The sequence below is a fragment of the Pollicipes pollicipes genome, unplaced genomic scaffold, assembly GCF_011947565.3.
Source record: "Pollicipes pollicipes isolate AB1234 unplaced genomic scaffold, Ppol_2.1 Scaffold_6686;HRSCAF=7923_pilon_pilon_pilon, whole genome shotgun sequence".
NCBI lineage: Eukaryota > Metazoa > Arthropoda > Thecostraca > Pollicipedomorpha > Pollicipedidae > Pollicipes > Pollicipes pollicipes.
The window spans coordinates 43,312,665-43,454,999 of NW_023596921.1; the positions used below are offsets into that span (position 1 = coordinate 43,312,665).

General features: G+C 56.8%; 4 protein-coding genes and 2 long non-coding RNA genes across 7 annotated transcripts; 2 read left to right on the forward strand and 4 right to left on the reverse strand.

Moving 5' to 3' along the window:
• Positions 1 to 11,587: 11,587 nt before the first annotated feature.
• Positions 11,588 to 19,822, forward strand: LOC119108702 (uncharacterized). Its single transcript, XM_037232329.1, has 6 exons — positions 11,588 to 11,753; positions 13,795 to 14,037; positions 14,372 to 14,501; positions 15,735 to 15,829; positions 16,396 to 16,632; positions 19,287 to 19,822. The coding sequence occupies exons 2-6, from the start codon at positions 13,795 to 13,797 to the stop codon at positions 19,398 to 19,400; spliced, it is 819 nt and encodes a 272-aa protein (XP_037088224.1). The 5' UTR covers positions 11,588 to 11,753; the 3' UTR covers positions 19,401 to 19,822.
• Positions 19,823 to 22,730: 2,908 nt separating this feature from the next.
• Positions 22,731 to 48,331, reverse strand: LOC119108385 (chorion peroxidase). The gene is made up of 5 exons (XM_037231961.1): positions 48,029 to 48,331; positions 46,492 to 46,670; positions 27,711 to 27,869; positions 25,105 to 26,976; positions 22,731 to 23,987 (listed from the first exon to the last, which is right to left on the reverse strand). Exons 1-5 carry the CDS (start codon positions 48,038 to 48,040, stop codon positions 23,774 to 23,776), a joined length of 2,436 nt encoding a protein of 811 aa, XP_037087856.1. The 5' UTR covers positions 48,041 to 48,331; the 3' UTR covers positions 22,731 to 23,773.
• An 11,839-nt stretch (positions 48,332 to 60,170) lies between these two features.
• Positions 60,171 to 69,201, forward strand: LOC119108574 (LYR motif-containing protein 5A). Of its 2 annotated transcripts, XM_037232165.1 has the most exons (3): positions 60,171 to 60,296; positions 60,911 to 60,967; positions 68,162 to 69,201. In XM_037232165.1, exons 2-3 carry the CDS (start codon positions 60,923 to 60,925, stop codon positions 68,390 to 68,392), a joined length of 276 nt encoding a protein of 91 aa, XP_037088060.1. In that variant the 5' UTR covers positions 60,171 to 60,296; positions 60,911 to 60,922; the 3' UTR covers positions 68,393 to 69,201. The 2 variants fall into 2 exon arrangements, with proteins under 2 accessions (XP_037088060.1, XP_037088059.1); XM_037232164.1 differs by lacking the exons at positions 60,171 to 60,296; positions 60,911 to 60,967 and adding an exon at positions 66,860 to 67,062.
• Positions 69,202 to 80,099: 10,898 nt separating this feature from the next.
• Positions 80,100 to 85,950, reverse strand: LOC119108577 (uncharacterized). The gene is made up of 3 exons (XR_005095311.1): positions 85,729 to 85,950; positions 80,461 to 80,541; positions 80,100 to 80,186 (listed from the first exon to the last, which is right to left on the reverse strand). It is a non-coding gene; the product is annotated as an uncharacterized LOC119108577 (long non-coding RNA).
• Positions 85,951 to 91,395: 5,445 nt separating this feature from the next.
• On the reverse strand, positions 91,396 to 93,901 carry LOC119107708 (uncharacterized). Its single transcript, XR_005095260.1, has 4 exons — positions 93,867 to 93,901; positions 93,291 to 93,428; positions 92,787 to 92,838; positions 91,396 to 91,476 (listed from the first exon to the last, which is right to left on the reverse strand). It is a non-coding gene; the product is annotated as an uncharacterized LOC119107708 (long non-coding RNA).
• A 93-nt stretch (positions 93,902 to 93,994) lies between these two features.
• LOC119108386 (rho GTPase-activating protein 26) lies at positions 93,995 to 133,072 on the reverse strand (the record flags this gene model as incomplete). The annotated part of the gene is made up of 17 exons (XM_037231962.1): positions 132,470 to 133,072; positions 128,396 to 128,553; positions 120,585 to 120,656; positions 117,814 to 117,918; positions 102,632 to 102,742; positions 102,401 to 102,426; positions 100,944 to 101,049; positions 100,420 to 100,470; positions 99,731 to 99,782; positions 99,250 to 99,347; positions 97,388 to 97,564; positions 96,899 to 97,048; positions 96,330 to 96,504; positions 95,774 to 95,879; positions 95,092 to 95,251; positions 94,492 to 94,614; positions 93,995 to 94,111 (listed from the first exon to the last, which is right to left on the reverse strand). Coding segments are annotated over exons 1-17 (1,950 nt in total), but the record flags the coding sequence as incomplete, so codon positions are not given.
• Positions 133,073 to 142,335: the final 9,263 nt, after the last annotated feature.

Here is a 142,335-nt window from a genome sequence, read left to right on the forward strand (position 1 = left end):
AACACCGTGATCATAATTACGGCACAAGTTCATACACACAGCACGCCAACGAATGTTTGCTCTATAACGTCTTTTAATCAGTATCCTAGTATGGAGTAGCTCGATAACTCAGCATCAGAGCCGTGAACACATATGTTTTTTTTAGGGATCGAATGTGTAAACAATTCCACTAACGAAACGAAAACACGAACCTCAAAGGTCTGCAGTAAGAGCTTGATTCTATAGCGTGCTTTCCCTCGAATTTTCGGGCAGGGCGTTGAGAGTTATAATGCTGAATGCAGACCATGGGTTGCGTGCACGCTACTGCAAAGCTGGCACGCAACAGTCTGTGCTTACGTAAATCAGGTTAGCCTCTTTTTCATTATTTTTTCTCTAGAAATGCAATGGGATGTGGTGTGCCCCGATGCATGTCGAAACGCTGAATCAGAATATGATCCTCAAAGCTCAATATTCCATTAAAAAAATCCTACGCTGCCGCCCCCTCCCCAATTTTTTGACGGCATACCAAGTGCACGTGTTTCGGACATGGTATTGTATGGTATCTCGGTATTTGTGAGGAGTATACATGGCCTTGAAGATGACAAAGCAGCTCGTTGCTTTCTTCTCCGCATGAACCGCATTGGTCATTATTCTTAGAAGCCCTGCACTATTGCTCACTAGTTGGTACGCACGGCATGGTCACAGAATAGATGTCGCTAGCGTCGCGCACGCAGCTGACCACGCGTCCAAAATACGTGAATTTTGTTAACGCCGAAACATGAATAACAAGGCGTAGGTCTAGCTCAGGTGGTGTTCACCAAGACTAAAACTAAACGATGACTGGCAGCAATAACTGAAGAATGTCTCAGAGCGTGGGGTTGCTAGATGCAATTCTCGCGGTCGACCCCATCCATGCGTCGCCATAGAGTTAATGCTCAGCATTCTCGGAACGTTTTTCCTCACCAGTTTGGAAAGTCCATGGGAGCCATGGCCCCCACGCACTTTCTGTTCCTCGCCAAGCAAGCACAATATAGTGGCATGCGAAGTTGACAGTGCGGTTACAAAGCGGTTACAAGCTTAGAGTCGTCCGCTCTCCTACCCCGGCCCGATCCCAGAGTTGACGCGTTGGCTCACCATGTGGCTTATGTACATGTGCCCATGGTGATCTTGACCAAACGAGGTTGGAAGGTGCCGCAAGCTCAACGCCGTGCAGCGGGGAAGTTACGACAGCAGCTCAGGGATCCGAGAGATCCGCGAGCGGCGCTCAGGAGGCCCATCCAGAGAACATTGCGATGTGGATGCTGGGTGACACGACGGCCAGCAGGTTACGGCCGAGGTCATCGACCTGATAAGGTCAACAAGATAAGGCACAGCCGGCAGTCAAGTCCGATGCGTCAGGTTCCCTGAAGTTATCCGTGGCGCTTATAGCTACCAGGATCTGGTGCGCGTGCTACGTGCCGCCCAGGCGAGCGAGGCGGAGCTGCTCCGCTGAAATCAGCAGGCCAGCGATCAGCTGGAGCAGCTGGTGCACAAACCCCTAAGAACTGAACTGGCGTGTTGTGCCACACCCAGTCCACTGGGCGGCCAATCAAGCTGACCACTGAGGTGGTCATACTGGTGGCCGGTGCTGCCCGCAAGGATGGCGCGGCTCTGAATGAGAAGGCGTTTCGTGAACGCCATAAGTGCAGATATCAGCGACTTGTATGACGTGGCGAAAACGGCACGCTGGTTACTGCACGTTTCACTGTGGGTACCTCGATATCGTGTTTACTTGGCGTATACTCCTTAAAATGAGCTTTCTTAATTTTTGGTTTGGTTTGGATGAGAGCCTTTACGCCAACAATGATCATTTGAGACGCATGAAATAAAGAATGCAGGGCAAACAACAATAGTAAATATAAAATGCTGGTCAGCACTGAACCCGCCTGAGCGTTCCCCTCCCATGACTGAGCTCGCGCAGGGTGCCCAATACGGGTATGTGCTCGGCGCTCGGACGGCGCCCCACCAGGGGGCGCTCAGGCCCGCTCGTGGCTGGTGCATGTGTCGTGCCCCAGACAAACGGGGCGTTACAAGGATGCAGGATAAAGTGAAAATGAGAAGAAGGGTGGATGTGCTTTTAATAGGTGAATAGCAGTCATAGCTGCCATATGAGTCAGCAATTGTCGTTTAGTTGTCTTGCTGGCCAATGCAGCTTTGGCAAGACTCGTGTTTTGTGATTTGAACTTGAGGCGTAATCTAGATTTAACTATCCCTCCATCTGCCAACATGTGAAGTACGAAATAACCAGACACTGGTGTGGCATCGGTTATGGCCACAGGTTCGGCGGTTCGCGGCGTGCGTAGCGCCAGCGCCATCTAGTCTGTGGAAATGAAACTTGTACAATGTGCACCAAAACTTGTATGCGATATGAAATGCTAATAAATGTAATAGCACGCTGCGGTTTACACTGAGAGAAAGACGGGGAGGCCTGTCATCTTTAAAATTTGACACATGACGTTCATGATCTGGCATGCGTGACTTTCGCGTTGTGTCGAAAACTTATTGAGGTGGCGGCGGGCAATTTTGGTCAGAAATCGAACTTGGCAGTGGGTCGAAATGCGTCAGTCTTTGCGATGCAACCTTGCATTTTCGGAAAAGTTGAACACCAGAGACCAAATTTGAGACAGCTGTCGCACCTTTACGCACTATCAGTACTCATGGTCGCATGAAGGATGACAATGAATAAAGAAGTGGGAGGCACGGTAGGGCCCAGCAGTATTCAGGGTACCTGACAAGAAAACAAACTGAAGTAGATTGCAACTGTTAAATGCATTAGCAGTAAAGCAACTACATTGCTTGCGTTTGCGGGCACTGTGCGTAAAGCTACAGACAGGACCAAAAGCTAGACGAAAGCACCAATACGGAAAAAGGTGAAGTTTAGGGACTTTTCATTAAAAAAACAACAAGCATGCTTACACTCAAATATATATGCACAGGTGTTAAGTCATGAAAAAGATCTATTAACATTGTCACCACCACACACAACCCAAGGGTTATATCGACATCGGCGCCAGCGACCGATCAATGGGCGGCTGCATGCCACGCACCCGTCGTTTACAGCCTGCTCTTGGTATGAGCGCACGCATGGAATGCTCGCCTTCAAACGACAAACCACTGGGTGACGTTCGGACAGCGTTCCCCCGCGTGCATGTGGGGTCTCGCGGCAGTGTGCAGTCTCCAGCAAAGGCTTCGCTCGGCGGGTGGCTCTGATCTGCACCTCTGTCTGTCGGTGACCGGAGTTGGCTGCTGACCTCGGCGGCAGACGAGGGCGGCACCCCACAGTGGAATACTATAACTGTTTCAGAGGTCAACTTTTATGGACCGCGAAGACAATGTCATGCAATCACCGACCACGGGTATCATATCTGAAGCTGTTGAAAAGTGTGACAGAGTAAAGTGAATCGTTAACAAGCATACAAAGAGTGGCATTCCGTCAAACATACCAATGTGTCAGCGTTTCAGTTCACCTAACGCAAAATGCGGCGGGCCGCACTGGCGCTCCCTACGTTTTGATCAATAAGTGTTCAGTAATTGACGGTCTCTGTCTGCTGGCATCACTTACTGTTCGTTGGCCCTGGAACTAGTCTTCAGATGACGCCGATACACGGCGAACACCCTTGCTCGAGCTCAGCCTCACTTCGGCGGGTTTGCGGTAGCTATCCGGCCCGCGGGGTCCGAGACGTTGGATACCGTCTCAAGCTGTGCACGCGACACGCTGAAGTCAGTTGCCACATGGTTAGAGAGGTGCACGTTGCGCAACAAGCTGGCAGGGCTGGATGGTGTATATCTACGGATGCTTTGGCAGTTAGTCTTCAGTGAGCAGGGGAAATCATGACAGCGTCAACCAGCAGACCAGGTGACAGGAAAGTCCAAGTTCCATGTTTAGCATGGTAATCCATCCCGCTCCTTTCGCCCCTTCCAACAGCATATGTCAGGAAAGAACCCGAAGAGAACGGCGCTATAAATCAATTGGGTTTTCACTAGACCACAGGCGTACTTGGCCACGTGCTTGTGGTCATGCAAGACACGAGTGAAGTTTCGATACCATCACAGATAGCGTCGTACCAATGCATTCCAGCCGCCCGTAAGTGGATATGCAACATAAAGCTCGCGAAGAATAACCCACAACAATACTAAATAGCCACCTACTCCTCAACGTTTGCATGCAAAATTATGGCGCCGTCTGTTCTGACTAACAAGTATGCGGCGAGACGGAGCAGGCCGAGCCAGAGGATGAGCTATTTGTCGGACGATTGGCGCTCTCCGGAGGGCATTTCTGCATTGTTCCGCCGGCTTGCATGCGAATCTATGCGTTGAGATCATATCGACGCTTAATTAGCGGCACCAGTCAGCTGGCCCGATAGTGCCAGGCGCCACAGTCGGGTCGCAGCCTTGAAGTGCCGCCTGCCAGTCGACCGATGCGGAAACTCTGCAGGAACGGCAAGCGCGCGTGGTTCCACGTTCATGGAAAGGTAAGGCCGCCATCAGAAGCCTGGCCGGCGGATGATGTGAATGACATTAGCGGGATTGGCCGCATGTCAAAGTGCAGAGAGCCATGCAGCGAGGGTTTGGAGAAGGAGACACACATACCACCAGCAGACGACTTGAGTGGGCGCATAAGAAGGCTTTCTCTGTTTTTGTTAAGTTGCCCATGCAACTGACAAATTGTAATCGGAGCTATCGCAGAGACTAGGGCGGCTACGAGCTAAAAGCGAAGATACCCTGTAATCTCAAAACTCAGTGAACTAGCGAAAATGCCGTCTGTTCAAGAAGCCCGCGATCCTGCACGTTTACGGACGTCTTGGATCTCATACCACATATTTAGAACGGTCTCGTTGCACCTTGGGTCGAGGTGAAGGTCACAGTAGGTCATCACATGTTACTGACATAGTTTTGATGTAGCTTACCGACAGACCATGATCTCAATGATGAGCTTTGCAAATCTGCAAACAACCCAGGCGCTCCCAACCGGGGGAAACTCTCTCCAGGAGGAAATGCGAGGGTCTGGGAAGAATAGTGATGCAGCCAAATCATGACGGAGTGAGAGACGATCGTACAGCCATCGCTAACTGGTAGGCGCTGTTTGGAAGGTGGTGCTGTCACATGCACTGCCGTGCAAAGCATGCACGTAGCCCATCCTATTCACTTTAGTAGAGGGAGTACTTTGCTTAACATAGAGAGTTCGTGACTGTAGTTACAAGGAGACTCCAATTTTTATCCGAATGCAAGTATTTATTGTTTATTTATTTGTGGTAACTGAATCAAATGCACTGCTTATAGCATTAATCTGGAATGAGATCGAGATCTGACATCAGCCTGACATCATTACGCCCGGAAAACGGGCGTAATGATTGTGCACGATTGCATGTGACTGTCCGCACACATCAACCAACAACCTTGTCAATATTATTGTTCGTTTTCCTCTCCTCAGGCATTTGTAAACAAGCCTGATGTCGCTGCAACGTCTGGCCGCTGATGATGGAACCTGTTATCGATATTCGTTCCGTAGGCTTCTTTCACAATTCTAGAATGTAACATTTTCTATCTTAACGAAGTTGGGGTTGAAAATAGTGGTAACATCGCAACGTTTCCGAAACATGTTGCCTGCCAAGCGTCCTGTATGAAGCTGACGCGTAAATCTTACAGCACAACTTTTAAAGAATGGCGCCACTAGCAGGAAATCTTCTCAAGGCTTTCCACGGCATTACGTCGAGATGAGTCCCATACAGGAAGTGCTCTAGGTTTGTACCAGGTTTTGAACTGGCATAGTCAATTTGAAGACCATGCAGTGCAATTCGCACCCCCGTCCTTAAAACCAAAAACCTTGCAATTTCTGGGTTACTCGATCGCGAAGACGTGCAGACTATTTCGTGCAGGCTATCTCAAGGTAAGCTAGGCATCCAAGACGCTATAAAAACGTCACTCAAATCCTGTCATTCAATTGGCCATGCGGCGCTCAAGGTCAGAAAAAACAACTGTCGAGTCGTTCATAGCTGGCGTTCGTGAGCACAACGTCCAGATATAACGGCCGCTAATTGGCTCCCAACCGATATTGCGCAAGCTTTGTAACACTCTTACACGCTTTGGTTATTAGATAGTTATATCGAAACCCTTTCTACCAATTATGATCATTTCAGAGCTATGGGATAAACGAGACTGGATAACGGTGGGGCAGGCCTACATGCACCTGGAGAGGCAGCCGCCAAGCTTTAGACCGCATAGGGTCCCCTCTGCCAGGCATACGCTGGCGCCCGGTTGGGGTACAGCTGACAGGTCCCCTGGTCAGCCCACTCGTGGCAGGCGCATGCAATATGCCCCAGACAAGTGGGTGTGGCGAAAGTGCAGGATCAAGTGGGAGAAAGGATGAGAGGTTTGTATGTCGGAAACGAAGCGCGTTTTAAGCTATGTAACACAAAGAGTTGTGCATTTTTCTAATTATTTCGGAAAAAGACTTGCAATCGAAGAACTTAAGAATAGCGTATAAGTGAATATGTGGGCACAAGTAGACATCTTAAACTCAAGGATAAATATGCAAGAACACCAAGAGAGCGGGCCAAACGCGAGCACGTAGCCGTATTTGGCTCAGCGTTCACTTCGAGCCAGTGCTGCCATATCTCGGGAGATTGAAGAGCTACAAGTGGGTGTTGTCATACAAACGTTCCATGACTTGATCAAGTAAAGTCGCATTGTTTAGAGAAGCATTTGCCACTTACAAAGAATTGCAATAGTACAATAGTATAGCTTACCAATATACAACTAGTTGTAAGTGAGCTTATCATATATGCTGCCTGCTTAAATATATTCAAACGTGGAGCATTTCCTTAAGCCCGGTGGAGGCCCCTACAAAAGACTGTCTGTCCGCCCACACGAAAGTTCGTGACACCCAGTAGCAGAGGGGGCACAGGGTAATCCTCCCTCCCTCCCCCCCCCCCCCCCCCCCCCCCCCCCACTGGGCCCCAAAGGAGTCACATAGGATCCGAAGGCGCCCATAGCCGTCCGAACAGGCGCAGTTTTAAAACACAAGACGCACCAAAATTGGGTGTCTTTGGACTTTCAGGATCAACACCAACATCAAGAACGGTCGCAAGCGAAACTGAAGGGCTCACGAGCAGATAACAAATATTTGCTCACTGATTGAGAGGGTAGTGGTTGGGAGATTTTAAGGCTCAGTGCGCTGTCAAGACGCCGTGGGCTATTTTTGGGCGTCGGCCCTATATGCCAATTGCAGGGTCAATTCGATCGTTAAGGAACCTTCCACGTTGGTCTGGGTTAACACGCGCTCGGGTGGGGATCAAATTGACCCTCCCAAATGTTTTTTTTCCAGAATAGTTCCCGAACGGCGCGGCAAAGCCACATCAAATTTTGCGTAGTTGTAGACAGCTGAATAGCAGACCGTCTGAGATCAAAAATGTATATGTACCTGGCAAGGTTGCTGACCTATGGCAGGTTCAAGTCAGGCCATGGTCTAACCGAAATAAATTTCTAGGAAATAGTTCAATATGATCCAGCAACGGAGTGTTGGACGAAACCATACACGTCTGAGACGCTTTCTTAGGCAACGCAACAGCTGAATGAACAAATTGCACTGACCTAAGGTCAGATATGAAGGTCAGACCAAGGTAAAAACCAACGTGTCTTATGACTCTAGAGTACTGTGTGGGGTAGTTTCTGGTGCACATTTCGAATTTATTGATAACAGGAACCGCATTATACACCTTCCATAAACTTCTTAAAGGTCTGAATAGGTCACTGGCCTAGTATGACCCAGATCAACATTTTGCTTTTAGGAACATGCTGCGTAGCGTAATCCATGCCACTTATCCGAATGCAAAACTCAAAGCGGTCTTGCATGATTTTGGTCACCATGACCTTCGAAAGGTCAAACAGGGTCGCTGACCTTATATGAGCATGTTACCTTTTGCTTGGAACAGTTTTCTAGGTTCCATGGGCCCTTTGAAGACCGACCTGGAATTTGACCTTGTTTGACCTTATTGGACCCAAAGGTCATGATCTAGGAACTTCAAACCTTAGGCTAAGTAAATTCACGTGCATATCAACACACCCTGTGCATTTTTTGTTGCTGGCTCTCTTTGTTCCTGAGATCTCAGGGAGGTCAAATTGACCCCCCCCCCACCCCCACCCAGGCGAAGCGTATCCAACCAGCCACCTCGGCGCGTGCTAGCCTACCGGCACACTCGCGATATGCTCATGGGCCCTCTATATTGGTCCAGGGCCCTTCCATTTTCCTATCGCTTGCTTGCAGCCACGCACGTCTTGTCACCCGTCCCCCCCCCCCCCCCCCATTTGTTAACCTGCTTGGGCAGACTCAATCGTTCATGGGCCCTCCACATGAGGACTTGTGCACTTTTTAATGGATTTTATCATTGCTGCTTAGGTCGGAGCCCATTTATTAACTTGGTCGGGCATACTCGATCGTTCGGGGCCTCCACATTGGGTACTTTCGATCTCCTCAAAGGGCCTTGCGTTCTTGTCGGGGCCCCATCTGTTAACATGGTTGGGCATGCGTGGTCGTTTGGGGATCCACCACATTGGGTCTTGGGCACTTTTTATTTGAATGGAAGGCCTATGCTCTTGTCGGGGTCCTGTCTGTTAACCTGCTCGTGCACACTGGATTTTTGGGTTGCCCTACACATGGTGTCTTGGTATTTTAATGTAGTGCCCTACGCTCCTGTCGGGCTATTTAATAACCGGATCGTGCACACTCGATCTTTCGGTGTACCTCCACACTGGTTGTTGGATACTTGTTTATGAATGGAGACCCTATGCTGTTGTCGGGGCCCATCTGTTAAGCTATCCGGGCCGGTGGTGGATCGAGGGGTACCGGGCCACGAGGTTTGAGGCTCTTACACTGCCTAGAGGCCTTACGCTGTTGGCGGTGCCATATGTATCCAATTTTCGGGCGAATCTCATCGCTAAGGAGCCTTCCACGCTGTCTTTGACCTTCTTGCATTTTCTCCAAGAGCCTTGCGCTGCTGCTTGCTTGGCCACTATCAGCCAATATGCTGGGCACTCTTGATAGATCAGGGGCCCTCCACGGATTCTTCCCATTCGGCCGAAAGGCTCTATATGCTTTTTCCGGGGCCCCATATGTCGGGGTACACTCGGCTCCTAAGGGGCCCCTCATGCTGGTCTCAGGTTCCTCCGCTCGTTGGAGGGCCTTGCGCTGTTGCTGCGGCCCATATAAGGTGACACACCAAGGCACTTGATGCTCACGGGCCCTCTGCGTTGATCCAGCCTCTGCTCCTTTGATATTAATTGCGTAGGACCCTCTGCTTCTGTCGTAGCCCTTTCCGCTAACCTCCCCGGGCACTTTCGACCTCACAGGGGCATTAATTCACGTACTCTGGTCCTGGGGAATTCCCCTTTGCTTAGAGCACCATGCGCTCTGGTCGGGGTCCTATATGTTATCCTGCCGGGGCACTCCCGAGCGTTCAGGGGCTCACCACGTTGGTCTTAGGTTCTTCTCTCTCGCTCTGAGGACCCTTTGCTTGTCGACGGCAACCAATTTGTTGTTCTGCCGCGGCACCTCCGACCGCTCAGGTTTTGTTTCTATCTTTAACACGCACTAGGGTGGGGGTCAAATTAACCCCCTCGAAGGTTTTTCCGGAATGGTTTCTGAACGTCGGGGCATAGCCGCGCCAAGTGTTGAATAGCTATAGACAATTAAATAGTAAATTGTTTGGTATCAAAAATTTTAATGTACCTTGTAAGGTCGCTGACTTACGGCAGGTCAAAGTCAGACCATGGATTCAGCAGTCAATTTACAAGGAATCGTTCATTCTGATTCAACAACGGCGTGTTGGACGGAGACATACATCCCTGGAAATCCTTACAAGGAAATACAGCAATTGAATGAGCAACTCCGTTGACCTAGGGCCAGGTATGAAGGTCAGAGCAAGATCAAAACTGACCTGTTTTATTACTCTAGGGCTTGCTGTATGGGGTAGTTCCTACGGTTTATTTCGTTTTGATTGATAACAAGAACCGCATAATACATCTCCCATGCACCTCTAAAACGTCAGAATAGGTCACTGACCTAAAATGACCCAGGTCGACATTTTGGTTCTAGGAACACACGTCCTAGCGTAATATTTGCCTTATTCAAAGGCAAAGCTCCGAATAGTCTTGTATGAGTTGGTCACCATCACCTCCAAAAGGTCAAAAAAGGTCACTGATCTTCAATGTTCACGTTAACCTTCATTTAGAACAGATATCTAGGTTCGCGGGGCACGCTGGAGACCAATCTAGAATTTAATCTTATTTGACCTTATTTGACACGAAGGTCATGACTTAGGAATCTCAAACTTAGGCCTAAGTAAGTTCACTTACGGACCAACACACGCCGTGAATTTGGTGTATCTAGCTCTCTTAGTTTCTAAGATCCCAGGGGAGTCAAATTGACCCCCACCGGAGCAAAAGGTATTCAACCGGCCACCCAGGCGCGTCAAAAAGTTATTCCGAACTGTTTGCATGCGTGGTTTTGGACGGTGTAAGATTTGGACGGTTGGACGGTTGGACAGCTTTGTGTTTCAAATGTTATCGAAGGGCCCGCACCATTGACGGGGATCTAAATATAAATTGGTCGAGGGGCTTTTGACCGCTTTGGGCCCTGCACATTGGCCGTGAGCTCTTCCGATGGTGCTTGAAGGGTCCTACTCTGTTGGCGTTAACTAACTTGTGTTTGCGAGCGCCAGAGCGTTTCGCCTTTTCGGGCGCGAGGGCCTGGCTAAATAACTTCGCGTTCACAAGTTCGAGATCACACGATGACAGTTTTACTTCGCGCCTTAGCAAGAGGGCAGCGGTCGGCTATGCGCCGATTTTTTTTAACATGCTTGTGTGCGCTAGCAACGTCTTGTATGTCATTACCTTTGGATATTAAGTTTGTAACACTTACTGCACTTGTGCATCACGATCTAAATACATGCCTAAAGGGACAGCGATTCACCATGACCTGGAGAAAATGACAAGCTTGATATAAGTGTACGTGCAGCACGCCGAGTTTTCTGGGCAGCTCGAAGTAAGATGGGTTCCCGCATACAAAAAAGAAACATTAGAATGCTGAGTTATTTGGGGGTAAATTCGAAGAAAAACTGTTTGACAAGTCTGAAGTGGAAGGCCCTGGGGTGTAACTTTAAGTCGACTCAGAACATGCTCCTACCCATTTCGAATTTCAAACCGCCTTTCATTTTACCGGCCCGCGACGGAGACGGACCGACACGCAACCCCGGTAACTCTGGCGCGACATATCGCGGAAAAGGCAGGTTGCATAAAGAAGATCAAAATCCGTGGAAAAGCCATCCAATATAAAATAAAGCCGAATGTTAAAGATTCTATCTTTTCAGTTTATCTCGAATGAGTAAACAATAATTGAATCAATTATTTCATATAATTACTGCAGTGTCCTGAAAACTTCTGTTAAATGCAAATAAAATAAAAATAATATTAGACAACCATTTTATCCGCCAGGGTCTCTTTGATAGCTCTTGAGGGTGTAAACTGAATCCAATGAGTAACAGAAACCGCGGCACAAATTGCGCTGTATTGATGGGTGGTGCCCGTTTGTTATTCTCCGACGAAGTGGACGCCCGTTGGGCGGCCAGCGTGACAATTTGGCGTTGATATCAGGCATATTCTTCGGTTAGTCTTGGATTAGTGTACTGCACAATTTCATTAAGTTGAATCGTGATTCATCGTAGCTTACGGTTGACCGGAAGGTAAGGCATGTGGTGCCTGCGCGGGGAAAACTGGACGTTAGGGAAATATAACGTCTTGTAGACCTGGTCAGCGTTGTTCCTTGAAATTAGTTTTTCGCCAGGATAGTAACAGGACGGTAAGTGTCTAGGTGTGTGGTGGGTGTTAATTTGCAGAAGTGATACTTAAAATTCACTCAGCAATGGGTGCATCCTATCAAAATTAGCATCACACATTCCATGTGACCTATTTTGTGCTGCTCCTGTATAAATTCAGAAAGCATTCTGTGGGACCAATTCTGTGCTGATCTCAGTTTGGATGAGCATGTCTTTGCACACACATGATTTGTGGATTCAGTAGGTTATGTAAATGAGAATGGCCATCTACCTAGAAGTCATAGCTTATAAAACAATAAATCAAATACAACTTTATTGATGAAAAGATAAAGTACTTTGTCTTGAAATATTGCAACACTGAAAACATTATGTAACTTAAATGAATGTTCCCAATCATCATCATCGTCATCATAAATGAATGTTCTGCCTAGGTCGTGTTGCTCACTTTATACCCATTCCCCGTGCAGTAGACGTGCAGCTGTTTAATTGACAAGGGTTTGCCAGGAAATATGATGCTGGAGCTATCTGTTATTACTTTTTCGTAGGTCTCCACCTCTGCACATCATACGTCACTCTTGGCACCCATTATAGATGCATACAATATTCCAAAGTGCATCCTGTAAGGTGTATGGGATGTAAGTAGGGATTCATGTTATCAGAATCCTGGCTCTCTGTCAGCCTCCCCACACTATTTTTTGGTGCTAATCTGTTGTCTTTTGGCCCTGAACCCAGACATCTGACCTGCCTTGCCTATTTGTCAAGCCTGAGGTGCTTAGATGCCAGGTTGATTGCCACCTTGTTTGATGCTAATGGCTGATTTTGAGCAAAGGAAGGACAACTGGCAGTGAACCCCAAACCAGGGTATAAAAACATGCAAAATGTTGACATCACTGGCACCCAAGTGGCGATATTGAAATACCCTGCATATCATGTGTACACCTTGTGTGCAGTCTATGGATGCAAACCAAGCCATGCAACTAACCATACAGACCATCATGGCTATCTTCATACAAGCATCATGAGGCTATAGCCTGCTACCTGATTGTGTTTTGACTTTTTATGTATGTACTTGCATTAAAATGAGTCAACACAAAGGATGTGTTTAAGTGTTATCCAGGATTTGAAATATTATGAGAGAAGTATTACATCAATATTCAGCAATTGGTTTGCCTCCATACACCATGCATATCAGCCTTGGCAGCAGCACTGTCAGCACTGTGAATAGGAGCAAATGCTGTAATTGTTAAAAATAACTGTCCTTTCATATTCACATGCATTCTTTTCCAACCATTTTCATCAGTCCTTAAACATGATGATGTACATGTTAGACATATATATGCATATATGTATATATATATATATATATATATATATATATATATATATATATATATATATATATATATATATATATAATACCAGATCAGTATGCATTTTAGCCTTACTTGGTGGCATAGGAATGGGAGGTTTAGCTATGGCTTCTCACTTTTTGATAATTTTAACTTATCCCTGATAGCAAGGGATGGAAAGACTTCAAAATTTGCACTTCTTGCTCATCCCTCCACCCCCACCCCCACCCCCTCAAATACACTCACTTCAAATTGTTGGTATGGCTGTCATGCAACATGGATAATCAGGCTAAGTTTTTGGAAGTAATAACTTTGGAGCTGGGTAGCATAACACCTTTTTATTCTGTGAGTTTTTAGTAAAGATTTTGCTGTGTATGGTGCTTGCTAGATACTAGCTTATAGGGCCTGTTACTGGAACAAGGAAGATATGGAATGGACCAAAAAAACACATACTCATTTGGTATCATAGCTTGATGCAGTTTGTATGTGTATCATGGCCTGATGCCAAATCTATGCCACATTTGACCCCCTCCACTGGCCGCCCACCTGCTTGCCCAGTGGCGCTGCAGCTCATCACGAGTGACGAACGTCGCCGACAGATGGCCTCCCATTCGGCCCAGCGTCCGCCGTCGCGCGCCTCGCACGCGTCGCGCGTGTCGGAGGTGTCGCGCGGCGCCGCGTCGCTGTACTCGGTGGGCTCTGTGCACTCGGTGCGGTCATCGGCCGCTCGCTCCACCGTGCCACTGACCGGAGAGATCGAGCCTTGGAAGCCGCCCGTGCTCAAGAAGGCGCTCTTCATGTCCATACCCAAGGCGTCCAACATCACCGCCATCTATTCCATCGTAAGGCCTCTGCATGACGCGTGACTTTGGCTTCCGTCACCCGTGCGTTGCAGCAATTGGGACGTAATTCTGACAGTGTTTGGTACCTGAACCCGTAGTACGTGTAGCTTTTGACGACCATTTCCAGCCGTACTTCACTCATCCATTGAAGCTTTACTGGACAGCCTTTAAAACATCCCTGTTTTCAAAGATATGCGCTGGGTAAGCGCTACAGCTAAACATAAGAGCTTTAATCGCGCCCACGGCTATCGCGGGCGAAGGCGCGCCAGCGAACACGCCCGCCGCCGACCACGCCTGACCCGAGGCTGACCGGCGACCGCGCGTGTGCCCCCAGCTGCAGGCGCTGTTCACCATGATGACGGCCGTGTTTGACGTGTATGTGCTGGTGGAGGCAGAGCCCGGCAAGGAGCACTTCGGCTACTACGTCATTTCTTTCGAGTTCGTGTACGCCGGCAATCCGCACGGTGAGTGGTGACTGAGCAGTGACGTCGTCGTCCGTGTGTGACGTCATCTGGCTGGAAGCCCCGGCGATGGTTGGTCATCGTGCTCGGGAAGTGTTGTGCTCGTGGGGTTGGGTTTAGATATGCATTTCTGTGCCGTGTGCGCCGAATAGATACCACGGAACTGAACTCCTCGACGAAATGTTTTGTTCTGATCAGTCATTGTTCTGGATGTATTTTGATTTAGTGGAAACGGTGGTTATTATGTGTTCCCTCTGAGGTCATTATTAAGCTGCCGGACCGTGCAGTAGTGTCTGGATCATGCCGCCTTTCCGGGTGCGACACCTCGTTTGATACCTTGCCTTGCCCCGCTCGCGGCCCCCTTCTCCGTCTATGCCGTAACCTCTCGCGGCCCCCGTCTCCGTCTGTGCCGTGACCTCCTCGCGGCCCCCGTCTCCGTCTGTGCCGTGACCCTCTCACAGCCCCCGTCTCTGTCTGTGCCGTGACCCTCTCACGGCCCCCGTCTCCGTCTGTGTTGTGACCCTCTCACGGCCCCCGTCTCCGTCTGTGCCGTGACCTCCTCGCGGCCCCCGTCTCCGTCTGTGTCGTGACCCTCTCACGGCCCCCGTCTCCGTCTGTGTCGTGACCTCTCGCGGCCCCCGTCCCCGTCTGTGCCGTGACTTCTCGCGTCCCTCGTCTCCGTCTGTGCCGTGACCTCCTCGCGGCTCCCGTCTCCGTTTGTGCCGTAACCCCTCGCGGCCTCCGTCTCCGTTTGCACCGTGACCTCCTCGCGGCCCCCTGTCTCCGTCTTTGCTATGACTCCCTCGCGGCCCCCGTCTCTGTCTGTGCCGTAACCCCCTCGCGGCTCCCGTCTCCGTCTGTGCCGTAACCCCTCGTGGCCCCCGTCTCCATCTGTGCCGTGACCCCCTCGCGGCCTCCGTCTCCGTCTTTGCTATGACCCCCTCGCGGCCCCCGTGTACGTCTGTGCCGTAACCCCCTGGCGCCCCCCCCCCCCCCCGTCTCCGTTTCTGCCGTGACCCCCTCGCGGCCCTCCGTCTTCGTCTGTGCCGTGACTCCCTCGCGGCCCCCCGTCTCCGTCTGTGCCGTAACCCCTCGTGGCCCCCGTCTCCGTCTTTGCCGTGACCCCTCGCGACCCCCGTCTCCGTCTTTGCCGTGACCACTCGCGGCCCTCCGTCTTCGTCTGTGCCGCCCCGGGCCGCCAGCCCGCCAGCCGCTAACGAGCCGCTCCTCCCGCAGTGCGAAACTGCCTGATGGCCTTTGCCATCTTCAGCCTGCTGTTTGCACTCGCCCTGTTGATCATCAGCATCGTGTTGCTGCAGGCGCTCAGGAAGGTACGTCACGTGCCAACGGCGTGGCCCGGGCTCGACATCCGGGCTCGTTTTGCTGGTAGGGTGCCGATCGTGCGTGGACAGATCCGCAATTAGACAGTTATTGCTATTTCTAGGTTCATTTGGGAGGGCATTGATATTAGGGCAGTGTCATTGCTCTTTGTGAGGATCTGCTGTTCTTTGTGTCCGCGGAAGTTTTTTATTGTTATGCGTCTCACCTTATTTTTGGGTGTTGGAATTGGGCTAGTAACTGAAAAATTTATAATCAAATCACTGTATTTAACAATAAGTGGAGAAAAATGCAGGCAATGTCAGATGAGACATGCATTGGTTTTACTGGTTGAATGTGGTATTATATGTTTCGTGAGTGTCGACTTTCAGGATTCATTTGTGAGTCATCACTGACTTGTTTAGTGCACTCTGTACCAAAAAAATATTTTTGAACATCTAGTAAAGGTGACATTGCCCCTCCCCCCCCCCCCCCCTTAATGATCGTTGCGCTGACTACTGAAGATTGCCAGCCACGCACACGGCCTGTGCTCACGAGCTCGGCCCGTGCCACTCGCCAGGAGAATGAGAAGCAGATCCGGCCGTGGCTGCTCATCATGTTCTTCCACACGTGCTGGCGCGCCTTCGCCATCGTGTTCGCCTCGCTCGTCAACGACATGTACTTCGTCTACCACGGCCTCATGTGCTTCATCTGGTCGTCCATGATCCTGCTGAACGTCTACGGCTGGCTGGTGGTCTGGTCCTTCTTCAACGAGCTGACCGAGGTCTCGAAGCTGGAGGACATCGCCCATCTGAAGGTGGGTGAGATTGCTGGGTGAATTCCACAGCTCTAGTCAAGCTGTTACACTTACACCAAGTACCCCCACACCGTCGGTTTTCAGACCTGGTAGCACTGAGGGCTCCCCGTCCTCAGCCGTGGATCGGGACCTGGTTTGCCTGCAGGTCTTTGTTTTGCGCCGTCGTGTTCAATCGCTCACCCGCCATGCATCGGTGTGTGGGTCTCCTTTGTGAGCACAGGCTCTCGCAGCCTGATGCAATGGATTCATGTTGGTGAGCTTGGTCTCTTGCAGCCAGAAACCAGCAAACTGGTTGCCGCATTTTCGTTTCTAAACGTGTGGCGGCGGTGTCCGTCCATGTGGTGACTGGACGTTGATTGAGCGACGTTCGCCGACCGCGGTACCTGTAGTGATAGCCAACAGGCTGTGGCGGCTTGCGGTCGATGCCTATCGCTCGCCTAGATCATTAAATCGGCCTGGGTGTCGCATAAGGCAGGAATACGACTCGTTTTCATTGTCAGTTATATATTTGCCGAAGAATTCGCGTCTTACGTGTTCGTGGTAGTGCACTTCCTATGCATGCATTGTAACAAGGATACGTATTGCACGGGTTTTATAGAAATACGGAATAGCTACGGAAGTTTGCTTAATGTCCTTCATGCATATTCTTGGTGCGCCGCGGTCATAGTTAATGCACCGCTCGCTTTGGAACATACCAGATTTAACGAAGTGGCTTCAGACCACGACCTGGAGTGGGCGGGCTTCTATGTTAGGCTGGCGGGCGTGAGCGTTGTGCTGTGGCTGACGGCCGTGTGTCTGCCCTCTATCCTGTCCCGCTGCTGACGGCCGTGTGTCTACCCTCTCTCCCGGGCCGTGGCCGACGGCCGTGTGTCTACCCTCTCTCCCGTGCCGCTGCTGATGGCCGTCTGTCTGCCCTATCCCCCGTGCCGTGGCTGGCGGCCGTGTGTCTGCCCTCTCTCCTGTCCCGCTGCTGACCGCCGTGTGTCTACCCTCTCCCGTGCCGTGGCTGATGGCCGTGTGTCTGCCCTCTCTCCCGTGCCGTGGCTGATGGCCGTGTGTCTGCCCTCTCTCCCGTGCCGTGGCTGATGGCCGTGCGTCTGCCCTCCCTCTCGGCTGACGGTCGTGTGTCTGCCCTCTCTCCCGTGCTGCAGCTGGCCAGCCGGGCCGCCTCTCTGGCTGCGCCGCGCCCCGTAAGTCTGCCGATGGCACCGCGTAGGCGAGCGCCGACGGCAGCTGCTGTTGGGGTGGTGATCTGGGCGTGCCGGGAGTGGTCGGCATTCGCAGGGGGTGGCGATGCTCTGGTCTGTTGACGCGTGCCCGTTCGCCGGACTTTTTGGCGCTCTAAGTGCCGCCGTCTTCAGCCATCTGTTGTGCCTCGTCGAGAGTCTGCTTCTGCGCCGCTTGTTCGTACGCCCGAGCCGTCAGTCGCTCCGGCTCTGCTCGCGCCCGATCCCAGCTGGCTCCCCAGCGTGACCCCGCGCGAGGCGCCGGCCGTGTGCCCGCCCCGCTCCCCCGCCGTGGTGACAGCGCGCGCTCCGATGCCGCGCCGCGTGACCCGACCTGACCTGACCTGACCTGAGCCGCCCGGCGCCAGCCGCCGGCCGCCACCGTCTCCTCAGCCAGCCTGGCCAGCATACCGGAGCTGGACGCCTCACTCTGAGCCGGCGCCCGGCACCCGGGGGTCGGTCGGTGACCGGGCGGCGGGGCCGCTGCCCGCCTCGCACGGCCCGTTCTCTCGATGTGCCCGCGCTGTAGCTTCGCATGCTGTGTGCGAGCTGCCGTGTTGTGGCGTCTGCTGTGCGCTCGTCGTAGTGTCGGGAAGCAGCGACGATCGGCGCCGAAGCCCCGGGCTTCTGCTTGGACGGCGGCCGTGATCACCGGCTCACTGCCCAGCCAGTTGGCTGGGCTGATCTTGACATTTGAAGTAATGACGCACTCCGGGGTTCTGGGTCCGAGTTTAAGGTTCTTGGTACGGACTCACCATTCCCCCTGTGGCTTGAGTTTTGTGAAGTCGCTTGTCTGAGCACCGTTCTCCACTCCCTTGCGGAACGATGTGCACTGGCCTCCGCATCGTCCTTGCACTGGTAAAATGCAGGATATGTTTTACATATATTTACACGATGCCTGAACATTTTGAATGGCACGACCATATCATTGTTCTCATTGCTATTAGCATAAGTCAAGTCCAATCTAATCTCAAGGTGGGATTTTTACCGCTCGTTTGTGGAACTCCGAGGCCGTCTTTTCGTCTGTCGGTGTTCGTAAGCGTTCGCACCACCTTTTGACCAGCTATGTGCACGCCGCCTGTTTCCACCAAAAACACGTTCGCTGTACAGCTGTTAAGTCCGCCCCGTTTTGTGATGCGTGCGTGTTTCGCTTCATCACGGATGTCTTGTTTCAAGCCTCATTTGTATCCCGCTCAATCGATTAAGCTGCCTGGTTTGATGGGACCTTAGCCGTTGTATTCGGTACTACCCGAGTAGGCTGCGTGCATTTGCGTGCATTGTATGTGTGTTTGTGTGTGTGTGTGTGTGTGTGTGCGCGCGTGAGCGTGCTTGCACCACCACCTCCCACGTTTTGTGCAGCTGCTGACACTGTCCCCGTCCGCTGTCGTCGCCGGCGCCGTCTGACGTTCTCGCGCGCCGCGTTCCCAGATGGGCACGATGACGTCACTGAACGCCACGCAGTACTCGCACACGCCGTCGGTGAGCATCCAGCCGGGGTCGCGACCCATCACGCCGCACAGCTACAACGGCCAGTCCATCTGAGCGGGGGCGGCGCCGCGACCGCACGGGCCTCCTCGGGCCGGCGAGCGCATCGCGCCGTGTGCAGCGACAGCCAATCACGCCGCGCGGTCGTCCGGTCGGCGCGCTGCCGACCAATCGCTGCGTCCGGCCCAACCTGTCGACCGTTCAGACAACGGACGGCGAGAAAGCACAGCGGAATCGGCACCGTCCGACGCATCGAGTCGGCGTGCGCCAGTGACGTCATTTGACGGCTGTGACGTTGCGCCCGCTGTTGCCGTCACAGGGTGCCTCGGCGCCCTGTGAGCGGATGACCAGAGGCTGGGCGCCGGCGTGGCGGCAGGGCTGCGGTGTCCGGCGGGGCGGCGGTCGCGTGACGTCACTGGCGACGTCACCGGTGACGTGTCGACGGTCAGAAGGCCGGAGCGGAGCGGTCGCCACCGCTCCCCGGCCCCCTTATCCGTCCTTGTGGAGCTGTGTATGTAGCCGACCCAGCGGCTGCCTGCGGCTGGTGGCGATGTCAGTCCTTTTCACATGTTGCGGCTTCAGTTAAGCGGCCGTGCGGAGGCAGCTGGGAACCAAACTGGAATTAGTTGTCGGCAGCACGTGATCGACCTATCCAATCGGGCCAATGACGCCAGTCTTTTGCCGTGTAGTTGAAGTGCTGCCAAGACAGTGCTCGGCGCTCGGCACAGAACATAACCGGTGTTTTCGAATTTTATACATGTTTTGTATCGGTACGTGATAAGATGGGCCGCAGCTGTTGTGTATGCATTCTTGAGAATTCATTCTGCGGGATCTCAAGTGCGCGCACGGTTAGTCAGTGGGTTCACTGAATGATCCTAAATTTGGCACCGCTTTTCATGTGTCCGATGACCTGGCCGCGTCATTTTTTGTGCCTACGTGACCCGTGGCCGTGCTGTTCGACCAAGTGTTCTTCATACAAGTGTTTTCATTTATATCTGGTGTAGCGTGGATTTGACTAGCTGCTAGTTTAGTGAACGGTATTCCATTTTTACACATTGCATTTATCATTCTTTTATGGAGATGTCTAAAGCCCGACTCGTGCGTTACGCCACCTGCGGTGAAAGCTAACCGCGTGGGTGTGTGACGCCTGCGTTTGGAAGCGCGCGGGGAGACTACGCTCCCCTGCGTTTGTCTCTGACGCAGGCGTGGGTGGGGATATCCGCCGTTTCGTGTGGCCTTTCAAGACACTCCGGCTGTGGGGGTACCCTGGCGCAAAGCAGCCATTGACCTGCTGACTTGCGGAGGGGCGACGAATCTCGTCCGGAAAGCTCCGTCCATTGTCCGTTATCTCCGTCCATTATCTGCGGCGCCTTGTAACCTGTGCGAAGGAGCCAAGAATCTGACCTGAACTGTCCGTGCGTCGCTCGCATGGGGCGCTCCTGCAGCGTCGTGCCTCGGCGCAGTCGTGCACCGCGAGCAGCGCCGCCGCCCTAATACATTCGTGTGTCTTGTTATCGGACGTCTGAGGGTCGCGGAGACGGGACGGAAGACGGGAGTTCGGGTACGCTCCGTCAGCAGCAGTTTGTTGGAACCGGACACGCAGACCGGCGCGGCCCCAGCTCCCCACGCCTGCCAGCCCGGCCGGGTCGGTGCGCGTGTCACGGCCCGTCCCGCGTGTGTCACGCGACCGTCGCCGACTCCGCGCGACTCGACGCTAGAGCGGCTGTTCTCGGACGTGTGGCTAAGCCCTTCCCCGGCGGTGTCCTCGGCCCTCCACGCCGGCCGGTAAGCCGCCCGTCTCGCGCGGGGCGCCGGGTGCGGCTCCCCGGCTCCGGTGCAGGCGGTCGGAGCTAACGGAATCCGGCTGGGATCCGGCCTCCCGGACGCCCTCGCTTCTTGAGCGCTTTTGGCTCACGGCCAGCTCTCCTCTTGACTGTCGATGCGTTCGTGACCTCGTGCCCGTGTCCGTCGTGCCGTCGTGCTGTCTCCGGCGTCCCCTAGCGTGGGGTCCTCCGCCACGGTGTCGGCACCGTGACCAGCCAGCGCTGCGGGACGTCTGGCCCCGCCGCCGTGTGAGGGCGGCGGCGGCCTCTGGCGGCGGACTAGCCGGCGGGGAATGCTGTGCTGCCGGGTCATGGCCGGACCATCCCGCACGCGGCGCGTCTCGCCATCCGGCCCCGTATGCCCCGGCCGTAGACGGACGTTTGAAGGGGTCGTCACGCTGAACTTTTGGTTGGCTTGTTCACGCGCAGTATTTGTGTGTGGGTTACCGCATTCCAATCCATTCGGGGGGCTTAGGACTCGATTCCGGTGGCGAATTTTGAGGTCTGAATGGATCAAAGTTTCACGGGACGAAGTGACTGACGGCTTGTGGGAAGGCGGTGGTGTTTGTGCAGTTGGGCTAGTAAAACCAGCTGCTTATCCCCGGCAAGCGCCGTCGCGTTTCCTTGGCCGCTTTCCTCCCCCTGTCGCTCGGAGCTTTCAGATCGTAGTCACGAAGTTGCTTGCTCTTTTGTCTCCGGCGGTTGGCGGATGATAACCGTGTGAGGTCGCCGTTAATTTCCCATGCTGCCTGATATGGACGTGTAAATGGTCGCTTTGCAATTTCTCGTCACTTGACTGTGATCCACGGATTCGATGGATAGCAATGGAGCTGGGCGGGAACCAGCCAGGTCGAAGCCGGGAACGTTTGAAATGTGCGCGACCGCAAACAACTAATTAGTCGTTGCGTGCGTCATAATGGCAGTCATGCGTCCACAGTACACCTATAGCATCATGTTCTCAAGCATGTGCAGACGGTTCAAATGCAACATCGGTTGGACTGCAGGACTCGAAATGACGAGTGGTCCCGGTCGGCGTGCGACCGTCGCTTCCGGCCGCGTGGCCGCGCCATCAAAGGGTCAGACACTGGTCCGCTTTAGTCCAGTGTTCCGGCGTCGCTTAAACCGCTAGCGCGCTGTCGTACAGCTTACTGCTCATGGTCGGGCGCTCCGGGCTGACCAATCAGCTTTGACAGAAGGTACTCACCAAACCAATTATGCTAGCCTGATGCGGTGGGAAATGGTCGATGAATTAATAGACCTAGGTTATGAATCTGGATAGGGGTTCACTATCAGCGAGCTTCAGTAGCCTCGCTTCTCAAAGCGTGGGTACAGCCGCCTCGGCTACACTGTGACAGTAACAATCAGCAATGGACCAGTATACGGCGCCCGCCTGCATGTACGTCAGCGGGCAGCGCAACGGTGTGTTGTGGAAATGGGAATGATATTCGTCTAATGGTCAAAACCTTCAACGTTTGCTTGGTGGAGGTAATGACAAAGCCTCATGCCGCAAAAAGTTCTTATTTGTAATCCTATCTTCTAGGATAGGCTCGATAACTGCAGCAGAGGTGCTTTATTTCTGACATACCTAACAACCAGTCCTTTCTATTGCATGCGATGTACACGGAAAATCTAATCAAACCCGATGTCTTTTTATGGGCGGCTGACTTCGACTTAAGGATAACTGGCTGGGAGATTGACAGCTGCATTGTATCGAGCAGGCCACAGCTGGGATCAAGACAGCAGTATTTAACGACCGTTAATTGTCTTCCTAGTGAACGGTTAATGCTCCAGTTAGCGCAGCCGAAAGTTAGAGACATTCGTTTATCAGTGCCGGAAGCGCATTGGTTTCCATGATACACAGTTGGTAACATTTCACGGTGAATAGTCACTTCCAGCGCCGGGATTTGACGACCTCGCTCACGTCACGAGTCACGTGACGCGTCTGTCCGCCTGTGATTGGCGCTGACCTGTCCGCACACCGCCCCCTGGCCGGGAGCGCCGCTCCTCAGTTCATCGCCTGGTCCAGGGTGGTCGATCTAACCGGGCGTGTCGAGTGGAACCTCGCACGCTAAGGTGCATGGCACAGTACACCGACTGCACCGGTCACCGCCAGTGCCATAGTTGGGACATATCCGCGTCACTTGCGTCACCGGTCCGGCCCTGTTCCGGGCAGAGACGCGACAGCGGGGCGCTCTCTCACAGATGTTCATAAGGCAGCCTCAGGACCACAGAGCGCCCGTGCCAGAGGTTCGGACCGGCGCAGTGCTACCACTGAAACAGTTCGGGGATGTAGTGCGGTGCTCGTCGCTGATGTTCACCCTGCTGCTGTCGCTTCGACGCAACCAGCACCTCCGGACTCCCGGACGATCAGCGCTGCCATGCGGGAAGACCAGATAATCCATGACGGTCAACTGAATAGTCTCCTCGTGAAGACAGCTGGTGATCAGAAGGTCCGTCGCTGACCTTCGGACACCTCTTCAGTGCCGTCACGCCACCATGTCAGGGAGTGTATTGCAGATCTAACTGCTCGTTCGAGAACATCCCCAGATTTACAGACGGTCTCCGGCCTGTGCGGCCGCTCGAACACCGCCGCAGGATGGGACGTCACTAGAACGGCTTGAGGTCGATGGTGGGGATGGCAAGATCGCTGCAGTTCTGCTTCTTGTTCAGGAAGAAGTCCGGCTGAAAGAAGGCCAGCTGCTGCATCTCGTTCAGGCCGTCCACGTTGTCGCACAGGATCCGGGCGAACGAGGCACGCTGCAGTTGCTCCAGCTGTCGCACAGTGAAGCTGTTCGGCTGGTCCCGGATGTCGTAGAAGAATCTGCAGCAGAAGAGAGCGGCCGTTACGCGATGCTCCTCCGGTTGGCTGGCGAGCCCGCTAAACAAATACCAACAATCAGCGATGAAACCAAACCAAAGCTGCCCTAATCAGGCGGATACCGCCTGAAAAACGCGCACCGCGGCGGATCAGTGCGGGGTGGCATCAGACGATTGTATCTCTCTCGTGACGATGCTGCGGTGCGGTCTCACGCCGCCGGAGCCACCCGGCGCCGCACCGCAGCTGTCCTTCTGTCGCCGAGGCGGCGACGCGGTGACGTCCGCGCTCCGCGCCGCGTCCAGGAGACGTGTGGGAGTGAAAGCCGGCCTTGGAATGCACCGGCCGGTGTTTGCTTCATCCCAGACTAATGCGCTTTACACCGCGGCCCTGCCTGACCGCACAGGGCAGTGAGGTCCAATATACAGGGGGACGTGCGGCAAAACTAGAGGCTGGGAGGTCAGTGTGATAGGAAAGGTGACAGGAGCTGGAATGACGGCTAAGTAAGACAGCGCGTCACGGATTCACGGATTAGAGCTCAGAGCATCATGGATGCTCTTTGTATATGTTATCGACCACTTAGCACCACACCTGGCATGGGGCTTTTCGCAACAGCGCAGACAGTCAGCCGGTTCATCCCATTGCCTCGTGTCAGTACGTCCGTACCAGGAGGACACATCCTGACTCGTAAATCGCCGGAGCTCGGTGTGGCCTGACGCCTCCGGTCGGCGTGTACCGGCGGTAGTCGGCGGATGGTCATAAATGTGGTAATCCGACGGCGGTGTACGCCTGGCTCGGCTCGCCTTGATGGAGTCTGAGCGCGCGCTGTTGCCGACTGGCTGCTGAACATAGTACACTCCGATCGAAGGCAGTTTGCACGATGTTTGCACTGTGTTCAGGGGCAAGGCAAAAATTAGCCCAGGACCTGGATTAGGATTCTGAGTAAAGCCGCGAGCCACCCCGGCGGGAAACGGGCGGACTCCGCATTAGCCGGCGAAGGAGACCGGTCGGTCAGATCTGTACCATCCGCGGCTAAGCACTGCCACCTATCTGACTCACACCCGCCCGTCAAGGTCTCCCGGACGCCGAAAACTAACGGCGCGCCGGCGCCCTGCACACCCACCTGTCGCTGTAGCGCAGGTCGAAGAACTGCTCGCCGATGATGCACTGGAAGGTGGTGCCGACGGCGGAGCCGCTCAACCTCCGCTCGCTCACGCCGCCCACGAAGAGGTCCACGTCGCGGAAGTCGTCGTACACGGCCTGCAGCTGCTCCACGGCCTCTGCCGTCATGTACGGCTGGAAGTCGTCCCAGCCGGCCACGTCGTGCTCCACGCAGTTCTCCAGCGCCGTGACGTAGCTGGCCAGGCCGTGCTCGCGGCCGCGCTGGATGTTGAGCGCGATGAGGTCGAGCCCGGGCTTGCCGGTCGGCGCGAACAGGTGCTGTGTCAGAGCCGGACTGAAGGTCGTGTCCACGCGGCCCGGCAGCTGCGAGGTCAGGCTGCGCGCCAGGTCGCCCACGATCCCGCGCAGCTGCAGGTGCGTGCTGTTGAAGAAGGTTTCCTCGAGGGGGAGGCGCCACATGCGGCCCGACCTGCTCTGCAGGCGAAACACGTCGTGCACCATCGAGTGGCCGAAGCGGAAGGCGGCTGAGGAGAACTCGGTCGTGATGGTGGGCATGGTGTCGGCCGAGTAGGCGGCCACACGCGCCCGGTCGCCCGCCTTCAGGCCGCGGTCGCGCACGTACCCGTACCCGAGGATCGCTGGCAGGAACTCGTTGTACACCACGTGCTGGTACTCGCCGACCACGATGCGGCGCGCCTCTTGGTACAGCCGTTCGTCGTCCCAGTCCGGGTGGCGCGCAGCCAGGAACGTCGCCACGCGGTTATGCTCGCGCGTCCACACCAGGTGGACGAACGCGAGCCCGACGTTCTCGCCGGCGCGGTGGTCGCCGGAGACGAAGCAGTCGGCGGCGCGCCTCGCGCAGCGCTTCTCGTCTCGTGGCAGCAGGCGGCCCGGGTTGGTGGTGCTGATGAGGCCGCCGGTGCCGGCGCGCAGCTTGGTCGACTCGGCTTCCGAGCTGCCGTAGATGTTGCTGCCGTCGAGGTAGTGCGTGATCTGGTTCTGCTGGTTGAGCGGTCTCGCCAGACAGTCCTCGGACGGCGCGGGCAGCGAGCGCACCTGGCTGATACAGTTCACGCCGTGCAGCGAGAAGTACGGGTCGTCTTCGGGCACGCGGATCGGGTTGCACGCCATTGGATGCAGCGACTTGGACGGGAATGAGCCGTTGCGGTGGCAGCAGTTGAAGCCGATGCCTGGGACCGCCGACTCGTCCGTCTCGTCTTCCTCGCCCTCCAGCGCGAACTCGGGCGTCGACGTCACGTCATGGTCGACGAACTGGCCGAAGAGCGTGAGAGCGATGGTGCGGAAGCCGTCCTCGCCGTCGGCCGTGTTGCTGTTGCCGATCGCGGCGCTGACGAAGCGCGCCGATGGCAGCGGTCGGCCGGCGGCGCCGGCGGCGCGCGGCTCGCTCACGCCGTCCGCGTACTCGGACGGGAAGTAGCGCGAGTACTGCGAGTTAGCGGAGCCGGCGCGCGGCCGCAGCAGGTTGTTGCACGAGCCGTCGTGCGTGCGGTAGCGGAGTGTGGCGTCTCCGCACTCCGGCACCGGCAGCGGCGTGCAGTTGGGCAGCAGCAGCGAGCCGAACTCCAGCACCTCGTCGCTCGGCGGCGGCAGCGAGAATGCCGCGTTGGATTCCACCGGGTCGACGGGCGGCACCTTGAAGAGCGCCCCCAACTTCTGCAGGCCGGCCAGCATGATGGCAGACAGCTGCGCCACGAGGCCGAGCGCCCGCGCCACGCGCCCCTGCGGCTCGGCGAACAGCAGCTGCAGCTCCTCGGGCGAGTTGGGCAGTGCCAGGTTCGCGTCTTTCAGCGCCAGCTTCAGCACCACCGACTCCACGCGCAGCGCCTGCTTCTCCGCCTCACACACCAGGTCGCTTACCTGCAGTAACGGAGACAGTGTGCTGTGAGAATTGGGTGACTGTGCGATGCTCGGGTTTTGTTTTCCTCTTGGGCCCTTGCATACCTTGCGATTTCAGAAGGAGTTTCAAATGAGGTTGCTAAAACCCATTTGTCTGGTCAGCCCAAAGAATGACAGATGCCTTTTATATTAAAAGTGTGCCCTTATGAGAGCAATGATGACGTTGCTTGCTGAGATAGACTTTGTGCAGCATGACCCAGCGCGCCTTTAAAACGAGACAAACTGATAATCTCGGGCTGTGCCCTTTCGCAGCTCTCAAGTCACCCTGCTCTCTTTAAACCAGCCATGCATGTTCCCGTGCTCAGAGGTTAACTCGCACGGAATTTAGGAAAAACAAATAAATCGCTGATGATCCTGAACCTGGAAGCAGCACGTGATGGGATCAGCCATCAGTGACCTGCACACTGTCTGGGTCATCGTCCGGTTCAGAGGCTCCGCACGCACCAGCTGGCCGCGACAGGCACGACGGATAAGTTATCGCCCTGCTTAGGAGACATGCATCAACTTGGGTTTCCCAGCCTGTTCGTCCGGATTTTACAGAAGCCCTTCCAAACCCAGAGCCTTGTCTCCCCTCCCACCCGGTGCTACCTCTCAGCCAGTCGGGGCGTGGCGCCGGCGTTCCCTCGCCATCCCCACTTCCTCAATGCCTGCGATCCCGCCCCACCGCGACGCCACCCTGTCCCCGCTCGCCTCACCTCATCCGGCGGCAGTTTCTGGTCGATGATGAGCTGCTCGTACCGCCTGAGGCGCTTCCGGAGCGGCTCGTCCTCGCGGCGCACGCGGGCCGCGTCGGCCGGGTCCACGGTCGGCTTGGCCGGCGGCAGGTAGTCCAGCGAGAGGATGCCGGCGCTGGAACAGCCCGGCGAGGTCAGCGAGCTGGCACGCCGGTGGCCGGCGCCCGCCTCCGTCCAGCTCGAAAGTCTGGACTTGAAAAGCGGTTGGGGTGGGTGTTGCGGATGTGGTGTGCGGTGTTAAGCTATTGTGCTGCCCGGTTGTGTGATGCATGCGATGCCGGCGATGCCGTGTCCCTGTGTGAAAGCGTCATGGAGTCAGGCTCGGGTATGACGTGGCATCGCGTGAGGAGGTTAGACATGACGTGTAATTCCGGTTATTGTCCTTTATTGTGTAGGGTTTGCATGTATTTCAATCGGATTGTTGGCACAAGACACCATTGTAGGCTCAGCACGAGTGCTTTACGTGCCACACGTACTTTCCTGCAACCAGCAGTTTCAACCGTATTGTGCTCAACAGCCTAACCAAGCCTGGATGCTTTCTCAGCATTTCTCGCGTACATTCTTGAGCGCCGAGCCGTAATTTGATCTTACAGCAGGTGTACATAGTACGCAGCGCGCAGCTGTCGTCGCACGTAGTCCGCAGCAAGCGCTTCGTTCAAAGGGCTTGTAGACCTGTGAAGCCCTCGTTTCTCAGGGGCGTTTGCGTGGTAAGGAGCGGGCGAGCTCTGCGGTCTGCGTGCTGCTTAGAATACATGTTTTTAGTAGCACTCATGTGAACTGCCTACAATTCTTCAGGGCAACATGGTCGTTTCTTTGAACGGATGAATGAGACACGTAGGGAGAACCGTCTGACGCATAAATAATTTTGTCCATTCCCACCTTGCGGCTCGCGTTGCTCACGGTGGGGAAAAGCAACCAAGATTCTATCCCACCTACTGGCGCGGTCCAGGTACCTATCCGTAACCCACTCAGCTATTAAACGTAAAGGACCGCAATAAATCGCTGATGATGCCATCTCGGAACATTTAACGACTGGCCGTGATCGCTCGCCTCGCCAAAAGGATGATGCTCGTCTGGAAATAGCCAGCTGGGGAGTACGAAACTGCACCGACTCGTCTATAAATGCCCCAGCCATCCGATGTGACGTAAATCCCCATTAAGAATACATTTCCTACATCTCTGAGCATTATCTGGGAATTGAACATCCCTACGAGCCAGATGTTAACAGGACACCTCACCGTATCAGCCGGCGATTGCCGCAGTTGGCATAACCGTGACGTGACGTCGTCGTTATTGGATGACATCCCCTCCCCTGAAGAAATTATCTGTAAAAAATCACTTTTTAAACCGGTCGCACATGGATTGATGAATTTTGAAATGATTCATAAAATATTTAGGGAAATAAGGTCCAAATCCCAGAGCCCAATGGCCTTAATCTTTACGCGTTTAAGTCTCCGCGAGGTGGTTGTTAGAAATAACATATTACCACACACCACACAGCTTTCGCTCTGCTGCGCATAAATTCAGGATTCAATGTGCACTGCGAGCTGTCATCAGTGCAATTTGTAAACAAGTCTCTAGAACATGTGGCGACCCTGGTTCTAACGTCGGCCAGCCCCACATCTTGCTTCCACGTCTGTGGCTTGTGAAGCATAAATGTTTTCAGGTAAGCGATGCTAAAAGGTGCGTGCATTCGTTGTTTTGTGCTAGGCGCTGGATGGTACATTTGCATTTTTTGTTCCCGCTCTTTGCATTTGACATAATTTACATTCCAAAGCGTTGTGCAAGCGTATCAATTGCCGGGATGTCAACATCTTTAGGGTGCTAACGTGTCTATCGCCGGGATGTCAACATTCCGAAGATTTGGTCGTGTGGTTCGACCGTCTGCAAGATAGCCCACAGCTGGCCTCCACAAGTTCGGTGCGTGGAGTTTGGCTAATTCCGACTCATATTTGTCCCGGTCTTTGTCCTTGTCAGGTATGGCCTGCGGCTGGTGGCAGCGGTCGCGCTGAAGGTCAGGTGACGTCAGCTAAATTGACGTGGGCGAGAAAGTATACCGACTCACAGGCAAGCCGGTACATCCGAATCATAGACGGCGCACATTTATGCACCGCCTAGATCTCTATTTTCGGATTATCCGCTTGGTTTCGACTTCAAACAACTCCACCCGCAGACTTACTCATTCAAACAACGCATACAGATAAGCCGACGGGCTGTTCTGGTGGGCGTGCAGCCGGGAAGCTGGTGTCTGGGGTATGATCCGCCTCGGTCCGAGACACTGCTGGATACCTGTCTGGGGTATGGTCTGCCACGGCCCGGACGAGGCTGGCGACCTGTCGGATGTCTGTCTGGGGCATGATCCGCCTCGGTCCGAGACACTGCTGGAGACCAGCTGTTGCGTTCCTGCTGCGAGAGCTGCCTATCAGAAGAAATAAAGACGGTACACCTGGCGAGGAGCTCTCAGACCGGCGTGGACATGTGCCACCGAACTTGGTCAAGAGTCCCGGGAGATGTGGCAGTGGCCATGGAGCAGCGGACGGCGGACGGTGGGTGGCGAGCTCGGCGGACGGAGACAGTCTGGCCGTTGGTGACTGCAAGAAGCAGCTGCAGTTGCCGAGTGCAGCCTTCTTGCAGTGTGGTGACGTGGAGTCGTCGGCGCGAGGTCTGGAGATCCGACAAGGCCCGCGGAATCAGTCGTCTGCCGGCGTGCCGGTGGAGCCGGTGGAGCCGGTGGTGTCTGCCGGCGTGCCGGTGGAGCCGGTGGAGCCGGTGGTGGCCTCTGTCGGGATTCAACCCGTCAGGAGCAACTTTTTCGGTCGGCGGCCAGCTGTTCTGTTCGGCGGGGTATCCGCCTGGGAGCAGCAGCTGACCCGTCCCGCCCGAGACCGGCCGGCCGGGGTGCAGGTGAACTGGGCGTCCGGGGCGCGAGTGAAGAGTGGAACGGCGCCGGTGAGCTGCCCCTGAGGCGTCGGTGGATGTCGGCTCGAGGTCAAGGTGACCCGGCCCACCGGTGAGCAGATTCGGGAGACCACTTTTGTGGAGGCTCACGGCTCGTTTGATGGCGTGAACAGGGGTGTGATGTGGCGTGACAGTTGCCTGCCGTGGACCCACATCGGACTGGTGAGGACTCAAAGCCGTGGTCTAAAGGAGTTGAGCAATATGTGATCGCATCCTCGTCGCCAGGTGTTCAGTCTTCTCTTCTTCTGATGGGCAGTTCTCGAAACAGGAACTCAACGGCTCGCACGGAGCGTTATATCGGTGCCCACTCGCAGCGAGGCCTGACCAACGACTCCCCACTAGCCCGCGGGTCACGGCCCGGGTCAACTAGCACAGAGAGCAGCAAAGCTGTCGCGTCCGGACGAGATGCGTTGGTGTGACGCTTTGGGATGATGTCTTTGTTACAAGGTGCGGAAGTGGCACGTGCAGGGCCGCCATTGTGATGCATAGCATCGGTCACGACACAACAGGTTATGATGTTCCACCACTGCGTACTGAAAACGGGAAAAATTTTATACACCACGAACCAAAGGAAATATTTCGTGCCTGCCGGAATTCTGGTCTGACCTTCTGTTTATTCCAGACATTTTTACCAAGCTGCCTGTTGATGATAATCAATGACGTATTTTGAAATGGTAGATCTGTTTGCAAAAGACTGACGTAAATGATGGCATAAGTCTGCTGCTTCTAATCGAAGCCTAGCCGACTCTTTAAGGTAAAAATGGCGAAAACGTGCCAATATCACCTGTATTGCGCCTGCCACTTTGCCTTTTCCGATAAAATGGTAGTGGAATGATGGTAGTGGAAGTTTATGGCTTACGTCTTGCCTTTCGATCCATGGATGTCTCGCGTGTCTCAATGTCCTACGATCTACACATCTCGATGATAACCCTCTGAACCAACAAAGGCCTTCTTGCAAACTGAAGGATGGCCGTTTTCAACATAACCAACTCATGACTGCAAACAGGAGGGTTGAAGACTTTTCCTGACCATCTGTAGGTCTTGTAGTGCTCGTCTCTAGATTTGCCAAAGCAGGAGAACTCAGTTTTGCCGTGACTTCTGGCCCGTGAGGGAAAGTTCTCATGCGATGCCATGTCGAGAGCTGCAGTCCGGCGGCACGTGCGATGACTGTAAATGTGCATACAATGAGAGAGGCATCCCACCTGACCCTCATAATGTCCGATCGTCGTGAATGGGGGATACTCTGTTAGATAAGGGGTGCAGGAACGTGCCGCAGAGCTGTGATGGCGTTTTAATTACATGTGGTTGCAGTGAATGTTGCCCACGATGATGTTGGGATCAGAACCCTCGCCAAGCATGAAAATGAACGGTGTCCCCGTCACTTAACTGATCCGCGCTATGGATGTATTCGCCCTAGCTTGTTGGTCCAACGGACCTGAGAGGTCCTTACTCTCCCATCTAGCTGACCCGGCGCGGGCGCAGTGATATTGCCAACCTTGACCTTAAAGAATCCGTCAAAAAAACATTGTGAGCACAGGTCCTCGGACATTGCACTTGGGCTGTTCTTGCAACTGGCGCCTGGGCGGCCTGCCACTGTATCTGGTGCCTTGTCATCTGGTGCGCGGGCCGCCTGCCACTGTGTCTGGTGCCTTGCCATCTGGTGCGCGGGCCGCCAGCTATTGTATCTGGTGCCCTGTCGTTTGGTACTCAGGATGCCTGCCACTGCAACTGGTGCCTTGTCATCTGGTGCGCGGGCGGCCTGCCACTGTATCTGGTGCCTTGTCATTTGGTACTCGGGATGCCTGCCACTGCATCTGGTGCCTCATCTGGTGCGCGTGCGGCCTGCCGCTGCATCTGGTGCCCTGTCATGTGGTGCGCGGGCGGCCTGCCACTGCATCTTGTGCCTCGTCGTCTCATTCCTTGGAAGTGATTGCATTCCGATACCCACGGTGCTGATAATCAGTCCTCGCATAATTCATGCGTACATTGATACGTATGGCCAACTACGAGACACAACCCAGATAGCATAAATTGCGAATACTAATAGATAAGACATTACACCAACACTACCCACCACGCTCTTCCAGCTTCTTCATGTCAGGATGTGGGGCGTGCAACACGCGAAGTGGATAGCCTGTGAGGATTCCGCGCTGTGGAAGGGGACCTCACCCCAATTCCTCTCCGGGACAATCCCGAGAACTGTGGAAGGAAGAGCCCGCAGCCGAGCCCGCCTCGCTGGAGGACCAACCGAGCCCGCCCCCTGCAGCCGAGCCCGCCTCGCCGGAAAACCAGCCGAGCCCGCCCCCCCCCCCCCTCGCAGCAGAGCTCGTACCGCTAGAAAACCAGCCGAGCCCGCCCCCTGCAGCCGAGCCCGCATCGCTGGAGGACCAGCCGAGCCAGCCCCCTGCAGCCGAGCCCGCCTCGCCGGAAAACCAGCCGGGCCCGCCCCCCCCCCCCTCGCAGCAGAGCTCGTACCGCTGGAAAACCAGCCGAGCCCGCCCCCTGCAGCCGAGCCCGCATCGCTGGAGGACCAGCCGAGCCCGCCCCCTGCAGCCGAGCCTGCCTCGCTGGAAAACCAGCCGAGCCGGCCCCCCGCAACAGAGCCCGTATAGCTGGAGGGCCACTCTGCCTACTCCGGTAAGTACTCGGTCAGGAAACTGCTCCCGCCAGCCGCTGCAGACTTTGGCTCGGCCACGGCTGAGATGTGAAAAGACTGACATGAGGTTTTTAAACACGCTCTTTTGCGCGCATTGCCACAGGCGTGGCGCTCGGACCACAGATCACTTTGCAGTGGCCGGCGGACGCATCCCACCATGTTCCCCTCGTGCGAAGGTCATTGCTGCAGGCCGTGTACGGTACATCGGTCCCCACACGGGGTGGTGAAAAGAACGGTGACATGCCATCAGTGTGTCAACCATTTCGCGCTATTGCTTGCTCTCGGTCCCGACGGTGTAAATCATTCAGTAGCCACTTTACTCAGTTTAAACAACAAGAATTAGCCAGCAACTGTTACCCTTTGATAACTGCAAGGGTATGCCGGTGCCACAGAAAACACCAAACGTCTTTGCGTGCTCTGAATTTTAACAGCATCAATGCATCAGTAAGCAGTGATGCTCGCGCCCTGTCATGTACTTTCCGGGAACAGCACGCCTGCCAGTTTGCAGCTGGCAGGTGTGTTGTTTGTGCATGTAATCAAGGGGCGGGACTGAGGGGCAGTATCCGAGCAAAATCTCGGCGAAAATGTGGGGTACGGTATGAATGTGAAGCGCGTTTTAGCCTTCGCCTCCTTTTGTTTCCTGTTTCTCCGTTTTTAAAGCAGCTATTAAGTCCTGTCTGCTATTCCAACAGATCACGAGCAGAGCAGGGGTCTGTAACCGGGCGATGAATGCCGACGATATTCCTTGTGCGGGTTTTCTCGTTTCTATGGGCAAGGCGTTGGCCTTTGGTCGTCAGTCACAACCATCGCACTTTTGAGAGGACGCTCGTAAATGATGTTATGCTGTTTTGTCATTTACAACTGTGTTCGCTTAGTTAGGCACTGATTACGCTGGCCAGAAGAACTCTTCCGCTGTCGACGCTCTCTTAAGCATAGCGTCTAATAAGGTAACGCTCATTTGCTGGTAGATGAGCTAGACGTCCGGAACGAAAGCAGCCAACATAACCAGCAACGCGCTCGTAATGCGAGGAGCACAGTGGTATCCGCCTTTAAGGTTTTGTACTATTTGTTTCAGATTTGAGCATGATTCGTAACATGCATGGGCGTTATGCTACGTTGCCCTTTCCCTCTTCCTACGCATCAGTTATGCTTGCAAAAAAAACTTCCACACGTGACGTAGTTTATGGACTGACGTTAACCGGCATTGTTACCTTGCCAGACCACGTCCATGACTCTGCATCTGTCACCGTCACGATCGCAGAGCACAATTACCGTGGGCTCACACGCGTCTTGTTCTTCAGTTCTTCGGCAGCCAGCGACGCCCACACCAGGGCGACGCCTGCACTGGAGAACGCCAACGAGAGAACGCCAACTGGCCAGCCGACGACGAGCACTAACCAGGGTCAAGCACTCATCAGGGCCAGCAGACGCCTTCACCCTATGACGTAGATTACACACCAAGAGCTAAAGCGGACGGTGAGCAAAATCATCCTCAACCCCAGAGGCCGAAATTGCTCCTGCTCTGCCAACCTTTGCTATGTGAGACGTAAATGGAGGCCGAGAAACTGAAGGTAGGTGATGTACGTCCGCGGGGATATTGCTCCAAGCTTTTTTCGGGCTAACCGTAAGATATTGGTCGTGAAGTCAGATTAGCTAAATGGCAGTGGAGCGTACCCCGCTTACGCGCATAAATATAATACATACCTCGCCGTGTGTAAGGAGGCCTCGTTGGCTCGCTCATGTTAAATTCAGTGCACATCAAACTGGGATGCATTCGACTAGTCATCTGCCGTCGTTTATAACTTCTCACACTATTGTTTTGCTTCGATGGCCCCTGAAAGTGTTGTTTTCGTCCGTTCACCTTCCTTCCAATCTGTTTGTCACGTCATTTGTGGAAAAAGAAACTTGTTTCCGGCGTTCGTTTTGTTCAAAGGATCTCTATCATTGGCTGACATAGAATGTCTTCTGCTTCAGACGCAGATGGAGTAGGAGAAGATCAGATAGTGCGCCTACCTCTGATCATGTACTGGGAAGCTCCTGGCTCTTTGACTGATTGCAGATTTGATTGATTTGATCGGTTTGTAGATTCATGTATGTCCCGTTGTAAATAAATACATGTTTCCCATCGAGTGCCTGTGGTCAGGCCACAGGCGGCGGGTGAATAGGGCGGATGTGGTGGCATGTCGTAATTACGAGCGAAAAGCAATGGAGCGGTCGCGGAATTTCATTAGCCAGGCATTTAAGCGGCACGTTGTCAGTCCGACACTGGGCGATATTTGTACATATTCCATTACTTGTAAAGGTCTGGATCTCCGACATGGACTCGGACAAGCATTCGGAACTAAAGACTTACAAAACAGCGAGGAAAGCCAGCCAGCCAAACATGTTCTAAAGGCATGATTGCATGGCAAAGCCCTCACTTATGTCACATTGTTTTGGACGGAGATAGAGTGGTTGTAAGAGTTAGAACACGAATATCAGAGCCAAAAATATCCAAAAGAAGATACGCCCACGAACAACACTGTGCAGTGAGACTCAGGGATGTAGAGGGGAAACAGTGAAGGTGTCTCTCTTCCGATTATTGTGAGGTCTTATCTTAGATGGGAAATAAACTCCACGGTAATTTACTTCCCTCTGACTACGCCTACCACTCGTTTAAACAAAGCCTGTATGTTGGCCTTTGTACCGACCGGGAGCTGCCAGCATGTTTTTCGGATCAAATGAACGTCCTCTGTTCATCTTACGCTCGCCGCACATCTTCACAGCAAAGCTGTAAAATTAGCGCCTCGCTGAAATACATCCCGTCACACACACACCGCAAAGAGCGTATTTACGGTTGTTACACGATGTGTAACCTTGTGAGTTGTGTCTACGGATTTGTGCAGCATAGTGCAAGACGAAAAGTCAGCCAAGACTTATTCACGGTAATTTAAACAATGGAAGCATTTTTATTTGTTGGAGCACATCGAGAATGCACACGTGGTGGAGCACGAGAGACGTGCTGCAAAGGGGTCCGACACACATGACCACAAGGCTCTGCAGCAAACATGTCCGCTCGCAAGATTGAGGGCAGGCACGTAAAAACGTCGCCTGCTATGCGATTTGAAGCTCGCGGTGGAACATCCGATCGCCTTCGGAGTCCGTGCGAAGGCCGCAGCAGCACGCAGCGCCCACCCAGCCCCACAGCAGGCGGACCGAGCAGCCGGGGTCGCAGCCGAGCAAGGGCCGCAGCAGCACGCAGCGCCCACCCAGCCCCGCAGCAGGCGGACCGAGCCCGCAGCAGCACGCAGCGCTCACCCAGCCCCGCAGCAGGCGGACCGAGCCCGCAGCAGCACGCAGCGCTCACTCAGCCCCTGCAGCAGGCGGACCGAGCCCGCAGCAGCACGCAACGCTCACCCAGCCCCTGCGGCAGGCGGACCGAACCAGAAGCAGCACGCAGCGCTCACCCAGCCCCTGCAGCAGGCGGACCGAGCAGCCGGGGTCGCAGCCGAGCAAGGGCCGCAGCACAATGCCGGCATCCTGGCGGCCGCGGGCTGGACCAGCTGGCGTACCTACCAGCTGGGCATGTGAGGTCGGAGCTCCCATGCCCCAGTGATTCTGCCTGTGCAGCGCTGGTAGCGCGGCCTGACTTTGTGCCTCTGAACCAGCTCTGGGGGCCGCTAGACCGACTCTGTACCGACAGAATCACTGGGTACTGGGTCTGCCCACTTCTGGATAACTGCACTGCCCACCGCTGGAACACCAGACCTCCCCACCGCTGGACCTCATCACTGCTGGACCACTGGGTCTCGTCACTACAGGACCGCTGGACTACTGAACCTTCTTATCAACCGACCACAGGGCATCAGCACTGCTGGATCACTGCACCTCACCAATACCGGAGCAATGGAACTCCCAGCACTGGACAAATGGAACTGCCCAGCACTGGGCCCACGGACCAGCTGACCACTGGATCACTGGATTCCCCATACGAGATTACTGGGCCCCAACCAAGAGCATTGGGCCCTATCACTACAACGACGCGCCTACCTACCACATACCACCAGACCCAAGGTCCCACGGTCCCACTGGACCGTGGGACCGCTGCACCATTGGACCGTGGGACCTCTACACCACTGGACCGCAGTTCGACAGGTAGGACGGCGGCGGTGGCAGCAAACGCTGCGCATCTGCACGGGCAACTGCACAATACTAGGATTAAGTCAGCACAATGAAGCCAGAATGTATGAGGCTAGTCTCGTGGCGTTCAGTGTGTCGGACAGCCTGCGTTTCTCGACCGAGCCGGCTTTTTCTGTACCCATACAATGCGACTGCAGAACGTAGAGCCACACTAAATCACATTTTCCAAGTACGCCGTAAAAACATCTTGACAGTTCTAGAGTATGCGCGGATTTGGGTCTATGGATTATTGCAACAAAATCGAAACACAAAGGTGTGTTTTTAGGAATATTTTGACGCATCAGCGACTGCGACAAAACGTGTTGATGCAAGGGCATAGTACAGATTGTGAAAGGGCTTTTTTCCGCTCGTTTTTGTGTATAATTGCATTCACCCATTCTGGTTATGGACTCGATAAATGCTATGCACCCTAGATGTATTTGCAGTGATGCATGCGCAATATGTAGTTTTTAGTCGAAATAAGTCATGTGTTGACAGCGTCTTTGGAGTGTCTTTAATGAAGCATACAAACTTGAAAATTAGCAACACAACAAATACCGGTATCGGATGAAGGACACGAACAGAGATATTAGTATGTATACTGTTGAGGGTCCCCCGCTCCTGCCCCACCTTGACAACTTCGGAAGCCAGCAATGCCTTTTGAAAGTGTTGTCTTTGGTCATGGACAACCGGGGCAAATACTGGTGTGACTACTTTGCTTTCCATTCCGCTCGGATCTGTGCTCTTATGAAGGACGTAAGAAGCATTGCGTTAACGGATTTACCCGTTATCTGGGAATCATTTAAAGCTTAAATCCGACGGGTAATCTAGCAGTCATGAAGCTGTCTTGATGAATATGTACCCCGACCAAAGCATGAATAATGTGCTTGGATGACGGTCTTATAAGAAGTGCCGAAATTGGCGCCCGACGTCTAACTCCGCGTATTGATTGCTCAGATGCGTGGCCCCTAAAATGCTAAAAGGACTTCAGCGCTGTTCTTTCATCCATGTGATAAACGTGATGACCCTGGGATGTCATTGCTTGGAAAAGCGAAGTCGCGACACACGAGCGAAAACCGACCAAACTAAAGAGCATCGAAGTCACCGGCCTGAGGCCTTTGTTGACTTCTCCGAGCGTCACGTAAAGTCACTACCGGTTACGTCACGATTTTTTTCTCGATTGAGTCCCTGCCTTTGTCTTGATTAAGCCCTGCTAAAAATGTAGTTAAAAAAATTCGCCTATATCCACGCCACTTACTCACCAAAAATACAAAATATCAGCTCAGAGCTTTCATGTGGAGCTATCAACCTTCAATATGCCACGAGTTACGCGACGTTATGGTGTAAACATTGGTTATATTGAAAGTGCTTCACGTTTCCAGCCGGGTATATGCTCACGACATACTAATAAGCCCTCTTTTGACAGCGCACTCATGAGCACATGTCCAGATGGAAATGACAAGCGCTGTCAACATAACCAAGGTTCGCACTGTAACGTCATTGAACCAGTGCGACTTGGCATATCGAAGGTCGATAAGTGAGCATGCAAAAGCATACAAAACAACACTGAGCTCATGAAAAGAACAAGGAGCTGCAGGTTTTTTCCTACATAAAAGCACGCGTTACTTTAAAGTTGTGCGTCTACATCGAAAAATGTACAGCAACGATACACTGTTTGGACGTTTTTTCCTGAATGCATATCTAAATGCATTTGTTTTTGAATGGACGTCTTTTATCTTGTTCGCTTGTGCTGTTTGTAGTGGTTTTTCAGACTCTCTATATGTAGTTCATGTATATATATATATATATATATATATATATTGGCATTGCCAGAGACCAGGGGATATTCAGCTTAAATGAGCTTTTTCTGGACATGCTAGATAAACCTTATATTGTGTTTAACTTCATCCCGCAGGTTAAAGATCGAGGTACCAAAGTTGGTGGTGACAGATTATGTCTTAACGTTTCGAAAATATATATTAACATCCGTGGAAAAAGTAAAAAACGACTGTTAGCACCTCGCGCAGAGATACGATGACAAGCTTTTTAAAAACAAATGTATCACACTCAAACACGTGATGCATTTTCATTTGCTCTGACGATTTGAAATGATAATTCATGAAATCGCACAAGAAGTGGGACTGATCAGTACAGAGCAAGCAATGCTCGCTTCTTAAATTGTTCTTTAATGATCCTGGTTTTTGCTCTGATGCTGTTAGTCTATGATTCAATTGTGTTTTATTCAATCAATGCTCTTTTCGTCATTTCACAAGTTATCGTCCCGAATCACCAGAGCGAATGAAAAGGCTTCACGTGATCGAGTGTGATAGACTTGTCTTAAAAACCTTGCATCATACTTTTGTGCAATGTGCTGATAGTCGTTTTTATGCTTCCCTCGAAGATGATAACGCCATTCAAATCCTGCTAATTCATAAGCCACGCGGCTGTCAAGGCCGATAAAGCTGTAACGGTCGAGTCGTTCATATCTAGCGTTCGTGAGCGCGATTTCCAGATAGAACGGCCGTCGATTGACTCTCAATCAATTGTGTACAAGGTACCATAACGTAATCGGACAATACGTATCGGAGAGCATACCTACTTCACGGAGAAATTGTGGTGTCTAGAGCAGTCTCTTTATTCTAAGAGTAAGCCAAACGTTATAAGGGAGCATACTTTGTCACATCTGATGTTTGCTTTAATATCTTCAGATGTGAAACATTCCATTTATTATATAACATATGACAAAATAGCAGTAGTAGTCTTATTCCTCGGAGAAAAACCAGAAGAATGGAGATAAAGATGCCAGTTATATCATCACCATCACTTACGTTATCATCGTTATCATCAGTTACACGTGCAACTGATGTCTGACGCGTAATGCGCGATGCCAGTTTAATTGAAATCGCTTGCATGTAAAACTGATACGTGATGTGCGATGTATGTTTACTTTAACTTGTTTGCCTGTTTAAATGAAGTGTGTTGTGTGACGCCTGTTTATTTGGATTCTTTTGCATCTACACGCGTTTTCGCGCATTCCAATTGTTGGTTAGATTGACACTGCATCAAAGTAATGGCTGGCAGCTGCTCTTTGTTTAATCCCCCGCATGCTGGTGTTTTGTAAAAACTATGGCTGCCTGTTAAAGAACCTGAAAGACGGAGTAAGATCATCGGCAGGCAATTTTTGATTCACTTCTGCTATTCGTTGCAATAAAGGCATGTTGTCGAAATATCAACGCACCTATATCTATATTTTCCTGGTTTTTCTCCGTGGAATAAGGCTATTGTATTGCCTTATCTATGTGAATGATGTCCCTTGCAAATGCACTTAACGACTCAGGTAAAATATATGGCAAGCAGTTCCGATACCTTGATCATCATGATTGCCTAATAAAGTTCAATGAAACATATGGTCGATTGAGCATACTCAGAAAATGTTCGATAAGGGAAATAAGCCCTGGTCTTTAACGATATATGTATATATATATATATATATATATATATATATATATATATATATATGTATATATATATATATATAGGTATTTGTATCAAAACAGAATACGAATTTATTGTTAGATAACCGGAATTGTGGATATGATAACAGTATAATATGATAATAGTGTGTATAAGTAGGAACACAATTTATGACATGCACTTCTGTTTTCAATTTGCAATCTTTAAAGTTGCATTCAGTGCCTTCCAAACAGCACAAAGATGCTTCTTACGGAGGAGATCGCCACGCTACGAATGCCTGCTTAGAGCATGTGGGCTGGACCGGAGTTTGTCTCGCGCCCGAGTTGCCAAAATTTAAATGAACAAAGTAGTCCACCGGCCAGATTGTCCTGAAACTGAGGAGACTGGTACTGTGCCCCAGAAGGTCAGGGGGTGGACGCCCCAGGGCAGCACTGTCGCCAGACCAGATGCGAAAGTGGAGGAGCAGGCCCGCTCTCCAGAAGACGACTTTGGAATCCAGCTGTGTCAGTGCAAGATAGCCAAGTCACTGGTAGTCTCCAGAACGAGTGCTTAGTGGCGCGTCAAGTCTAAGAAGATGAAAGTATTTCAAACTCTCATGATGCCGTCTGGTGCCGTTCGTCAGAAACGGACGTCCAAGGCCATGGTCTTGTGCATACCAGAAAATTGACAGCGGAAATGTCAGGAGTTTAAATTTCAACGATGGAAAGGATTTCACGCTTCAGGAGCTGCTGAACGGAACGCTCAGAGCAATCCACAACGAGAACGGCAAGATAGAACAATGAGCGGTCACATGAGCGATGGTCCGGCAAAACGGTTAAACTGCGAAAAAATTGCAAAGAAGCTCTTGGCCAGCACAAGCGCTTCCTGTAATTGACAATATAAAATATTTCTTTGTACTTTGAAAACGCGATAGGCGATTATGCTGCGTGCACGCGCCTCCTGAAAGAGAAGCCGCCGCCGGCCTGTGATGAGTTCCTTTCAGCCAGCCTCATTTTTCAGCAGGGCGGCTCCTCTCTGAACCCTGCCACCTCATCAGAGCAGGATGAGTGGCCGCCAAATTCCGCTGACCTGATTCCTCTGCACTTTTGCGTCTGGAATGCGCGGTTGAGGGAGCGTACCGGCCTCGTCAGCAGAAGCTTCTTAGTCTGAAAAAGCTGAAGGGCCTCCCGGCTGCAGGGAGGATGGTGTCACAGAACACTATAAGGAGGAGCACCCGTCAGTAGACGCAGAGGCTGCCTCCTATGGTTTCAGCTGATGGTGGTTTCACAGCTCGTGTCTTACAATAAAAGACTGCCAATGCGCAGGAAACGCAAAGAAAAGTTGACTACGCTGAACTTTGGCGCGCACGGTCTACATGGCTTCGTCATTCGACACTCAAAACATCACGCAGATGCATACTGACTCCATCTAGACAGTGTGTACGCAGCTTCCAGCTCGCCGACGAGCTGACTTTAGCACCGATACTGCATTCTCCTCGGCCGCCCTAATGCGGCGCATTCGCCCACGAGCTTGATTGCAGGTCAGTTGCAATCTGAAGTTATTATTGCGATTTAACCGCAATCGGCCCCTGCAGCGGAATTCGCGTTCTAATTGAGCCGTCGCCACCGACCAGTGGCGGATCCAGGAATTTCGTCAGGGGGGGGGGGGGCACGCAGCATGGTACACCTCTCCTGGAGTTCAAATCCTCGTATCTCGGCTGTTAAAGCTTGAGCTTCTGGTGTATGCTACTTGTCATGCGCAGCCTATATACGCATGCACATACATGGAGCGCACTCATTTTCTCCAGATCGTGGTGGATCCTGTCATTTTTGGGCCAAGTATGTCGAGGAATACATGACAAAATGAGTTAAAGCTGGCTGCTAAATATCATCAAAATTTAGCGTGACGCTTGATTCAGAGGTTATTTACCGCCAGCCGGCTAGTCGTTGTGATCAGCTCACGGTTAGTGACTAATACAGACTTTGTATTTTGACTGTATTGAAAAAGTACAAAATACCCTAGCATCCAACATGTGTTTAGAACACAATGCACAATGATGCATCTGAATAACCAGTGAATTGACACATACCCATCGCTGAACGAGGAAGGGCCCCGGCTGGTGAACATTTTGGGCCACGCCCAGAGCTCAGGGCCCTTCTGGCAAACGAAAATAACCCAATATCAATGGACATAAATTGATATGATTGAGCAATCGTGAGCGTTTTGGCGCATGCACGCATAGGGCCCGCGACCACAGCGTGGGGTCCTCCACAAACATCTGTAGTGCCCAAGGTCATTGTGGCGGGCCCCTGTGCAATCAAGAGTGCCTGGGCAGGTTAATAGAAAGGGCCGCAGTAGGAGCATGGGTCCCCGCAAATGAGATCCGAGGGAAAGAGTTCTGGACCAGTGTTGACGATCCCTGAGCATTGAGTGTCTCAGGTACGTTAACTCGTATGGATCCAGCAACAACGCAGGGCCCTCCGAGGAAGTGGAAAGACATCGAGACCAATGTGAAGGGCCCCTGAGCAACCGAGGGTACCCCGGCAGGTTAACACTCGGCAACAGCACACAGAGCCTTTTAGGCGAATGGGAGGAATCCGTGGGATCTTGATCGATCAAGAGCACTCCGGCAGGTTAGCATATAGGCCCCGGCAACAGCGCATGATCCTCCGAGCAAATGCAAAGAAATCAAGGACGACGTGAAAGCCTCCTTTTTTGTTGGCGTCCAATTTTGTTGCGTTTTGTGCAACAACAAAAAAAGCTGCGTCTGTTCGATCTGTTGCGGGGCCTTCGGAGCGTATAAGCCGTTCGGTACCAAGGGGAGGGGGCACAGCCCAGTACCCCCCTCTGGATCCGCCACTGCCGATCACAGCGGCTGTCCAGCGAGTGCGGGGCGGTGCGCTGGCGCCAGAGCGGCTGAACTCTCGCGCACCGCCGCACCCGTACCCGGTCCAGTGGCGGCCCAGAGCTGTACCCGGATACGGTGCCAGCTGGGGATCGGACCAGGCACGCCGACCGGAATTGGCGCCGCGGAACACCGCCCGGCACTCCCCAGGCGGGCTGGTAAGGGCTTGCACTGGCAGGTGGTGGAATGGTGCAGAGACGTTCGCGGAAAATTTCGATTGAGCGTTCCTTGGAGTGCTCCAGTGACGTCATCCACGTACGAGCATGCGGCACGACGTTGGCGGATAAAGCAGCTTATCTCCAATTTTTAGGCTGATATCAGCATCGATTGCGTAACAGACGATCCACTGTCAGCCGTCGTGCCGCGCCGAAGGGATGGCTTAACTTCACGTGTAATCCGAGTAGAGGAACCGGTGCCTAGGTCATCACCACGATCGGCCCGATGTAATGGAGTCGTCCGAGAAAGGTCAGTCAGCGTTAGCATCGCCAGGTTCATGCATTAAAGGCTTAACTACCTGAGAGTGGCGCCGCTGCAAGTGCAAATGTTTTAAAACATATGATGTACGATGTAATGCAGCCATCGTTTCGTTATGGCATGCAGCAGTCGGGAGATGCGCCAGCCTGGGTTCCAATCAGCGACCGCAGATTAATTCTTTTGGCCCACACCGACAGCTACACCTCACGATTCCCCACCCACCGGGCTAAGACGTGCTGAAATTGGCTCGTGGGTCGTGCCGGGCGCCTATGGCTGCCTCCAAGGTGAGCGAGAGGGGGGAGGGGGTCATCGCGGCCTTCCAGCGTCCGCCGTGCGGACGGTCACGGTGCCGGCGGCTCGGTGGGCAGGCGTGGGTGGTGGGATCGGCCCAGCGCCGGCCCGCGGTGTTGCGGTGTATGCTCTGCGCCTGGCGGACGGTGGCGATGTCCCGCAGTGAGTCCATTTAATTGGAGAATACCTGAATCACCTGCCGACGGTATCTGCCATCTGCCGGATGAGCTTCAGCACGCACACGCACATTGCACCAAGGCGGCTACACGCGTCATTTTTATCGGCGGCGTGAGAATGCCAACTTTTCAACTCTTGCTGCCTTTTTGGGTGCACTCGCAGCATTCAGGAGCCGAACTGACATTTAGCGCGAAGGCTTGGTGCACATTACCCGCGAGGTGTTTGGAATATTTTGCATTGCGTGGAAAATCGCATCGGCCGCCGGCAAACCCCGGGAAAAGCGAATTTCGGACTCCACGCAGTGATCTCTGTCATGTTGGGTCACGTAAGGGCAGACCCAATGCCAGACCTATAACCCGATGTCTGTCATGCGCGTGTGCCGTAACTCACGTCAAGACTACATGAGAGCCCATGGAAGATAAAGTAAGGGGACATAAACCAACATCAAGTTACATGCATTGCATGCGTAGGTGTCGCTGGGCAGAGCTCTGAAAGGTCGTGCCGACGCTAACCCTGCGGTTCAGGAGGTGGTCGACGCTGACCCTGCGTCCCCGGAGGTGGCCGACGCTGACCCTGTGCCCCCGGAGGTGGCCGACGCTGACCCTGCGCCCCCGGAGGTGGCCGACGCTGACCCTGCGCCCCCGGAGGTGGCTGACGCTGGCCTGTTTTCACGTGGCTCCGTGATAGAACCACTGTTGGCCGGGCTCAGCCGCTCGTGCTGGTATGTCAATTCATGGACATGCAGCAGCCACACGCTGCAGTGACAAATGCGAACAGACTACTTCTGGGCATGTTAACTGTAAATGGTAATATAAAATACATCGCCTGTCGCTCAAAATGCTTCGCTGTCCAACTAGCGGTAACGATGCTGCCACATACTAATAACGTTAGAAAAATGTGTTGGTGTGTTTGCTGAATGGTGTGGACAAGTCCAATATATGAAATAGTGCGCTGATAGTAGCTAAACAAAAACTGTAGGTGCAGGTGGTAAGTGGAGCATTTATATCTTTAAGGAAGTTTTGTATCTTGGGAGTGGGCAAAGTCATCTCCCGTTGGTGGGCATCGCCTCTCCAGTGCCGCTTTTAAGTATGTCCTGGGCATGAGTAACCTGTGGGGATCCGTCGGCCACCGCTGATTCGACGGCGCGTGGCTATGTAATGACCGGTGTTAAGCTGTAGTGGAGGCCAGTGCCGACGCTGCACCCACCAAGGACCCCGTAACCATCTACTGACCCGAAGCCCCGGAGGCCGTGACCCTTACCGGTCCAGGAGACCTCCCACGCTGCCCTGTGACCATCTACTGACCCGACGCCCCGGAGGTTGTGACCCTTACCGGTCCAGGAGACCTCCCACGCTGCCCCGTGACCATCTACTGACCCGAAGCCCCGGAGGCCGTGACCCTTACCGGTCCAGGAGACCTCCCACGCTGCCCTGTGACCATCTACTGACTCGACGCCCCGGAGGTTGTGACCCTTACCGGTCCAGGAGATCTCCCACGCTGCCCTGTGACCATCTACTGACTCGACGCCCCGGAAGCCGTGATCCTTACCAGTCCGGGTGACCTGCCACGCGGCCGCTTGGCAGACTGTTGGCTGGATACATCGGAGGTCATGACCCTTTCCAGTCCAGGTAACCCGTGACAGTGTTCCCGTCACCAATCACTGACCTGGTGTCGCCGACACATAGACCTCCATCGGAGCGGTCTCGCAGGAAGCAGGCGTTGTCGCGGCCCAGCAGGTTGGTATTGGGGTCCTCCATCAGCTCGGGACACAAGACGAGCGGCACGCAGATCAGCTGGGCCGCCGCCGAGGTCACCCCCAGCAGCAGCGCCGCCAGCCGCCAGAGCTGCGGCAAGGGGGGGGGGAGCTTGGCCTTGGCTCTATCTCTTACCGCCGCTGCGGTCAGCCGTCGTGTTCGGTGCCAGCCGAGCGGTCTGCAGGCCTATATGCGGGGCGGGGCTGAGGAATACCTGCGACGGAGCTGGGCCGGGCCTGGGGCGGACCTTGGGCGGATCTGAAGATACGTCGGCAGGACCAATAGGAAGTCACAAGACGCCATGTTGAGCCCGTCGGCAACGGGGTGGTATGCATTTATCTTTTCATCTTCAGCGTGCAGCTTTTCAGCGAGCAGCTGCACGTGCATTCAGTATTCTCTATCTCGCGCTCACGCGGGCGAGTGTTCTGCAAACAGCCATTTGGAGGATGGCTATGCAAGAGTTTCTGATGGAAGCTCAAAACTATATCAAACGGTTAACGCAGGCGGGTCTGATTGCGACAGCCTATGGAAAAAAACGATGGCGGCCCTTCGAGCGCGGTGCTTGGCAAAGCTATATCGTTTGCTTCTATCCGTGCTGTTCATTACGCCCATTAATTTTTTATCATTTCAGTTAATGCGTAACATGCAACCTGTACTGATTGTTTCATTCACTTCTTAGGCTGTTTAAGTCTTAATAACATGCAACTAAAATAAAATGTTTCACTTTTTGGAAAGTACGCTGTGCCTTATGTATGGCGCAATGCAAATAAACATAGGAAATACAGAGTTCAAATAATGTACCAAAAATATTTGCCAAGATAATGTAGCCCAGATGGAACAGGCATAGTAGCTTTGTGCCTGCTTGTTGTATCCAGTTCTACACTGGACACTTAGACAAAGGTTTTGTGTTAACGAAGCACGATGATCATAATTCCGTTTTGTGACGTGTAACTGTGACAATGAAGCTTGCCATGTCGAGCGATTTGGCGGACCGAAATAGCTTTCCTATTGTATGGTTTCTAGAATCAGATGATTATGGCGGCTGAAACCAGCACTTCAGTTCTAAACAGCAAGAAACACAACCTGAAAGTTGCAGAATGAGGGTTCCAGCTCATTGCGCATCAAAAATATATAATGAATATTGGGCCGCAAAAAGTGTGTCATTTGTATACCAGGTGCCCAGAAAACCTGTGCGCCGAAAACAGATTGTAACAATTGAAGGAAGGTGTCGCAACTGGTTTCGTGAGCAGCCGTAACAACCTTTGCAGTGGGACCAATTCAATAAACACTACCGTGGCAGTATATTAAGACGGCTTTGGAAATCACCGTTGGAACCACTCGAAAGTAAGGTTGGCACTTCCAACCAATCGTGGGTCACAAGCGACATGGGACGGCTCGGGTCCAGACACAGTCCCTTCGTCACAGCCTGGCGCCGTGCTGCCGCTTACCTGGCGAGTCATGTTGCGAGTTTGTGACACGATCTCTCGCCACTTGCCGGATGGCGAGGTCTCTTTCCACTATCCAGAGGCACGGCTCCTCGTCACAGATCCGGTGGGATTTCCTCGCCACTGACCCGATGGCACTGCTTCTCGCCACTGACTCGATGGCACGTTCCTTCGCCACTGACCCGGTGGAACTGCCTCTCGTTACTTGACCGTGTGTCACTGTCTCTCGCCACTGACCCGATGGTGAGGATCTCCGCCAGTGACCGGCGACTCGGCCCCCTCGCCACTGACCCGGCGGTGCGGTCTCCAGTCACTGGCCCTCGGTCGGCGCGGCGGCCCGCTCTTATACCGGATTATAGAACGAGTTCGGGGAACGGCAACGGCAGCGTCAATGAGTGCAGCATCTGGTGACGCGGACACACCTCAGCGGCAATTGTAGGGTTTGGCAGGCTGATCGATCGGGCTGAAGTGCTCGATGGTGGCAAGTTGAGTTCGGGGCATATTTCAACCAAATCGTACGGTAGTCACGCTTTGGAATTTGTCCCCTCCTCTCCATCTTCAGCAGGTCCGCAAGTGTCAGGCAAGGTGACGACACTACGCTAACTCAAGGTGCAAGACTTGAGTCTGCACCTACCGCTTCCACAGTGATGCTCTCTTACCGAGCTCTCCACCTCCGAGGGTCCGCTCCACTGCCACGCTGGTGTGGACACAGACGAAACAATCCAAGGATCGGGAGGCGGCTGCACGGCATAAAACGGCGTACCCCATGAGGGGTACGGTCATGTCCCGGATCGCAGCGGCGTGGGGCGTGAGGCCGCACAGCGTCGTTTTACGGCAGGGTACGATCACGACTGTGCCTTGTTTGTGTCGACAACATCCAGAGCTTCCTAAACGGTGTTACAGGGGTTATGCGGGTCATTTGTTGGCGAACTACACGATTTCTCAACTGAAGCATGAATAGCCTTGCAAGCAGGAGTAAATCTGGTTTTTGGGAAGGCTTTAATCTGGCGCTTTTGGCGGTTTATCAGGGACTTGGCTGACCAGAAAGGCAGGGCTGTGGTGCTCTCCGATGGAGAAGGTGCGCCAGAGACGGACAGCCAGTGGCTGGCGGCAGTCTGCTCCCAATGTACCCAAACGGTGGTGCTGGTGCCGCTCGGTTGGTGTAGTGAGTTAAAACCGGGCTTCATGCGCTCAGAAGTGCCGTAACATACTACAAGTTTGACTGGAACACAATTTTGCAAGGGCAGATAATTAATCATTCTAGAAAACAACTGACACGTTGGCCCAGTTCCTTAAAATGCAAGGTACCTAGCGAAAGTGAAGGAGAAATGTTAAGTGCTCATCGAGGTATGCATTTTAGTTTGAATAGTCCCTGTATGTTGACCGAAGCATGTCTTTGAAGCATGTGTTGGAAGAATGTCTTTGGGATTGCTTTGAAGGATTAAAACAACCAATGAACTTTAAGCTTTGGCTGAAAACTCTATCCAAAACCACAAACTTTATCAGCAAAAACATACATTTAGCTTAAAACCTGGGTGCCAAACACACAATTCTTGCGATTCAAGATCTAACCCTTGTGCGACATAATGAGAATGTCTGGGCCACTTCTGTAGGAACAGAAGAGCACACACATCCCCGGCAGTAAATTTATTCCACACCAAATGCCCCACCCCTGTCAGGATCCGCAATCCTCCTCCGCCACTCCTGCCCAGAAGACGGATACCGAGTCGCATGGAGACGTGGGAAGTATTCGGGACCCGTCCGGTCTCAGCTGAATGGAAGTACGTGTTCAAAGCTGATGGAGGGAGTGGGGCAGAGCCACGCGCCGCCGGCCGGACGCAGAAGAAGCTAACTTGAACTGGCCGGTCGAGAAGCTATCGTGCGAGCAGATGTGTCCGCTCGTCCGCTGTGTTGGACAGCACATTTTGAAGCTGTCCAACGTCATCGTGTTCATCTTTATACGCTAATTCTTCAGGAGGCACTGTTGTACAGGAAATCTAGATGCCCATTCACCGGCTTGCCGTTATGTGGGTTTAGATTTGCGGAGTTCTTATCAGTCCATCGCTTGACACATTACAAAACTCAGTGAGCTCAGGCTGGTTTCGACAAGGTTTGAATGCAGTGATCTTGCAGTGCGTGATGATGTGGTTAACATATTTTAGCTCGCAGCTCGCATCTCAGAGCGTTGAGAAAATCCCATGTAGAACAAATAACAATGGAGGATTACAGTTTTTAAACATGCCTGAGATGATGGACCATATGGTTCGGCAGCCCACTGACTACCGGACTGTGCATGATGTGAGGCTTCGGTGTGCCGCAAGCAGTAACACGCTCACGACCACTGTTAAACAAAGGAGGAAGCAGGCTACTGTAACTGTTCTTTCATGTTGAGCTGATCACCCCCCCCCCCCCCGCCGCTAACTTTTTCCTGCCTCATCGCCTCATCGTTCCAGCTAGAGCGTTGGAATCTGGAGACTTTTGATGTCTACCGATTCGGTACATGGCATCTAAATTTTGAAACCTTCACTATCTGGAAGACGCTCCAAGGCTACCTTGCAGAGTGTTAGTTCACGACAAAGTTATGTGTTTTAAAACTACACGTTGTGGGCGATGTTTTCTGTTTAGAGCTGTTTAGCATGTCTTTTCATAAAATTTGATTGTAGCGTGGTAATAAGAGCATACGCAAGGGGGATAGAGTAACACTTGACTGATTTTGGTTTCGATACTGAAATCAGTAGAGTTGTGCTAACAGGGTGGGTGTAGGCCGATTGCCACCCATGTGTCGGATGATATTTCCACGAATATCATGCAGTAATGGACAAAAAGAGGCAACGGGTGAGGCCATGGAGAGGTGTTGAAAACGAGGACTCAAACTGCAATCCCAGCGATTTTAGGCAGCTTTTTGTTGAAAAAGGGGCCTTGATATCCCAGCAGCGATCAAATGTTGCAGAGGCAGATGCATCAGGCCACAGAGGTGGCAGAAGGTAAACAAATGCGAAGAAGAGCTGTAGTTGTTATTCCCCTAACCAGGGGTGTCACCTTCTGAAATCAGTTAGGGTGCTGAGCCGATAAAAGTGACTTTATCTACCCCAAAGTTCTGATTTCTCCTCGAATTTCGGTCCCTTTAGTTTAGGTCCCCAAAATCAAAATCAAGAGCAAAAAGCAGTTGGCCGATCCCAAAATGATTTTGGGGCTAGGGTGTTACTTTCAGGCTGAGGCTGCATTTTTATAAAAAGCTTAGGAGGTGGGGTAACTCAAACTTGTTTGTAGATTAACGTGCTGTGGTCAAGAAAGAAAGTTTTTGGCATTCATCAATGGTGGAGAGAAGCACAAGAGACGTTGTTATGTAGAATGACGTGACTTGACGGGTACGGACGAGAGACTATTACAAAATTTGTGTAAACAACTAGGATATAAAAATGGAACTGAGCCGCACGACCTTCTAAACGGACGTGTAGATTAATGGAATGACGCAATAGGTAAAGACTGCTGGCAGTATGGTCACCAGTGACCGTTTGGGAAACCAACGCAATCAGCGCTTTGACACGTGTTAGAAGTTGCATAAGTAAGCCTCTGACCTCTTGATATTTCACCGTAATGAGTTCGGAGTTTTCATGTTGAAAAAAATCAACCTTCAGCATACGAGGAGGTTGAGGTTGAATAACGTTATCAATAATATCGTATGAATAACGTTATCAGCATGCATCACGATAAAAAACTGTCGTTTGGAGCCTGCGCTCGTGATCAGGTTTCTTCGGAAAAAAATTAACACCACCCAACATTTTTTGCTCTGGAGCACACCGCACAAAACGTGATTATTATGTCCCTCGACACAATGGTTATGGTACAGCCAGGTAGAAGGCCTACCGCCGAGCTGCACTCTAAACAACGTCGTCCCAAAGTATACTGGAGCCCATCCCAATATCTTAGTTTGTTACAGCGCCTACCATCTGCTTCACCCACCCACAAAGCAAGGTGCGTCCTAGTCGCTCCAGACATTTGCGATTTGCTTGTGGTTGGGGCAGCCTGTGGCCGATGACAGCGGACGTGCTGACGGCCAGGTGACAGCAGGGAGCAGGGTGGATCGTGCCAGGCAATGCGACATGTTAAGCTTTCTCCTGAGAATTATGCCGTCAACTGGGTATTGTGTGATTGTATGGTGGAGTCTGTGGAATCTGGTGGGTGGATGGATGGATGGTGGTATCTGGGTTCGCGTAGTGCTTATCAAGGGTGCTTACCTCAGAAATGCTCCGCTCCACCACAATACATCCCAGTCTGGCATGCATCAAGGCTGCTAAGAAAGCAGTCACATCACTAATACACAGACCGGTGTATGCATCTTATGCCCCTCCCCCACCCCATCTTATCTTGTAAGTGCAATGTTGCTGAAATATCCCTTCTTTCCATGCGAACGGATATCCAGAACACTGAGTGAGGCCTCCCGGTTGTGTCGCAAAATCTTGGTCTAACAATACAACAACATCAGGTTTGCTAAGAGGGACATATGATACAAACAGATTGTCTATATAACGTAAGTTGCTGATTTCATTTGCGAGGAGCATTATTCACATAGACGAGACGGTATTAATAGTCTTATTCCTCAGGCTATTACTTATTACTGAGGTTGTCTCTATGTGAAACTACAGTTTAAACGAGTGAACGAGATAAAAGTTAACCCACGTTGTACTCAACAACCAGCTCAGTCACAGCTGCTGTTATCACTACTGGCAAGCGCATTTCTTACACAATTAAAACTGTGGAGGATTCGGAAGAACATTCGATGACAACACGTGATCACGAGCCCTGGCATTCACCAGTGATCTCACATTCGTTAGATCCTGACTCCGCCGAAGACGTTTTGTGGATGAGAATGAGCGTGTTGTCAGCACCACCTCAGAGCGCTCCCACTTCCACTCTGATGTCCTCCTGGGCGGTTCTGGCGCAAGTTCACGGGATTGCCCGGGAAGAGCTCCAGATGAGCTCCAGATGAGTAACTCCAGCAGGACAGAGGCACACAGCACGAGCTTCACTGGAGTGCTTGGAGGAGCATTTCATTAGAATGCACATCAACGTAAGACCGTCATGGAGTGGCTTCGCCCTCGTCCGACACGTCCTTCTGGACGTGATGCTGCTGGGTAGCCCGAAGGAACGCGTCCACGTGGATGGGTCAGCGCTCCTTCGAGGGCTCAGGACCGCTTTCAGGCTTGAGATGGGACACCTCACAGTCGACAAGGTCGACAGGACAGCTGATCACCTGCAGCAGGCTCAGCAGTCGTGCATGCTGCACCGCCCGGAGGCCGTCTGGAGCACCTTTTGTAGTCACTTTTTCGCGGATGAGGGATTGCTGACTTGCAATGTCACCGATCGTTTTTGCCATTGAGCTGACTGCGAAATGTCACCGCAGTCACGATTGTGCAACAGATGCGTCTGCAATCGCTGAGAAAAATGTGCCGAGAAAAAAAAATGTGCTGAGAAAAATGTAGGAGAAATGTTATCCTGAACACTGAAAGGCTGTCACACATGGCAGTCACGTCTGGCCCCGCTTCATCCGTATTGTCTGGTGGAAAACTACCAGCCTGTGCAGACTGGTCTAGCGTACGGGACAGCTGGCATGTTAGGAACATTGGCCAACTTTACAATACTGTTCAGCCCAAAGTGAGCATGATGGTAACAGTGAAGTGTTTAGGCACCTAGTGCACTAGCGGTTTAGGTGCATTTTCTGCATTTCGTTGGTCCAGTGTTCCCTTTTTGTTCATACCTATTGGAGGGGGATGGAGGGGGGCGGGGTCTCAGAGAAGTATTGAGAGGGTTCAGAAGGGCATTGAGGGGGCTCAGAAGAGTATTGGGGGGGGGGGGGGGGCTCAGAAGAGTGCTGAGGAGGCTCAAAAGAGTACTGAGGGGACTTGAGTCACTATTGCGGAATCTCAGCACCCCACCGAAAGTATGCATAGTGACGCCTCTGATCCTAACGTATCCTATCGATAAACACGCATGTCTTTCGTCCGCCTGCCTGGCGTAACGGTATCGTCACTGACCCGGGGCGTCTCCCGGAGCGGCTGCAAGTGCGGCGATGTGGGGCAGACATGCGAACGCTACTATCTGCGTTGCGCGATTCGTTTGATATGGAATATTTCATTTGACCCTCTTTGAATTTGTTTGCATCCGTTACTGATACGACAATACCCGCCTCTATCTTTACGGGCTTACATAGTTGGGACAGTGAACCGAAAAAGAACTGGAAAGTTTGGCGTGTGCTATTCAGGGGCGTATGTGATTCCCCAATAAAGGCACAGCTCAAAATGTTTGCTATAACCCTACTCAAGGTGCCGCAGGGACATGAAATTGTTTACGTGATGCACAGTACCGTCACATGTATTCTATCTACCTATTTATCTATATTATGTTTTTGTTAAGTGGTTCATCCAACTTGCTAGCTGTCAAAAATCTTCGCATCGTTATTAGTGCATGTAAAAATTGATATAGAGTCATGTGTCTCCGGCACCCCCACCCCTCTCGAATGCGTTTTGTGTGGCGGTTCTAACTAAACCGCCAGTGGCGGTTCTAACTAAACCGCCACTGCCGGCATCGTTTCGTTGCCCGGCTTTAGATTTTGTCCGAAGAATGAGTGAGAGCAACGCTAGCACTCAATAGAAGCCAGCAGCAAAGTGAACTCAGTAGGTTACGAATCCTGTGAAACCCATGCGTTGCGAGTCGGCATTCGTTACGAAAAGTCGGCGGCAAATGAAACGCCACTGGAGAAATTGGAGAACCCCGCATTTGGAATCCCTGCTGATCAGGAAGCAAAGCGTCAGACAGATCTGTAGTACATGGACTTGTGCATATTACGTGTGATTTCGGTCTCTGATTGCCAGCTGGTAGCTGGTCCTGGTAACCAGGCTGAGAGCGAGTCAGCCGTCTCGTAACAGCGCGTGATTACATCTGTCGGCAAAATTATCCGTTGGAGATGGAGTGGCTCTGCTGGTGTGGTGGGGCCTTGGTCGATGCAAATAGTCAATGCTTAGCGGAGACCCTAAGAACAAAGTTGACCTTGCGGAATATTCAATCAATCTGATTTAAGAGCCTGGTTTTCCCTTCGTCATCGTACCAGTAATGCCGTGGCTGGAGATGGTGCACCTCCAGACTGCAGTCTGTTCTTTATCACAGTGCACCAGGTACTAGGAGCTGCATCAGGATCGCCCACCTGGAAGGTTCGACCAACGGTCTGGGGTGACTGATACTCTTGGGGGAGAGCGGTCTTACTAACCAGGGGGCTAAAGCATCGAAATGATGGTACAGACACTGCCGCCAACCCGCGGGCGCACAAGGCCTCGGGTGATCATGTCCTCGAGAACCCAGCGACGCATCTGCCAGCTGCTAGCTTCCATTGCACTGCCTTGCACACTGCAACTTTTTTGTGTTTTTTGCTTTGTCATGCAGCAGCCTCAGCGCTCTGTGCAAGCGAACAACATACAGCCTTCATATCCCAGCCTTGGCGGCGCCTAACGCCCTCTCTCTTAACTCTGGGCTATTGCCCAAAGCGGCTTTGCTTACGCTGCAGTCCTCGTGACAAACGCTCAGCGCCGTTTGTGTTGGCAATTTGCCGCTGCGATGGAGCTGCGGTGATCCAATCAGCTGGGAGCCTCTAATAACCTCAATAGCCTCTAATAGCCTCACCCTATACTTGAGCCACTCTAGCGCCACCTATACTGCAAGCGAGCTAGTGGTTATGATACCGCACTCGCGCAGATAGCGCCCCGGTACTTAACGTTGTCGATGGCTAGTCAGTCAACATCAGCCACATGCCGAATCTCAGAATGTCAGTCCTATGATCGGGGAGGAACTAACAGGTTGTCTCAGAACAAGTCCGCGAGGGAGGGGCTAACAGGTCATCTCAGCACGACTCCGCGGGGAAGGAGCTAACAGGTCACCTCAGCACGACTCCGCGGGGAAGGGGCTTACAGGTCATCTCAGGACGACTCCGGGCGGGATGGGCCTAACAGGTCATCTCAGGACAGATCCGCGAGGGAGGGGCGAGCAGGTCATCTCAGCACCAACGGGGATAGCTAACAGGGTACCTCAGCACGATTGGGGATAGCTAACAGGTCATCTCAGCACGACTCCGCGGGAAAGGGGCTAACAGGCCACCTCAGCACCAACGGGGATAGCTAACAGGTCATCTCAGCACGACTCCGCGGGGAAGGGGCTAGCAGGTCATCTGAGCACGACTCCGAGGAAAAGGGGCCAACAGGGCACCTCAGCATGATTCCGCGGGGGAGGGGCTAACAGGCCACCTCAGCACCAACGGGGATAGCTAGCAGGGCACCTCAGCGCGATCGGGGATAGCTAATAGGGCACCTCAGCACGACTTCCCGGTGCAGCCAACGGTGTGTTATATTCGGCTAGCTATCCGCCTGCGCTGCGACCAAGAACAGTGATGACGTAGGCTGCGTGAAGGTGGCTTCTGCGGTCTTCAGCAGAGAGACAGAGATTGCAGCATGTGGGATGCAAGGTGACGAGACGGGTACAGATACACATCGCACATGCGGTCGCATGCACGGAAATAGTATCAGCTGCAAGATATTTCATTAAGTGTCTGACATGTTCTCGAGGCTAGAAGCTTGAAGCTTTGTTTTTAGACGTGAGTAGACTATGGCGTACAAGTAAAAAAAAAAACGCAGTGAACTGTGGCAGGTGGTAGACCTGGGGTAGGAGATGGGAGATTTTGGACATCAAAGCAATAGTTCAGAGAGTGTGAGAAGGTACTGGTCCCTCTAGCAGCTGCTGATGAAGTTAAATAGCATTTATATATTGTGCTTGAAGCTGGTATATCAGTTTCATAATCACTTATGTGGTGGGTGCAAACGAATTTTACACAAATGCCATGATGTGGCTCAGAATCTGTGTATTTTCGAGTCCATTACGTATCCCCCTCCCCCCCCCCCCTCCATTGTGGAGTCAACGAAGCCAGGTACAGTGCTACTTGCAATGCAAACGGTTCTATTTACATCGCATTCAATCCGAGCATCCCGGGCTTAAATTCAGGCAAAGGTCACAAGCTAAGCACCCAACGTTGTTAGATCAACGCATCAATAAAGGCCAATGGATTTAAGAACGGATAAATGACCCTAAACCCTAAGAGCACTGACCTGTTTGCTTGTAGATACTTCTAGTTTGGTAAATAGACGCAGATCAGAAGAAGCAAACAAGAGTCGGATGGCACGAGTTTTTGGAGTTCGCCACTATTAGGTGGGCGGAGAGGGAGACCAAAAACGAATGAAAGGAGGCAATGCATCGTTCTACCCCTGCAACTGTCGGTGCTGCAGTGGCGGTTAAAACTTTCCCCAGTTTGACGCCGACGGCCATCTAGTGTTGACATGGTGGTTTAATGATCTGCCGATAGATGGTGCGCAGCTGAAAGGCGCCGTGCAGAGTGAGCCAGCTGGCAGACGGTTTTTCTTCGCGGTGATGTTATTATAATGAAGCTTCGAAATTAACGCATCAGCCCCGTCTTTGCATTTGCGCGGGACGCTTATGTGCAGATGGTTAATGGGCCGCGCGAGGTGGACAGACGATTGGTCACCGGGTGGTGTGTCGGCGCGGCGCTATTTTTTCAACTGCTTATATCGGCCCTACGATTAGGAGTTAGCTGGCTATCTGTTATCCTTTGATCATCTGCGAAGCTATCTAAGCGCCTCACAACCGCTCTGATTGTCACGGTAGCCCCCTTCCGCTTGTGGGCTTTGAAAGTTCTGGGCGGTCTTGTTCTACTCAGCAGTTTTAGTGATTTTGGAGCTCTCTCGATTATTGCCATTGAAAGCAACGGTGTACTTGTTTCTCGGGGTCTTGGTCGTCTTTGGTTGCCAGTTAGTATCAGTTCTAGGTGGTAGGTGGACCTCCCCATTATTACATATTGCCCCGTAGAAAATCCAGGGGAAGTGAGCACGTTCTTCAGCCTCTATATACTGTTCAAAACGCGCTCCTGCGGATTTCACAGGGAGGACTGCGCACTTCACAGATTTCGGTGCTTCACGTGGACGCCCATGTTTTGCTCTTAGGTCTCCGACGCATGGGATACACTTTGAGATGCGCTACAAAGGTCCAACATCAAACTTACACAAAATTTGCTAATGTGTATATGAGCAAATGTTAGGATATCTACGACATGAATATATATATATATATATATATATATATATAAATATATATATATATGTATATAGAACTCGCATTCACAACATTGGGCTGGTGGAATACCGGTAATGCCTCACCATGCCATCTCGCATTACAGTCTCTCACAACACTTTTGATCGTGTTCTGCCCCAGCCCTCCTCACCACTGGCTTTACTAGTGCCGCCATGGCAGCTGACGTCACGGTAAGTTTTGTTTTCCTGTTTAGTGAATATGCTAGTGTTACCATGGTAGTTAACCTCATGGAAAGCTTTTTCTGTTTGGCAGTCCCAGACGCTCCGTCACAGCGGCTTCTTTTTAACAGACGTTCAGCTGCACCATTGCTGATGATCCAACCTGTCCTTTTTTATGTCAATGTTTAAAGCTGACAACCGCGACGATTGTTCAGTAATTTAGAACAGACGTTACCCGAAATATTGTCGGTCATGGGACGGTACCTCAGCTTACTAGGCAAGAAGGTATGCTTTCATTCGTGCGCCACAACACATTCAACAACAGAATATTCATGCGATAACAGTAGTGGTCTGTTCAAAGTTGAAGGCAGCTACAGTCATTTATCACTGTCGACCCTGATTTTACTCACCAATACCTTGTCAACGTCATCAAACAGTATCATATCTGCACGCACAACCACAGGACATGGACATCATATTGTTGTGGGTTTCACGCCATGGAGGCATCACGGAAATTGAGCAAGCTGGCCGAGTAGCAAAAGAAGGTCTGGCAGCGCCTCACATCACAGAAATCCCCGTTAAAGGCACATTTGTGAAGTCTTCTTTCCGCACAATGATAAAACGTTTTTGGCTTCAAAAATGGACTTACACCACCAGGACCCAGCTCCGTGGCATTACACCCAACATTGCACCTTGGTCATCAGTACATCTTCAATATCACTTGGAGAAGGTGTAATCCGGACTAAGAATTGGCCACACGGTGTTCGCCCATTGCCATTTATATTTGCAGCGCATTCGTACCCACTGCTAGCCGTGCAATCATCTGCATGCATTTAAACATATGTGTTAGTGGAACAGCTCCGGCGGGAACGAAATCGTATAAAGTCGATTCTCTTTGGAACAACAAAAAATTATCTTTAAGTGCCGCCGTTGGTGATCACCGTTCACATTGACTCACAATCCTTTTCAAATTTCTTCGCATTTCTGGTCTGTCTGAAGTACTGTGAATGTCCATTAGGGAACATCCATTTCGTTATGTACATCGGCAGCTTTCATAATCACACTTAAGTTGAAATAACTTTCCACGCGCAAATGGTCCAAACGGCCCCAAACACCTTAAACCAATGAAGTCAAAGTAGTTTACCTCTGTTTCATAACTCAGTACAAGCCGCCTCCGTCCAGGGCCCACTGTTGGAAGGATACTTAACGCCCCGCATTCGTTCCACAGCATTCCAAGCGCGTATTTTCGGGGCTCGCATTGGGGCAGCGAATGGCTCGTGAACCTCCCTGAGCCTAGTTGGGGATCAATACGACTGTAAAATGAGTCGGCAAACCGTGCTCGTGCTACCAGACTCTAGTGGGAGTGTACGGCCCACAATGTTGCAGGCTCACATTCCAGACGAGTCGAGCTAGGCGACCGGGCGGACGGCGCGCTCGCGGCCTCGCGGTAAAATCTCTCGCAGCTAGGCGCCTGCAAACGACAGTTGAACTTCAGGTGCTAAGCTCAAGTCCCTGAACAATCCCCCCCCCCCCCTTCCTGGAGGGTTGGGAGGTTCCTCAGTTGAGAAGACGATTCGGTCCCCGAAAGGGAATCGTCGACACTATGCCCTATTTGCACGCGCATGATGTAACATCCGAGGCGTCGGTGTCGGCGCGAGGCCCGTGCGCGGGCAAGGACGCAGTAGGGGCTCGTCTGCGCGCCAGCCAATGGCGGTCGCCCAGTCGATAAGGTCGAATGTCGTCAGTCGGGCCGGCCGCTCAGACCGTCGCCGCCGGGCTGTTGTGTCGGTAGTGGCGCCGGCGTGGCGGGCGGCGGGCGGCGGCGGCGCGCCACTGGGACTGCTGAGCGGTAGGGCGGCGAGGAGGCGGCTCGCGGCTGCCCGCGGACGGCGTGGGCGCGGCTAGCTCAGGTAAGGATCAGCTGATGTTGTCGGGTGTTAATACTTATGTGTGCATGGATTTGGTCCGCCATTGTCTGGTAACAGCGTGCTTTCGCTCCCGTCTTCTGATCTGTCATGAACGCAGAATGAAAAGAATGTGTGTTTTGTGCGAAAATGCACTCGAACCTTGATCTGCGTCAAAATAAGGCAACTTATCCTTGTTTTTTCCGGCCGTTGTCATGGCCGATGTCCAATGATAACAGAAAGAAACAAAGGCTAAAGAGCAAGATGTGGGGCGCCTGAGACATGGCTGGGGCCTGGCCCACTTCATGACCCATGGCGACCTTCGAAAAGTGGATGACCGTGGCCCACGCGCTCTTCGTAATATTAAACATTGACGTGATGTGCTTAACATAACCAGGGAGATGGGCTATTTAAATCAGGGATTTTCCCGCCCTCTTGCTGCGACGCTGTTATACGCCCCGAAGACCTGAAGCCCAGGCTAGCAATTGTGTTCATGTTCTCGACGTCGAACTCGTTTTCCACTGACAAGCGGGTGATCGCTGTGCTATGTCTCGTTTTCCGTGAATCTGGCGGCCTTGGAGTGGTCCGATTCCCCTTAATTCGGTGATCACTGGTTACAGAAGCCAGGCGCGATGGCGAACGCTTCCAGAGGAAAGGTCATGCAGGCCTACAAGAACGTGAGTTCGGGCTTTGACGCCCCTCTGCGAAAGAATGATTTGGATGAAGGGCTCGGGTCCGCGTCGCAGGGCCGCCGGACGGCTCTGACGCGTGTGAATCATGGCGCCCGCCATGCGGGTTGCGACACGACTCGTTTGGTTGCGTGTTTGGCTTCAGATAGCCTCTCCGAGCTGGTCTCGCTAGCTCGCGAACCCTGCCTCGGCGGACTCCGGGCATGTGGGGATCCGTGTCGCTATGCCGTTGCGCCACTAGGGTGCTGCCAAGGACGCGCCCTATTGATCCACGTCACAGCATGCGACGCCTTTGTAGTTCCTGATCGCTGCACGTGAGCTGGCCCTTTACATGACCTATCCATGAGAGGTCATCAGCTAACCAGTTAGAGCAGCATGACGCGAACCCCGGTAGCTGCTCCCTAAAGTACGAAACAGCCGCACATGAAAACGACGACTAGGAGTGGCGGTAAGTGAAGCAAATTTCTTTTGGGTGGTCTTCCATTGGCTAAGCGCAGGTCCCGTTATCAAACGAATCAAGGATCTTCCGTCCCCGAAAATCGCATCAGAAACGCTTTTACCTGGAACCGTGCGTGGAGGGTGATACGATCCCTTTTTAGGTCGTCTCGTGTCTGTGACTGACCTCTGAAAAGCTGCCGCTCCAGACTGCGTGAAGGGCCCGGCACCTGTCGGTCTAGACAGCTAGACAGCCTGCCCATGGCCCGTCAGCCGGCAGGTACCGATCGGTGGTGACCTTGGCACACGTCCCGCGTCCACCAGCCAGTCGCCAAGGTCAATGTCAGGCTGTCGTACCGTCGGCCGCGACGGGGGGGGGGGGGGTTGGGGGGGCGGGGGGGGGGGGCCGCCGGCCGCGGAGTGGCGCGTGAACACTCCGAATCCGACTGCTGTGGAGAGCTACTGGATAGCGCTGGTGACTCGTAAGGCTCCGGCTCATGTCTATTCACTGTGAACGTAACTGAAGCAGATGTTTATATACTCTGGTTTTAGTTCATAGAGTGAAGGCCGAGGTGGGTGGCGTGGAATGTCGCCACTGCGTAAGACTGTTATGCTGGCACTTACATGCGATGTTGGTAACTAGAACCAGCTGGATCTGGGATGGCGTTTACAGACTATGCCGGCTGTGTTCTGACCATGCATCCAGTCAGGAGTGTGGGAACGCTCCCAAGAATGATTGTGCCAGCCTTATTAAAGTAATATCCGTTCATTATCGTAGGGTCGATGCTAACTCGTCACAAAGGTGGATGGGCGGTGCCCCCGTCCCGCCCGTGTGAATTATTGCAACCTATCCACGTGTCACCCAACAGCGAGCAGGTTTGCCGGCGTGGGGGGGGGGGGGGGGGGGCAGTTGGGAGCACCGTGAGACCCCCGATCGCCAAGCCCGCATCGTCATGCGGACTTTGCGGTTGCTCTGTACGGCGAACTAAATGCTAAAGTCACTGTTGCTCGGACGTTGCGGTGAGTTTTCGACGACTCGACCTTCGCAAATCGGGTTTCTCCCACATCGCGAAAGGCGTCGCTTGGCTTGGCTAAATGCCAACTGGTGCCTCGCGCGCTGTGGGCGAGATTGCTGTCGGTTTGGACTTTTGTCGGTGATCGTTACAGAGGGTCAGCCCGTCGCGCGTGCGAACTTCGCCTTCATCCGTGCAGCCGTCCGTGCCGTGATTCTGACTAAAGAAATGCGCTCATATAAACGAACAGACGTACGCTGGTAACTTGGTGCACTGTATTGTTATGTTGTTCGATGCATCAGTTCTTCTAATTGTGCCCATTTCCTGTTGCAATTCACGGTTTGTTCATGGCTCAAGTTTTTCATTACGCATTGGCAAATTGGTGGACAGGGCCTGGCGTGGCCCACCGAATGTGAAGCTTAATCATGACACAACACACAGTCTGGTGGCGGCTACGAGGTACATTGTAATCACTGTTGTGATCCCTATGTTCTGATACGTATGGTGGAAGAGCCACCTCACGCCGGATCTGGACTGCATTAATCATTAGGTGGTAATGAAGTGGGCAGTTATAGGTTTGGTTCGCCTGCGGTTACATTGCTCATACAGCTGTGTTCAAGTCCTGCCACCTGTAAACCAGAATGACTTTAAATGCAAGTGGTAACAAGCCCGCCCATGAAATTCTTAATGTTTGTCTTCATAAGTGCTTTGTTTCCTTTTATGGTTTGTTTTTTGAGCACCAAATTGAACATATTGAAATGGTTTTGAGTGACTTTCAATCGCCGCATGGGCACGGCCTATTTGACTTACGTCCCGCTTTGCAAACGCCGTGCCCAACTTACGCCACGGCGCCACGCTTTTGGGCCCTAAACAAAGCATCGTTTGTAGGTACGAACATCACCAGTAGGACTGGAAATGCGGCTTCGCCGGAATATGCAAATAAACATATTTTCCCTGAAGGCCCCCGCCGCGAATTGTTTCATACGATTCGGTGTCCACTGCTGGGGTCAGGAAGACGCCGCGGTACTGCTTAAAAGCACGGTAGGCGGTCAGGTGGCCCGGTTGCCAGCCAATACCAAAGTAATGTGTCATGCTGCCACATTCATCGCCACGTGAATGAAGTGGTGATGTTGCCATGGGGCTTTACGGTGCACTCAGTTGCTGGAGGGCTGTTGGGCGTGGCCTGTCTTGCGCCGTCGCATGAAGGGCGAGCACTGCGGGGAATCGAGCCCCTGCAAACCTTTGGTTACCTCAGACGCCAGCCACTGCATCACCGGTATCCATCATTCTAACCTTGCAGTGGTATACTAGCCGCTTCCGTGTCTGCGTCGGACCCCAGCCTTCCCTCTGCTTCCGTCTGCCGTGGGCGGCGGCCATGCGATGCCGGCAGCGTGACCTTCGCCACGCGTCAAGGTTGTCTGGGAAACCCGTGCGAGGCGGTAGGAACAGAGGCCGCGGGTGCTGCTGCGCGGCGGGGGGGGGGGGGGGGGGCGTGGTCGGGAGTTTGGCGGGCGCCTACTCCATGACGGCAGGAGGGAGGGGCCGCGGCTTGGCTGCCGGCCAGGAGGATTGAAGGTCCACGGCCAGCCCTTGCTGCTATTTTAACGATGGTGGTGCGCTGGAGGAATTTTTGAGTCATGCGCGTTTTATCCGACCGCTTGCGATCTGGGGAACGTTCTCCCACCTCTTCGCTGTCCACGTTCGTTCCGTACCTTGGCGTTGCTTGTCTCGAAAGCATTTCTTTGTGGTGTTGTGTTCACAACATGTGTTGTTTCAAATCGGTTTTGTGATTTAACGTTGTTAGTACTGAGAGGTTTATCAACGCTGCTGTCACACGATGCGGAATTTTTGTCTTCGGGCATATTTGATTTTGCTGAGCTGTGGTACCTTCTCGCCGTGTCTTGACACCGTTGGATGACTTTGGCCCTCGCCGACCTTGACCTGAATGACCCTGTCGGGTGTGTTTCATGGTGGCGGCGGCACGGTTAATCATTGTGGATGTTAATGCAAATGTACATGTGAATCCGCCCAGCCGCCAGTATCTTTAGAGAAATCGTCTGTTAAGGAACTAGTATGTTCAGAGCAACATTTTAGGTGAATGTCGTTCGTTGACATCTGATATGTTGCATACCGATTCTGATGTAATATTCTCCCAACCAGAGAAATTACCGCGGAACAGATAGTTGCACGTTGCTTGCGGCCTAGCCTTCAACATTAATTCTGACGGCAAAGTTGATCGTCGATACATGAAAGGTTTCAAATAATGCCACATAATCCTTGCTGCAAGTTACAGCAGACCATCTGTGTTGATATTATGAAACTTTCTTTTGTTTTTAGGGCAAGTCGTATCCATGATTTCCTAGTCGCATACCCAAACGCAGACGCCGGCCCGTTTTGGATTTCATCAATCGTCGCGAATGAACGAATGCGTAGTGTCATCGTGTGTGCGAGGCCCAAGCATGACTGTGGTATGTGCCGTGTCACTCGTGTATTTGCGGGGGGGAACGATTGGAGAGCTTGGCCCCGCTCCGTTATTGTCAAGTGCGGTTGAGAATTTCCCCTACCAAAATCAGTGTGATCGGAATAATGCCAATTTCGCGGTCATGAATCGCTTTGCATTTGACGCGTCTTTCTGCAATGGCATCCACTCTAGCCGGCGTGAAACATATGTGAGGCGGTTTTGGAGACCCGGTAATATCCGACAGCGCATTGCACGTCCTCAGTTCCGAAGACGCTTGGATATTTGAACTGTAGGTGACAATGTTTTCACAGGGAGCTTTGAAATTCATGAGGTGCAGCAGGAACGGCGTGCGTGTTATGGCGTTTCTTGTATCCTAACTGATCGCAGGTTTGAAACGAAAAAAGTCGCGATGGTTCGTCAGAATGACACCAAGATAGACTCGACACAACTTTCCCCTTTGGACTTGTGCTGCAGCTGATTTATTTAGCGGGGCCACGACTTTACAGCGGTTGACAGTAGCAGGCTTCACAGCTGATATATCTTATAAACATTTGGGTGGCAAACTACCAGGTTTAACAGGTTCATTCGGTTCGTCAATGCGTAAAACCGGAATGTTTGTGGAATAGGTCTGCTACCGGCCTATGTGCTCACACAGCGTGATAAAAGTTTCAAGTTGAGGCTTAGCTGCATGAAACTGGAGCCTTGAAATGTTACCTTCAGCAGGGACCGTGATGAGAGTGGGGCAAAGGAAATCATGCCCCGTCCCTTCCCCCAAGATATTTTATTAGATATAGAGCGATGTCGCAGGAATGTAGTCCAAATTCGTAGGATTTCGGAGACAATTTGATATCTGGCCCCATGCAGATTTCGGCACGCGCTGGACTGGCAAGACCACGTTTCGGTTAGAAATATGATTCTAGTAGTTCCCGCTCCTGGCATCAGAGACTCCTTGGCCATGCAGCGCATACTTGATCGCAAAGAATGAACCGCGTGGATCCTGGACTGGAATATTGAGTCAAACCGGGTACACGTATTAAGAGGCATCACGAACATCACTAAAAAAACTGCTGACATGTATCGTGTTCACTGCCATAGCTGTGAGGAGCTTGTCAAAACATGGTTACAAAACTCATCTCTGGTTACGTTTGTGTATATTCCAGCGTTCAGTGTCGCCGAGCTTGACTTTCCAGCTTGGTGCGGTTATAACCGGTTTGAACCAGCTGCGCTCACAATCTGCCCGATCGCTCCACAACGGAGGGTTGGATTCAGACAGGCGGTGGATACCCTGTAGGAGTCGCGTCTGCGTTCTACTGAAACCGGCGGTGGTAACAAGGTTCACCGCCCCGTCCCGTTCCGTTCTGCTATTGTGCTGACGGTATAGCTGGTGCATCGACAGCTGTGGATGTTCAAGGATCCCAATTAATCTGCGCTGTACATATATGTGGTCGCGTCTGTTTTGTCGAGACATTCTTGTCTCGTAGCCATATCAGCGGCCGTCCCGGACGTGGGACTCCTGACCCACCTGAGCTTTCACGCAGAGTGCACCCGGGCCAGAAGCTCCGCTGCCGATCTTGGTTCGGGGTGAGGACACCGAGGCTCTTGAGAAACGTTTCGTGCCATGGCATTGTGTTACTTCCCAAAGTTAGGAGGACCTTGCACGTCTCCCGGAAGACCGCGGAGCCATGGTATGAGCGGTGTACCTCGACAGTGCGGGTGTTGACTGGCGGACGGAGTGGGGGTCAACGACTCTGGGAGCTGGTCACGCGCCAGCGCATACCGGGCTGAACTGTGAAGGGGAGGGGCGGGGCTGGCGGAGCTGCGCCCTTTCGTCCTCCGCTGTCTCGTGGAGGACAAGTGCGCGGTGGGGTTTGTGGAACACTGTGGCAAGCCAGCTTGTGACGGGTTTGGCGCCGCGGGTCTGTTGGAGCGATCGCGCGGGTGTGATCTGGTGGTCTGCGGAGGGGGTAAACATTTGAGCAAGAGAGCCTGTACCCTCTCACCATTGAGCTAGCGCCGCTGGGTCCCTGTTTTCATGTGTATACTCGCGGCTGAGTCGTCTGCCATCCGATGCCTTCAGTGATGAGCTGGCCCATTCCGAGGGCTCCGCTTAAATGAAGGCGGCCGAGAAGTTAGGTTTGGCTCGTGCGGTAAGACTTAAGATCTTCGTCGGAACGGTAAGCAAATGTGCGCCATCTCTGGTTAGGTTTAAGCGTGCGGCGGATGTGGACCAAAATGTCAAACCTTGTGCACTGTTGTGTTCACGATCATGAAAACGTGGGCTGGGACGACGCCTCGACTTATTTCCTTGTGGTGCTTATAAGGTTTGCCATTTTGTTGCCATTCGTTGTTTGCTTCAAGGCGTCGGTCCTAAGTTTGTGCGTTATTATTATCTTAGCAACGGAGCATTCTGGTTTTTGTAGTGAATGTCCAACTCCAACAAATCCTGAGCAACTGAAATAGTGTCTCGTCGACACCTGTCGATGGCCTTGACGCATGGACAAAAACGCTTCCGAAATGAATGCCACTGTGCCGCAGCCACCTCCCACGGGGCCCGTGCGAAGTCCAAAACGTTTTAGAATGGCCACGGTTGAAGGAAACAACTGCTGGCGGAAAGATGAATGCAGATCCAACCCGGATAGCACGCAGCGCCTTCGTGTATGCACGCGCACATGAAGCACGCCCCATACGATATGCCCACCACGCGATTTCTCGGTGTAATTCCTTAACGGTACCGGCTTTGTTCTTTAAGCACCGAAGGAAAGCTGTTAGCTCGTGAAAAAATGACGCTGTTACGGATCAGCTGTGTAATCAGCGTCAACTGTGCGTTAATAAGCACGTGGATATAGGGTGCGGGAAGCCGGATGCGCCAACGCTGCACGTAGCATGAAATGATGGAAATAATGGCCTCCTCCCGTGGACGGTGACAGTTCATTAGCAACTAGTAGGTGACGAGCGCGCCACAGCGAGATACAAGACAATGTTTCTCGTTTAAAATGGACCTAGGAGACTGTTCTAAGAAGAAGCAGTCGCTGTTCGCATCCTCGTTTCCGCAGTGGCTGAAGTTGTATAGGACCGTAATTGTGCACTACTCGCGCCGAAAGTGTCTTTTCCTCAGCTGCTGTACCTGGGCAAAAGCTATTCCTCGCAGTTGTCTTGCGTTTGCTGCCATACTTGGACTGTGGGCCCTGACTGCTGCCGCTGTTGCGTTTTTGGGTGCCGACCCGTCACGTATTTGAGCTATAACTACTCAGACTTCACCCATTTCTTCCGCAGCTGCTGTACCTGGGCAAGAACTACCCGAAGGGTTACGACTACTTCCGCGACAAGTTGCGGATGGCGTTCGACAAGAACAAGGGCGTGACGGACCCGCAGCAGATCCAGGAGCTGCTCGGCAAGTGTGACAACATCGCCAGGGAGCTGGAGACGCTCTACATGATGCGTCAGTACCGCGTCGTCAACAAGCGCTTTCGGGAGGATCCCCGCAAGCAGCGCTCCTCCATGTAGAGGCGGCGGCGGGCGCGTCGCCTCTCCGCTCGAGCCTCGCTCGGGCCCCCAGAGGCGAGTCCGCGTCCGTGGAGAGCCGCAGAGCCGCGGGGCCGGGCCGCCGCCTCGGGCTCCCGATACTCGGTGCTTGCCTCGGCGCCGAGGCAAGCACGGAGACCGGTCTCGGCCTTGGCTTCCGCCGGCCCTGGAACGCGCCGTCGCAGCGCGTCCTCAGGGGCTGCGACTCGCGTGTTAGAGGAAGCCATGCCGGTGCTTCGTGACTCGACTCGCGCGAGTTGTAGTTCGAGTCGGCTGAGTCCCGGCGCCGCCACAGCGATGCTGGCACGGCTGGCGAGCCGCGGCGTGGAACGCCGGGGTGACTGGAGCCGCCGCCGCCGCGGGGCCTCACTGGAGCAACTGGGGCCACTCGGCGGCGCGCGCTCCGACCCGTTTGTACTTAGCGCTGTGAGGACTGGGAGGTGGCGCATGACTGAGGGGGGCGGCTGAGGTGCAGAACCGGTTGACCGCCAGATTGTAGAGGTTCAGTTTGTGCAACTGCCGTCTACTTGCCAAGCGATCTGTGGACTGTTTTGATGCCCATTTAAGCGTTCGAAGCCATGTATTGTCATCGACCATTGAGCCCCGATCATATGTACTGCTTTATATCTGTCTGTGACGTGGTGCGTGTTTGGCAATGGCAACTCACATATGGCTCAGGGATGCGGTGCGTTCGCACGTGGCATTGGACACAGTCCTCTTAACGTGAGTGCGCACAAAATGTACATGCGTGTGTTGGTAAATAAACATATTTTGATGCGTAAGCTTAAAAACATCCTACTCGCTAAACACACGTCGCGTTGTAGCGCTGCGTATTCTGGCCAGATGGGCAGAGCACTCTCACCTCAGTGATGGCCTCAGTAAGGCTCCACTTACAGCGTCGATCAGCCGGACAGTGTCCAGATAGTGATGCTTCGTTTTTTATAGAAAAAAAAACATCCCGCAGTGGGGGCATTTTAGTGAATCGCGTGGCCGGAACACAAAGCAGCTTGGGGTAGTCCGCGCTTCAACCTGGCCTCGGGGATTCAGCTGCGGAGGCATTTCATCCAGTGTCAGTCCTTCGTCCACATCTTGACTTGTCCCCCATTTGGAACACTGTCTCAAGCCGAGCCTTTCGCTGACCGGTGGACACGACTGGGGAGTGAAGCGCGCGCTGTCCAGCACTACAAGGTGACCCGACCATTCGCTGCGGGTCGCAAAAACGAAGCTGCTGTTGCGTACTACCCTTTGTTTTACCCGAGGGGCCGGAATGAGTCGGCCACCCGATCGAAGCGATTATGGCATGCATGATGCCTGCATACAGCATTGAGAGATTCAAGTCCATAGCATGTGCAGAGTCTAGAAAACCGACATATGAAGGAGACACGCTCCTTCTCCTAGACGGCTTGTCCGATCGCCTTGAGACCTTCACCGACCAAATCAGTAATGCGGCAGCAATATCAAGATCTGACCCAGGGTCAAACACCTCAAAAACGCGAAGGGAAAATTCGCATGCATAAGCAGACAGTTTCAGACATCGGAACCTACTGTGCCGTTAGTTGCGAAAACTTCACCTTTGGTACGCCATCCCTGACTTCCTCGTAAAATTTTAAATTTGGTAACCTTAGGTCAGGTCAAAAGTCATCAGATTTCACAACCTACAAAATTATCGCTTGCAGACAACTCAGCTCTCGGAACCTGCTGAACCGATCATTGCGAAACGTTGAACACCACATATTCCTTATCTGATTGCCTCTTGCAGTTGAAAATCTGGCGACCCTAGGTCAGGTCAAGTCATCAAATTCACAGGTTCCAAAATTATTGCAAGCAGATTATTGATTTAGAACTGATTGCTCCGATAGTCTCCAAACCTTCACCATCCGATAGGACATACCTAGCGGTTGCGATGCATGCCATGAAGCTACACGCTATCGTTTTCTGTTGTGCCAGGGCCGTGGGCCTTTTTGCGGTCGGAACATTACAACAGAAATATTTATGCATATTGTGAGCAAATGCTGGGTAATCGTCTTCTTTTTGATGACAAGACACACGAAGTACCCGGTACAAGACATATTCAATTTTCGGCACATTTTTGACAGGCGTTAATCTTTGTAATCACGCACGTAATCAGGTAATAACGTAATATTCTGTAATAACGCACGTAATAAGTAATCGCACGTCATGCGTTAGCATGTAATCAGGCACGGCCGCCCACGGCACGCATGGTGAAGCTCAAGGACCCGTTGACCAAAGCAGTGACGTCTTTTCCGTCGTTTTTGCCACCGTTTGCTGCTGGGACTTGTACCTCGGTGTCAAGCTACACACAGAGTGCAGAAAGCAAGTACCCAGGAAGGATTCTGAGGTCAATGATCTTTCACAGCAGGAGACTGACCAGGCCGGTCCGCTTCGGCCAGATCCACCGAGCCTGCCTTCACAGCCGGGCGCCTCAGATCTACGGCATCCATCACAGCCGTGGCCCAGGCTCATATCGATTCGGCGGACTTCTGCCCGATTTGGAGCCAGCAACCAACAAAAGGATGCTGAGAAGGCTTGGATATAATCACAACAGAACGGTATTTGGGACACCACACACATTGACCATCCCCTGCATCACCACGGCCACAGTTCTTGTAATCGCGGCGACACCGTGCACAACTCAGAACGTGACTCAGTAGAACACATTTGCTGACGACAAATTCAAACAACAAATCACATCCCTGACCTCATAAGGCCAGTCTACCCAAGCTACACGTGTTGCTAGGATTAAGCATAAAAAGGCATGGCATAATTGTAAATGGTACCATATTTACGGTTTAAAGGGAAATCGAGTGCGGCGTACTGAATGATAAAATTTCGTATCAACTGGAGTGGTTGGTTTTGAAAACTGAGTTGTCTGCGACTAATAATTTTACTAATTCGTAAATTTTATGGCTTTTGCCTTGACCAAGGGTCACCACATTTTTCGACAATGAGGTATGGCACATCCAATAGTGAAGTTTTCACAGCGATCGGTGAAGTGGGTTCTGAAATCTCAGTTGCCTACTTTTGCACAGCGAAACTTTGCCTTCGCGTCTTTGAAGGGTTTTGACCCCAGGTCACGTCTTGATATTGCCACCCCATTATTACCTCATGACACAGGACTGATTGGCGAAGGCCTCAAGGCGATCGGTCGAGGCGTTTCGGAAAACGAGCGGGTTATCTCCATATGTTGGTTTTTTAGACCCCGTCCACGGCACGTCCTTTTTCGTGTAGAGATCCTACGCCGCGACCATGAAGCTGACGAGATGAGTCGCCCTTGAACTCGACAAAGCCCCTACCATGCTCCGGCCTTTGTCTACGGCTCCACCAGCCAGCACAGCTTCACGCCGCGAAGAAATCTACCCTTCGTGCTCGGCAGACCATGAGAAGCCGGGCTCATTTTTGGCGCCGGCCAGTTTTTACTAGCGTCGGGGCGACTTTTTGTAGCGGCCGACCGCCGTGTCTGGTCTGCTGGTGGGCCCCTCGCATACACTGCGCTCCTCTCGCCGGCGTCTTGGAATACTCACGTCTGTGTCGCTCCGTGGCGACTCACGTCTATGTCGCTCCCCGGCGACTAGAACTGCGCCGCTCGCTTGCCCCAGTGTGTCTCGCCAGATGTCCGTTTAATCCGTGCCGCGTCCCCCCCCCCCCTCACCCACGCACCTGATGGACCCTGCCCGACTCGTGACAATGCACTTTCCTCGTGCTGTTTTAATGTCCGCACTCCCATCAGTCGTGTGCTGTGTGGTGATTAAGGGGCAGAGATCAAACATCAGAGATCATGCCAGAACGCACAGTGGAGGGCCGGGACGGAGACTCGTAGTGTGCTCGCTGTTGCACGCACTGGCGGCCGCGCGCTGCGCGCTGTCGAACCTCGCGCCACGCCATATATGGGTGGAAGTGGTCCACTAGCGGGCAGCTGACATACAGTGACGTGCAGAACTTCGGCCATCGGTGAATGCATCCAACCGAATGAGGGCATCGCCTTCATTCAAGAGCGTCATTTCGACGGTTGAGAAATTCGTACTCATGAACTGGATCAGAACCGACTAGTCTACTACTATGCACGCTGTGACGCCGACACGCAGCTAGCGCCTGCGGCAACCCCCGCACTCTAACACTGCGAGACCGCGGCGACGGCCACGGTGCCAACAGAGGCCCGCCGGGGGGACGGCAGCGACCATCCGACAGCGGGCCCCGGGCTATTCTGGAGCGGTCGGCGTGACAGCGCCGGTGTCTCGCGGCCGCCCATTGGCTGAGCCCGTCGGCGCGGCCACCCCCGCCGCTGGCCGCTATTCCGGGGCCGGGGCGCAGCCGCCTCACATGCCGGGCTGCGTGCTTGGGGTGGCGGGCTTTCCGCGTGACCGGAATGGACTCCGCCGGTGCCGATCTACCGGCCAGAGCGCAGCGGCCGTGCTCGGCGCACGTTCAGCTACCCGATCGTGCGGGAAAATGCGGCCGACATACATGCACAGAAGCTGTATTGAAACACGTCACCGCCATCCGTCAACAGCGGTGAACAGTGCTGCGTGTGTTGCATTGAGTTGACGGGGTTTCAAGATCACATCGCACGGCGCACACCACGCACGACCGGCGGCGCGGCGCACCGCAACGTCACCGAGCTCACAAACTACGGGGGAGGCGGTCAGCCCCGGCTCGCGCAGGTACTACATGTCCTGACTCAACACACATACAGGGGCTGACCAACAACGGCATGTTAGGCACTAGATAAAGGCGTTACGATATTGCAGACGTTGTGATGCCAAGAGACGCACGTGCGCCCGCGTTCGCATAAGGCACTTCTTTTCCGCGTGGAAGCGTTTGAAATATGGGCAGTCAGCAGACGCTTGTTTCAAGCACAATGGTCACGACCAGCAGCCAAAGATAAGCAGGCTTGTAGTAAAAAGACAACATGATGGAATATGACAGAGCGCGCAGAGCAAACAGGCCACCTGTTTCAAAACGAGTACCAGCCATGTATAAATGCATACTTTTAGAGCAGAAAACAGCAACATCTGACTAAATCACATGAAAAACACACTGATAAGTTAAACAATATTGTGAAGACGTCATGTTTGCGAGTTCAGCTCCCCAGCATCCGTGGGTGCGCGGTGCTAGTCACAGTATCGACAGTCGGAGCAGAACCCTGGCCGCTGCTTCAGCACGGGCGGCCAAATGCGAACCCGATCGACCATGGCCGGCTGGGCACGGCGTGGTCCGCCAGGGTGATGGCCAATACGCATCCACAGCGTGGCGAACACCACTAACGGCGGCAGAGGGGTGGGGCGCGGACCTGACACAGCGGCAGAGGGTTGGGCGCGGACCTGGACACAGCGCAGAGGGGTGGGCGCGACCTGGACAGCAGCGGCAGAGGGGTGGGCGTGGACCTGGACACAGCGGCAGAGGGGTGGGCGCGACCTGGACACAGCGGCAGAGGGGTGGCGGGACCTGGACACAGCGGCAGAGGGGGTGGGCGGGACCTGACACAGCGGCAGAGGGGTGGGGCGGGACCTGGACACAGCGGCAGAGGGTTGGGCGGACCTGGACACAGCGGCAGAGGGGTGTGGCGGGACCTGGACACAGCGGCAGAGGGTGGGCGGGACCTTGGACACAGTGGCAGAGGGGTGGGCGGGACCTGGACACAGCGGCAGAGGGGTGGGCGGGACCTGGACACAGCGCTCAGGAGGGTGGGCGGGACCTGGACACAGTCGGCAGAGGGGTGGGCTGGGACCTGGACACAGCGGCAGAGGGTGGGCGGGACCTGGACACAGCGGCAGAGGGTTGGGCGGGACCTGGACACAGCGGCAGAGGTGTGGGGGCGGGACCTGAGCAATGGCGGCAGGAGTTCGGTCCACGCGTCGGCGCCCGACATCACCAGCAGGGATAGGTACAGGCGTGAAGCCGCTCACCAGTGCCGCCGGTGCCCCACCGAGCCGCCCTTGGGTCGCCGCCGGGGGCGCCAGCGGGCCACAGGCGCCTCCGGCGTGACGTCGAGCAGGCCGCCGCCGCGCGGTAGCGCGGTATGCGGCTCCTCGATACGCTGGGGTGACGGCCGGAGGCGGGGGGAGGGCTACAGGCCAATCCAGCGCCGATGACAGCGTGGCGAAAGAAGACCTGACACACCCGATGCTGTACACAGAAAGAGGGCATGGAGGCAGTGGGCAGGGACGGAGAAGAGAAGGAGAAGGGCCAACATGATATCGTGAGCGCCGTTGGCGTACAACACTAACGTTTGACGCGCAGTTAACATGAACGCTTGGCGTAACAATTAACGCCGTTGGCGTGCAACCTGATAACGTTCGCTGCTGGCGCAAAACACAACTGCATCTGGCAGGGCTCCCGACCGTCCATACTGAGTGAGACAGAAGAACCAGGGGACCAGGAAACACGAACCTTAACCACGAACGACTTCAGACCCAGCTGGGAAGCCCGCAGCGGCACGGCCAAGCTGCACCACAGGCTCCGGTACCTAGTCATCAGCTGACGCCGATCAGTCGCCATGACAACGCCGCCTCGTCTGAGGCGGAACACCGAGCGGAAGACACCCAGATCCAGGGCAAACAGACACATTCTCTGACGGATCAGAACACAACGGCAACGTAGTGACAACTCGGCCACGCATCGGCCAGCCCACACCGGAAGACGGCCGGCCCCGAAAACGAACGGACAGCGATAACAAGCCACAGCGGGACAACACTGTGTAACGAGTCGGTAGTATACGTCTTCACGGCGGTCGGAATATGGCACTTCCGGAAGCCTCTGAACGCACCGCATAAAGGTGGGGTTCCCCAGGCCAACCACGACACGCTGCCAAAACGGACAGCATAAAGAAACAGGCGGCATGACTAAAAGCGTGTCACAGATGACACCTAAAATAAACCATTCAACCTCAAACACCTTCGTTTGGCACTGCGGCATCGCCCCCTGCAAGCTTGCACTAGCGATCTACTTTTAAAGATACTGAGCATCGACACACAGTGTACGGCTATTAAATAGCCGTACCAACATTCGACTACTGAGAAGACTAGTAGCGTAACACATGCGGAAAAAACAAAGCCACATACATTCTCTCAAGCGTCGCCATAGCACCAATCCAGCACCTCAGAGAGGCCTCCTCCGCATCTGAAGACAGCCTAAGCCCGCCGCCCGAGTCGCACCAGGGGCGAGCCCTCTTCCGCGCGCCCAGTCCCCGCACCACCACTCCCTCCCGCCGGGGCCTGTGTCACGTGACGACGGCGGCGGCGGTGGCGCGGGCGACGAACGGCGCGTCTCGCCGTTGGTGTCGGCAAGCGTCGAGCCTGGTCTGCGGCGGCGGCGGCGACCGGTCGGCGGCGGTGGGCGCCAGCTGGTGGCCGGCCGGCCAGCAGCGGCGGCGGCGGTTCCAGACAATCGACAGCCACCCAGCGACGCCGGTGCAGCACGCTGGCCACGCGCAGCAGCTGGGGACGGCGACGACGGCTGTCAGTGACGGCACCGGACGGTCGTGTCGTCCTCATGGCAGACACGTGGCGAGGCTGCCGAAACCTCCCGCAGATGGCTAGAGGTGCTCGCTGACGGCGACGCAGCGCTGCTATCCACACGTGGGGCTCAACTCACACTGACGTTGACGGAATGAGGGGCCTGGCCGGGCGCGACCTATCGCCGGAGCTGATCAGTGCCACAAATGCCACTAAAGTGAGTACGAAGCCGGCGGATGGAGCGATGACACAAACATGCATTGCGACGCCAGGGTACGAAAGGGCGACACCCGGGACTGATGGTGGAAGGCCCAGCCGGCTACGCCTGGCTCACAGCGGTGGGGCACGCGCTTGACAGCGGTGGAGCCACGGCTTGACAGCGGTGGGGCACGCGCTTGACAACGCGTGGAGCACACGCTTGACCGCGGGGCACAGCTGACAGCGGTGAGCACACGCTTGAAACGGTGGAGCACACGCTTGACAGCGGTGGAGCACAGCGCTTGACAACGGTGGAGCACAGCGCTTGACAAGCGGTGGAGCTCACGCGCTTGACAAGCGGTGGGGCACACGCTTGACAGCGGTGGGGCACGCGCTTGACAGAGGTGGAACACACGCTTGACAGCGATGGGGTACCCGCATCTTGCCAACCAAGCACACAAAGTCCCCACAAATCAAATGTTTTACTCAACCTGTAACATAAATTTCACATTGGAAAGGCCTCATGCACTTCTAGGTGTCAGCTGATGGTCAGGCATTGAACATTACAAACGTCCACATCATTGGACATTGGGCACAGCAAACGTGCACATTCCTGGGCGCATACGAAACACACAACACACTGCACGTCCAACGTGGCTACATATGGGCATTCTCGCAAAGCTCCCCTTCAGCAATTCCAACGGCAATGACGGACCATGTTGCTTGGTCAACGAGCACGCCAGGCCACACGACCCGAGGTGTCGCGACCTTCCATTCGGCTAAGTGTCGAGTGCGCAACAACTACACCCACAGGAGGAAGTAAAGCAACCAGACAGCGAGATCGGCTATTAGGCGACGCAGACAAGCATTGGCGAAACACTCCCAAAGACACTGAACAAGCCACGCCCGGCCTAGCGACGCGCCCGGGAGCAAGCCACGCAGCGCGTCTGCGCCTGGACTTGCGGCATGCGTGGGCCGAGGCGCAATCTGTGGCGCGGACACAGGACGGCTGCGGGCTGCACGAGCCAAGCGGGGGTCGCAAGCTGACCGAGCGGCCGGCCGAGGACAGCACGAGCGGGGCCGGACGCGGGCGCGGGCCGGCCCGGCATGGCGGACACCACACGCACGCCACAAACCTTCACCTGGTGCCCGGGCGCTAGGCCCGCAACGGGCTCGTCAGTGTCGCACGGCTTGGGCAAGCCACAGTGCACCTAGAATTGGGACGGCAGCGCCGTCACTCAACCTGGTCTGGCTTTGGAACCTGCCCTGGCGGCTGGCACGTCAACTAACGGTTCATCCACTCCGCGGAAGGTGGCTTGAAGCGCAAAACAATTTGCTTCGAGCTTTAGTTAACACGTCTCCGCGAAGCTGGTCCCGAATTATGGTTGTGCAACTTCTTCGTCATACAACCACCACCAACGCAGTCCTTTCTACGTAACTATGCAGGCGTACTTATCTCATTGCGGCGGGTCCTTTGTACATCACGTGAAAACAAGCCAGTCAGATTTGATATGCATATATATATATATGCAAGAAGCATGGAGACGGCAGGCTTCACCCTGATCAACATCCATCCGTAGTTGCACGCATTCCTCTATCCTTGCACTTACGTGTCATATTTTGACCTGAATGCGTCAAACACAAAGGACTACCACCGAGACATCCAGCGTACACCTATCGTTCTCCCACCAACAGCGGGCGCGTGCGCCGTAAGTGCGGCCCCAGCTGCGCACACATCGCGGTCGACAACGCCGCCGCCGAGCCGCGCGCGGACGCTCACCTTGGGCTTCTCCACGGCCACCAGCCGGAACTCGTAGACGAACGTGAGCAGGTAGAGGGCGAATAGCAGCGCAAGACACCACTCGAGGAGGTGCTGCAGATGTGGGTACTCCCAGCCGTGCAGGGGCAGGCCCCACTCGCTGTCCGGGATCTCTGGAGGACGCGCCAGACGGAGTCAGCAGCGGCACACACGGCCCGCTGTTCGGGATCTGACCCAGCTACACCCTTCCGCACAGATCGCATTCGACTCACGTTCCGCTGGCACGAGGTAGGTGAACGGGACCGGGTGATGCCTCACATACCAGGGCAGGTAATTTAGTTCTACCGATGATACTGACACGGACCAGCTCCGCTAGTCTGCTTAGCGAACTGTTAACGGTTTGTAGAACTAGTCAGAGGTGTGTCGTCGCATGCTCTACGGACCCCGCCAACCCTAACACCCTGATATGTCACAGACCAACGCTTTGCCCGGGTCATATCCGATCTTACTCGATGAGTTTATGCTTCCTCGAAGCATTCCTTGCACAATCCGACCCCGTTACACACTTGGGCCAAACGCTCCCACTGCCGCCCTGACGAGTCACAGATCCCGACCGCGCTCTCCGCTGACTTCAGGAGTAACAAGTCCTGACCCCCCACTGTCCTGGAGTCAACAGGTCCTGACCCCGCCTCACTGACCTGACAACCCACAGGCCCTGACCTCCCCCTCCCACATCCCCCGCTGACCTGAGGCGTTGCAGGCCTTGATCGAGTCCTGCAGTCGTTTGCTGAAACTCTGTGGGCGTGGCGGCGGCGCACGCCCAGCCGCTGACGAAGAGGCCGGTGCAGGTGGCGGCGATGAACAGGCGGACGCCGGTCAGCCACGGACGCGTCATGTCCGGCGCGTTTGTACGTGATCGGCACCTGGCGGCGGGCGGAGGCTACCCTCAGTGGGACGGTCGGCCGGTCGCGGCCGCTCAGGGCGCCGGGCCCGGCCGGCTGGACGGCCAGCTGGGCGCGCCATTTGGTGACCGGGCTCGTGGACCCGAGCATCTGTACACCGACTCGGTGGTCTCCGGCGTGCGCTTGATCACCGGTCAGCTCTGGCAGGTGCCAACACGCCGTCACACTTCGGTAACGCGCGGCCCCAGCTGGTCTACAGCGAAGCAGACCGAAGCCAGCCGGTCGGTTGTGGGTCACCACAGCCGTAGCCAACGCGGTGGGGCGTTACCGAGGTGACGTCCCAGCGCAGGAGACGGGCGTCATAACGACGCACGCGGCCGTCATCCCCACAGTACCTGAATCCAGCAGTAGAGACGCCAAGGAAGAAGGCGAGCATGGCGCCGAACAGGTGCATGCCAGCACGTTGGTCTCCTGAAAGTTGCCGACGATGCTGATGCGAGCGCGCCGCACATGCCGCAGAAGAAGCCGCCCTTGTTGAGCCAGCGCTCCCAGCGGGCGCGCGCGTGGCCCACGCTGTAGTAGTCTTCCACCAGGCTGTACCGGATGTACACAGTCAGGCCAACTGCAACACGGCCAACGTCGGGGGTAGCGAGACTCACGCGGTCGAGGCGGCGGCGCTGTCGTCACCACTCGCCGCGGCAGCATGGGGCCGGATCGCGCGCGCCCCGCTCGCCACGGAATGTGGAATGTGACGTCTGTTTCGACGCTTGTCAACCGCTGGACAATCAGGCGTGCGAGCTTCAGAAATTGAGCGGCAATAGCTGGGGCAGCAGCAATGATTAACGCTGGGAACACTGATGGAGAAACAAAGACCGGTGATGAATTGCGCGGGTGATAAATTACTGGAGCGTGTCTGCTTCATCACAAACGACGGCTATATCAGTCCCACGACCGTTGGGGTAGTTGTGGCGGCATGGGAAACATACGTGACAGATGAATCAATAGGACACGTCATGAGGCGGGGGCGGGGGGGGGGGGGGGGGGGGGGGGGGGGGGCGGGGCACAGCACAAACGGACAGTGGAGGAAAGTCAACAGCATGCGAGACAGTGAGGAGTCAACAGCACGTAAGGCAAATTGAAACAGTAAACATCCGGCATGGTAAGCAGGTACGTTATCGGCCACAGTGCACAGGGTTCAGGGTTCTAAAGGCCGCTGTGCGGCGGCGCAAAGTACTGTGGAACGAAGCGCAGCAGCCCTGCAAGTGCAGCAGGCCGGGCCCGACAGAGGACAATGGGGAGAGGGCGACGGGCGGTCTTACGGGAGCACGGGCGGTGATGTTGAGCAGCTGGGCCGAAAGATGCAGGACTCGGGGGCGCAGGTGCCGCCGTCGCTGATGTACGGGAAGTTGGGCTTCACGTGGTCCAGCTGCACGGCTATGGCGTACCTGTCACACGGCCGAGGCCGGCGCGGTACAGGTCAGAGGTCGGCGGGTTCAGGGTCACGCCAGCTGACCCCAGCCGAAACGAGGTGCGGTGGCGGCAGGTACACTCGGAATGCGAGGCGACAGTGCCGGAAATATACGCAGTGCAGGGGAAAACGAGAAAACTGATGCTTGGCACGATGGAACAGAACGGAGAACATCGTAGTTCGAAATTAAAGTAAGTAAAATATAATCATGTCGAGACGGGTCAAAGTGGCCAACCATAAAATGCACTTACGTCGTGAAGAACGTAACAACGAATCCGATAAAAACGCAGAGGGGAAGCACGTACAGGTGCCGCCAAAGCCCCATTCTGCAGCTAAAACAGAGAAACAAACGGTATCATATAAGCAACCGGCAGCGGGCTGAAACATTGGAGGTCACCTTGTGGGCACATTTGTCATTGACGATGGTTTGATTACAACAGTTCTGGGTGGGCTGGTATCGACCAACCGATGAATAATACCAGGACGTCAGCACATATTAACAACCATGCATATCAAGACTTTCAACGCCTTCAAACGGCCGGCGGTTCACAGTACCTACAGGACCCACAATACCCACAATACCACCCACAATACACCCACAATACCCCACCAATATTTTCACCAGAATTCCCCACAGTATCCATCCTCAACACTCTACAGCGTCCACCCACAATATCCCACAGCATCCACCCTCACCACGGCAACCATAGCACCTATTCTAGTACGGTGCCGGCCCGCCGAAAACGCACGGGCTGCTGCTGCTGCACTGCCGGTGCCGGCGGCCGGAGGCAGACCGGGGCCGTGCGACACCGCCGACGGCGCCGCCTGAAGCCCACTGGCCCACGCGAGCGAACAACACAACTCAGAGACGGCCACCTGAGCATCGACAGGTGCAGCGGCGCCCCGAACCGTGCGCACACAGCTGGCGGCGGTAAGTCCCGAGTGACGAAGCGTCGGCGATACGAGTCTGGCGGACAGACTGGCGGCAAGCCGGCCGGTGACCTCCGGGTCACCTGAGGTGACATCACGGGCACAGTTGTGGACGTTTGTTTGCGATAGACAATGTTGCCCTGGGCCTGGCCTGACGCGGCCCTCGCGGGCCGGCATGCGCCGCGCCGCGGCGGCCGGACTGGCCCAGCCCGCCAGGCCGGCCGGCCGGACGGTCGGCGATCTCGACCCGCTCGTTGGCGGGGGGGGGGGGGGGGGGGGCGTCACCGACGGGCGCCAGACAGCGCCACACACCGGGGCAAGCCAGCTGTTATCGACCGCCCGCGCAGCCAGACATGCGCGTTATCGACCGCGCACGTGCGCGGGCACGCGGGGGTTCGATCACCACACAATGTATTGGCCCGTCTGAGCTGCCGGCTGCGGTTGGCAAGCGGGGGGGGGGGGGGGGGGAGGAAAGTGCGGGTGCTTTGAAACCGCCACGAGCGCAGATACGGACGCGCACTCACACGCGTAAGATTAACACTCAAAACGCACACAATCGAGTCACCAAGGTCAAAGGCAAGAAGCAGGAATGGACAGGCAGTTCTGACATTCTAAAAATAAAACCAAGACATCGAGGACAAATGACAAGCGATGAAAAACACGACATTTGGAAAGGATCACACCCCTCGACGTCGCTGTTGAAAGACATGGCTATGCAGGTTTCCCGACTTGCACAATGCCCAATCTCGTACGACACGCCAACAGTACAATGAAGAAAATAATGGAAAACAACGCCATTCAGCGCAACAACATATAAGTATAAAATATAAACCTAAAAAACAACACGGCAACGGTAAGGAAGAGCATGTAACAGGATACGCTCGCATGTCCTATGTAACGATCACTTGCATCAATCGTGGAAAACAGAACATAGCCAATCCATGGAAGAAAACAGTGCAAAAGAAGTTTCTGGAAAAAAAAATATTGTCGCTTCAGCTTGGAAGGCACCACAAGTAAAATCCTGTCCTGGCAGATCAAACCAAGACAGATAAGAATAAGTGACGCCTTTCTCTTTCCCACGTTCCAGCAATCACTAGTAGACGTTGTTTTGGCATCAGTGGCATTGCTCCGAATGGCTCGCCGCGCAAACCCACCGCCCTTATGGTGCGGCATGGTGTTTTCCGCATATTAAAAATACTGCCACGCCCCCTCACCCTCCCGCCGTCAGGCCCTTCTTCTCCCTTCCCCCTCCCCCCCCCCCCCCCATATACGGCCGTCCTCGACAAGCCGGCAAGATCCGAGTGCCGTGTCCGGCACACCACCAGCTGAGCCGACCACCGACCTCAGGGTGTCCGGCACACCAGCTGAGCCGACCACCGACCTCAGGGTGTCCGGCACACCAGCTGAGCAGGCCGACCTCAGGGTGTCCCGGCACACCACCAGATGAGCCGGCCACCCGACCTCAGGGTGTCCGGCACACTACCAGATGAGCCGGCCACCCGACCTCAGGGTGTCCGGCACACCAGCTGAGCCGGCCACCGACCTCAGGGTGTCCGGCACACCAGCTGAGCAGGCCGACCTCAGGGTGTCCGGCACACCACCAGCTGAGCAGGCCGACCTCAGGGTGTCCGGCACACCAGCTGAGGCCGACCACCGACCTCAGGGTGTCCGGCACACCAGCTGAGCAGGCCGACCTCAGGGTGTCCGGCACACCACCAGCTGAGCAGGCCGACCTCAGGGTGTCCGGCACACCAGCTGAGCCGGCCACCGACCTCAGGGTGTCCGGCACACCAGCTGAGCAGGCCGACCTCAGGGTGTCCGGCACACCAGCTGAGCCGGCCACCGACCCTCAGGGTGTCCGGCACACCAGCTGAGCAGGCCGACCTCAGGGTGTCCGGCACACCAGCTGAGCCGGCCACCGACCTCAGGGTGTCCGGCAACACCATCGAGTTGCGCAGACAGTCGACCTCACGGAACGGAGGCGAGTCCATCCATTTTTCCCGTATGACAAAAGTGATAATTCCTCGCTTGTTTGACAACGCGTGTAACCCCTCATGCTATCACCGGTGGCATACCCTGGCGGGAACCGGGCCCGCGCCACGGTGCTCCGTATCCTTTAAGAGGAGGTCCACCCATCTTAATGCTAGCTGCATTCGACAGTGTTTCAAAGCTTATCCAGCAGGGTTTCCAGAGATAAAAACAACTTTGTGTCACCAGAATCTTTGTTCTCCGGTGACCTCTGCACGCAATTCGCTGGCGTTATATCCGTGTCCTCTGACCCCGAACCAAGACATCTGACCTGCCCGGCTCATTTGTGGAAGTCTGAGGTGCTTAGATGCTGGACTGACTGCCGCCCGATTCGACGCTGATTGGCCGATTTGAACAAGGGAAGGGGCAACAAGTAGTGAACCCCAAGCCTGGGGTGTAATAGCATGACAAAATGCGCGTGGAATATACGCGTGGAATCGCGCACAAGAATACGCGGTGGAATCCTTGCTACGCAAGTGGCCGAATATTGGAACACTGCATATCGGGATAGCCATTTCAGCCTGCGCGGCTGCCGGGCCTGGGGCGGCCGGCACACGGCCGGAGCGGACCGCAGCGAGCCCACCGGCACACGGCCGGAGCGGACCGCAGCGGGCCCACCGGCACACGGCCAGAGCGGGGCAGCCGGGAGGCGCCGCGTGCCGTGCGGCCGTGCGGAAGTGCACACAGACTGCAGACGTCAGCGGCGATAGCGCGCACGGCGCACACTTGACCTTCAGCGATGACCCCCGGGGGGGGGGGGGAGGGGAGGTCAGTCGCACAGAGCCGGTCGTCACGCGGTTGGCAGTGGCGCGGGGCACGGCCATGGCCGCGCCCAGGCACGGCCGCACCGGGCACGCCGGCCGGCCCACGAGATCTGACGTCACGCTTCGGCCGGCCTGTGAGATCTGACGTCATGCCCGAGGCAGGCTCCGCCGCCCTGGGGTGCGGGGTGGGCAGAGAGCAGAGCCGGACAGAATGGCTGCCCCCAGCGAGGCTATGACGACTCGCCCTCATACCAACTCGGTCGTCGTCGTCAATATGGGCTGTATGCTGCCCTCAGTTGGTGAGGCTTTATGGTGGCATTTGCCTCACAGCCTAGCAGGAAGGGTGGACACTGCAGGAATCAAACCCTACCCCAGGTTTTCCAGATGTGCAGCTTAACATGACACTTTTTGCACCAGTAGGAGGCCCAAGGATGTAATGTATGAAATGCCACTTACAAGGTGTCATGTACAATCTCAGTGGAGTGCTTGGTTAATGCACATGCCAGTGTAGTTTGGGGGGTCCCTGGGCAAAGCCTGACGTTGGCAGACTTTCTTTGACCAGCCCTTGCCCAGGAGATAGCAGCAGCTGGGAAGTGGTCATCATCCTGCCCTGAGAATGTCAAGCAGTGCCTGCAGTGAAGTCTCGTCTGCTTGAAATAGCCCCTTCATTCAGGTGATATTTCACAAGGAAAGGTTAAGGACATGTTCGGGTAATGCACCTGCTGTGCCCACACTTAGGTCTGAGAGTGCCCATTGGGCACTCAAAGTGTTTTTTGATACTGCCCTCATGCACAGTGATCTTATCAAAATGAATAAGAAATACACAAGTTAGGCAGGCACTGACATACTTTTAACATGACACATTTTAGGAAAACAAGATGAAGGTTATCATGCACCATTACATGAAGTCCCAGGCACTAGGGAGGTCATATTAACACCCATGTATTGAGAGGGACACTGCAACTGCAGAACAATTCATGCAACTATGCACACAGTAAATGCTCACGTCATCCACCCACACATCCACAGGATGCCACGTGCTGTCAATATCATCACTGACCAGGTGCTTCATCCTGGCCAGAAGAGGTCATGCATTTTGCCTGATACATCTCCAGTGTGAGCTACCACCCATCATGGGCATGAACACTCCTGCCTGAGTAACCTTGGAAGAACATGGAACACAAGCCCTCTCAACAGAATAAACTGTGCAGCATGCTGTCACATTTTGTTTGAGTTTGGCCTGGACAAACAGCCGGAATAATGTTTTAAATTACAGTGGCAAATGGATTTCAAGCAGTGAATGAAAAAATAATTGAAATACAATACAAATGATTTCAATTGTTTTCCTTATCAAGCACAAGGTAAGACATCCAACATCAGCACTTACTTTTCTTATTATGATAACAGTAATTATCATTATTCATGCTGCTGCTGTCAGGGTTGTGTCACAGTGCACTAAAGTTCAAGAAAATATCTTACTACATGTTTTGTAGCAATGCAGAGGGACGTTGCTTGAGAAGTTTACACCAAAACATTAACTTTCAGTACCTGAGGTGGCCTCTCTACTGCTAGATAAGGTGCAAAAATGTTATCAACATTCATACAAAACAGCTGTTATTAGTTGAATATTCCTACTCTTATCAGGTATGGACGCAAATGATAGCGAAATTACAGGCAAAATAGTCGTAACCGCATGGTTAAGTCTTCACAACCCTGTAAGTTTATAGATGACAGGCTGTAAGGCCTGTAGACTAAACCTAAGCAAGTGAATGCGGGCAAAGCCAATGTAAAACGTACCTGGCTTGGCCAGAAGACTGGGAAGAGTCTTGCGCCATACACGTCACCATTGTAAAAAATGTCCAAACTGGGCTTCAAGAATATAACTTAAGGGCTTACATGGCTTGGCTGTTTGATTCGCCCCAACTGCGGGGCAAAAGTTACTCTCCTTGCTACTTTCGCCAGCACAAGTGAAAGCTCCATCCACAGACGCCCACCGCCCACTCCCGCCGCTTTATGACAAACTCAAGGCCGAATCCTAAGCCAGCTGATTCAGCCGATTGATGCTGTTAAAATCGTGCTCTTCTTCTGTACGCTCGCCCCAAAGTGGCTAACGGCCACGACAGACGGGGCTGCGCGCGTTAGATACACGCGCATGTCTACGGGAGCTGGCCCAGGCCTGGAAAGATGAATCCGACAAAGAAGTACATAATTGAATATATCCCAATAAAGGCATCGTGACTTATTTTTGTGTGTATGTGCTATGCGTAGTCTTGTGTTAAATGCCCTATTTTTAAGACTCAATTCGGACCTTTTGAATAAATGGATTTCTGAGACCAGAGCTTACGCTAAGCAGTGCTTGCTTCGTGAGCCCTGACCTCTACCATCCAATCGCGCTACTCAAGGTCAACGAAAAAATTGCGTAGCGAAAGGTTCCCACGCTGCAATGTTCAGCACGGTCAGCCCTGTCCCCTCACGTCACCTGACCTTTAGCGCGGCTGCTGCCACCTGCCACAGGCATGCCTGTCAAGACCACACCGCGAGCGCTTGAGGCGACTTGACCTCACCCTTCCACGAGTGGGTGGGCCGGAAGGCAGGCACTCTAACCAACTGAGCCATAGGGACGAACTTCGGCGCAAAGTGCCGGGGTTTGACTCATGGAAGATTAACAACGCAATGGTTCCCGATTGTAAGGGCTGTTTCGACATTCCGCTGGGTGAGGCATGTCTCGAAGACTGCCGAAATGCAGCGACAGACCCCGGCTCCGGCCCCACCGTGTGGCGCGAGAGTTCACGACCAACTCACCGCCCGACGATGGTGTTGGTGTTCACGGCTCGGACAGGGGCACCTGGTGCCTCAGGTCCTGCTCCCGAGCCAGCCACCCGCGCCAAAAGCCGGCTCTCGAATGTCGAGCGGAGCTGGCACTGCTCCGCGCCGGTATCGGCCGCCCCGCCCACGCCCCGCCCCGCTCGGCCCGTGGGTCCGGTGGGCCGCCACGCCGCATATCCGGCATGATTCGTCAGAACCGCAAGTCGACCTTCCGCCGCTTCCCCTCCGAGGCGTCACCTTCATCATAGCATTCGTTTATTCGGTGTTCACAAAAGGCACAAGGCGCTGGCATCACGCCCCATTTGTACAGTATATACACCGGTAATGGTATATGTATAAATGAATATACGTTATCTGGATACAAACACGCACCATGTAGCGGCGTCCCATTGTAAAACACCGCGGCCGCAGCTGCTGCGAACGCCCAGCGCCCAATACTGAGTGGAATGCGACGGCTCACCGCAGGACGCAGCCTGACCAAGTCCGGTCAGGCCAGGTCAGGTCAGGTCGCGACCCCCGGCTTCGGCGGCGGTCGTTATCAGACTGGAATGGATAGCGCCTCGTGCGCGAGGCGCCGGCCGCTAGCAACGCGGCACACGCAACATAAAATACGCTCGCGGCGCTTAACAAGCAACAAATCGGATCACAACAGCGGGCGCCGCTCCCGCTAACGCCCACGCTCGCGCCCGTGACGTCACGGGCCGGTTCGCAGTGATGTCGCGCAGCGGGCGGCTCACGGCAGGTACTCGACGTAGTTTCCGGGCACGAGCCCTGGATGGCCGTTCAGTGTGCCCTCCAGCCAGCCAGGCTCCCGCGATGGCCGAACTGGGGGCACAGCCGGGGTCAGCTGTCACGTGGCAGAGGTCACGTCAAGGATGCTGCGTCTGCAGTTACAGCGCAGTCGACACGCGACGAACGAAACTGAACGTCGTTCTAGACGATAGGAACGGGCCAGTGTTGGGTCACTAAAGAGCGACAAACGAACTTCTCGCCAATCCGGGTCTCTTCGGCCTGCATTCAACGCGATAGCGAGGCTTGTCTTCAGCCAACATGCAGCACGCAGCACATCGCGCTTCAGCTGACAAACGATTTGCGTAGAGTTCCGCATCCCCACCGCAACGCACAGTGAAGCCGAAACGGCACCGCTAGAAGGCAGCACAAGCCCATCGCCGGCCACAACACGTCGCGCAGGCGACGACGCGGGGACCGGTGGGCCAGTTCACTCGCCGTTGTGGAACGGCCGATCGGCGCCAGCCGGGAGCCAGCGCGCGCGGCCCTCCGCCCCGTCCGGCGCTCACCGTTTGTGATGATCTGGTTGGGCTCGAAGGACAGCTCCGATTCGTTCTCGCCGACGCAGGCGTACAGGCGTTCGAACCCGCCTGAAACGGTGATCGAGTGAGCGCGGCTGGTTGTCCGGCGTCCGGAGGCTGACAGAGACGGAGTGCGCGCGGGCGGACGGGAGCGGTCAGGCACGGCAGACCGAAACAGAACATAAACCATGCGGTTGAGCGAGCTGGCAGCAGGGAACGTGACATATTGGCGAGTGTAATTAACTGGAGGGAGCACACAAAGTTCGTGAAGGTGCACGATGCATAACACAAAGACGAAGATCAGTTTGTCAACGCGCTGAGCTCCTCCCCGACCTCCCGTAACCCCTCGCTGAGTTCTGCTCGAGGTCTGACAGATCTGACACGCGTCAGCGGTGGTATTGGCACCCGCACATAGCTGTGTCCAATTTCTGACTTATCGCGCCTCGACGCTACAATCGCCGACAGAACTGGCGCGGTTCCCAACTGAAACTAACTGGGCCCAAAAATGCTGTCAGTCCGTCAGTTCGCTGATCGTGACGTCGCCCTGTCATGGCGCACCCTTGGCGGATGCGCTTGCGAATCGCTGGCATGGGACGACTTGGACCGTAACCCCGTCTCCGCTCAGCCTAAACGACCGACGACGTTAAGGTCAAGGCCACGTCACCGAAGGATACGAAAAGCGCCCGCGAACCTCCACTCCATTCTTCGGTGAGTTCAAGCATCGGAGTAGGGGGGTCGTGTGTCAGTTCGCAGCTTCCGGATCTCGAACCGGGCTGACGACTCTTCTTAGAAGCGCCGCTATCTGCTCCTGACACACACGGCGCGTGTTATCGCCACCCGTTAGCGGTTATGACCGGCGTTGTTTGCGTAGCAGGCCGCTGGCAGCCGGCGGGCGCCAGCCGCCAGCGGCCTGCAAGCGGCGCGCGCCCGGATGCACGCCGGACGGTGACGTCACGCGGCCGTAGACCGAGCAGCCCCGGCGACGCGCAGTCTGTCGCTTGTATCAACCCGATGACGAGCCAGTGATATCGCAACTGGTGGCGTTCGCTGGTCTAACGATACCAATGCCCGTCACCCGGGGCCGTTCTGCTGCTTGTTGTGCGAGACCTGGTTTGCTGCCGGGTGATGCGATAGGCTGGGTGGGTGGTTGCTCTGCGGTACGGCACCGCCTCCGTGGTGAACAGTGAAAGGGTACGAGCTGGGCTTGACACCGAGACCCAAAAGCGCGGGCGTCAGTTTTCGAACCGTTTTCATGTCCACGCCGCAACGGCCTGACTAATCCGGCAGGGTTTGACGAGGCGGCACTCCTGCCGTCGGACACGGAATCGCGATCAGTGACACAACGTGATCACAATCGTGATCACAATGTCCGAAGTTGGCCCACCAGACGTAAGCTGCGATTCTCCTTTCACTGGCAGGAAACAACGCGGCGCACATGATCCGTGGGTGTTGGAATGTCACTGCAACTTGCAGAACTTCGGCGGCGGATAGAGCGGTCAATGCCAGTATGGATCATCACACACGCATCATACAAACTGAATACTCTTGAAAGTGATGACCAGCATTTTCCAAACCCTGCCAATTCGACATGTCGCTGTGATACCTACATCACGCGGCCATCGCGTCTCGTGTCGATGCCGCACAGGTTTGCCGTGAGAAGGCGTCGCACCCGCCCGCGCTTTCGGCGCATCAAATCAAACGTGCTCTCACACAACCTGCTCGTGTTGGCCATCTTCACAAAAGGCTCAACCCAGTTTTTGTCAAGCCGGCTGGGGGTGCTTCATGCTCCGCTCTAAAGTACGGATTAAGGCGAAAATGCCCGGAACCAAACGTCAAAGGAGGACGCACAAGGGGTGGGCAGATGGGCAATACCCCCGGGGCATCAGAGGACGTACCAGTCCCCACTAGAAACACAAGCCGTCCTGTTTTCCAGCGGTGCTACCCAGAACACTCGGCCGTCCAAGTCAAGTCAGGTCCGTCCGGGTGCGAGCCCAGGGATAAGTCACGTATCGCAGGAGGGTTCAGGTCCGTCCGGGTACGAGCCCAGGGATAAGTCACGTACCGCCAGGTCAGGCCAGGTCCGTCCGGATTACGGGCCCAGAGGATAAGTCACGTATTGCCAGGGCAGGTCAGGTCCGTCCGGATACGGGCCCAGAGATAAGTCCCGTACCGCCAGGTCAGGCCAGGTCCGTCCGGATACGGGCCCAGAGATAAGTCACGTATCGCCAGGTCAGGTCAGGTCCGTCCGGATACGGGCCCAGAGATAAGTCACGTATCGCCAGGTCAGGTCAGGTCCGTCCGGATACGGGCCCAGAGATAAGTCCCGTATCGCCAGGTCAGGTCAGGTCCGTCCGGATACGGGCCCAGAGATAAGTCACGTATCGCCAGGGTGGCAGGTCAGGCACGAGGGCCAGTCAGCGGCACCTGCCGCTCGTCACCAAACTACAATTAAAAGCCGTCGGACCGGTGCTCTATCAATACAGACACGAAGAGTTGAGCCCCTTTGGGCTGAGCCGAGCCGGGCCGTCCGCCTGGCGCTGGGAGTGGGCATCTCCTAAGAGCCTGGCGCAACCACGCCCAGACTTGCGCTGGCTTCAGCGCCATTAACCACAGATTGACGGGGCTCAGGATCCACACGTGGTTTTGAGAGTTTGAGACACACTCATACCAAAACTCGTCATAGGTCTACTGGTTTGCTATCATTCAGAGCTCTGGTACCTAAGCAAATATGACAAGTGATACACGTCATTGGGTCCTGCAAGTGGGGACCCATAGCAGTGCTCCACAAATGGAGGGCTGGTACTCCATTTTCTCCCCTGCGACATGACAGCAGATAGGACGCACATGATGGGACAACCAAAGGTCATGTCCCACAGGGCCTTCGCGGCGCACTTAAGGCAGCCACACACTCAACGGCCATCGTTAACACTGACGTTATCGGTGTTATCAGAACACAAACACACTTAGCAGCAATCCACGCAGACGCCGAATGCCGATGCTTGGTAACATCACAGTTCTCATACTGTGTTTGCCAGCGTCTGCTCAAGGAACTCCCATGCGAGACCCAAAAAGCATGCGGCGGTTCGCCGCCGAGGACGAAAAAGGCCTCCTCATTTTGAACGGCAGAGCATTCCATACCACCGCCCGATAAATCTAGCATTTTGAACGAACGCTTTGACGAGCTCTGGAACCAAGACCGGTTCGAGCTAAATCATGGGGTCGATTTTACCCAGATAAGTCCACATACTGAAAATTCAACCAATGAGAGCCCTCTAAACAAAAAAAAATTACAGGCCTCTCCAAGGTTTGAGATAAGATGTGGACGGTGCCGCCATCTAGCGATTACCTGGGTAACGACTGTCCGGACGGAGCGCCGGCAGGCGGCGCAGTGCACGACGCAGAGGCGGACCTGGACACAATGACATCATCTATCACCTGTACCGGGCTCTCACATGCAAACACTCGCCCCAAGGCGATGTGCGGGCGCATGTTGTGAAAGAGCGGTCCTCACGTTGAGAGCGTTAATTGACAGATGAGGAAGAGCTAACCGGTACAAGTTGGCATCAAGCTCAAGAATGGCACGGCTATTCGGTTTAAGGAAATGATGCATTCCATTTGTGACCAGCTGCCTGCAATTTGCTACCAATGAAAGCACACGTTTGTAACTGAAATCACTGTCACTCTACTCTGGACTAATTCAGGTCACGTCAACTTCATGACCGGCAACGGAAAAAGCAGCGCGCAAGCGACATCAGCATTGGCAACATCGAAAGCTGTTCGGTTCAAACCACCTAGCATCCAACGGAGAGTATCTACCAAGTCAATTTGCTTCCGTAGAAACTTCAACTACATGCGCCTATCTAGCAAAAAGCTTCATGACGCACTTGTTTTCAATGATCAAGCCATTCCATGCCTGCACGCGGCTGAAAGCATGAAAGTAAATATCACTAACAGCAGATCAGTGCGAGAGAAGACGCCCGTAATAAATCGTGACGCATGCCCCAGCCGTGTTCTGCAGAAGAGCATATGCCCCAGCCGTATACCGAAGAAGAGCATAATCCAGCTGCCGAGCGTGTCCGCGCAGCACGACCTACTCGGGAGCCGGCCGCCGCGTGACGCGTGCCGTGACGTCACAGCCCGGGTGTCGGATGTCTTACTGAGCGCCCGGCAACGTGCGCCAGCATGCAGCGACCGAGCGGCGCCGGCGGAAGCAGCGTCACAAGCGCCTCCCACCCAAGCCGACCACTACAGTAGAGGCTGGAGGCGGAGGAGAGGCCGGAGGCGGAAGGGAGTGGGGCTGGGGCGAAGGGGAGGCTGCAGGCGGGGGGGGGGGGGTTGGAGGCAAAGGGGAGGCTTGACGCGGAGGGGGGAAGTTGGAAGAGGAGAGGAGGGTGGAGGAGGAGGGGAGGTTGGAGGTGGAAGGGAGGCTGGAGGCGGAAGGGAGGAGGGAGGCTGGAGGCGGGGGGGGGGAGGGGGGGGGGGGGGGGGGTTGGGGGCGGAGGGGAGGCTGGGGGCGGAGGGGAGGCTGGAGGCGGAGGGGAGGCTGCAGGCGGAGGGAAGGGCCGGAGGCGGACGGGGAGGGGAGAGGGCTGGGGCGGAGGGGAGGCTGGGGCGGAGGGGAGGCTCGATGCGGCAGCGGGAGCGGCACCGTCCCCTTCAAGCCCCGCTGAGTGAGCGCGAGCGACGCGCGCGCCTCTGGCGGCCGACGGCCGTACTCACAGGTCCGGCTGCGAGCGATAACTGGGCGGGTACAGGATCCCCAGCTTGCCGCCTGTGGAACCCCACGACAAACGGTCACGCCGGAGCAACGCAGGCGATCCGCGGCGGCAACACGCACACGACACTGACCGTCCGGCGCGCACGGCTCGGCGCGCCGGCGACAAACCAGCGCAGCGGTCCCCACAGATCACACGATGGCGGGCAGGCGAGGCGAAGCGGGACCGATGAAACGGCAGACACCAGCGATCAGCCGCGGGACACTGACAAACGCAGGACGCTCACCGCACGCGGCAGCCTGTGCCACAACCATTCGCGCCGCGGGCAGGTGCCACGTGCCGAAACTCCTACCACGAGCGGGTCCTGTGCAGCCCAGCAACACGTCAACGGCCCACGAATGTCACCTTGTTGGCGCGGCACCCAGCCGCGACAGTGGCGCCCCGGCCCGCCCGGGAGGTGGGGTGCCCGCTGGCGAGCTGGGTGCGAGCAGGACGCCGGACTACTCACGCGTGTACGGTGACGAGCTGGACGAGTTCGTCGTCTGGTGGAGGTCCCGAGAGGACCGCGAGGACAGCGACTCGTTGCTACTGCTCATGCTGTTGTTGGTCAGGCTGCCACCCTCCAAGCGTTCGCGCTCGTTGAGGACTGCAGGAGCGGACGCGGGCACTTCGACAAGCACGCACGGAAGCGAGCCAAGCCAAGCCTCGCCTGACAGTCGGACCAGAGCCACAGCCGCCGACGACACGACAGTGACTGACACCGACCACGACTGCGTCGCAAAACAGTAAGCCCAACAACTGGCATCAAGGCATGAAGCTCGAAAACGACGGCGACAACCGGCAGCAAACGACTCCCTCGGCGACTGGCAGACCACACGATGACAACACCATCCCAGGACAACGCCAACCAGCGCCTACGAGCCCGAGCGGCTCACGTCAGCCCTCGGCAGCCTCCGCGGAGAGGCGCATACGGCCCTATCGCAGACACCACGGCACCGCCGCATCAGACTGCCGCCGACGCGCGCCGCCACAGCCCGGACACGGACAGACAGACGCGCGCGCGGTGCTCCGCGCGGCCCCTCACCGGACGGGTTAAAGATGTGCAGCGGCTTCTGTCGCAGCGGCGGCTCGGAGGCGGCCGCGGCGGCCGCCGCCAGCGGCGCCACGGCGGCGCCCCCCGGCGGCGGACGGGTGCTGGCCGCCGGCCGGCACGTACACGGGCGGCGGTGGGTGCGCGTACGGCGGCGGGTAGTGGCGGCGCGCCACGCCGGCCGGCAGCCGCGCGGACCGCGCCGGCTGCTCCGCCTCGTACGCCGTCACCTGGACCGGCTGCGGAGCGGGCGGGCTGGCGTCAGCGGAGGCGGCCAGGGGGCGCGGCCGAGCGGCGCCGCCAGCCGGGCATCGCGCGGCACGGAGGCGCACGCTGATCGGCGGCGCACCGCGCGCCGGGCCACATCCGCTCCAGGGTCACGTACTGGCGGGCTGATGTCAACCATGTCTGTACCCCTGTTTCGGGTCTCATCCTTGCCTATACACCACGTCCTACCACATCCTTTCTCAGTTCCTCCCCTCAACCGCCCCGGATCGCCCCTACCAACCGCTCCTCCCTCAACCGCCCGGACCGCCCCCTGCCAACCGTTCCTCCCTCAACCGCCCGGACCGCCCATGCCAACCGTTGCTCCCATCGGTCGCCCGGTCGGCCCGCTCACCTGCGCCATGGCCGATATGATGCCGGGCTTGGCCGGCGGCGGGCCGGCAGACACGGGGCCGTTGCTGTAGTGCAGCTGTCCGTTGGAATCGCCCGTGCTGGCCACCGGTCCGCCCGAAAATATCTGTCGCAGGGACGACAGACGCGCTCAACACACCGCCCGGGCAGGGCACGCTCCGGAAGGTGGCCGCCCGCCCTCCGCCATGGCGACCGGCCCGGGCCTGCGACGTCACATGACATAACAAACATATCCCGGCAGGCGCTACATACCGGACAAAGAAGCGTCGCCATCCCATCAGCGAGCGCGCTTGCGAAGACGGATCCAGTATCAATGACGCGTATGTTCTGCGCCCGGCGCGACAGCAGCGCCGACGACGAGGCTACTCAGCAGGATCACTGGGCCACGACCGGCTCTCCCACACGGGACCCGGCTCCCAAACAAGCCCCGTGGCCCGTCTCCGGCGATAACGAAGTGTCCGGCGCTAACGACGTCCCGGTCCGACCCTCTGTCACTTTCCAGGACGCCGCCTCGGCGCGAGACGGCCCGGCACCGGGCGGGCGCTCGGCGGCGGCGGCAGCCCGGGCCGGCTCAGTCACGCACCGTGTCGAAGTGCCCGATGAGGATCTCAACAACGGCGTTGCAGAACTTGATGTCGATGATGGCAGCCATGGTCTCCTCCTCGGGCCGGAGCAGGGTCGGCCCGAAGCAGACACCCAGGTTGCTGACCGACATCAGGTTCTTATCGCTCTTCCGACTCACGCTGGCGGCACGGCGCGGTACGCCAGGTCAGGTCACGTGGAGGCGCGCTACGTCGAGTTTAATTAGGCCACGCCAGGTCGGGTTGGGTCGGGTTAAATCTGCGTCAGCCAGTCATGTCACATCGTCACAGGTCACACCAGGCCACGCAGGCCAACTTGTGTCAATGTGGGACGGTCTACCATGGTCAGATCGGGTCAGCTAGAACTGGTTACCATCACATCAGACCGGACCAGGTCAGGTCAGGTCAGGTCCGACCGCGTTAAATCAGGGACGAGTCGTTCCAACCCCAGTCGGCCCGCACACATTCTTACAAACAAGTCGCCTTCAACAAATCACAGGCACACAAAACACGCGGTGACACACAGCATGTGCCTTATCACAGAGTCGGACGTTTGTCATCGCCAATCAGCGGCCTCACCGACGCACGTTCAGCCCACACCACCGGCCCGTGACTATGGAACGCTCCCACTAACAAGACCGCACGTGGACATGCGCAGCCTCCATCGCGCGATGCCGTACTGACTTTTGCGCATGCTGCATCAGTATCTTCAGCATGCGGTAGTTGACCTTGGGCAGCTTGCGCACCAGCTTGTGTATCTCAGCCACGCGCACCTCCTTGTTGTCCGTTTCTGTAAAGCGGTACGGGGTGTGGCCAAATGCATATGTTTCCACATACGTACAGCGCGCCGCTAACATTAAGTCTTTCTAAAAGCCCCAGACGTCTCGCTGCGTTGTATGCCGTCGCGCACGAGCCTGGTGTGGATGACGCACAGCCGTGGAGCGTGAGCGCTCCGTCCCGCGGCGGTGGCGGCGGCGGCGGCGGGAGATCGTCCGGCGACACGGACCCGTCGGACTGCGGCGTCGTGACTTCCCTGCCGTCTGCACAGTGCAGACGGCTTAGCCACCACCCATCCGTTGACCAGCTAACTCACTGAGACCCTTCCGAAGCCCCAACAAGGCTCCCTCCCGACCACAGAAAGCCAAGTTCGGCTCAGGCTTCTCCACCGTCCCCGGTCCACCGTCCGCCCCCTCCCCTCCCTCCCATCTGGCCCCGTGCCGGACTCGGCGCCGTCGCTCACTGGCGGCGTTGATGAACTCGTGGTGCAGGCGGAACGTCATGAGCGGCTCCGGCAGGCTGCGGAGGAAGGTCTTGATGGCGCTCGTCAGCGTCTTGGTCTCCCACTCGACGACGTTGTCCAGCGGCAGCTTGTCCAGCTTGTGCCGGCTCAGGCCCAGCTGCACCAGCTTGGTGACCTGCCGTGCGGACGGCCGTCAGACGGCGGCTGGGGACGCGGACAGCACGGTGCCGGACCGGGCACGGCCGGTCTGGCGCCGGCACGACACCAGTGCCGCGACGAACAGGTGGTGGGAGTCGCGCTCGCTCCCGCCTGGCCACCACGTGACCGGGTTTCGCCGGGCTCACGGTGAGCTCAGGGACAGCAGCTCGCTCCCGCCTGGCCACCGTGACCGGGTTTCGCCGGGCCCACGGTGAGCTCAGGGACAGCAGCTGTCATTGGCGTGCACTGGATCGCCGAGCCTCCGCTACGAACGCAAAACTCAACCAGAGCAAAGGAGAACGAAGCAAGTCTGGACTTCCCGCGAATCAACGCGGCGCGTTCCTCCTGTGCCCGCCCAGAGTTGTGCTGACCTTGGAGTTGACTCCGACCACTCGGTACAGCCCCTGCTCCTCGAGGCCGCGGCCCTCGAGCTGGGCGATGCAGGTGGTGATGAAGTGGAAGCCGCTGTCCTCCAGCGCCGTCTCCTCCGTCCGCTGGTCGATGCCGTAATTGGAGTAGGTCTGCAACCACATCCCAGGCCAGGTCTCAGAGGTGGCGAAGCACTCTGCGCAGGTCGCGCAGTAGGCGAGACGCCGCTGGCACCGGGCGTCCACAAGGGTTACATGAGAAAGCAAACAAGCAGCGCAGGAGCATTCGAGGAAGCGTATGGAGACGCCGCAGCTGTCTGCTAATGCCGCCAGCGGCTCACAGCGCTGGCCAGGTCGGCAGAGACCGACGAGCAGCCGCACTGTCCAGCACCGCCACACTCTGACAGCGGGCCGTCGGTGCGCCGCGCCGCGCCGCCTCCGGCCAGCGGTGCCGGCGCGCCCCGCCTGTCCTCTGCGCGCGCGCGCGCTCACCGGCTCCTTGCCGTCCATGGCGTCCAGCCAGAGTCGGCGGTCGTGCTCGGAGAGTGCCTGAAGCGTGTACACCTGGCCGTCGCGCTCCTCGGCCGTCACGTCGAAGCAGAAGCGGCGGTCGATCGTCTCCGACATTCGGCGCACGCATGACTTGACCACCATCTGGTCCGTCGAGCTCTGCGACAGGGGCCGCACGGACGGCGTCAGACGGCGGCAGCAGCGACTCAACACCGGCACCGGTCAGTCGATCTACATGAAACGGCGGCGTCTCAGGCTTTTTTATATGACAGTGCCTATGACACGCCGGCCCGTCAGTCAAGCCGCACTTTGGAACATGAGCGACACGGACCGCACTGACCAGGAACAACATGGAAAAACCCATCGGTCCACCGGGCTTCAAAATAGAGTCGGCGCCCATGGAGACACGGCTACAGCACGGATAGCGTGCAGGAATAACATGGACTTCAGACCGATTCAGTGCGTCCAGCCCTTTACCGGGAGCTGCGGCCAAGTGTGGCTCGCCAACCTCCGCAGCAGTGTCACATGCAGCGTCACCGTGAGCCAAGACCCGCCGCAAAGGCACGGACGGTGCGGCGGCAGGCAGCCGTGCTCTACACACAATGGCGAGCTTCGTCAGGAAACCCTTTACGGGCAGGCTGCGCGGCCTTGGGCGCCACACCGACCTGTGCGCTGGAATTCGTTCGCTTCGCCGAGCGGCGAAAGTTCAATTTGCGGGACAGTGTCGGGGTCGAACACAGATTGGCGAAAATTCCTAAAGGCCTTGTCGTGATTCCCCACGGTGGGCGGCGCCATGAACGTCGCGGAACATGCACACGAGGGTGTCTGCGGAGGGCGCCAATTATCCGGACGCTGATTTTGTCGCCACTAACGTCAAGCTGGAGTAAACCAGTTCCACTGTTTTTATTACTTAATCCCATTATGAAATGGCATATCGCTGCACTTGTTAGGTAAAGTGATATAGTCGGCTCGCCAAGGTCCCAGTGGCTTCTCCGTGATGATGTGAATGTGTGTGTATGAGGACCAAGTGCGCCCAATCGAGGCACGATTGGGGCTTTACGACGCACTCAGCTGCAGACGCTAAATGCGTCGCCGCCTCTCACCCTGGCAGGGGGGGGGGGGGGCGGGCCACCGCGGGGAACTGAACCCGGTACCACTGGTTCCCTAGACAATCTGATAACTTCACTCTCCTAAACAGCCTGGTACCGTCTGGTTTCCTAGACAACCTGGTACCTCTGGTTTCTTACACAACATGGTACCTCTGGCTACCTAGAGGCGCACCTTAAACCCAAGTGCGCTATCAATGGGGACAGACAACGAAACGATTTCGGAAAAGCAATTCTCCGGTAAACCAGAAGAAACAAAACATCGAAATTGCGCATAACAGAATATAATAATAGTGTCTAGCTTTCCGCGCGGCACGGTACATTTCTGGACAACGGAGACCTACAGCACTAGCCGGATGACCTAAAGCACGAGCCGGGTGACCTACAGCACGGGCCGGGTGCCGTCCTGGCCGGCAGTCCGAGTGACGTCACCGCACGCCGCGGCCGTCACGTGACACGAGCCCGTGAAGGAGGTCGCGGCGTCACGCGTCCCGCGCGGCCCCCGTGACAAACGGTGGCTCACCAACAGCGACGGCGACACGGCCGAAGAGAAAACAATCACGCAGCGCAGCACCACAACAAACGCCGCAAAAACCGACCGTCTAATTAACCCGCATGTCCCGGCGTCGCCCGCGGCAGCGCGGCGGCGCGGTGGCGGCGAAAACGGCCTGAGGTGGCGGGCAGCCTTGGCCGACGGGGGGGGGGGGGGGGGGGGCGCGGCCCGGGCCGCAAACTCACCAGCTTGCCCGTCAGCTGGTTGTAGGGGATCAGCGACAGGTTCTTGGTCTTCTTATCGTACATGCAGTAGTGTTTGGTCCACGTGGTGCCGAACGCCTCTGAAGCGGAGAGACGGGGAGGTGAGCGCGTGCCGACGCAGACAGCGGGGCTCCGTACGGCGACGCGAGGCAACACGCAGATCAGCGCGGCACACGCCGGGGGCTCGCCTGGTATCACTGCTCGCCTGGCATCACGCGAGCACAAGACACAGAATAGCATTTTGAAATGGGTCACATATAGACGCGGTTCGTCCATGTATCCGCATGACAATTAGGACAGCCTATTGCTGAGAGTGCCTCGAGCCCACATCCTCTTTATCATCAGAACCATATCCTAGCTGGACAGGCTCGCCACCCGTCTCGAACCGAGCGGCGCGTACAGCCAAACGTTCCTGCCCCCCCCCCCCCCCCGCTACCGCCGTCACCAGGCCGCCGCTACTCACTCTTCTCCATCAGGTACAGATAGCCTTGTCTCGTGCCGGCGTCCTGCGACTTCTGCAGCGCGGAACACGGACCGGGTAAATCACAGGTCGACAACACACAACTACCGATATCCGGCCGCGCACGCACCGCCACCGAACAACACAGCCGCCTCGAGCACGGGTGATTTGTTCGTCTGCTGGAGCGCGGCGACGACTCGGCCGACTCGGGCCCGCACAATACACGCCGCCGCTGTGATAATGTCACGGCCATTGCCGCTACCACCATGAGCGAAACTCGCGGCTGGAGGCCGTCTCAGAGCTGACCGGGAAAACGAGCGGGGTCGTTATCAAGCCAAAGGAGCAGACGGGAAATAGGCGTCGAGCGCTGCCGAATACGGACGGCCGGACGGCACCGGTACGGTCAGCTGCAAAACAGACATTCCCGGCTGTGTCCAGTTTTTGCGGGTAACTGAGCCTGTGTTTTTCTGCTCCGTCAGCGAGTGGCAGCGGCGCTGGCAGACTGCCAGCCGATCAGTCACAGTTCTGCAGGGCCCGAGTAGGCGCAGCGACCGACCCGGGCCAGAACGGGCGCGGCGACCGTCCCGGGCCCGAACGGGCGAGGCGGCCGACCCGGGGCCGCGAGCGCGGCGGCCGACCCGGGCCACGGGCGCAGCGGCCCCGGCCGGTGCCTGATCCCGGGCAAGCCGTACCGTTTGCCGCACGTCCACCATCATCTTGTTTCCTTCAGCGCCTCCACCTCGCTGCGAGTGGCCTCGAACTCCTCACGAGTCTGCCGGTCAGAGGGGCGCGGCGTCAGCGGGCCGCCAGAGGGTCAGAGGCGGGGGGGGATGGGGGGGCAGGGGGGCGGAGCGGGGGGGGGGGGGGCGGCAGACTAGCGGGAGGGCGGACATAAATAGTAGTAGACACACGTAGTAAACAGCACAGAGCAGTTCGACAGCGCTGAGTGGGATGAGAGCGGGAGCGGTAACGGCGATGGCGGACCTCCGGCGCGTACAGCACGCAGGACCTGCACAGAGCGCCGGCGCCAGCGGAGCGCGGCCGACGAGCCGGCGCCGCGGCGCGCCGTGATCACCTGGGCGAGCCGGCCCCTCCCCGCCATCAGCGGGGCGGCGGGCCGCGCGCCGGGCCCGCCAGCGTGCGCCAGCCGAGCATCCCGGTCCCGGTCCCGGCCCCGTCCCCACCGCCCACGCCCGCAGCGGCGACAGCCACCTACCTTCTGCAATCGCATCTGTAGGTCGGTCATCTGGCCCTTGTAGTCGTTGGCCACCTCGTGTCCCTGGTGGTAGAACGTGAGCCAGCCGTACATGCACCCGAAGCAGCTGCAACGGAGGCGGCGGCGCCGTTAGGTTGGCGGCCGGCCTGCCGGCTAGCACGCGCGCCACCGGGTCAAGCGGGGCCGCGCCGACAAGCTGTGACGAGGAGAGGCTGACAGCGACGGCCAGCACCAGGAAGTGATGGGCGACGACGGCCGGTGACGGGCAGACACGATCAGTGATGGGTCAACACCAGCGGTGACAAGTGACGGCAGGTCAAAACACGCGGTGACGCGAGGTGACAGGTAGTGGCCGAGCATGGACAGTAAGTGACAGGTCATGACGGGCGGCGCTCATTGCCCGCCAGTCGCGCGGTACGATGGAAAGCACCATGTGGTGGCCGGCGGTAACAGATGCTGATGGGCAGCGGCGTGTAATGGGGGGTGCTGGCGAACGCGTTACGTGACGCGGCGCCGCGACACAACAGCCGGAGGCGTCCCAGACCGCGCTGCATCGAGCGAATGTAGGTCATGAACCGGTTATGTGTGGCGAGTATCAGTCATCTTGGTGAGGCGATTAATGGTGACGAGCCATGGCTGATTGGTGGTCATTAGCCACCTCACGTATGGCCGTCGCTCATGGCTGACACCTCTCGTTGACACGCGCACCGGTGAACGGGTCAGGGCACGCGTCCGACACGCCCCACTGGCCGGGTTCCGACGCGGCCATCTCGCGGCCGGCCGGCCGTTGCGTCACGCGCTCAGCGCGCGGGCCGGCTGTCACGGCCAATCACACGTCAACAACGTGTCAATCTGACATCGCCGGCCACGGCGCCGCCTCGACAGCCGCCAGCCGCGCTCGCTCGCCGGGACCCGAGCGGCCGCCAGCGGTGCGGCACCGCCGGCGGCCGCGTCCAGACCCCGCCCGGCCGGACCCGGCCCGACGGACCGGCTGCGGCCGACGACGGCGGCCCGGTGCAGTGACCTCCGCGCCGGTCACGCGCATACGGCCATGCGCGCGCACCACCGGCACCGCCGGAACCGGACAGCGTGCCGCTGGCCGGCACAATGGACCCGGCCGGCGCGGAAGTGCGCCGCCTGGCCCAGTCCGATTGTATCTCCGCGCGCCGGATTAGCCGCCGCCGCCGGCCGGGCGGCACGCATTACCCGCGTTCAGGTCCGCGCGACGCGGCGAGCCCTCACCGCGCGCGCCAGGTCTCGTTCGCCATCGTGCGACGTCTGCGTGCGTGTCAGCGTGCGCGCGGTGTTTGACTGTGCGCACGAAAGCGGCCGGATCATCATGACGCTGCAGTCGCACGACTCCGGTCACAACTATCGGACTCGGCATCAATATTGACCGGGCTGGCTCGGGTCCGCTGACCGACGGCGGAGGCGGCCGGCATCGGCCTGGCCGATACCGGACGTGGGCAGGCTTCGGCGCCGTCTGCCGGCCGACCGTGGGTCACCGGGTCAGGCCCGAGGTCAGGCTCGGGGTCGCCCAGTCACATTTACGTAAGGCTAGCAGCACCGCTACAGGAAGGGCCGGCGGCGAACCGCCGACGCAGCCGGACGTCAGTCTCGTTACGCGGCGGCGTGCCAATCTGTCGTCAGCCCCGAGCGCCACACCCGCGTCCCACCAGTGTGCTCACCGTCTCCACGAACTCAAACTTCTTCCGCTCCTGCACCTCCTGAAGCATGCAGACGTAGTCGAGGCTGGCCTGCACGAAGAAGCGCTGCTCCATCTCCAGCGACGCGTCCGCCTGCAACAGAGCCCCATAGCGGTCACCGGCGCCCGGTCACGACTCGTGACGTCGCTGCGGTCGCGACGTCACCGCGCGGAGGCGGGTCACGAGTTATGACGTTATCACGGCCACCGCCCCGGCGCGCACTGTGCGCCGCCGCCGTGCGCCGCCGGCCGCGCGGTGGCGCCGGCCGTGCAGCGGCGGCGTCACCTCTTCATTAGATGTGGCTAACGGCGGCGCGGCGCGGCGCGGCTTGGCGGCGCACGGCGCGCGGCGCGCCGGGGCGCGCCGGCGAGCGTGGCCGCCTCCCACGACCCGGTGGCCCGGCCGGCTCGCTCGGACGGCGCGCCGTAACGGGACGGAGGCCGCTCCGCGCCCCACCGGCGTCCTGCAGCCGGGCGGTGGCGGCGTTCGCACATCGCGGCGCCGCTGATTACCGGCGGTGACTGGCAGCCGAACCATAGCGCGGGCATGCACCGCTGGACGGCGTAACAGCAGGCCACGGCGGGGCGGCTCTGATGCGCGACCCGAGTCGGCGCCAGCCCGCCCGCGAGCAGTTATCGACTGCAACAAACCACTGCCGCTGAACGCTGCCGACATGCCGCTCAGCCCGTGCATGAGCGGAGGAGTGGAGGGCGATGAGGCGCTGGTGGTAGAGCGTTCATTCACACACGAACGTGTGCGGAAGGTTGCGGATTCGAGCCAGGCCGCCAGCCTCGCATCCCGTCGCCTCCAGCGGCGACCAACGTAAAAGAATGCCACGATACATGATCCAACGTGCTTGACGCATCATGACACCAAGACGTGACCTTCCCATTCCTACCTACCGTGAGAGGCGCGTGTCACACACCCGACAGAGCCCGGTCAAGTCTGTCTCACATCAGCAGACCAGCCTGACAGCAGAACGATGAGGCCAAATGGAGCAGCTGGACCCCCTCCAGAGCCCTGGTGAGCGGCCGCCACCCGGTCCAGGCGCCCACGTGATTCGGCCACGGCGCCTCGGGCGACGCTCGGCGGCGGACGAGTGGCTTGGACGGACGCCAGGCCGTCAAGTGGATCACGAGTCGGTATCGGACCGCCGCGCTCGCCACAGACACTCCGTATCGCACCGAACGGACTTTCAGTACAGGACTGCTCGCGACGCCCGATGATACGACAGACCACAGCTCGAGAGCCCGGCCCCGGTGGCCTACGGTGGCGCAGCCTCCCAGCCACGTGACTCTCGCGGGCCGACGCCCCCCGCCCTCCCCCTCCCCGTCCCCTCGCTGCAGCCGAAGCTGCTGAACGATGCGGCCACATGAACGCCGCCCGCCGACCGCTTCATTCTCATTGATGGATTCAGGCCGGCCGGCCTCAATGGCCCGTGCCGATCGCGATAAAGACCGGGTCCGCGGCGAATCCGGCTGACGAGCGCGGACGGGCTCCTTTGGCGGCGACAACCCGGCCCGTGTGAGCGAGCGACTGTCAGCGGCGCCACCCGGCCCGCGCCGCTCGAGCACCGCCACCGGTGACGCTCTGGGAAGGCGGCCCCCAGGCGCGCCGGCAACCCGCTCGTGTCCGGTGTGCTTCCTTCGCCGTTCGAACAAGGCCGACGCGCTGTTGACGCGATGACAGGTTTGGTGCGACCGATCTGTCCAAATTTCCATTATTCGGGTCATAAGCCCGAATGCGAGGCTACATCCCGATTATGTAAAAATCGCCCCCGACCGCAGCGCCCATCTCCGGGCTAACTACCGCCGAGCGGACGCATCGCGTGAATCGCGCGCCCAATCCGGCGCATATTCCATCCCCAATAAGACCTAAGTGTCGCCACTCGATCACGGCCGGCGTTAATCGGCGCCGGTCGAGGCGGCGCGGCCGACCGGCGCGTCCGAGCCGTGACGGGGGCGCGCTTGAGAGCGCACGGTGGCCCTCACCTCGAGCAAACACTGTCGGCCAGCCGGTGACAAAAACCGGCGTCGCCGCCGCTGGCCGGGAACGGTGCGGCACGAGCGCACGCCGAACAGGAGAGACGCGACGCGGCCGGAGGACGGAGCGGACCGGGGACAAGGGATAGGCGACCGGGTACCGGATAGACTGGAGAGCAGACGGAGGACCAGCGACCGCGAACAGGGGCCCGGAGACCGGGGATCAGAGCTCACAGGACGGAGACACGCGAGAGACGGGAGATCACAGACTGCATATGAGACACTGGGGAACGAAGGCCGGATACCGCACCTGAGGCGAGGCCACAGGCGAGGATGCAGATCGAGGGGCAGCACGCAGACAGACGCTCTGATCATCGGCCAGACGTAGCAGCCACAATGGCCTGGAGTCCAGAACTGGGGTGCGCACCGCGCCAGCAGTGGCGCCGGTCCAGCCCCGGCGGATGCGGGCTGCACGTGACATACCGGACGGCGGACCCGCGCGCGCGGACTTTGGAACCCCGTCCACCGCAGTCGCGACAGGCTCGCCGATTACGAGCGCACACTGGTCCACGGTCGAAGATCGCCCCGGACGGCGGGTCGCCAGGCTCAGCTCAGCTCAAACCGTGCATCATCCTCCGAGCGCCGAGCACTGCCGGCCGCCTCCTCCGAGGACAGCCGTCCTCCTGCGCCGGGGGGCGTGCAAGGACGGCCGCCGTCTGACCGGATGCGGAAGCTTGCAGGGCCGACGGCGACGCGGCCAATCTGGGGCACGAGCGCCGCCGGCCGGCCGGCCGCAGGCAGTCCGTCACGGCCGACCCCGCGCGGCGGCCAGCACAAACACGCAGGCCGGTGCGCCGCGACTCGCTCCGACGGCGGCGGCGGGGGGCGGGGGGCGAGCGGGGGGCGGGCACCGCGCCCGAGCTGGCGCGCTGGGCCGGGCCGGCGCCTCAGCCGCTGCAGCTCACGCGGCCGCTGGACGGCTGGAGCGGCGCGGCCGTCAGCATGAGAAGCTCGCGTGTCTCGGCTTGATCAAGGCGCCGTGCGGAACAGGAGATTTGCCGCGCGGCTGCTCTGTTGCAAGAGCCACGACCTTGACGGCGACGACGCGCCCTGAATGTTCAATCAGGTCCGCCCGCTACTAACCGACTTCCCTCTTGGCTCCGTGCAGCACCGGAAGACCTCCCCCGGTGCACAGACCCTCCCCCGTGCCCCCTGACCTGGGAATTACCGCCGCTTCGCCTCGCCTCGCGTCGGACCGCGGCGCGTCGCGCTATCAACAAACACGGCCCGGCTTATGCTATCGGCGGCGGCAGCGGCGCCGGACCGCCGCCCCAACACCGCTCGGGCCGTCCGTGAAGTTGACAGAGCGGGAGCCGGCGGACCAACTTGACGTGTCGGCGCGCCGACCGTTTGTTTGCGACCGGCCGTGCGCCCGCGGCCGCGTGACCGTGTCGGTCGGCCGCCCAAAAACGCCGCAGCATGGGAACGGCACCCGCACAAAAACGCCCCGGGTGATCGGCCGACGGCGCCGGCGGCCGGCGGTTCGGATGAGGTCGGCGCCGCTCTCCTCGGCGCCGAGACGGAAGGCGAGTCAGTCGGGAGCGGGCGGCGCCGGCCGCTCGGGCCCGGCATTGCGACAGAGCGCCGCGTGACGGGTGTGTGTGTGGCTGAGCGGCAGCGCGGCGGTGCGCCGGCGAGCCGCAGCGGCCCGGCGATGCCGCAGGGACCGGGGCAGCGGCCGGCGGCGCACCGCCGCACCGAGCCGCGGCCGTGTCTGCCGGCCCAATCACGGCCAGCGGTCCGCTCTGAAGCACGGCTTGCAATCACCGCCAGCCGCACGGCACTGCAGGCCTGCTCACGGACGGGGACAGGACAGGACAGGACAGGACAGGACAGGACAGGACAGGACAGGACAGGACAGGACAGGACAGGACAGGACAGGACAGGACAGGACAAGACAGGACAGGACAAAACAGAACAGAACAGGACAGGACAGGACAGGACAGGACAGAACAGAACAGAACAGGACAGGACAGGACAGGACAGGACAGAAAAGAACAGAACAGAACAGAATAGGACAGGACAGGACAGGACAGGGACACATTTCTTGAAGTCAAAATCCCGGCTGAAAACACACACAGCACTGGCCGGACCCCGCGCCAGCCGCCGGCCGCCCGCGAGCTGATTTAGCACCGCCAGCGCGGCGCCGAAGCCGGAAATCAAAACAGCGGAATGCCGCCGCCCAACAGGCTCGAAATTGGACAGGCCATTACGGCGACGACGAGATCGATCGCGTGCCACGGCGCGTTTGGTGGCCGACGCCCGCCTACAACACGTTTGGCGATGTGGGTCAGGCACCAATCAGCAGCGACGAGATTGAAGCGCCGACCCGACGGCGGTGCGTCGCTGGCCGACCGGCTGAAGGCCGCCGGTCCGGGGCGCGGTGTCGACAGGCGGCTCGCTGGGAGGCCGATGCACGCCGGCCACGGTCGGCCCGCGGCCGCCGGCGCGAACGGACCGTCGGCGACCGCCAGTCGCGCCCCGATGCCGAAGACATGAGGCGCCGTCGGAGCGAGCCGGCGAGCGACGCGCAAAACTCGCAGCGGAGCGGTCAGCGTGCCACACTTTCCTGCCGGGCGCGGTGCGCTCCGTCCAACGGGGACGCCCACCGCCCTCCAGGGCTCGTCTGCTGCGGGCAATAGCGGAAGGAGCAGGAGCGGCGGCGGCGGTGGCGCAGTCGCCGCCGATGTCCGGCAGCCTGGTGGACCCCGGCTGTCACACCCCCGCCCGCTCCAGGCGCGTCGCGCGCAGCAGGCTCGGGCAGCCGTCTTGCGTAACGCCTGTTGTATGTCGTTCATCGCATAACCTGTCGTTCATCGCACGCCTGTCGTTCATCGCATAACCCGCACCCAGGAGACCGCCGCCGGCCGGCGTCGCGGCGACCACCTGCCACCTCGGCCGCTTCTCCGCCGGAGCGGGCGGCGCCGCCCAGTCACTCTCGGCCCGGGCAGGTATCGCCGGAGAGGTCAGCCCGGTCACGGCTGTCGGCCAATCAGCACGGCGATATCGGGCGGCGGCCGGGCCCGGTAAACACGCCCGGCCGGCGGCGAGGCCGCTCCGCCGCCTGGCCGGAGCGCACGGCCGACCGCCGCGGCGGCCGAGCCGGGCGGCGGCGCCGGTCCCAGGCTCGCGGGCCGGGGTCGGGGCCGGGACCGGGACCGGGACCGGCGCCGGGGCTGGGACCGGGATCGAAGTCGGGATCAGGACCGAGACCGGGATCGGGGCCGGGGCCGGGGCCAGGGCCGGGGCCGGGACCGGGACCGGGGCCGGGGCCATGCCAGATCACCAGACCGTCCGACCGGAGGCCGGCCGGACCTCCACAGAGTCCGCACTCCAATGCCCGCACGGTCAGGTCGCGGGCAGGTCGGCGGGAGCCACGGCCGGAGAAAGCGGCCCACACCGGCCGCGCCGCGCCACGCCGCTGCTGCAGCCAGCTGCGCCGACCGGATGACGTTATCGGCCGTACTGTGTCATGCACGCCGTATGTGACCGTGTGAACACCACCACAGCGGCAGGCGGCAGTGTCGTGCGCAAAACCGTCCCTGAGCCATCGGACGAAGCAAGGGGTCGGCAAAGGTCACGTGATGGAGAGCTGTGCTCAACGCAGTCGCAGCTGAACAAAAGCCAACCTGACACGTCTGACACCACACAAGAACGAGGAAAATAAAGGAACGCTGCAAATGTGCGGAGCGCGTGAACAAATCGTGAAGGACGTTAACACAGGGTCAGTTTCAGGAGCTGATCAACGGGCTGCACTCGGCTTCTGTTGCAAGCCACAAGAGCCACGCCTACCAGCGTGCACGAGCTGCACCATGCAACTTGCACCGTCGATTCGGGCGCTATGCAAAATCTGGGGTAAGAAACAGGACGACTGTTTGCTTTGCTGCATGTGCACCTCATATCACCATGGCCCGGTCGTGCTTCTGCACATGCGAAGCCGTCTAACAGCTGTTCACATCACCCAGCGTCAACGACGTTTGCACAGCGGCGCCTTGAACTATCTCCACTTTTCCCGTGTGATTTGCGCCCTTTTCACAAACAGGCTCAGCACGAACCAGCTCATCCTTCCACAGGCCAGGGCCGCCCGGCCTGGAGGATGGTCGGGCCGCTCGGCCCTTCCCCGCGTTCGGCCGTTCGCCGGCCGGCCGCAGCCGCAGATGCGGACTCTGGTCGGCGCATGGAATAATCCAACCCTGCTCCAACGGGTCTGGGAAACGGTGGCGTGCAAGACAACCACGAGCGGTCACTGGCGGTTCCCTCAACCAGGCGACGAGCGGTGAAACGTGACGCCTCCATCAGGAGCGGTGTGCGTTAATTCCTGCGTATAAGTCATCCAGCCCCAGCCTGACTACTTCCGGGATAATAGAGCAACGTGAAATCGGCACATAAACTAGATCACATTACCGGATAGCTCACAGCTACGCGTAACTTGCACAGGCTTCAAAGTATTGCACCAGTGGGATGAGATGCACCATTCACCCAGAATTACAGGCATTGAATGCGACGTTGCGCCACCTGATTATGCGCTGGGCGGCTTGTTTTCACTCCATCTCAGCGCCGTCAACAATGCTGCCTTCAGCGCCGGTGGCCGGCTGGACCAAGGGCCGTTTAAGAGCGGCCTAACGGCTAGCATCTCGTCAGCGCTAATCGCTAACGAGCTCCCGTAGACCGGCTTACGGCCCATTGACAAACGGCAACTACCGCCGGCCAAGTGGTGACCAGCTGCGGCTGCGGCCAGTCAGTCGGCGCGGCACAGACACGACCCCGCGTCACGCTAGCTCACCGCCCACCGCCAGGGCTGGCCAGTCACGCCGTGAGCGCGCCACCACGCCGACGCCAGCCTCCGCTCCCACCCGGTCCCACGGCTGGTCTGGCGAGGGGTCAGGCCGGGTATCCGGCACCGGCGCCCGTGTGGTTCCCACCCGAGGGCGGCGCGCGCCGGGCGCGGCCCGTGCGCGGCTGCGGCCGCGGCTGCGAGACTCGGCTCCGGGGCCGCACGCGGCCGCCGCCGAGGTTGCGTCGACATTCCTCCGCGGAGCCGGCGCCAGCGTGACGTCACGCGACCACAACCGCGCCGGCTATTCGCGGGGAAACTCATTCAAGGCCCAGTCAGGGCGCCACGAGCGCGCCGGCTGTCCGCCGCGGCGCTCATTCAAGACCCGCCAGCGTTTCACAACCGCGCGGCGCACTGGCGAGGCGGATCATTCACACAGCAGTTCGAGCGCGGGAGCGACACGCTCGTCGCCGGTGCGGCTTCATCAGGCACCGCGCCGGCGCGCGATAAACAACGCTTGCCACAGCGCCTGCAGCGCGTCTCCGAGGCGGCGGCGCCGCCGACAATCGGCGCCGCCGCTGTCCCGGCGCGTCGCGTCGACGGCCCGGTGCAAGGACCGTCGCCGCGACCGCGCAGATGGCACGGCGACAATGGCGTCCGGTGAAAGCCGGCGGAGAGGCGGTGTGACGGGTGTTACCGGCGCCGGCGGCCGGCTAAAACCCGCCCGCCACGCTCCCGGCCGGCCGCCGAAGTAGGTGACGAGGTGAGTGATCGGCTCGGCTGACGCCAAGAGACCCGCTGCAAAGCCTTCCTGCTGCGGCGGATCAGCGGCTGCAGAAGTGAGACGTAGCGTGAAATTGGCCCAATGCTGCCGATCGAGTGCAGGGACTGTGAATGTTTGGTCTCGGGTTGTGAGCCCAAAAAACGCCGATCAAAGGCTAAAGCTGTTCTCACAGAAATGATAACTGTTTGTCAGGACCAAGGGCACGTTAACGAGAGCTGGGCGCCCAAGATCGCTGTATCGCCCGTGTCCCGATGCACAGGCGGGCAGCTGCTCCACGCGCGGGGCTGATACGACAGGAGCTGACGCTCCGCGAGGCTCCCGTCGGCGACGCCAGCTGAGCCGGAGGCTTGCCGCTCCGTCCTCCGGCCACTGTGGCGCCGTCCGGACGCGGGCCGAGCGCGTGCCTCAGCTGGCAGCGGTTCTCACGGTCACTACCGAGCCGAGGCCGGAGCGGAGGCCGCGGCCGGAGCCGAAGCCAGAGTTGGAATCGGAGCCGGAGCCGGAGCCGGAGCCGGAGCCGGAGCCGGAGCCGGAGCCGAAGCCGGAGCCGGGGCCGGAGCCGGAGTCCAAGCCTAAGGCCACAACCGGAGCCGGAGCCGGGGCCGGAGCCGGGGCCGGAGCCGGAGCCGAAGCTGGAGCCCGAGCCGGAGCCCGAACCTGAGGCCGCAGCCGGAGCCGGAGCCGCAGCCGGAGCCGGAGCCGGAGCCGGAGCCGGAACCGGAGCCACAGCCGGAGCCGGAGCCGGAGCCGTCACTCGGCGGCCAGCTCAGCTGACGCCACCCGGTCGTCGACGCGAGCTCGCAACAATGGCCGTCCGGCCGCGACGCTTTGTCTCGCCAGGCCGTTTTACGAGGCCCAGTTCGGGGCGGCTGCGGCCACTCTCGGCTGAGCACGGACCAACAGTTAGGAAAAAGAGGTTACCCAATTGCGCGGCTCGTTGTGGCGTGACAGCGTCCGGCCGCGCCGACGGTGCGTGCGGGCCGGCACGCATCGCGCGCCGGCACACGTCCGTTGTGAGGCGGCCGCGGGGTGCTGCCGTGCCGGCCGTCACGTGTCCGCACGCCGCCGGGGTCCGGCTCGCGCCCCAGGGACGCTCGGGAGCCGGCTTTGGTGGCTCTTCTGAGAACGGCAGCGCGACGCGGTGGCTGGACGTCTCTCCGGCAGATTGGAGGAGATGGCTGAGATTGGTGAATGCGGCCGTTAATCACGCCATTAACACGGCTGGGGCATCCCGCGAAATACGTCCCATGGCCGTGGCCGGCTGCTACGTGACTCTCGTGTGCAAACGATACGCCAACTTTAGCAGTTTGCACCGCTGTCCCTGGCTGCGATCGGGCCGAAACAACGCAGGCCGAGAACGCCAGAGAACCAAGCCAGTCATTCGAACCTTCATAATCGAAGTGTGGGAACGCTTCTTGTAATTTATTTCCGCTGTCAAGTCCCACAGATGTACCCGCGCCCGAAGCACGAGCTTTACCGTTCCGTAATCCAATAACGGCCAGGCTGGCGTCAGCAGCCCGGGAAGGGAGGACGCACGCCACCACTATCCGTTACATCGAACACAAAAGGCCTGGGAACGCCACGAAGACGGACCGGCGGGCGGGCGGCGGAGCCGTTTGAGGACACCCAGTCGGACGACGACAGACCCATCCCGGACAATGATGACGCCACCGGCTTGTGAAGCGTCGCCCCGGGCGCCGCCCGGGCCCCGCCCGAAGCTCCAGGGCAGCGGGCTCGGGCCGGACACCGCCGCAACCGCCGCCATGACCGGGCCGGCGACACCGGCGCCGACTGCGCCGCGCGGAGCTGACCGGACGGCAACGCGGCCAGATACCACCGGCGGCATGTCCGGCCGCACGACGCCTGCACGGGTGCGTGCAGACGGCGCGTCGCTGACCGCCGGCCGCCGGCCGGAGGGGGGCGCTGCCCGGTACGGGCGCCGGCGGCGGTCTGCGTGCGCTGAGGAGATGCTTCTGCCTCCTACTCCGCCTCCAACAGAGCTCAGGCTGACCGGGCCGGCCTGTGCCGCGGCCCACCGGCCGACCGGCCAGCGCTGAAGACACGCCCAGCCGGGCCACACCGGCCCTGCGGAGCCCCCGGCGCCCCGGCCGCGGCAGCGCCGGGCCCGCGCGGTGCCGCCCGGCAGTCGCGTCGCCCCAGCCGGCCCCCTCTGCCGCACCGTATTCATGAGCGACCGGGTGACCGGAGCTCACCCTGGCAACACGGGCGGCCCGCAGCACCCGGATCCAGCGGCGGCGGCGGCCCGGGTCGCGCCGCCGCCAGCCGCGCCGCCTGGCACGCGTAACGGCCCCGTAACGCGACCGCGCGGCCCCGCGGCCACCGAGTCGCACACCGCACCGACGGCGCACCGGCGCGCATGTGGCACCTGTGCCGGTGGCGCATTTACCGGCGGCACCGGCGCTGTCAGTGCTCGCGCCAACAGCACCTGTACCCGCGGCACCTGTACTCAGCACAAGAACTCGCAGTGCGTTCCCCCCACGCGTATTTCATCCCGCATGAATAATTAACAAAACGCCCGTATCTACTCAAGCGGCGATCGCTGCGTGGAAATGCCTATGTACGCCTAATCGTCGCCGATAAACACGTAATCAACCTCATCACGTGACCCCGGCGGCGGCGGCCGGCGCGGTGTCCGCAGCCGGGCGGACGGCGGCGGCGGCGGCAGCGCGAGCGGCCGTGATTGGGCCCGTCGGCGCGTGTGAAGTGGCCGTGACGGCCGGGGCGAGCCCGGCGGCGCAGGCCGGCCTACATCGGCGGCAGGCCTCACGCGGTTCCGGCCCGGCCCGGCCTGGCCTGGCCCGGCCCGGCCCGACGCCCAGCGCCGGCGTCGACGGCCGGCCGGCCTGCGCGTGGCCGAAATGGAAAGCCGGCCGGCGGTGGCCGCTGCAGGCAGCGCTGTACGGCGGGGGTTCGGGTGCAGGGTTGACGGTCCGTGGTTCAAGCGCCAGGCTGCGAGGTTCAGTCGGAGGCGCGTGAGTGCGACCGTGAGTCACACGTGATCCGGATCTATCAGCGGGGCGGGACCGGCGCGGCCAACGGCAGGTCTCTGCGTGAGCCAGCAGTGGCAGGGTCCGGTACACGACCGACCCTCCGAGCCGACCAAAGGCCGCGCAGTCCGCGCGGACTGTGACTGCGCCAGCTGTGAGAGGCGGCGCCGCTCGACACCGGCGGCGGCGCGCGGCGGCTCGTGCCCGACTCGCACCCGGGGACGAGCCACCTGACAGCCGCGAGGTCGGCTGCGCCGGCGATAGCCCCGGCGGACTGAAGGAGTGGTGACGCAGGCCTTTGTGGGGCGTTAGCACGTCAGCAGCGCCAGATCAGATAATGTCGCGGCACGTCGTCAAAAGCGGCCACCCATCTCGACCCTGACGTCACGCGTAGCTCATTCGCAGGTGACCAGCTGGCAAATGGAAAACAAGCGGAAGGTGGCGCGATTGGTTCGCTGAAGACGGCGGGAGGATCGCACGATTTGATTGCACCAGGAGAATCAATCGCAGGTGAGTATTTTACCGGGCAATACGTGGTGATAATATGGTGAGAACCCGAACCGGGCACATGACGGCCTGATACGATGTCCAGACCACACAAAAACTGCACCGTACGGTATCGCCGCCCAGTTACGTTCCCACACAGCCCAACTGCATGCGTGAAGCCCACCTGACTTTGGTATTCTACCAATGTAAACACTCACGTTAAGTATCGATACGACCCCAATGTTCCTTACCTGGTCCCATTTCAGCTACCTCATGAATGTCCTTTTATGAAAGAGCCGTAGAATGATGACAGAGGCTGCCACGCGCAAATAAAAACGCATCGCAATGATTATAAGCAGCTGGAAGCTGTACGCGTACCTCGGCACCACCCCACACCGGTATGAGTGGGCCGGCCCGAGGCCCCAGTGCCGACCCGCCGGTGGGCCGCTCGGCGCCGCGGACCCGGCGGCGCCCGCCCGTCAGCAGGCGGAGCCCCTCCGGCCGCGCGGGCACGAACGGCCCACCAATCTGGCCGCGGCCGACCTTTCGACCGGTCGATGAGGCGCCCATCAGACGCGCCCCGGCAGGTCACAACGCTAACTGGACAGCTGCGGATCGATCCGGGGTCGACCGGGCGCCGGAGCCGGGACGCTGGCGCCCGGCTGGCGGTTCTCGGACCGTGCGCCGGCCGGCCCCGCGGGCCAGAGCAAGGACGCTGGGCTGAGAGCCCTGGCCAGGGCGCCGGCCGGCCCCGCGGGCCGGAGCGCGGACGCTGGGCTGAGAGCCCCGGTCGGGGCGCCGGCCGGCCCCGCGGGCCGGAGCAAGGACGCTGGGCTGAGAGCCCTGGCTAGGGCGCCGGCCGGCCCCGCGGGCCGGAGCAAGGACGCTGGGCTGAGAGCCCTGGCCAGGGCGCCGGCCGGCCCCGCGGGCCGGAGCGCGGACGCCGGGCTGAGAGCCCTGACCAGGGCGCCGGCCGGCCCTGCTGGCTGGGGCGCGGACGCCGGGCTGAGAGCCCTGGTCAGGGCGCCGGCCGACCCCGCGGGCCGGAGCGCGGACGCTGGGCTGAGAGCCCTGGTCAGGGCGCCGGCCGGCCCCGCGGGCCGGAGCGCGGACGCCGGGCTGAGAGTCCTGGTCAGGGCGCCGGCCGGCCCTGCTGGCCGGAGCGCGGACGCTGGGCTGAGAGCCCTGGTCAGGGCGCCGGCCGGCCCCGCTGGCCAGCCGAAAGAGTCAGGACACCTCTCCGAGGTCCGAGACCGACCCGGGCCTGCCGGGCGACCGCAGCCGGCACAGACATGCCGGGGAGCCCGGCGACTCGGCTTCAGGTGGGCGCGGTCAGGCTGGGCGGGGGGCACTTGCGTGGTCCCACCTCCACACCAAAACAAAACGGAAACGAGGCAGGGTCAGCCACGACCAGATACAGCTCAAACTACAGCCCGCCGTGAACAGCCGCCCAACGCTGTACCAGGTGCTGCTGCCGTTCAGCGGCCCGCTGCCGAGCCGCGATAGCCCTGCACGGCGGCGCCCCGTCCCACATCAGCGGCCACCCGCCCACCGGACGCCAGCCAGTGCTCAGGAAAAGCACTGGAAATCCAGCCGCCCTGCTGGCCCGCCGCCAGCGCCGGTCCAGGAGCCGGTCGGCGGCAGGATGGCCGGACGCCGGACCACGGTCAACGGACCACGGACCACGGACCACGGTCCACGGCAGGTCCGACGGACGAGCGCATCGGGTCCGGGGCGCGGCCTGGCGCCACCGCGGACCGCGGACAACGGACCACGGACCACGGACCATGGACCACGGGCCGGGATCACCCAGCCCGCGGGACGGACGTGCCGTCGGCCGGCCGGTCGGAGCGCCGGCGGGCGGCCGCGGCGCCGGAGAAAACGGCGCGCAGGCTCGCGGCGCGCTCCGACCGGCCGTGCTTTCACCGGCCGCCGGCTGCGGACGTGCTGGCCGCAGTGTCCGCCGGCCAGCGGGCGGCCCCGCCGGCACGCGCCGGTGACCGCCGCCCGACGCGCCCGCAGCAGCGCAGCATGCACCGTCAGAGGTGCACAGGTGGCAGGCGAGACACGGCAAAGAGCCGCTCAGGAGGAGCCGCTCGGGGCAGGGACAAAGGATTATTCGGCGGCCAGGCCCGACTCTTGGCGCACAAGTGGAGCCATTTCCGCGTCAAAGCACGCGCGACAGCGCGCGTCATAAACCAAAGCCACAAACGACTCCTCGCAGGCTCACTTTCATCTTATCTACGCACATTCGAAAGCAGTGTGCCAGCTGCGTGCCTTTCATGTCGGACATGCCTGCCGTCCCACCGCACTTTACGCATCGGCCCGATTTTCACGCACGACCGTCAACCGAGCGTGGCCAGATTTTCGAAGCCCCCCCCCCCCCCCCTCACAGACAACGTCGCTGGTCGGCAGGCGCGCCAGCTCCGGCGGCGCCGCCCACTCACCGGTCGGGCCCATGGCTGCCGCAGCGACGTCGCTCCTCCCCCGCGCGCGCTCACCGGGCGGCTAAGGCGCGCTCGATGGCGGCGCCGTCTGAGCGCACGTCGCGATCGATGCCGGACGGCGGTGCGTGGCCGCCGCGTCGCCGCCATTGATCAGCGACGCGCACCCGTCGCACCCGACCATCTCGGTCCCGCCCGCACCCCGGCAGCCGCGCGGGTGCCGGCGGCGGACACCCCAACTGCGGCGGGCCGGCACGGCGGGTGGTGCGTTGGGGCTGCGGGTGCCGCGGGTTGAGCGCCGGGACGGTACGGGAGCGGGCTGAGGCGTGAAACCGTACACGATCGTGACGAAACAAAGGAGAAGAAGCCGCTGGTGCGCGCGCGCGGCCTGCGATGCTGCGCGGCGCCGATCGGGCGCGAGGCGCCTCACCACGCGTCGGCAGCCTCAAACAGCCCGTCCACACGCGATGTGTGGGCGGCACGGAGCAAACAAGAACGCCGAGACGAGCGCCGGCCCCGGAGCGGCGGCGGCGGTCCCGGAGCGGCGGCGGCGGCCCGGCCCGCCGCGGCGCCACGGACATACCGGCCGACCCCAGACGGCGCCGGCCGGCCGGGCGGTGGTCGGCTAGCCGTCGCCCTGTCCTCGGCCGCCGCCGGCGAACCCCGCCGGTCAATCGCGGACGGCGGGCGACGGTGCACGCACGCCTCGCCGCCCAGACAGCGGGGCAACACCGCCGTGCACACACGCGTGCCACTGCCCGGCGGTCAGCACGGCTACCAGACCTGTCCGGCCAGCTCCGGCGGCGGGCGGCGGCCGTGTTTGTTATCGTCGTCGGATTTAACACCTCGCCTCCCCTGAGACGTCTGGTCGGCGCGGCGGCGGTCGCGGCACGGCTGGCCGCCGCAGACGCGGACGCCCGGCTGTGCCGGCCGTCGGCGCTGCGGCGGCGGGCTGGCAGCGGGCTGGCAGCGGGCAGGCCGACTGATGAGCGCTACGCCATCGCAGCCAGTCCATACACAGACCAGGATATACGGCCTGCGGTCCGACGCTGCGCACACCCGCTGCTGCGTTCAATGTACACAATCTCGCCTAGCCGGACCAGGAGCGGGAACAGACATCCGCATGCCGCGGCGACCGAAGCAGGGGCTGATCTCGTGCTTGGACTGACCGGCCCAGTCCCCTCTCCTCCGTCTACCCACTTAGCAGAGCACACGCTAGCGGCATGAGCAGACGCAGGAACGACACATTGTGAGCACCCGACGAACGCGAATCGTCCGCTTGCGACGCAAGACGTCGTGAATTTACGTCACACTGGAGCACAATCGGAATTGTCGTAACTACGTGAAACGACTACCGGACAGCAGACGGATACATAAACCTTGGTGGATGGCGATGAGGTGCCGCCGCCTACCCAATCTTTCGATCCTCAAACGCCGGCTGCCACAGACCTAAACGCGACCACGAATTTAGATGCCCTTGAACTTTAGCGGCTGGCGCGTCGGGGCAACGCTTCAACCATAGCGATCGCTGGTAAGCAGACGCGCTCTGAAAACAAGCCGGCGGAGTCGGCGACGGCGGCGCGTCAGCGCGACCTCCGGCACGCTGTGCTTCACCTGAAGCCGTACCTCTTTCATGGCCTGGTCCTCCATCTTCTTCGTCGACAGGTTCAGGTGGCGCTCCAAGCTAGCACAGAACTTCTGCGTCTGCTTCTCGAATTTCTTGCGTCCCTCCTGGAAGTGCAGGACAGTCAGCAGATGCTGGCGCAGTTGTAAACAGCCCGTTTTGCTTCAGTCATAACGACCTTGAACTAGGTACGATATTAACCTTACGACGCGTCGCAGCATTTCATTCCAAGGAGAACATCGCAATGCACACAAATTAATGCCAAGCGGGATGCACAAGGGAATCAACAAGCCAGGCTGAAAGGGAGAAATCGCCTCGACACTCAGCTACTTTACGGGCAGTTGGAGGCGTGCATGCGTCGAGTCGTTTGCCTATCAGAGGCTGCACCTCCATCGGTTGACTGCAAGATCTGGTGCAAAAATATTCAAAAATGAAGTAAAACTAAAATTGTTTGAAAAAGTTTTCCTCCCATTAAGGCCCAGCCTGCGAAACGGAGCAAGTGGAGTCGACTCCGGGATCCAACTAACTTGAGTTGAGTAATGGTGAAATCGATTTCTTCTCAAACTAGCGTGGGCCAGGATTGAGCGTGGGCAGCGCCAACCAGGTTTGTAAATATAATCGATAAGTCGACTTAAGTAGAAATGCAAGTAACATCAGCTGTTCTCGTTCCGACACTGTGTGTAGAACAGGCGTAAAATACGTTCGGTGTAGTACAACTGTACCAATAATGTGCAGAGCAAGATCTTCAAACAGTCAAAACAAACTCCAGATTCAGCGCTGTCTTCTTTTCGTAAGTATTGAGTTGTAAGGGCGTGTCAATTGCACTGGTTATTTGTGCCGCTGTCTTGTCATCAAATATATGCACAAATGCAACACACGCGCTGGTATGAGCCAATTTGCGTGTGCTAATACATTCTGTCATATTCCAGTTTTCATATGACGACAAAACGCTTTGTTACCCCGTGATTGTCCTCCGATCGACCGCATGCATCGGAATCCATTCTGTAATTGGGCTAAGCCTATTTGAGCTGGAATCGGAGCAGACTGAAAATTGTTAATAGCTGCTCAGCACCCGCGTCGGAATCGCCTCCACGCTGTGTATCGCGCGCCGGACCTGGAATCCATTCAGCTAACGCGGAATCGAGTACACATCTGCCTTAGAGCTCGCAAACACGATCCAAATGTACGGCGCACACCGAGCCTCCCCCCCCCCCCCCCGCCTCGACACGTGCCGCCGCGGAGCATCAGCCCGGGTCGCTGGGTCCGGACCGTCGGCCGGCGGAGGCTGGGTCAGCGGCCGGGCCGGTCGGTCGGCCGGCCGGGCCCGGTCCGGCGGGCGCGTCCCCGTGCCGGCCGGGCGGCCTTCCCTGCTGGCCGAGTTAGCCCGGCGCCGCGACGGCCGCCGCCGCCGGCTGACGTGCCGCCCCTCCCCGCTCCCCACGCTCTTCCGATCGCATTCCAGAGCGTACGGGCAAGGGGAGGGGGAGGGGGAGGGAGGGCAGGTACGGAGCGGCACGTGACTGAGCCGCGCCGGCGGGACGTGCTCCTCCACCGATCCCGGCCCCGGCTCCGGAGCACACCGCCTCCCGCTCGCCGCCGACTCCGGAGACTGGTTCAAACGGCCGCGCTACTGGCATTGCCACCAAAGGCGGCGAGACTAGCCACGCCCTGGGGGGGGGGGGGGGGGGGGGGGGACCGCGGACACGCTTTGCACAAGCTGATAAAAACGGCCGGACGTAAACACCGCCGCGTCACCCGGCTTAGTCACACTGCGCCACGGCCGCGTCTGGCGCCGCATGGTCCGGCGGCAGCGTCGCCACGCCCCACCCCGCCACCGGCGACGCTGGAGACGGGGTCAGCGCCGGTCGACGGGCGCCGGGAGCCGACGTCGCACCGCCACGGCCAGAGACGACAGGCGCCGCGCCGCCGCCCGGCTCGGCGCGCCTCCTCCTGCGCTGGCGGCCGTTACGCCGGCGCGGACAGCGGGGAAGGGGAGGGGAGGTCGAGCGGCCAGGCGGACACGTGCCGGCCGGCAGCCGGCACGGTCCGTCCAGCCGCGCTCAACGGCCACCAGAGCCGGCTGGTGAGTCAGCGGCCCGGCCTCCGGAGGCGGCGGCAGCGGCGGCGATTGCAGACGGTGACGACGCGGAGAGGCTGCAGCGCCGCCACCGGACGGAAGTGTCGGCCCACACGGCGGCGGCGGTGTCGGCGCCCCGGCCCGCTTGTCTCGGCGAGGTGGCGACAGCCGCCGGCCCCAGCCCAACACGTCCTCGTCCCCAGAGATCCCCTCCCCCACGTCATCGCGGATTGTCGGGCCACGGAGAGATGGGGACGCACGCATCAGATGCTGGTGCCGGCGCTAATGTCAGCGGTCGCCTTGTCCAGATTACCGCCGCACGCGTTATCGGATCCCGTTCTGCCAGGAAGGTGCAGGCAAACATACTTCGAGCCCGCTGGCCGACGCTACCGCCCAGCCGGCAGACAACACCAGGGGGTCATCGTCCATCCTCACCCCCCCCCCCCCCCCCCCCCACCAGACAGACCTGAGCGTGGTCACATCAGTCGCCTGCAGCACGCTGTGCCTCCTGCGCTCTCGCTGCCGTTCGTCACACTACACCCCGACCCAGCCGGCGGGCAGCGGTGCCGAGGCCGTCCGACGCTCAGCTGTTCGGCATCAGAAGACCGGAGCTGCCCGCCGGGGAGCCGTGACAAGGCAGTGCCGTGGCGGGTCGCCGGCGCCGCTGCGGTGTGAGTCGGACGCGCGCGATCTCACCTTGGCCGCTCCGATGTGCGTCCTTCGAAACGACTCCAGCGCGCCCAGGATGTGCTTGTGACCATGGTCCAGCTGAAACAGACGGCAGACACACTGAAGCGCAGCTTCGCCGTGCGGTGTCATGGCGCTTGCCGATTTTGAGGCAGCTATTTTCAAAGGCAGCAGCAGTAAACTGGCGGTACGTGACTTGAACGTTCGAAAACTTATGCTCCGTAAAAAATAACGATCCAGAAGCCAGCCATCGAGCTCATATCACTCAAACAACCGATGAATTCAACTTTAAGAGCGTTTGGTTCTCTGAGAAATTACCCACTATGAGCCGGGCAAATGTGATCAGCGTTATACCGCGCATGCACAAAGCTCAAAAACGGCGATGGAGATGAGGAACGAGTGGTGGGCGTGGGACAGCGATTTGGCTATACGCTATTGTAGTCTGGCTGTGGTGCTGCTTCGGGCGAATGAAGCCTTGCATGCATGCCAATGGCATGTTCTATGGCGCTGTTATCACTTCCGCTGATCGGCTCACTTCGTGTTTAGCAGACATAAATGAAGGTAGCCATTGCAGTACGGCCACAATTCTTCCTGACCGTGATGAACCTGCCATCGCGTGTGGCTTGGCTCGATCCTGTCCCGGCCTCTGACTCACCTCGACAAACCAATACAACTCGGCTTTCGCGGCATGGGGGCGAGACGCATTCCATTGGCATAACAACGCGAAACCGGAACTGGCGCTATTTACAACACGACCGCATTGTTTCATTATGCACTTCGGACATTCCTGCCCGCGGGCTGACCTCCACGACTGCTCGGGCCGTCGCAGTATGCGCCATCTCGCATCGAGCAGCGCCCAGGGGACGGACGAGGACGAGAACTGAGCCTCCCAACAGCCGCTAACTAACCCCGAACGTTCAGTGATGACAGCTCTCCGCAACTGACAGCGTACCACCGCCTGCTGCCGGGGCACGTTAGCATGTGAGCACGTGCCGACAGCAGCGAACCCGAATCACGCACCGATCGCGTCGGTTCGTGCCTTCAGTCGGACCGCAATGCGCCGCGTGAGTGATGGGCCCGCTACCGGCGCGTGCGTGCGGCGCCGAGCGGCCCGCCCGCGCGGCGGCGGCGGCGGCGGCGGCGGTCGCCACACTTCCCACGGCACTCGATCACGGCGGCGGCCGGCCGGCCGAGCGCTGCCTCCAGCACCCTCCGGAGGCTGCCGCGCCAGGCACCGCGGGCCGGGGCACGGGCAGGTGGCGGCCAGGAGCGCACGTGGTCGTGACCCCACGCTGCCGTGCAGGGACCTCCAACCAGAGCACGGGCAGCGCGACACGAGCCGGGCGGCGGGAGCAGCGCACGCAGTCACGACCCCACGTCGGTCGCGCGACCGAAGGAGCACGGCACCGAGAACACTGGATGCACCTCCAGACCTCCAGGATGTCGGGCGAGCGCGCCAACGCCTCGTTGCCCGCAGCGCGGGTCGCACGCAGCTGGCTGACAGCAGAGCCAGTCCGGCGTGGAGGCGGGGCTGGCCATGATGCCAACGCTTGGCGGGAGGCGGCCGAGCTCCCGCAGCCAACAGGCGTCATGTAACCGGGCAATGGCATGCTGTTACATCGACCGAACCGCGGGCGCAGTATTCCGGCATTGTGAAACACACCTGCTCGGACCGTGATTCGGGTCGCGACAGGCTGAAATGACACGTAATCGACTTCCAGTGCGGGGTGTCATGTGTTCAAACGTCGCGACGCTCTTCCAAGATGGATGTTTCACAGCTGCTCTGAATTCGGAGCGTCACGGTGCGGCTGGCAGGAAGCATAAGCCGCAATCACGAGGTGGCGAACAGCTTTGAAGTATGTGCTTTGACGAAAAAGTTTAACAGAATATGTCCTTGCATTACTGCACCTAAACCGGAGCCAGCGTATCCGCTAGACCATCATGAAGCCTTTCCAGACGCGACTGGCGCCGGCGTGGCCAATGCACCAACATATATTTCATTCCGTGCAATTGTGCAAAAAGTCATTCCGTTTCATCCCATTTCGTGCAAGTGGTGCATGTGAATGGCAAGTGCAATTGGTTCAATCATAGCAACAGTACTGGCAGTTCTTCGCTAAACATCGGTCCCAGTCTAACCCTATTCAGGTATATGAATATATATATATATATATATATATATATATATATATATATATATATATGTATATATATGTGCGCAGGTTAAAACATATATTCACATCAGTAAGAGTGAGGGACCTTGTGGGCCGCCCTTCGGGCCCGCCCCTACAGAGCGACAGCATGAAGGCACACTCCACCCATCCACCACCAAGCAGAACTGGGGCGCGTTCCATACCCCTAAGTCACGCTGTCATTTCGGAGCGGGCAGGTTCAAGGCAGCGGGCGCGCCACCGACCTCTGCGGCGCTCGACCGGCGGCGACCGCGGCGCGCCGCCCCCACATCGGTGAACACGGACGGCAGGCGCGCGATCACGGCACACCGCCGGCCACGCGCGTCACGCCTACCCCCTCCCCCTCCCCCGACCATCGGCCGCGGACGCCTGACCTCTGTGCAGAGGCGCAGCAATGCCAGCCGCAGCCAGCCGATCTCAAGCGTCGAAGCCTACATTTCTCTCACTCCGTATTGCGCGTCTTTCTGAATACGCTGTTGGCAATGCTAGGGCAACGATGCTTTGCTTATTGTTCTCGTTCCGAACTCCTGAAATGTATCGGCCTGGCCTACCTTGACACATCATTTGATGGTGACGATCGAGGTCAATCTCAGTCTGGGAGCATACAAGGCTTTGGAAGTTTGTCAATGGCACGTATGCAGTTGCCGCCCGACATTCGCAGTTGCTATGCAAGCGAGAGAGACGTCGCTCGCGCTACTTCAAGCTGGCTGTACCCTATACCGTCTGCGCATTATCATCTCCTGCGGCGCAGATCAGACGCAGACAGACATCGTGGTCGGCGTCAATCGACAAATGTCGTCGGCATTGGCCGGTATTGGCTGCTGTAAGCGTGGGCCAGCGCGGAGCCGGCTCTGAACCAGTCAGACTATGCCCGAGCCAGCGTGGAGCCGGCTCTGAGCCAGCCTGACTATGTCTGACTATGCCTGAGCCAGTGCGGAGCCGACTCTGGACCAGCCTGACTATGCCTGAGCCAGCGCGAAGCCGGCTCTGGACCGGCCTGACTATGCCCGAGCCAGCGCGGAGCCGGCTCTGAACCAGCCTGACTATGTCTGACTATGCCTGAGCCAGCGCGGAGCCGACTCTGGACCAGCCTGACTATGCCTGAGCCAGCGCGGAGCCGGCTCTGGACCGGCCTGACTATGCCTGAGCCAGCGCGGAGCCGGCTCTAGACCAGCCTGGCTATGCCTGAGCCGGCGCGAAGCCGGCCCTGGACCGGCCTGACCATGCCTGAGCCAGCGCAGAGCCGGCTCTGGACCAGCCCGACAGCTCGAATGACGGTATTCCACGGCTCAAAGGTAGTTCCTTACAGCACTGAGCCTTGTCCCAGTGTCGATCCAGCGAGCCTCGTGAAAAACATCGGACCCCTTTCGAGATCAGGGGCCGGGAGGGAAATCTGACGCGCAAATGTGGCTTTTTATCCAGTCGCACGCCACTGGCAGCGGCCTTTAGTACTCATTGAACGCATTAAGCTGGCCAGTACCTTTGGTACTGGCCAGCTTAATAAGTTCTCAGAACGATCTCGGTCTTCAGTTCCAGATCACATTCAGCGTCTGTTACAACACGAATATTTCATCTCAGCTAGCGCCAAACTCCACTAATGAGAATAAGATTACGGCAACAGCGGTGGAAATCTGCAGTTCGTGGTCAAGGGATGAGGGTGTGCATGACCAAATGTCAGCCCAGTGCATTTTGTTGATTTTCCCCACGTGCGCAAGACAATCACGGGTCCCGGTTATCAAGAGTGCTGTCCGTTTTTGGGAGATCCTGATGTACCTATCTGTGTATATACGCCGGCGGCCAAACAACCCTCACGTTTGAACGGGGCGGGAGTCATTTCCTCGCACCCCAGATGGGACACGCCTCGACCAAGCACGCCTTGCACAGCATCAGCTCACTGTGAGCCGGACGACAGGATTACGTGACGTCACGCGGACCGTGGCGGCGCGCGGCAGGTTTTCGGCGCACTGAACCGGTTGGGGGACGGCCGTGGCGCTGTTGTGTCTGAGGCGCCATACGTGGATGGGAGTTACAGTGAACGGTGAAAGCTCCGGAAACAATGATGTGCTTCTTACATATGGCGTTTCAGAATTGCTCGGTTCTTTACCTGCACGACGCCTCGCACGGCACGGGACGAGCCAGGTGATACCAGAAGGGAGTTTTGCCCCTCGTTATCATGTAAATGAATGAAAGACGGCTACAGATACCCGGCTGCAAATCCCGTTAGGATTCGCAAATTTTGTCGACAAAATCGACTTTGAGATCGCTTACTGTGTTGGTAACCGTGATCGAAGTCCTGCAAACAATGCAAAACTGTTGGGCCGATGCTGGTAGCAACAAACGGGGCTACGTGCCTAAGTCCTTTCCATAATCCTATCTACCTGGGTTTAGACCAAGGCGTCTTAAATTCGAGGTCCGTTTCGGAGAATGTATGACTGTGACTTTTGGTCGATTACGGGCCGGATCGTTTTGAAACCTGACACCCAGTTGAAGATGGTGCATTCGCCTGCGCCTTCCGGTTCGTTTCGTGTCTGCCTGATCTGGTCACTAAAATCTGACATCAATCCTGCAAACGCCTCAAAATGGGCGGGTCCATGATTTGCGAAGGAGAGCGGTTGTCTGTATACAACGGCCTCGCACTTGTGCCAACATGATTGTTGTCTCCCCCGTTGTTATCAGTTCCACGTCGCTGCGATGGCCCGTTCCCGAGATCTGGACCAGTTTCCGACCCACATTTTCCAGCCTTCCGGCGACTTGAAAATTGCACGTTCGCCACCTTAATGGAAAGAGTGAGGTGAAACTGTGGTCATATTGCAACGTCGCAGGAAAACCGTCTGATGAAGCACGTTGTGTTCAAATAACTAACAATTCAAGCAGCAAAACGTCGAAAAAGAAAATGGGATTCCTGTTACTATAGCTCTGTGAACATTCCATCAGTGATTTCAAAGATATTGGCTTCGAAAGAGCGTGGCGGTCCGACCGATCACGTTGGAAATTATATATTTCAACTTAGACTCACTCGGCCAGCGGTCTGGCTGGTAACTGAATGGTTTCAAACATCAAGATCAAGAAGCAGCGTTGGGAGTTCACCCGAAGGCGCTCTAGTCCCGGTCCCAGTCGGCAGGCTCTGTAGTTCGTGCCGGCAAATGAGATGAAAGCCAAACGGCATCACCTTCGAGCCAGCATACGCTCCGACCGTTATGCCGTAGGCGGACGTTTGCTGGCAATCGGCCCGCGGCCCGCCCACAGCGGCGCGCTCCCAACAAAGCGTTGCCCGAGCGCTTCCGGATGTTGAAGAGCCATCGCAGCGAAAATGACTTTACGAAACCGGCGTGCGCAGAGTTGGCAGGGAGCTGCCCCCACCGCGGTCAAGGTCCGGACGCGCCGACGCTCACAGGGCTCACTTTCGGCACCCGGACCGCTGTTTTGTCCGTGGTTAGCTGGCAAGGAGAGAGCCCGTTTCCTCATCCCGGTGAAAAGAATGTCCCAGATCATATCAGGGCGCCATTGTGCCGCGCCAGAATACGACGCGCCCCCCCCCCCCCCCCCCCCGCTGAGGTTACAAACAATTGACACCGGTTTTCGTAAGCTGCCCGTAGTCTCGCGCTACCCCGAGACAGCGCAATGCGAGGAAAAACTCGGTCACAAAGGTGGCTTCCATGCACGAAGTTGGCGTTGGATACTGTCTGGTCGTGGTGAAACAAACTCAAAGCAGTGAACATTTTCTGTTCCTCGAGATAGTTAACAACATGCTTAACCATTGCGAATGGGTGTGCGCGTTTGAAAAGAAATTCCCCCGTCACAAAAAAGTGCCAAATGTTGGACGGGTTTCTGCTGTCTCCGTATCAGGAGACTGATATGGAAGGCACGGAACCTCTCAGGACCACGTCACGGAGCAACTCTCACGCTTCAGCCGTTAATACAGCAATCCCTCCGCGAGAACCATAGCGGTCCAGGGCAGCCAAACTTAGCCAAGTAACACTTAGCCAAACCAGTCCTTGCACACCCAGAAGCAGCCGCTTGATCGGAATCGGCCCGGCCCAGAAACGCTACGAGCAAACCAGTTCGGCCTAAAAATGATCCGCTGCCCCGGTTCTGTGGCGGTGACCGCCATTGGCCGGCTTGATACGGGCCGCGCCGTCCGGCGGAGCCCCGGCCAGGGTCCAGCCCGGTGGCCGGCGTGCGCGATCGGCGCGCGTGATAAATGCTGTCGCCTTTCGTATAGCACAGCACAGCTTATGGATGGTGATATACTCCTCGTGGCATATCGGAAAACCACGATCATAAATACACGTCCGCTGTTTACTGTTAGGCCGGCCTTTCCCAGTGCAACGTCCTCCTGGCTTATGTATTGCATACCTTTCAGGTCATGCATCCGAGTGTTCGGTCCATCACACCCGCGCGCGCCCACCCACGCGGACCACCCCGCACCGCCGGAGCAAGGCTCTACGGAACGGTGACATCACCCGGTCATCCCACGTACCGACCGCGGTCCGGCCAGCGTTGCAGGCCGGCGGCGGCCGCGGCGCGACTGCCGGCCGCCGTGACACACGACGGCGGCCGACAGCACGGCGGGAATGGCCCTACCGTGGCGCCGCGACACATAGGCGAGACGCTAACAGGCGGGGCAAACGCAGCACAAGCTGGCCTTCAGAGTCAAGTTAGGTTGATGTCCCTCCATGAGAAATTTCACCTTGTTGTGCACCGTCTCGAGCGCGACTTTAAAATTGTATGACTGTGCAGGGCGCTAGGTTGGTAATTGATCGAATAGCATGGGTAAAATGGCCCGTAACGCTTGTGGTTAGTAATTGTGGTCAGCATGGTGCTTTTCACGAAGGTTGAATACAATTTGGACCAATTTTTATTCGTACCGTGCAAACATAAAGGCCAAAAAGCTTGCATTTGTTTCGACCTCTCATTCCTGTTTCAGCGATGAATACCAAGGGTCGGTGCAGTCAAGACGTTGTTTTATCTTACGCCAATGGCCCAAAATAAAAGCACGACAGGTAGCAGTTTCGTGCGTCTTGCAAATTTAATGGTAGGGCAGGCAAGCTTTAGCATGGCCGATCGCGTCGTAGCTTTACGGGGCACGCTAGGATTTACATGACTATTCAGTGAAAAGGCTGCGGTAAATTATCCCGTAACTGGAAACACCTTGATGGCGTGGTTTGTATCCACCTAGTAAACTATGCTTGGCGAGAACGCCGACACCGAAGCCAACGACGACGTTGTCGTTGACGCCGATGCCGATGCCGATGCTGACGCCGATGCCAATGTCGACGCCGACGCCGATGCCGAGGTCGACGCCGACGCCGATGCCGAGGTCGACGCCGACGCCGATGCGCAGACACCAACGCCAGTACGGAAGATAGCCATGCGGCCAAACCCCAAATGACCAATCGAAAACGCCTTGCTCCAAACCCCCAAGCACAACATATCGTACAAAATGTCTTTGGCCCACTCTAAAAGGACAACGGCATCGTGCAACGCGAGACTCTCGCCTCTCGGTGGCTCCCGTCGTACCCTGCCCCTTCCCCCCCCCCACGCCTCCCCGCTGCCGGCTCCTCCACAGGTGGAGGAGCCTCTCCACACGTCCACGGCCGTGGACGCCGCGCTCTCCGTGCCGGCGCTCACCATGCGCTGTCGCTCCTCCTCGATCAGGTGGATGAGCGCGGCGAACTGCTTCAGCGAGCCGGCGATCACGATCTCGTCGTCCGTCTGCGAGCCGCCGATGCAGTCGAACTGGAACTTGTCCAGGCTGTTGGCGAACGCCCGCTGGCACCGCGACAGCTCTGCCGAAGACGTGGACAGGGTCAGACGACGGGACGGAGGAGACAGGCACAGAGCAGAGAGCGGCATCGAGGGAGGCTGCGTTTACGCGGAAACGGAGATGTACGCCACCAGAGAGACAGAGAGTCGTATGTACCATCGAGGGTAACACAGAGAGGGGCGGGGAAGCGACCGGACCAACGGGTCAAACACACCCAAGGACGAAGCAAAGTAAGTCACCAACGACGTGCACCGGTGCAACTCCGTCACACGAACCGTGAGCGATGGTCCCCAAGTGTTCAGCTACAACACCAGGCTGCGCAGCACACTGGCACCAACTTATTCCGGGGGAGGGTAGTTGCATACTGAGACCACGATGGATGACGTCAGGGTATGCATGAAGGGACCAAGCGCAGGCATCGCAGAACAAAACAACCCCGCCAAACGAGGGGACCGAACCCCGTCTTTTCAGTCTGCAACCCTAACAGTACGCCTCTGACGCCAGCTGGCCCTGTCCCGGGTCGGCGCGCGCCCCTCTGACACGCGGCAGAGCTGGGCGTGGACCGGCGCGCCATCGCGGCGGGGCGCCGGCGCTGCGTCGGCGGGGTCCAGCCTGGCACGCGGAGGTCCGGCGGCGGTCTCGGCCGGCCGCCGGCGGAAGCATGACTCAAGCGACAGCCGCCGCCGGCTGACAGAAGCGCCGCAGGCTGGGCCCGGCCGGCTCCGGCTCCGCTCGCGGCCCAGTCTGGGCCGGGCTGGGCCGGCGGCGCCAGGGGACGGGCGACGGGCGGCGGGGCGTGCGCAAGCCGCCCAGGAGCACGCTGGGTCCGGGTAGCAATGTTGGAGACGAGACGTGGCCTGCAATGGCTCGCAGTTCACCGTCGTCGGCTTCACCGGTTTCGCTGAGTCCCGCGGGGTGGGTGGGACGGGGCTAGAAAGAACCACTGCCGACTCCACAGCAATGTGCTCGAGTAAAAATGCAAAACTGGTGGTTCCAGTGATGGGCCAGTTCGTGATCTACCATTTTTGGCAGACCATTTTAAGCCGTTGCTTGTGTTTGACGTGTCAGGTCTGGCCAAACTTGATGAAGTCATGTTTTGCTGTCTCTGTTAGCTTTCCGAACGGGCGCGGAGCAAAGTTGGTTGAAGTGGAAGGGTGCCACGATTCTCTTTCAAACAGCACCGTGAGATCGCCAGGTGTCACCAGTCCATTACTATGGCAGTGACTTTGGACAAGGCCATAAACTTGTTCAATCATGTGCGACGAGAACGGCGCACTGCAAGGTCTCTGAACACTGCTCCCGGCAATACCCAGGTTCTGACCTGATCTGAATTGATCATGAATAACCTCTACTACGATATCAGCACATGCTTGCCGTTTTGAACCATATCAAAATGGTCCGACGGACCGCTTTGACTTGGTGTGACCCTGACTTTACTCAACATTCCCAGGTCGCACACTTGTTCAACAATGTTTACTTTAAAGTCACTGGTTACCTCCGGAACCACTAGAAAAACGCTGCGCTCCGCATAATCAGTGACTTATGGCGGGATGTCGATCTCCACCTGTCCGGAGCGCAGAACTTTGTCAACGCGCTCTTATTGTAACGCGTAACCGGTTACATTATCCCTGATATCTATTTTGGAACGCTGAAACCTCCAGGTCGTGTCCAAAAAGGTTTCGAGCTCAGCGAGCTCAACTTTAGCCCCTCAAGCGGTTCAGAACGCGCTCGGGAGACGTGGATGTTTGCGCCCCACTCCCTTCGAAGATTGGGGACGTCCAACCGGAAGATTACGGCACGCTCAGTTGAGCGAAAGACTACATCTGACGATTTGTTAGCATGTTCGCGATAGCTCATGACAATAGGAGCAAACGAGGATTAGGACAAATAGTGCGAACGAGCCAGCGAGACCCTCCTTCCCCCCCCCCCCCCCTCCAGACTTGTAGAATACTCGTTTTTTCAGTTTTGGGCGGAATCGTCCATGAACACCCTTACAGCGAATGGAGTTGACTCAGACCCGCACTCTAGGCAGCGCGCGCAGCATAATTTGAGGTCAAAACCGATGCGGACTTCAGGAGATGGAACTGGAAACCGAAACGGATTTAAGGGAAGTTGGTTAGCGTGGCAGCCGTTCAAAATGTTGCCTGACAAATGACCTTTACCACATATGACGTGTCAAATGAGGCTGGGCTTGCTATAGCAGAGGGATGAGTTAACCACTCCATTTAAAAACACATAATTTCTTACATCTACCGTGCTCTCCATGTCAGGTCGGGGTTGGGTTGGCCGTCTGTCCGTGTACCTGCACGTGCGCACCAGTCGGACCCAGCCAGCACTGCTGGCACAAGTGCTCCAACAGCTGGTGGTCCTGCCCGGCTGTCGATTACGATCCCCCCCCCCCCCCAAGCCCCACCCCACCCAGCCCCGGAAGTCCGGGAGCGGCGCTCGACGGCGCTTGGCGCAATCCCTGCAGAGGGCTTGGGGTATTTTAAACTGGCCAGCTACAACTGCAAATGAGCCATATCATGATGTTTATAGTAATGCATGACAAAAGTGAGACCCCTGTAAGCTTATTACTTCAAAGTCCAGGGAAATATTATCTTCAAAGAACACTTTGGGATCACAGGTATCATTTCATATTCAGTTGAGCAAGAGCTCCAGCACTCCAGAATTTGGCTTCAGCTCCCTCCCTCCCTCAACCAAACTTTTAAGAATGTGGGCCCAATCTGGAGAAAACTCTGTTTATTGGTGTATATTTGTGGTAGGTTTTGTAAGTTTTTACTGCCCACTCTTCCTCCCCAACCCACTTTGAGAAAGTAAGTGCACTGTTCAAGAAGACATTAGGATGAGCATCACCAGGTACTAATGCCTGGTAGTTGAACCAACAGGCCTGTAGTTTGATAATGATACTGTGGAAGGTGGACAGCCAAGGATTTGGGGATATGAACCACCAAAATACTGGAATTGGTGCTGCTGACAGCGGATTGCCTTGTGGGGAAGCATGGCCCTTTGGGCCTCCTATTTTTGATGCATTCTGACTCCACCATGACTCTGGAGTCAAAATAGACTAAAAATCACTGATATTTTACTTGGGTTGTCATGAATCTATTTGTTTAAGCTTTTGCTGTGGAACTGAGTCAGAGTTAAGCAAAAGCCAACCAAATATGCTGTTTGAGACATTAAAACAGAAGGCAAATAAATGTACTTGAAAGGACACATTTTGCACCTAACATATGCGCTCAATGAAGAACACAGGCATGTCTAGATGATCTATTAATAAAATCAATAGGCTTTTATGAAGCCTGCAAAACCAGTTACTCCATGAATTATTGTTGCATGAGTTGAATGCTCAATTTAAAACTACAATTTAGTCATACATTGCATGGTCAGAAATATAATTGAACCAGACATGCCATGCTGACAAGACTCGGAGGTGCTGGAACAGAACCCAAACACACAGCACATCAGTCAAAACTAATTCCATCTAAATAGGTGGATACATAAGTTTATCATATTGTACAGACTCAGAGAAGCTGCTGCAGAGTTTTTGCTTAAGTGAAACAACTCATGTCCAGGACCAAAAGAGAGTATAGTTAGAATACATACAAGCCAAAGCATAAGGAAATCTCAGGTGCTTAATTTTGTGGATTTCAAGCACTTTGAAATCATACTCACATAATGCTGTAAATGCATCTCACTTAGTTGTATATCATAATGAACACTGGTTGCATAAAGGCAAATAAATATGTCTTGTTGCACTTTTTACACACAACTATGTCTTAAAACTTCATGGTGACCTATAAACTCAGGACTGATTCAGAACAAACACAATAAAACTCTCATTCTTAGTCCTGCAGTCAAAGCAGCAGAACTATACACTGCAATGCCACAGCACATCCAGCCACTAGCATTGCATAATCAATCAGGCCATTACTCACGTTTAGCAGCATCCAACACCTCTTTGATGTCCTTGACCAATGTTTTGATTGAAGCACTAGTGTTTTCCAGTTCCTTTTCATACGCATGAAGATTTTGACGGAAATGTGGGCTGTCTGTAAGGCAATCTGCCAGTTCCAGTGGGAGCAGGCACTGTCTCCCCATGCTTGAAATCTTCAAATACTGGATGGTCCCTTGGTAATCTTCAATAAAATGCACTGCTGGCTTGATGCTACACACAGATAGGCATAGCTCAAGCCGCTACCGTATCAAGCTGATGAGGTCAATTGTCACCTATACTGTGAGTGCAAATGGAACGATACCGATTCAAGTTTGGAACAAGGTCAGCTACATCTTGCTTTCACATTTACCAACATACACAGGCCACATTTTTTTCTGGGCTTGGCAGCTTCGACAGCTTAGTGATAATGTACAGAAGTAACTTTTGTTTCTTCACTTCGAATTTGGTACGTTTTGCACTGGACAGCTAATTCAGCAACAGCATCCGGGCACAGGAGGCTCCACTTTGGAAATGTCGAATGCACACAGAATGACTGGACAATATGAGCGTAACTGTTCAGTCACCAACCACATCGACACACACCCACCGCTCCCGGCACGACAACGCTCAGCGCGCCCAACGCGATGGTACAAATCGGACTGACAACGAACGGCAGCCAAATCTAGGACCTTGAGTTAGATGGCCAATTGAAATTGCTACCAAATTTAGCGGTTTAATACAATATTCTTTAAAAACTAGAGGTGTTATTTAAAATTGCCGAAATACCCCTAGAAATTACTGAAATTTCCCTATAAGGTGAAGCCTATCCGATCCGACTCGATCCCGGCGCCTCAGATCATTTGCCGTTCGTTCGCAGATAATCGGATCTTCTAGCCCCGCAGCAATGCAACCAAGTAACGTCTAGGTCGGGATTGAGACATATGAAGTTTGCTATAAAAGCAAAAAACAGTGTATCTGCTTCGTACTGCCTGCACATAAATCTCATATGTCAAATAAAGTAAAACTCCCATAAATTCAAAACATTACACGAAAATTCAGAGCATTCAGCCTCGCCCATGAGCCTATTTCATTACAGGGTCAGTCGCGACGGGGATGCTCTTCACCATAGTTAGCTGTCCGGTTAATCTGTAACATTGATCACAACGTCGAGACATTCGCATGCAGGCCCCGGCCCGACACCTGGTGGTACGCTGGTGGCGCACTCTTCTCATCTGGAGCGGACGGCGACGAGTGCCGACTAGCAATCTGACCGGAGTTTGGAACATTAGGTCACCGGGGCATACGCCAGCCTTTGTAATAAAGGGTGCATGACTAAAAAATTTAACCTAGAAAAATGTTAAAATGATGTAGCAATAATAGGTGTTCAGGAGGATCTGCGCGCTCATCTCAGTTTCGGCCTAATGCATAAGCATTTCACAGCGGATGAGTCCATTTGCTCACACGTGAGTGGCACTAACAGACCAAAAACAAGCGCCCCACGAATTCTGCCCATGCTCGAATTCGAACAGAGTGCATTCCACCTCGCATCTACAGCCTCATCTTACTCCCAATCACACACGTCACTCCAGCTACTCTATTTAACCATGATCGTTCAAAGCGATTGTCGTCCAGCACCTGCACGTGTCTTCCCAATCTTAACATCCCCCCCCCCAAAAAAAAATGACTCCCTCCTTTCGCGCACTGTCTAGACCAGCTATTTGAAAAATCATGGAAAAGATGTCCAGCTGAAAATGGTCAGCTACTACCTGAGCAGTAGCTTTTCGTGTTATCGTTAAAGCGAACCATGGACGGGTGGACAGCTGCGGGGGGTATTGAGACAACCACGTGTCTCGTCCACACAAATATTTCTGACATCTAGTTTTTGACACGTGGTACCATATATGTATATATATATATATATATATATATATATATATATATATATATATATATATACACCATATATATGGATGTATATTTACATATAATTGTTGAATGTGCACCCATTGCTTCATGGAAAGTCCAGATGACTTGGTTTCCACTCTCACTTCACACTTGGAGAAGACGTCTACAGACAGCGCGCGAATAAGCAACTCCATCGGTCACGTTTTCCCGCTAACCCATCTTATCCGTTCGGCGCACGACCTAACGCATATAACTAAGTTCTCTACCAGTTTTCCAACCTAATTAAGGATATCCAAGCTAAGCCAAGCTAAAGTGATATAAGCTAAGGTATGTGAAGGTCTATCTGACTGACACCTGACAATAACACAAGCCCATGAAGATAGTCCACAAGAGTTCATGAAATAAGATAATTGTTCTCCGCAGAAAGAAGTCCGACATTGGGCGGACATAGCAAAGATATGATGTTTTGGTCGGCTGCTGCTCTTATGGTTGATGGTTGACTACATCACGCGAGAAGCATTCCAGCTTTATCCGGTCCTTCCAGCGTATTTCACATCTCGATTGCGAATGACGCGAACCGCGACTGGGAGACACATGTGGTCTTCATTTGGATTCTACATCTTTGTTCAATACTTCATATAACCAAGACAGGCCTTAAAGGGAATGTTTCACAGTTGAAGGCAATGAAGCAAGCACCATATATGATGACATAAGCCCACTTATAACTATTAACAAACTTCCGAATGGCAAAGATTGTTGCAGGCAACATAATTTCGCTATTTAGTGAATATGCTCCTCAATACGTCTTTGATTGTGATATCGTACCTCGCACAACGTTGATTATGAGCCAGTTGACGCCCGTTATATCTGCCAATCGTGCTCACGAACGCCAAAGATGAACGACTCGATAATTTCATTTTTTGTAGGCCCTGATTTCCGCATGGCCAATGGAATGGCAGGGTTTGAATGACGTTGTTCTAGCGTCATGGACGCCCAGATGGTCTTGAAATAGGCTGCACGAGATAGTCCGCACATCTTCGCGGGCGTGTAGCTCAGAAACTAGATAGCTTTAGGTCTTAAGAAAAGCAGGACTGTGAACTGCACCGAATGATCTTCAAGTTGGCTATTTCAATTCCAAAACCCATACAAACGTCAAACACTCCTTTCAGGGTGCTGCGCAAATAGCTTTTTACATCATGCAAGACACGTCATCTGTAGTGGAAGGTTTTGTAATTGTGATGCAATAATAGACGCTAAGTGCCTGCGTACACGACATAAAACAACGGATGCAGCAGCGTATGCATCGCTGGTGACGCCCTTTAAGTGCAATCGACCTTCCCAACATGTACCCGGTCGCCATGTTCTCCCACTGGAAGTTGGCCTTTGTCAGGAACTCGTTTACGTTAAACTGGACCCAGGGTAGTGGCAAGAGCGCAGGTATCGTGTCCATCCAGTTCACGAGACTCGCCCTGGGCCGACGGGGCGCCTCCGACCCCCTCTTGACTATGATTCCGTGAGGGATGGTGGGGGTGTGCAGTAATACCCCTTGTACCCCGTGCGGCAGTACCCCGTGTAGCTGTGCCCCGCGAAGCATTACCCCGTGCAGTGATACCCCCGTGCAGCGGTATCCCGTGCAGTGATACCCCCGTGCAGTGTTACCCCGTGCAGTGATACCCCCGTGCAGCAGTACTTCGTGCAGTGGTACACCATGCAGCGGTACCCCGTGCAGTGGTATCCCGTGCAGTGATACCCCCGTGCCGCGGTACCCCATGCAGCGGTGCCCCGTGGAGTGGTATCCAGTGCAGCGGTACCCCGTGCTGTGGTATCCCGTGCAGTGATACTCCCGCGCGGTGGTACCCCGTGCAGTGGTGTCCCGAGCCGTGATACCTCCGTGCAGCGGTCCTCTGTGCAGCGGTACCCCGTGGGGTGGTATCCCGTGCAGCGGTATCCCGTGCGGTGGCACCCCGTGCAGCGGTATCCCGTGCGGTGGTACCCCGTGGAGTGGTATCCAGTGCAGTGGTATCCCGTGCGGTGGTGCCGCGGCGGGAGACGCTCCGGCCACACCGGCTGCCGCAGCGGGCCGGCGCGCTACACGCCACACAGCAGCCCGCAAACCCGGCCGGTCAGCAGACCGGCGAGCTCAGCACCGTCGGGACGCCGCTGGTGCTGAGCTGACCGGGGACAGCCGGTGCGGCTCCGGGCCCCGCTGCTGACAGGCATGGCAGCCCGTGCCACCGGTGCCGCTGGGGCTCACCTCATCCCTCCGGCTTCTTCGGGCGGACCGGCCGCTCCTCTGGGACATCATCACAGCGAGCGACACGGCAGCACGCAGGGGTCTCGGGGCACGCACCTGTCTTCGCTCAGACCGACCTCCTCGTGGCAGCAGTTCCCGTCCCGCAGCCGCGATCTGAAGGCGACGACAACAACGGAACCAGTCCTGACCTCGGAACCCGCGGGGACGCTTACAACCGCATTGGTGCCTGGCGGCGTGTGGTGAGGCTGGTGACCAACGTCGCCGGCTGGACTTCGTACGCTGAGCACCATCGACAATTTATTCATTGTCTATTTGACATCAGGCAACACTCCACACAAACGCGTGTATATGTTATTTGTCAAAGAGACAAAACAGCATGCCAAAAACAACGGAAATGATAAGGGATTAAAACATACCGACACATGACGACACAGAAAGTATCATACAGTGCTGTCGCGCCAAGAATGACGTGGCAGGGTTATCGAATCCGGTCTTCTCACATCCATTAGCAACTCGTTAAGGAGACAGACCACTCGGTACGTAAAGGACCGCTGTCCTGACGCCGTGCACGCCACCGGGGGTGGGGGTGGGGGTGGGGGAAGGGTGAGTATCCCCGACCGCCGGCTACGCCAGTGACATCCTAGCGCCATGCGACGCAGCGCCATGCGACGGAGCCTCATGCGACGCAGCATCATGCGACGCAGCGTCACGCGACGCAGCGCCATGCGACTGGAGCCTCATGCGACGCAGCATCATGCGACGCAGCATTATGCGACGCAGCGCCATGCGACGGAGCGTCATGCGACGCAGCGCCATGCGACGGAGCCTCATGCGACGTAGCGCCATGCGACGGAGCGTCATACAGCGCAGCGCCATGCAGCTATCAGCCGTTCCTATGGCTGGCGTTCACCCCCTGGATCGGCACGCCCGCGGAAGAACACTCCAACGGCCGTCGGCCAAGTGGGCTCGTCCTGGCCATGGTTTCACTGGTGTGGCTGCGGTGGGACGTCGCGCCCCACGTCTTGCCCGATGCACTCGGTGATCTGTCTCGCGTGCTAATTACATTTCATCAGTGGTGCTGATGGCTTTCTGGAACTGTGCATGCGTTCACAGCTACCGTAAGCATGCTCCTTGTAAATATATATATATATATATATATATATATATATATATATATATATATATATATCAGCGTTTGTACGCCTCTCATCATTCCCCACATTCATAGAAACTTACACTAATGCATCCAAATAAGAGGCCTCCAAACTCCACCGAAGCCTACAGGCAGCAGCCCATCTTAATTAACAACCGAATGTGTCGGGCGCGAGCCACGGTTTTGGGCCCTTGTTACGCACCACCTGCCCTCGTGCCCACTCAGCACAGCTGCAGGTGGTTTCAGCACGGTTTCGGTTGGTTTCAGTATGGTTCTCAGGACCGACATCGCCCTGACCATTGCGGGCGACGACGATTTTTCTGTGATGTGCCTGCGTCCAGTGCGTCGCCCGGCGGCGTGCTTCTACGGTGAGCGCAAAAGAAATCCGTCAGGCTTGTGTATCGTATGTGCAAATGTGCTCGTGAAAAGACAAACGTACTCTTCACCAAATACATCTTACCTTGAATAACACTTTTATGTTTCTCCCATTCCTGTTTTATTAAACATCACATGATCAAGATCCATACATCATTAGAATTTCCATGAGTTGGCAAAACACAATGTTACAGCGTTTACCATGGGCCATCAGGCCGTCTCTCAGCAGCTGTGAAGCAGACGTTCTAGATGTGCGTCCCGGCACTGCAGAACGATCGGGACACTAGGAGGTCTTTGGGCCGGCGCAAGGACAAGGTAAGGCTTAGCCCGGCGGTAAGCGTAGCTGCAAATTCCACACACATCTTGGCGTCCTATTTTCCGCGAAAATAGATGGCCAAATCAACGACTAGGTCTGCATCTTGTGTCGCACGCCCACAATGTAACGCTGAGTCATTTTCGCATAGGAGTCGCATAAATTTGAACCAAACAACTCACGTCCGTGCCAAATTGAGCTGTGCAAACAGGTCGAAGCCGCCGTACTATCGAATGGTTTTTACGGTTCTAGAGTAGCATGGGCTGGTTGTTCAATTTTGAAGTCCATGTGAGGGAGATTAATGTTAGAGACTCTAGTGTGTCAAGCTTGAATGAAATCCGTCAAACGTACGTGACTGGGCTGAAAGAAAAATTACGCTTGGAGGAACGAAGCATATTAGATATTCTGCATCATGCGCTCAGATACAAATAAGCATCTCTCTCTCTATCTATCTCTCTCTCTCTCTCTCTTCTCGCTCTCGCTCTCTCTCTCTCTCTCTCTCTCCCTCTCTCTCTCTCTCTCTCTCTCAAGAAGGGACAAAACCTATCATGGTATGATGGTACAGTGTTTGCCAATGTAAAGCCTGGCATATATTAGAAGGGAATTAAGATGACCAAGCAATAATTAAATAAGTCATATTCGTTATCGCGTATTTAAAGTTTTTGATTCCGTGAGCAAGTTCCGTGACCGAAAATCATCAAAAATGCAGCTCAAGGAATATCACTTATATGATCATTGCAAGGTCATCTTAATTTCGTTTAAAGCATATGATTCCCTATGATCCAAAGCTGTTCACCTTGTAGACGCACGTTTACAGAGAGGACGGCGGTCAGTAAGGAAACAAATGGTAGACCTAGACGTGACAACGAAACCAGTGCAAACAAACTCAACTTATCAACTTAAGAGCAGAGCTCTCGACAGCAATAAAATGCGACGTTGGATGGTCCACAATGTGACATCGTGGCGAACGTTTAGTGAGCCGTGGGCATATCATAATGAACAAGCAGTGGTCAGACATGCCAGACACAGTGGTCATGATCAAATCGAGTCTTGCAGCAGTCTAATGAATAAATGTGGCCAATTTTAGAGCCCGATGCTCTCGAAGCTGGCGAGGAGGAAACAACGCATACCGGGACTTCCATGGTTTAGGAAAAAGATATGGCAATATTCCAGACCCCGACGCGGGCCGGGCCAGCCAGCACTCCAGACAGGCTCTCCAAGACACTCCAAAACCAGACACTATGGGGCCAGACACTCCTAAGGCCAGCCACTTCCAGGCCCGACCACTCCCAGGCCAGTCAGTAATCCAGAAAAGCACTCCATGACACTCTTAAACCAGACACTTCCAAACCAGGCTCCAAACCATACTTCCAGACCAAGCTCTCACAGGCCAGTCAGCACTCCAGACAGACACTTCCAAGCCAGGAACTCCTTGACCAGGCTCTTCCAAACCAGATACCCTCAGGTCGGTCAGCACCCCAGACCGACACTCCCAGACACTCCCAGACCAGATACTCTCAGGCCAGTCAGCACCCCAGACCGACACTCCCAGGCACTCCCAGACCAGATACTCTCAGGCCGGTCAACACCCCAGACCGACACTCCCAGACACTCCCAGTTCAGTCAGCGCAAGTTTCGCACCTTGTGGTTCACATGAAAAATTCTCCAAGTCATGGGATTCGATCCGCCGACCCCGTCGTCATGACAGACCGCATGTGGACCCATTGCGGTCTTTCAGTGGTCGACATGCAGCGTCAATCAGCGCCGAGAGAAGACCAGCGCCCATCAGGAAAATCCGCAGTGACTCCATCACATGGTCAGTCCAGATGACGTTGATTTTCACCCGAACGGAAAAGATTGGCGACAAGTTTGGCAAGTTTGGCGGCTCGTTCCAGCGCAGAAGTCTGCTGTTCCAGTCGTAATTATGAACCATCGATTTTGACAAGGGCGGAGGAAGGCCTCGTGGTAAAGATTGACGGCAGAACAAACCACGTACACCTGTGATGCTGCCCTAAGCGACCAGCCGCCAAGTCGCCCGAAGCGTGTGGTCTTCACAGGATTTCAGCCGGCTGACGTCTCCTTCTTCCTTTAAATGAACGCGGCGCACGTCGTCAAGCAGCCTTTTATTCTACGCCGCCGACAACACTGGCCATGTTAGCGCTCTGGGGCATTAGCGGAACTGGGACCCGGCCCCCCCTTACGTAGGAGACCAAGATGCTAACCACACCTAGTCTTTATTGCTGCATGGCCGCCCATATGAAGACGCAAAACATCATGTTTTTCAAACTGCCCCCTCCATTCGAACGACGACTGGATGACCATAATCACAATGCTGGTGTGAAACAAAATGCATCATCCCAAACTTTGCGAACTCAATCAATATCAACAACTTATTATGCATGACAGGGGTAGCTGTTGATGAAATTGTGCAAGTCAGCAGATAGCAAAAATTGTCAAACATTATTCTTCGGACCGAACCATTCGCTTGACAAATTCCAGCGCGAGCGGGCAGCTGAGGGTGACTGAGTGGCGGTACCGGGCAGGGAGTCCATCGCCGGCCACAGGAGGCTGCAAGTGTGGTCCGGAGCGGCGGTGGACGCCTGGCCCGTATCAGCTGGCAGATGGGATGAGCTCTCCGCCGTTGTCCCTCCGCTGCCGACGCTGCCTTGGCTACGGGCACGAGCAACGGGCGTGCATGGCCCAAAGCTGGCCCACTGCGCCGAGGGTCACGCCATTGCGGAGTGCAAGTCGGACTATGTCCGATGTGCGGCCTGCCGCGGCGGGCACCCCTTCACCGACTCCCGGTGCCCGAGCTGGTGCGCGAGCGGAAGGTGGCGCGGGTTGACGCGGCCCAACACATCCTGCCACCGAAGCCCGTCTTCGGGTGGCAAAATCCTGGCATCCCCCGTACGACCCTCCCATCCCCGATCGGGTGCTCCTCCCTCAGCCAACGGGTTTTGTTCTCCCCGCTCAGCTTTCCCGCCCGGCCGGGGCACCACCTATTCCGGCCCTAACCGATTCGTGCGGCCAACGCAACGGCCCGGGCCTACTGCCTACTCCAACCCTGGGCTGTACAGCCACGCGTCTCGCCCTGGCTTTCTCCTCACCCCGCCCTACCCACCCATGCCACCCGGGCTCTGGCAGGGTCGTTTCGCCTACCACCTATCCATGGTCGACTTCCACTCTCTGTCCCGTCCCCAGCGCCGCCGACTTGCGCCTCCCAAAATCAGATCCAACGCTACCCGCCTAAACCAAAGCCTTGCTCCACCCATGCTCGTGCTCCGTCCACCCATCCTCGTGTCGGCGTCAGTCCAGACTGATCTGACCTTCCCTCCCATCTCCTCACCATCCACGCAATCAACGGCCTGACAAAGCCAGCCAAATTCTACAACATCCTCCACCTAAACCACATCCAGAACAGAGCATACCCGTCGCCGTACACCCGTGCCATCTCCCTCTTCCTCCCCAGTCGCCAGCACGAACTCCCTCGATCCGAGCAAGGAAGTCGCAACCCTCCCCAACTCTAGCAACCCGCCACCCTCCATCAAAGTCACTCGACCTTAAAGCGCAAACCTAAGTGGAGAGAAAAACTTTGGCGGCCTGACCAATCCCTTTAATGAACTCAAACCTATTTTCTCAACCGGTCGCCTTACTTGCAGCCATTCAGGAAACACTTTAAAGATAGCGACCAACGCTGGCACAAGTATACTCGGCTATAATATATCCGCCTGCATGCCGTAAATGACACCAACTCGTGACGAGGAGGCGCGGCCATTCTCATATCAAATAGCGTTCTCCATAGGCCGGTCATGTTACACGCAGACTGAAAATGCTTCACATCGAGACCTCGGTGATCTCACCATATCT

What these genes read in the sequence shown, in the direction of transcription:
- LOC119108385 (XM_037231961.1), bottom strand. An exon ending in CTATGTGTCGGCGACACCAG is followed by an intron (nt 27,870 to 46,491) that starts GTCAGTGATTGG and finishes GGGCTGTTCCAG; the next exon opens with CGCCGGCATCCTCTCGCTGG. An exon ending in GACCTGCGCTACAGCGACAG is followed by an intron (nt 23,988 to 25,104) that starts GTGGGTGTGCAG and finishes CTTCTGCTGCAG; the next exon opens with ATTCTTCTACGACATCCGGG.
- LOC119108574 (XM_037232164.1), top strand. Translation starts at nt 67,000, where the DNA reads ATGAAGGCGGCCGAGAAGTTAGGTTTGGCTCGTGCGGTAAGACTTAAG. An exon ending in TTAAGATCTTCGTCGGAACG is followed by an intron (nt 67,063 to 68,161) that starts GTAAGCAAATGT and finishes TTTCTTCCGCAG; the next exon opens with CTGCTGTACCTGGGCAAGAA.
- LOC119108702 (XM_037232329.1), top strand. Translation starts at nt 13,795, where the DNA reads ATGGCCTCCCATTCGGCCCAGCGTCCGCCGTCGCGCGCCTCGCACGCG. An exon ending in TCACCGCCATCTATTCCATC is followed by an intron (nt 14,038 to 14,371) that starts GTAAGGCCTCTG and finishes GTGTGCCCCCAG; the next exon opens with CTGCAGGCGCTGTTCACCAT. An exon ending in GTACGCCGGCAATCCGCACG is followed by an intron (nt 14,502 to 15,734) that starts GTGAGTGGTGAC and finishes CTCCTCCCGCAG; the next exon opens with TGCGAAACTGCCTGATGGCC.